General features: G+C 35.5%; 16 protein-coding genes and 1 long non-coding RNA gene across 24 annotated transcripts in view; 7 read left to right on the forward strand and 10 right to left on the reverse strand.

The window, feature by feature from the left end:
- The first annotated feature begins 1,345 nt into the window (after positions 1-1,345).
- Positions 1,346-7,897, forward strand: LOC140767640 (uncharacterized). Of its 3 annotated transcripts, none has more exons than XR_012105600.1 (6): positions 1,346-1,382; positions 2,077-2,158; positions 4,926-4,994; positions 5,322-5,350; positions 5,463-5,513; positions 7,585-7,897. It is a non-coding gene; the product is annotated as an uncharacterized lncRNA (long non-coding RNA). The 3 variants fall into 3 exon arrangements; XR_012105599.1 differs by lacking the exon at positions 1,346-1,382 and adding an exon at positions 1,433-1,851; XR_012105598.1 differs by lacking the exon at positions 1,346-1,382 and adding an exon at positions 1,435-1,718.
- Positions 7,898-12,881: 4,984 nt separating this feature from the next.
- Positions 12,882-15,980, forward strand: LOC140767788 (probable LRR receptor-like serine/threonine-protein kinase At2g24230). Its single transcript, XM_073107828.1, has one exon. It carries the CDS (start codon positions 13,211-13,213, stop codon positions 15,740-15,742), a length of 2,532 nt encoding a protein of 843 aa, XP_072963929.1. The 5' UTR covers positions 12,882-13,210; the 3' UTR covers positions 15,743-15,980.
- Positions 15,981-21,315: 5,335 nt separating this feature from the next.
- LOC140766900 (chorismate mutase 2, cytosolic-like) lies at positions 21,316-23,397 on the forward strand. Of its 2 annotated transcripts, XM_073106575.1 has the most exons (6): positions 21,316-21,464; positions 21,568-21,775; positions 22,061-22,147; positions 22,221-22,364; positions 22,651-22,743; positions 22,975-23,397. In XM_073106575.1, the coding sequence occupies exons 1-6, from the start codon at positions 21,451-21,453 to the stop codon at positions 23,224-23,226; spliced, it is 798 nt and encodes a 265-aa protein (XP_072962676.1). In that variant the 5' UTR covers positions 21,316-21,450; the 3' UTR covers positions 23,227-23,397. The 2 variants fall into 2 exon arrangements, with proteins under 2 accessions (XP_072962676.1, XP_072962674.1); XM_073106573.1 differs by lacking the exon at positions 21,316-21,464 and having other exon boundaries at positions 21,471-21,775.
- Positions 23,398-25,567: 2,170 nt separating this feature from the next.
- LOC140766899 (uncharacterized) lies at positions 25,568-29,947 on the reverse strand. The gene is made up of 5 exons (XM_073106572.1): positions 28,885-29,947; positions 26,784-26,841; positions 26,598-26,681; positions 26,383-26,524; positions 25,568-26,113 (listed from the first exon to the last, which is right to left on the reverse strand). Exons 1-5 carry the CDS (start codon positions 29,390-29,392, stop codon positions 25,718-25,720), a joined length of 1,188 nt encoding a protein of 395 aa, XP_072962673.1. The 5' UTR covers positions 29,393-29,947; the 3' UTR covers positions 25,568-25,717.
- A 2,175-nt stretch (positions 29,948-32,122) lies between these two features.
- Positions 32,123-34,968, forward strand: LOC140767822 (probable RNA exonuclease C9B6.11c). The gene is made up of 7 exons (XM_073107891.1): positions 32,123-32,441; positions 32,636-32,677; positions 33,311-33,393; positions 33,524-33,625; positions 33,727-33,941; positions 34,306-34,400; positions 34,610-34,968. The coding sequence occupies exons 1-7, from the start codon at positions 32,297-32,299 to the stop codon at positions 34,849-34,851; spliced, it is 924 nt and encodes a 307-aa protein (XP_072963992.1). The 5' UTR covers positions 32,123-32,296; the 3' UTR covers positions 34,852-34,968.
- Positions 34,969-35,922: 954 nt separating this feature from the next.
- Positions 35,923-41,595, reverse strand: LOC140767833 (uncharacterized). The gene is made up of 7 exons (XM_073107901.1): positions 41,395-41,595; positions 41,108-41,312; positions 39,857-40,058; positions 39,326-39,519; positions 37,810-37,963; positions 37,553-37,717; positions 35,923-36,695 (listed from the first exon to the last, which is right to left on the reverse strand). Exons 1-7 carry the CDS (start codon positions 41,570-41,572, stop codon positions 36,249-36,251), a joined length of 1,545 nt encoding a protein of 514 aa, XP_072964002.1. The 5' UTR covers positions 41,573-41,595; the 3' UTR covers positions 35,923-36,248.
- Positions 41,596-47,168: 5,573 nt separating this feature from the next.
- Positions 47,169-49,232, reverse strand: LOC140767532 (acetyl transferase GW6a-like). The gene is made up of 3 exons (XM_073107475.1): positions 48,934-49,232; positions 48,643-48,791; positions 47,169-48,120 (listed from the first exon to the last, which is right to left on the reverse strand). Exons 1-3 carry the CDS (start codon positions 49,204-49,206, stop codon positions 47,277-47,279), a joined length of 1,266 nt encoding a protein of 421 aa, XP_072963576.1. The 5' UTR covers positions 49,207-49,232; the 3' UTR covers positions 47,169-47,276.
- Positions 49,233-59,061: 9,829 nt separating this feature from the next.
- Positions 59,062-65,417, reverse strand: LOC140767704 (ubiquitin-NEDD8-like protein RUB2). Its single transcript, XM_073107705.1, has 3 exons — positions 65,214-65,417; positions 61,333-61,592; positions 59,062-59,394 (listed from the first exon to the last, which is right to left on the reverse strand). The coding sequence occupies exons 1-3, from the start codon at positions 65,304-65,306 to the stop codon at positions 59,286-59,288; spliced, it is 462 nt and encodes a 153-aa protein (XP_072963806.1). The 5' UTR covers positions 65,307-65,417; the 3' UTR covers positions 59,062-59,285.
- Positions 65,418-66,993: 1,576 nt separating this feature from the next.
- Positions 66,994-70,313, reverse strand: LOC140767873 (photosynthetic NDH subunit of subcomplex B 1, chloroplastic). Its single transcript, XM_073107948.1, has 6 exons — positions 69,682-70,313; positions 68,860-69,050; positions 68,468-68,725; positions 67,695-67,806; positions 67,505-67,590; positions 66,994-67,389 (listed from the first exon to the last, which is right to left on the reverse strand). Exons 1-6 carry the CDS (start codon positions 70,261-70,263, stop codon positions 67,224-67,226), a joined length of 1,395 nt encoding a protein of 464 aa, XP_072964049.1. The 5' UTR covers positions 70,264-70,313; the 3' UTR covers positions 66,994-67,223.
- A 2,075-nt stretch (positions 70,314-72,388) lies between these two features.
- LOC140767080 (transmembrane 9 superfamily member 9-like) lies at positions 72,389-77,486 on the forward strand. Its single transcript, XM_073106862.1, has 7 exons — positions 72,389-72,601; positions 74,857-75,021; positions 75,121-75,230; positions 75,309-75,417; positions 75,503-75,615; positions 75,726-75,879; positions 76,013-77,486. The coding sequence occupies exons 1-7, from the start codon at positions 72,482-72,484 to the stop codon at positions 77,168-77,170; spliced, it is 1,929 nt and encodes a 642-aa protein (XP_072962963.1). The 5' UTR covers positions 72,389-72,481; the 3' UTR covers positions 77,171-77,486.
- Positions 77,487-79,930: 2,444 nt separating this feature from the next.
- LOC140767148 (uncharacterized) lies at positions 79,931-82,954 on the forward strand. Its single transcript, XM_073106961.1, has 2 exons — positions 79,931-80,128; positions 82,647-82,954. Exons 1-2 carry the CDS (start codon positions 79,990-79,992, stop codon positions 82,736-82,738), a joined length of 231 nt encoding a protein of 76 aa, XP_072963062.1. The 5' UTR covers positions 79,931-79,989; the 3' UTR covers positions 82,739-82,954.
- A 209-nt stretch (positions 82,955-83,163) lies between these two features.
- On the reverse strand, positions 83,164-90,265 carry LOC140767147 (nucleoid-associated protein At4g30620, chloroplastic-like). Its single transcript, XM_073106960.1, has 7 exons — positions 90,084-90,265; positions 87,710-87,852; positions 86,100-86,200; positions 85,976-86,015; positions 84,074-84,145; positions 83,551-83,607; positions 83,164-83,469 (listed from the first exon to the last, which is right to left on the reverse strand). Exons 1-7 carry the CDS (start codon positions 90,244-90,246, stop codon positions 83,392-83,394), a joined length of 654 nt encoding a protein of 217 aa, XP_072963061.1. The 5' UTR covers positions 90,247-90,265; the 3' UTR covers positions 83,164-83,391.
- A 1,470-nt stretch (positions 90,266-91,735) lies between these two features.
- Positions 91,736-92,716, reverse strand: LOC140767226 (chaperone protein dnaJ 8, chloroplastic-like). Its single transcript, XM_073107064.1, has 3 exons — positions 92,439-92,716; positions 92,231-92,299; positions 91,736-92,131 (listed from the first exon to the last, which is right to left on the reverse strand). Exons 1-3 carry the CDS (start codon positions 92,646-92,648, stop codon positions 91,937-91,939), a joined length of 474 nt encoding a protein of 157 aa, XP_072963165.1. The 5' UTR covers positions 92,649-92,716; the 3' UTR covers positions 91,736-91,936.
- Positions 92,717-94,895: 2,179 nt separating this feature from the next.
- LOC140767209 (chaperone protein dnaJ 8, chloroplastic-like) lies at positions 94,896-96,138 on the reverse strand. Its single transcript, XM_073107044.1, has 3 exons — positions 95,876-96,138; positions 95,359-95,427; positions 94,896-95,259 (listed from the first exon to the last, which is right to left on the reverse strand). Exons 1-3 carry the CDS (start codon positions 96,074-96,076, stop codon positions 95,056-95,058), a joined length of 474 nt encoding a protein of 157 aa, XP_072963145.1. The 5' UTR covers positions 96,077-96,138; the 3' UTR covers positions 94,896-95,055.
- Positions 96,139-100,417: 4,279 nt separating this feature from the next.
- On the reverse strand, positions 100,418-102,504 carry LOC140767535 (uncharacterized). Its single transcript, XM_073107485.1, has 3 exons — positions 102,207-102,504; positions 101,850-102,142; positions 100,418-101,318 (listed from the first exon to the last, which is right to left on the reverse strand). Exons 1-3 carry the CDS (start codon positions 102,298-102,300, stop codon positions 100,881-100,883), a joined length of 825 nt encoding a protein of 274 aa, XP_072963586.1. The 5' UTR covers positions 102,301-102,504; the 3' UTR covers positions 100,418-100,880.
- Positions 102,505-103,312: 808 nt separating this feature from the next.
- On the reverse strand, positions 103,313-115,514 carry LOC140766614 (probable protein phosphatase 2C 11). 5 transcript variants are annotated; one of them, XM_073106084.1, is made up of 14 exons: positions 115,346-115,514; positions 113,175-113,261; positions 112,837-112,948; positions 112,623-112,754; positions 109,631-109,700; positions 108,113-108,221; positions 107,853-108,006; positions 106,534-106,659; positions 106,303-106,426; positions 106,143-106,219; positions 105,979-106,031; positions 104,054-104,108; positions 103,705-103,883; positions 103,313-103,615 (listed from the first exon to the last, which is right to left on the reverse strand). In XM_073106084.1, exons 4-14 carry the CDS (start codon positions 112,737-112,739, stop codon positions 103,603-103,605), a joined length of 1,077 nt encoding a protein of 358 aa, XP_072962185.1. In that variant the 5' UTR covers positions 112,740-112,754; positions 112,837-112,948; positions 113,175-113,261; positions 115,346-115,514; the 3' UTR covers positions 103,313-103,602. The 5 variants fall into 5 exon arrangements, with proteins under 5 accessions (XP_072962185.1, XP_072962183.1, XP_072962184.1 ...); XM_073106082.1 differs by having other exon boundaries at positions 113,175-113,288; XM_073106083.1 differs by having other exon boundaries at positions 113,175-113,291.
- A 10,270-nt stretch (positions 115,515-125,784) lies between these two features.
- The window catches only part of LOC140766682 (DNA-directed RNA polymerase 3, chloroplastic-like), a 16,807-nt gene continuing 7,295 nt past the window's right edge, over positions 125,785-135,296 (forward strand). Inside the window, exons 1-9 of the mRNA XM_073106223.1 lie at positions 125,785-126,730; positions 130,750-130,956; positions 131,029-131,162; positions 131,246-131,312; positions 131,771-131,829; positions 132,113-132,230; positions 133,574-133,687; positions 133,835-133,966; positions 134,084-134,500. Coding sequence (XP_072962324.1) covers positions 126,176-126,730; positions 130,750-130,956; positions 131,029-131,162; positions 131,246-131,312; positions 131,771-131,829; positions 132,113-132,230; positions 133,574-133,687; positions 133,835-133,966; positions 134,084-134,500 — 1,803 coding nt within the window. The 5' untranslated portion in view covers positions 125,785-126,175. The remainder of the gene's footprint in view (positions 126,731-130,749; positions 130,957-131,028; positions 131,163-131,245; positions 131,313-131,770; positions 131,830-132,112; positions 132,231-133,573; positions 133,688-133,834; positions 133,967-134,083; positions 134,501-135,296) is intronic.

Below are 135,296 nucleotides of genomic sequence, written 5' to 3' on the forward strand. Positions count from 1 at the left end.
AATTGATAGTATAAGTTTGCATAATTTCTTTTCACTCCTTTATTCATAATTTTCATTCACAAAGTGAGCATTTAAAATGTAAAAATAAATGGGTAAGATAATATTTATATTAATTAGGCTGTTCTTAACCAAAAAAAGAAGAAGGAGAATTAGTGTTGTTAATTTCGAGTGATATTATTTCATTGTGAATTTAGAGCACCTTAGTAAATTGTCCAAACCAAATCATATGAACTATAAATTTCCTAAAGTTTCCATCTTCTGATCTTTGATGCACCTATAAACACAAATTCAAGAGATTGAATAAAAAATAAATAGAGGTGAGTTTTATACCACATTAACTATTTGAAAAATATTCGTAGGATATATAAATACCAAGCTTTCCATAACTTTGGGCCTTACATATTTTATAGGTAAAGGAATGTATATAAATTAACTCATATATGCACGCTGTCCGGCTCAGTTCAATTTGTGCGTCCGGGTCAAATCCAAAATTAATTATTCTTTCGTTGTGATCAGATGCCGAAATTTATTTTTTTGCATCACTTCATCATGGCTGTTTAATTCTTTAAAAATGTCTATGCCTGCATTAGTTAATTAATTCAGTTCATTCTATTCATACATTTTCTATACTTATGCTTTTGCGTTTGAAAGATACTATATTATTCTAGTTCAACAAGGCACTCTAATAGTCGTTTTCTTTCGCGTGCAAGACAGTCATTGTATCATAAGATGTCGATATCCAATGTTCCAGAAGCAATCGATAGGAAGCAAATTAGTCTTAAAAAAGTAATGTCTAACACTAGACTCGACTATACAGAATTTATAATTTAGAATTAGACTGGTACTATTACTGCTAACAAATACTAGATCATTTTTTGCAGTAGAAAGTGAAAATATTAAGGATCCAAGACTCCTTATATTTTACCTTCCTATACTTTATGCAAAAATAAGCTTCATTTTGTATCATCCCATCTCTTTGTATTTTAGCTAAACTATAATTATAAATACCATCAACAAAGATTATAAAGTTAACTTTTATTTAAAGTTAGGGGGTGGTGGGGGTGGTGGTAAATTACAATTTGACCCCCAATATTTATTTATTTATTTATTTATTTATTGTTAAACATTTGTCTCCCCCCAATTAGTACGGCGAAAACAAAGAAGTGAGGGTTGGGGGGGTTGAGGGTGGGGGGGAGGGAAAGAGAGGAAAAGAAAGAGAGGAAGAAGAATTAAAACCCCGACCCGTACGCATAGAGAGGAAGCCCACGGGCGCACATCTGTGGTACAATTTGGCCAGTCTCTAATCCCACACACCGACGCACCCACTCTTATCCCGCCACGTGTGTACCGGGTCACATCTTCTCGTCCCATTGCGACACTTGGTTAGTATTATCTCCGCTAACTATTCCACTAATCTCTCTCTCCCTCTCTCTCTCTCTCTCTCTTTATCTCTTTCTCTATTTAGAGGAGATGGAGAAGAAGAAGAAGAAGAAGATCTGAGCGAAGGTTTGAAGGAGGAGGGGTGGATAAGAAGTGGAATAAGGAAGGGGGAGTTATCCGCGGCTGACAGAAGAGAGTGAGCACACTTCGGTGGTGGTATAAGGGGATTTATTCCATTTCGTTGCGTGCTCACTTCTCTATCTGTCAGACTTTTTCCCCTAGATAACTCCCCCTCGGCCCTCATCTTCCTCCATTCGTATTCTGCTCCTTCTCGTCCTGTACTCATCTATTTTTGCAAAATTTCTCTTGGGTTTTCTTTTTTTTTCCTTCGTTTTAATTTGTTTGGGAAAAAAAAAGAGCGTGACTTTTGAGGATAGAGGACCGATTTTAACGGAAACCACTGTTTGACTGGTCTAACTCTCGTTCTCTCTCTCTATTTCTTGCTCATCTCTTTGTACTTCCTTTCTCTCTTCTAGTTCTTTTTATGGATTTTTTTTATCTTTTTTTATTTATTCTCTGGATGGTTTTAAGAAGACCCAAGTCTTGTAGCTTTGTGATAGAGGAGTTGTAGTTCTTGCCTTCCTCATGACTTACTAACTTCCTGCCAACTTTTTTTATTTATTTTTTGTTGTGTAGGAAAAAAGGAATGGATGATGCAGTGAGAGACCACAAGGCCATTAATTAATCCTCTTCCTTGCATGTCGAACTCCCACATGAGGTATTATCCTTCAATTTCTTGGGTCTTGCAATTCCTTAGCTTGGCCTCTCTTTTTTTTTTTTTTCTTCTCTATTTTATTGGAAATATAGTTGGACTGGATCAAGGTCGTGGTTTAGTGAGGAGTATGTGGAGATGGTTGGTGGTCATAGGATCTATAATCATAAATGATATGATGAAGGATATTTCTTGTGAATGTGAAGTTGGTTTCGGTTCTGCGCATCAAGTGATGTATTTTAAGAAGATAGATTGATATTATTTGGTAAAAAGATGGGGAAAGAGATGTGAGATAACAAGGAGTCATGACTCATTTTGGTCTTTTGACTTAATGCATGAGGAAGGTGACATTGCACCAAATTCATCAAATTGTTCCATGATTCCGCTTTTGAGATAGAATTAAAAGGAACACAATAGTTCAACAGTATTTTGCCTCGCCGGCTTCTTACTCATTTGATTTGGTCATCAAACTCTTTGTGAGATCTTTAAGATTTGTTTCATCTCCTTATGGTCTATAATTCTCTTCGCAATCCTTCTTTGGGTCTTATATGATAATATAATCCTTATTGTCTAAGCTAGAGTGAAAGAAATTTTTTATTAATTCCATTTTTCGGTTTTATGGATTTTGAATGGAGATCACTCTCAAAGGATAACATTCTACTTTGCTGTTGTATTGCAAAAACTTTTACTTATTAACTGTTGATCCTACCAACTAATAAGGATGAGCTTTGAGGCAATTAATTGTAACAGCAGACTACGCAAGACTACTTTACTTAGTAGTTTGTTGTTATTTTGGAATTTGTTTTAGAAGTATTTGGCAACTAATATTCCACATTATTGAATGTAGTAAAGAGGACTGGTTCTTGCATCTCTTGTTCTAATTTGGTGCATCGAGTCATTATAGTTATATACAATTGAAAGAGAAACGTAAATTATCCTAACTTTAAAAATACTTGTAGGTTCATAACATATATAAAGTACTTGAAACTATGAAGTTTATCTGGCTATCTTAAAAACCTTCTATTACTGATTACTTTTGTAGACTTGTTAGCTGAAACAAGAGTATAATACTCAATGATCTCTCCGTTATACTGGCATGTAATACTATTGGAAATCTGAGAGAGCGTTAATAGATGATCATTGGATTATTTATAGCTGTAGTTTGGATGAGCTTCTTTGCATCTAGAGGTATACTTTACTACCCAGAATTCTAAAGAACATGCGGATGGAATGTGAATTTCTGTTCTAGAATGTGATAAACAAAAGCCTACACTTAGTTTATAGAACTTGCTGGACAATACATGCCAGTGAACAGAAGTTCTTCCTTGTTAATTTTCTATGTTTTGCAAGTTCTGACATTAATATTGTAGAATCATGATGTTTTCATACAGGGAAAATTTATTGGCTAGAAGGAAACTATTCATTTGTTTAATTTTCACTTATCCAAAATCAGTTCTCCTTATTTGTTGCCATATTGATGCATGCATATGATACATGGGGTTTGATGAAAGTTTATGAAAGTCGTTATTGTGTTAGAATTGCCTCTATAGAATTGCATTCTCTCTGTGTTGTCCCTGTTAACTTGCATTATCTTTGAATATCCATATTAATTCACACTAGTTTGCTTACAACAATCTAGAAGACTACCTGGTTAGACTACTTCCATGTCAATATTTCCTTCTCGAGACATGGATTGATCTACCTGCCAACTAGCTTTATTGTTTTTCTTCATCTATCATCACTTTAGAAGCTTTCTGTCATTATACTTGGATGATGTCCTCCTCTATATTTTCTAAAAGGCACTAATATTGGATTTGCCACCTCAGTTCTATAGTTTATTCCTTTGAGAGTCCCATGGAGAAGAACAATCATGTGCCTCATCCTGGATATCATTGCACCTCTCCTTCTTGCTGTTGATATTTCTATGTATACTAGTTTTGTGGCAAGGCTTGCGCGCAGCTTGAATTGAAATAAAATAAGGCAGCTTTGATCATTAATCTTGGGTCATTTCAAGCTTGATCCACCTTGGTCATGCTCGGTTGAACTACACCCTACTATAGGATATAGAGTAGATGATGGCATTAGAGTCTTTGTCGATGACAATAGCAGTGGAGTACACGGCAGTATCAATGGCGGCTGATATCCAATATCTGAAGGGAGTGCAAATAGAGGACTTCAATAAATTTAATCTTTTGGTATTGAGTGTGGTGGAATGTCGACATTTTGTCCACTTGTTAGATGATGCTAGTTTAGATTTACTTCGGGTACGGATTTTTATTAAGTATTCTGCAAGACAATGTATCAAGACTTCCTCTCTATTACTAATGGATTTTCCTTTAATTGAATGTAAGAATCAGCCCTTTTAGGACAGACCATATGTTGGAAAAGGGGAAACACCAAAGAGTTATAACAAACTACAGTACTCAAACCAAAAAAAAAGGGAAAAAGAAAAGAGCCTAGTGGCAGGAATTGGAAGGAAGAAGGCAGGAGCCAGACCCAGACATGGTTGTCTTGAGGGCATTGTCTCTAGCTGTTTTTGCACATTATCTTTTGACTCATCTTCTCTAAATCATTGGTTTATCACCCTTTCTATGTGGACCTTATTGGTATATATATATTAACAGAGGATGATTCAACCAAAGCAATTTCCTGTCATGTCCATCCAAGCTCTACCATGGCCACTTTTGTCTTATAAATTTATAATTATCAACCTCTATGTTTACTCTATTTCTATGTTAAATAGAATGAGATTTCAGTGTGAAGCTTGATGCAGGCATTTTCAATTCAAACTAATTGGCTGGATACTCCGTGTGTTTTTCATCATGTTACCTCAAAGTTAAAGGTTAGTGTTTATGTGTTTAATCTTTTTATTTATATTTATGCAAAGCGAAAAAATTTATCCTTGTACTAAGATGCGGAAATCGGTTCTCTCTCCATGTGGACGTGCGCGAATGTGTGGGTGTAACTACATAAAATAACAACTTGAGAAATTTCTTGGATTATGTTTTAGCTGTTTCTAATTTATTCTGTATCGTCTTTTCACCCACATGATCAACCCTCTTGATTATCCAATTTTAGATCTTCAGATGGATGTATAATACTTGTTAATTACTTTCTGAAATTTTCAACAACATCATTACAATATATTTAATTTGCTCTTCAATTGTAGGATCTTGAAATCAGGGATTCCCTCGTTAGGTATCCTCTTGCTTGATCTTCCCCTGGTTTTTATAGTGTTTCATCTCCATTTTCACTATTTTTTTCATGCCATGCTATCATGTGACAGAGCAAATTCTTCTTGTTTCTGCAGGTGCCTTCTCATGGAAAATAATTACACTCAAACACTTGGAAGAATGGATAAGTAGGATAAGTTTTCATTACTCTTCTATGTTTGAAAACGCTAAATATAAACATTTACCGCGACTTCTTGTGCCTATATATATATCCAAAATGATTCTTACAATTTGTATAATATCATCAAATATATAATCAATAATACTTCATGTAAATTTGTAAATGTGCATTATTTATAGGCATATTCTTAGTTTCCTGTCTTTCTTTCAGAGTAGACTTGTATTGGTCTTCATTAAGAATAACTGAATATTATTGATACGCCTATCAAGTCACTTGTTGTTGTGTTCTGTAACAGTTTACTAGTCTCACATCTGCAGGCTGGCACAAACCAGCATTATTGTCCATGTCTGTCTATTGGTTGCGATTCGAGAGATCACTTGTATTTCAACTACTTCTAAGGCGTCGCCGTAGGATAGACAAAAGTAGTACAATTGGTGCAAGAAGGAGGTAATTTCATGAGTAGGGCAAAAGAATAAGGACAGCTATCTTTTCTAATGGGTTTACCTTGTCTGCTTAGTTTCTACGAAAAAAAGAAAGAAAGTTCCAATCATAGGAGTCTGAATTCCATGGCATTTAGTGGTCCTCAAGATTGTTCGACTGAAACAGTACGAATGTCAGTATGTTTCTGGTATCCAAAGCTTTGGAAACTTCAATATCATAGCTGCTTGCTTTGTACTTTCCTTGCATAAGCAATAGACAAAGTTTTGCAGCTAACACCATCACAAATTGTGCAACAAGTAACACACAAGAAATTTTGATGCCAGATGCTACACATGAGAGAAGTGAGATGCTACTAAGGTTTATGGGTTGTTAAATGTATCTATAGGAGGTAATTGGAAGCTTAAAAGACTAGAAATTTATTGTGATAATAGAAGAAGAATGTAAACTCTGATACATATGACTTGCAGATGAGTAGTTAGTAACCTTACTATATTTTGCATAAACAGGATATCTAGTTGTCAAAGTTTTCTAATTTGACGTGAGTTTTATTCTGGCTTTCACTTCTCATTATGTGGCATGCAAACAGATAGGGTACATTTAGGGGGGGGGGGGGGGGGGAATTGAGGCTGTTTGATTGGAGAACAAGAAAGATCCTCTTCACTCTTATGAAACTTACCTGGGTGTAAAAGAGAGTGTTCAAAGACAATTTTGGTTGGCTACTACTAGAACTTGTTAGATAAAAGAATGTATTACTGAATGTGCACAAAGCTTAGACATCTTAGTCCTTACATTTTTGACACTTTTCCAACTCTAGGTCTGGCATATGTTTTCTATGTTTTGTCCATGTCCAACTTCTACCTTCAGATGTGTCTTTGTTCATCTATGTTTTATGGTAACCAAAAGTTTCCTCGGCGTAAATCTAAATTAGTTCAAGATCAAGATGCTTTGGCATGCTAGTTTCTTTTTCATCAATAAGTTGAAAGCTCCTTCTTATATGCTTTTAAGGTCTTATTCTATTTCACTCAGCTTTAAGAGTTTATCCACCTGTTTTTATAATAAGTCTTAAGAATCTTAGTTCATGGTTATCTGGTTATATTTATTCTGGCCGGCATTTTATACGCAGCATGAACATAATTGCGACCTCTGGCTAAAGGTTTTCTGTTGGTTGATAGAGTTGAATTATAACCTAGTTCAGATGGATGCCCAACTATATTTCATGTCAGCAGTTAACAGATACAAATTCAGATAGTAACTGTTGGAATTCTAGTTTATTTAGACATTTGATATGTTGTTAGTATGATTCTCATAGTGTAGTTTCAAAGAAGATGCATGGTTTGCTATTCTGTTGCTTGGCATAAAAACATCAATTGGCAATCAGATTCTACAAGGCACAACAAGCTCATCTCTCTGGGAGGATTTTTTTGCTATTGATTTACAGATAAGATCACATTGCATTGATGCAAAACACAATGACATTGTTAATTTACATGATTTGTTGTTGTCAATTCTGACATTTGTTGTGCTGAAATTCTATCAAAATGAATCTTTCTCAAACTTCTATGGACTGTTATGTCATGCATCCTTGTTATGTTTTCTCCTCTGTAACATAACATAACATTGTCTACAAAATCATTCAGTTGTTCAGCAGAGTAGAGATCATATCATTCAAGCAACAATGCCAAGAGTGGAGCATGGTTGACCTTTTCAAGTCCACCCTTATAAAGACATCAATGGTTGACCTCTCAATCTCTGAGCAGGAGATGGAATCTAGACGCAGTTTCGAGGTTTGGACAAAACTGGGAGGGTTTCTATGATGCAAAGGGCGGGAAGAGTACACAAAGGATATGGGTGGGCAGTAGTATAATATTGGCTTTTCTTTGTATAAATAGTGTCTCAATTATTATTATTTTTATTTTTATTTTTATTTTTTGGCATGTATATCCTTCCAAAGATCCTTACTTGTAGTAGGCATCTCACTTGAGATCTTGGATTTGTTCGTCGCAACCACTTCAGAAAACCCATTGTTTGTCGAATCTAAATGTCGAAGTTTTGGCTCTTAAATGGGCTCTCCAAACAGCATTCCCCCTCTTAGGCTCTCTTTTTTTTTACTCTGATTTAGAAATTCTCATTCAAATTTTGCTAAAGAAAAAAGATCCTCTAGTATTCTTTTGAGCTATTGTTATAGAGAGGCTAACCAATCTGCGAATTGGCTACTCGCTCTCGCCTTAGGTTCATCTCAATTTTTTCCTTTCGGTAGACCATCGGAGCATAAACTCATCGACGATGGATTTTAAATTTTGTACTTGCACTTTTACCGTATACAATGTCCTTTTTTTCGTAAGACTTAATTTCTCATTTAAAGTCCTTTTACAAGAGAAATTTGTTAAAAACACATAATGTTTTATTATTTTTATTATTATCATTATTTACATTCTACTCTATAGATATTTATTGTTGGCTCATGCATATTACTTTAATGCCTAAAATACATCTTACCATTAGTTTTCTTAATGGATAATTATCATATAAATCAGCCAAAGTAATTATAGATGTAAAGGTATCTCTATACCATTAAGTAAGCTTGTTTAAGATTAAGTAAAAAATATAAGGCAAATTAGAATTTAAGGGGGTATCCATTTATGAATGACTTTCATAATAGTTTAGTAATGTCTAATTTCTATACTTAGAATATGAGAGCTGATTTAAACTACTATAATATAGAAGTTTAGTCCACAACCTGTGGGGGTGCACTTGATGTGATATAAATATAAAGATATTGGATAGAAGATAAGAGAGAAATAAGTTAGTCAACTAATATTAAGATAAGTTATTGTTTAGTTAGTACATTAATATAACGCAACTTATAATTAATTAGCTTATTTAACAAGTGAATGATGGTTAAATGAGGTCTATTTTATTTTATTTTTTACTTTTCTATTTTAGAAGTAACAAAAGTTGTTATTAATTAATCCCGGTGTTTTCGAGGTATTAAAAGTAAAATATAAAAATTGAATTATAAATATATATATATATATATATATATATATAATATTTTTGTATATAAATTTCTCTAAACTTAAATATGCTTAACTGCTGCTCATGAATGACGAGCAAATTTGGACCAAGTTCGCATAGTAGAGTTGTCGTAGGGTATGAAAGTCAACTGTCGGATTAGGTTAGACTTGAATGGGTTTGACTTTGTACCTAACCAGGTGACTAAGTCAAATGGCCATATGAGACATCATCATTAATTCTTCTTAAAATATTCTATAATAGGGAAAATTACATATACCTCCTGTGGTTTACCTGGATTTTAATTTACCTTTGTTTACTTTAAAATTAAGAATTTAACATTTACGGTCACTAAACTACAACCATTAGTCAACCGTTAATTAAGATATTAAAAGACTTAATTACCCTTATAGAAATATAATCTAATTTATAAATCAAGAGATATTTCAGTCATAGTCTAATTTAGCTCTAACAAACGATCGTTAATTTGGTTCTAAGAATAGAAGAGAGAAAGATAAAATAAAATTTGCCTTATAGAATAGTAATAAGATATTTTATGCACTAGTTTTAGGAAATCCCATGGCCAATTGTTTGTTTAATTCTAAGCCTAAAAAATTAAATAATCTTTTTCTTAATCATATGGTTTTTGCCTAAAACAGTTGAGATTATTATTATTATCATTATTATTATTTTGAGAGAGAGAGAGAGAGCTTATTATATTCCAATTTGACCTAATAAAATTAGAAATTATCATTGATTAAGTTGAAGTTTTAACCTTTTATTGGGAATCAAATATCTCAACTACTGGGATACTAATCTAGGGATCTAAATGATGGTGAAAGTAGTAGTTGTTGTTGTTGTTTTATTACTTAAATCATTTAAATGTTTGCATGGTATTAGTATAAGATAAAGGCAAAATGGCATCAACTAAATTGTTTGTTATGTTATTTTCTTCAATATTTAAATTGAAACAAAGACCTGGTAATTTTCTGAGACTTTTCCATTAAGACTTTTATTGCTGTATGAAGGCATGGAGAAAGTCTAAGTAGATGTTAAGATATCAAGGAATGCACATTTCCTTGGTCTTCTCTTGTCTATCTTATAGTGATTAAATTAACAAAAGCAAACCCTTGGTATTGAGTTGTCATTGCTATTTAATCTCATACATTAATTAGCAACCTTATACATTGATACTGTTGAGTAATCAATTATTAGATAAAAGTAATAACATTAGCAAGTATAGTCATTAAGCTATCCTTGCATAAAATTATTTCAAAATTCTAGATTTGGGAAAATTAAAATATACTCTACTGTGTTTTTAATTTACCCTAGTACTTCAAACTCGCTATAGTCCATCAAATTGTAACAGGTAGTCAACCATCACTGTAAGTAAATACTTGATGTGATCCGGACCTAATCGGATCACCTCACGGTGGAAACTGGGTTTGCTTGGTCGAATATGTTTATCATAGTATTAGTTGCTTTTAATGAACTTTTGGCATCAAGCTCTAGAACATAAGATCATCTCTTATCGAGGTGTTCAAATGCCACAATCTGAGAGCAGTAAAACATCGAGGCCTTCGAATGCCCGATGTCGAAGTCATTTTGTGTTAGGATAATTTGAATATTTTTGAATTTCTAGCTAGCCTCTAAATATATAGAAGATAGCCACTTTGAGATAATAAAAAATATTGATCATTTCCTATTTTCTTCTATCTCTCGTTTCCCGTCCCGATCTCCTTCTCTCTTGTAACAATATTGATCAATTTCTATCTCCTCTACTTCTCATCTCCCTCTCTTGTCCTAATCTTCTTCCTTGTCATCTCTTCGATCCAAAGCTGATGCCATTCTCTTTCTTCTCAATTACTGATCCCCCTAGTCGTGTAAGATCGCCCCCATCCCCTCCACTCAAAATTTAATCATCGGCTAGCTTCTTCCTCCTCATCCGTCAATCCTCATTATTCTTTTAGGGCCGACCATCTTCTCCTTCCTCTTCCCCTTTCTAAATCATAGATCTACTCCACGCTATCATTATTTTCGTTATCCTTGACGCTAATAAAACACTGTGAATTTTAGATTAACTTTTTTCTTAATAATTATAACCGGTCTAGATCACAAAAGGGGTCAAGTGCTTAAAGTTAAGATCTAAGAAAGTGGGTCTACAAAATGCCCTTTGGATTCTCTAGAAGTAGGGCAGAACTATACTTAAGAGCCAAGAGATCCTCAATGCAAGCTTTTGAGCTGTTCTCCACCCTCTCCAAATACTCTTAAAAAAGACTACTTTTCATGTATCAAAGTTTCTTACAAAGTTTAGAAGAAAGGGGAAAGACAGAAAAAAATATTATATGTACTTCTCCAGTTTCCACATCTCCCTTACATGAGAAGAGTTAAAAGTAGCATTTAGAACTTTAGCTATATAAAAGTGCATTAGGTCAAGCACCACTTAGCCCTGACACATAACAAAAGATTAAGCTTTAGGATCATAACATAATGTGGGTATGTGAGTTAGCTATATTTGCATCTTAAATATGGTAAATATAGTTGTTATTCATCTTTTTTATTGGTAAATTTATGGTGAATATAATATTTATTACATTAATACTTGGACACATTTTTAATAAGTTTTGAAAGTAACTCTTTGAAGAAAAAAAAATTAGTTCGAACAGCTCATAAATCCATTTAAATACTCTTTCAGCCGTTCGAATATCTATCGTAGTTTATATCCATGTTAAATTGAAATTTATAGAAATGACCAAACCCTACAATTTTCAAAACATCCTCTAACATTACTCGTCTACTGGACTTAAATTCACTCTACCAGGTATAATTTTATCTATGTGAAACTATTACCCAATCATATTTGACTAATCTACGTGCCGAACTTAAAGATAAGCACTAGAACAAAGTTTTACATATATTTAATAAATTTTTCAATGTATTTAAAATAATACTAATTAAATTTGGAAGTCCGATATCCGAATGCTTATCAAACCCGATACAATTTTATATTTAACGAGTATTTTCAAATGCGACATATTAATTAATCAAATATAATAATAATAATAATAATAATAATAATAATAATAATAATAATAATAATAATAATAATAATAATAATAATAATAATAATAATAATAATAGTTTTAGTTTAAATAAATAAACAAAATTATAGGGATTGGAAAGTAAAATTTAATACTAACGAGATAAAATTTAATATTCCCTTGGATTATTCTTCTCCTTGCAGGTACACAGTGAATAAGAATTTGGCCTTTTCCATTTTAAAGACCAAAGTGGACGGCAAAAATTCTCGACCAAATTAAAGTCCACAGCACAAGGGTTTTATGGATTATTTTTTTCATTTTACACCTTACCTTTTAATTAAATTTTTTATTAAAGCTTGTATTTTGATAAAATACACACAGAAAAAAAAAGAAAAAAGAAAAACCATCCTAAGCCATCCTTATATTTGTTATTGGAATTTTAAAAAACAATTTAAAAAAAAGATGATGATGAAGAAGAAGAAGAAGAAGAAGAAGAAGAAAGGGTTGAATAAAAAATAGAGAAAAGATTGGGTGTAAAACTGAAATTAACGCTTTCCAAAATATTTCCCAATTTTCTTAATGTTACAATTTTTTTTACAATTTTACCCTTATTTTTATGGGAAATAAAAGTAACAAAAATAAGGGTGAAATTGTTACGAATTTGGTGTAAAAATAGGTATTAGTTCAAAAATTTAGGTGTAATTAACGAAATAAACACGCGATTTCGGGTTGCAGCTGAGTTGGCAGCCGTCGCAAGGTTTGATGTAGTAGTTTCCTCCATCCATGTCTGCATAGGATTAAAACTCCGTGTTCTTTTTCTTTTTTCTTTTTCCCTGAGTCCTCTCTACCGAACCCAATAACTTCCAACATTAACAACAGCTCCTTTATCTCTCTCTCTCTCTCTCTCTCTTCTCTTTCTTTTACCTCCTCTGGAGGAAGTTTACAGAAGAAATCGAATGCAGCTCCTTTGTTCTCACATGGCCGTCCTTGCTGTCTCGGGTGCGCAATCCTGGGGAAAGAAAACAAGGTGAGCTCACGTTCTCTGCCTAGAAATAGAAGCCTTTCCTTTTCCAAGTCCAGAAGATGCTGTGGGGGGGAAAAAAATGGAGTCTTTTGATGTCTCTGTAGTGCCCATCAACCCAGGGCCTTCTTTTTTAAGGTAGAGCATGGGGGAAAGGAGGCAGGAAGGGGGAAAAGGCCACATTTTTTTATGAACTCAACCCGCCCTGCTCTTCGTTTGCTCCTCTCCTCTGTGGGTTTCGAGCCTCCTGCTCAAATGGGTCTTGGGTTTTTCGCTTGGTTTCTCGCTTTGGCTCTCCTCTTCGGATGCTTGGCCTCTCAGGACCAAAACTCGGATGAGGCCTTCGTCAGGGCTTTCTTTGAGAAGATGAAGGTTAATGGTAGTTCTCCTCCTCCTTCTTGCTCATGGCCGAGGGCGGTTTTACTTGATAACAGCAGCAAAGTCACCCACTTGGTGGTTTCCGGCTGTGGACTCTCTGGTGCCATTCCGGAGGAAACCATTGGGAAGCTACAAAAGCTCCAAGTTTTGGATCTCAGCAACAATAGCATCACTGCCCTCTCTTCTGATTTAAAGGAAAGAGGCAGCTCGCTGAAGAGGCTTAACGTCTCGCTGAACAACATCAGTGGGCCTCTTCCGAACGACATCGGCAACTTTGGGCAATTGGAAAGCCTGAACCTTTCTCGTAACAACTTCTCCGGCGCAATCCCAATAGAAATTCTCAATTGCAAATCTTTGGTTTCCTTGGATTTCTCGAGCAATAGGTTGAGCGGAAGGATCCCCAGTTTAGGAACTGCACTGAAGAATCTAACTGCATTGAACCTTGCTGGAAATTTGTTTAGTGAAAAGCTGCCAGATTTAGCAGGGCTACAACTCCTCACCTACCTCAATCTCTCTGGCAATAAGCTTCAGGATTCGGCCATCAAAGTGTTTTATGAGCATTTGAAGACTGTCGACTTGAGCGATAATAAGTTCCAAGGCCATATCTCTCAGGTAAACTTAAGCTCTTTGTCTTCATTGGTTTACCTTGATTTGTCCATGAATGAACTCACTGGACAGTTCTTCAGTGATTGGGGCCCAAACTCTTCACTTAGACATATCAATCTTGCATTCAATAAATTTTCTAGCCAGACATTTCCCCGCTTGGGAGAGCTTTCTGGTCTGGAATACCTCAACTTGTCTAAAACTCATCTCAGTGGCCAAATTCCTACTGAAATCGCCCAATTGCGCCTGAAGAAGCTAGACCTTTCACAAAATCACTTAACTGGGAAAGTTCCTGATTTGAGCTCTGAAAACCTCCAAGTATTAGACCTCTCAGTGAACAATCTCACAGGTGAAATCCCAGAAGCCCTGCAAAAGAAGTTACCCAGCTTGGAAGGATTCAACTTCTCATACAACAATCTTACCTTCTGTGTTGCTCAATTCTCACTCCAAACTTTCAATACATCATTCATAGGATCCCAAAATGACTGCCCAATTGCAGTGGATCCGGACCATGTCACGAATGGGCGAACCAAACACAAGGGGCTCAAGCTAGCATTGGCCATAACCCTATCTGTCTTCTTCTTATTAGTGGGATTGGTATGCCTTGTTTTTGGGTGCCAAAAGAAAACTGGATCATGGGCAAATAAGCAGTCACTGTACAAGGAAGAGCCAAACATTTCGGGCCCATTTTCCTTTCAGACAGACTCAACGACTTGGGTTGCCGATGTCAAGCTTGCTACATCAGTTCCTGTGGTCATATTTGAGAAGCCATTGCTGAACTTTACCTTTGCCGACCTGTTGGCTGCCACTTCCCACTTTGATAGGGAAACCTTGTTAGCAGAAGGAAGGTTTGGACCGGTCTATAGAGGTTTTCTACCAGGAGGGATTCAAGTAGCTGTGAAGGTATTAGTTCATGGGTCTACGATGACTGACCAGGAAGCTGCAAGAGAGCTTGAGCGTCTTGGCCAAATAAAGCACTCCAATTTAGTTCCCTTAGTTGGTTACTGCTTAGCTGGGGATCAGAGGATTGCTATATATGAATATATGGAGAATGGGAACCTCCAGAATTTGCTCCATGATTTACCATTAGGAGTCCAGATGACTGAGGATTGGAGTACTGATACATGGGAAGAAGATAATGGCATTATCCAAAACATAACACCTGAAGGAACCTCGACATGGAGGTTTAGGCATAAGATTGCATTAGGTGCAGCAAGGTCACTTGCTTTCCTTCATCATGGGTGCATCCCTCAGATAGTCCACAGAGATGTGAAGGCAAGTAGTATCTACTTTGATTCAGAGATGGAGCCTAGATTGGCTGATTTTGGGTTGTCAAATATTGCTGGGACTAGCTATGATGATGAATTTTCTCAGGGATTGCCAGGGTATGCTCCTCCAGAGTTCTCTGAGCCCGAGAATGCTGCTGCAACTACAAAATCCGATGTCTATGGCTTTGGTGTTGTGCTGTTTGAGCTAATCACAGGCAAAAAGCCACTGGGTGATGAGTACCCTGATGAGAAGGAGACTAGTCTGGCCAGTTGGGCTAGGGCATTGGTGAAGAAGAATCAAGCCTCAAGTATAATTGATCCCAAGATTCGAGAAACGGGTTCAGAGAAGCAGATGGAGGAAGCGTTGAGAATTGCTTATCTATGTACTGCAGATTTGCCATCAAAGAGGCCAGCCATGCAGCAGATAGTTGGGCTGTTGAAGGATATTGAACCAGCTGCCGCTGATCAGTGAACTTTTAGTAAGGACTCCAGTTGAATTGTGTGTACAATAGTTTTGAGCCACTTCTGAACTAAAGGTTTTACTTTCTTTTTGTTTCAGAAGAAGCTTACATCACACTGTTTTTCTCAAACTCTTGAACCATCCAGCTACATTCTCGATAGCTTGTTTGGTTTACCTGCTGCTATACCTTCTTAACATTGTAATACCTCTAAAAGCTTTGAATGTTTCAACATTAGTCTCTTGTTTCTGATGGATTAGGCCCTTTTGTTTTATGCACATGGGTTTCCTTCAACCAAAACACTACTTTAAAAGGGGATGGAAGCATTCTTTGATAACTTCTGCAGCTACATGTCTACGCGTTTTTGCGTGTGGCATATGGTCGGTAGTTTGAACAAATCCATCGAATGGCGGAGCCATGAAGTTCCTTATGCTACACAACACATTATCTTTCTCTAATAATTAGTGTGTTTGATGAGCTGTGGTTTGTTGACCTATGATTATACCAACCCACAGCATGTTCCACAATAGTTCATTTCAAGCTTTTTGGTCTCAAATGTTTTGTTTTGCTGATGCATCATTAGTCAAATGTTGTAATTGTAATTTGTTTGCTTTACTGCTCTTTGTATGATCTGGAACAGGTTATATGCTTTTTCCCTACTCCACATGCTTGAATAAATAATACTTCATTATGTTTTGAATGTTTAAAATTGGTTTAGTGGGGACATTCATGATGCAAAACCCAACACAATTATTTATGTAGCTGGGTTGGTTGTAGTGAATGTCTGATGTTATTTTGAATTCAATTCCAATATCATAAACATCTCTGTGGAAAGAGGATTCTATTTATATATGAAATAGGACTGCTTCCTTGGAATTGTGACCTAGTTCATTATATTTCTACTTCCAACTAGTATATTCTATTACCCAGTTTGAATTGTAACACAATATAAAGTTGCTCAAATTATTTGATAATGCCATGCCAAACATTTTGAGGACAAAAGTTTTACTGATCAAGGTTATACCCCTTTATTGAAATGAACCTAGAAATTGGTTTATCTTAATTGACAATTGTTTTGGCTATAGCACCTTTATATACTTACCACTAAAATCTTTATAATTACTATTGTAGTTAGTTTTGAAAAGAATATTCCTAATTGATCATTGTCAAAGTTAACAAACATATGTAAATAGCTAAAATATCACTCTTTTTTGAAGTTTAGAATGTAAAATATTACCAATAGCTTTTAGGATATTATAGATAATTTATATAACAGAAAATTAGCATAATTTGAATCTAAGTTAGTCTTAATAGTGGTTTTTAATATTCTGAAGGTCTTAAAACAGTGAGAACTAAGAATGGCAACTACTATCATATTAAACAAAACTTTGGAAACTAGAAAGTATTGGATTTTCTTATCTGAGATTCCAAATAAAAGAGAGGATAAAATCAATCTTATTAATTACTCATAGTCCTCTCCTGGTGTGATAAATACAGAGGGTTGTCAGAGCTTGGTTGGTGAAGTTCTAATAGTTTTAATATCAGCAAGTAGAAGAGCTGACATGCACCATAAACAAGATGAGGGCCAGACAAATAGGTGGAAGTGCAAGCTAAGTAGTAGGTGAGGACAAGAAGTCATTAATTTTTATATCAGTTTAATAGATAATGTGAAGTTTGTTTTCCATCAACATTGAAAGTTATAGTTTAATAATCCTCTTCCATGACTTGTAGGAATAGGAGATGAGATACAACTAAGAAGGTTAACATCAAACCAACTGGTTATAAAAGCCCTAAAAAGTTAGAGCATACACTTACTTCTCATTAATTATTATGAGCAGTAGATGCATTAATTGCTTAACTTACTTGTATGTGGGAAGAAGTGGCATCTATTGGCATTGATTTTAATATATCTTCTTTCTCTAATTTGCCAGAGTAGTTAATGAATGCATCCCTGTTGACTATGAGATGGAACTTAAACCTACCCTTTTTGAGTGTTTGGAGAGATCCCACAAGACAAATACACTATATTTTATTTATTTTGCTTTTGAGTTTTGACCAAACCAGCCCTCCCAAGAATTTAATTTATGTGTTTAAGTATGAAATTTGTCAAATATTAGTGATAAATCATCTCCTAATTTTACTAACTAAATAATATTTACAAATTGCTAACTCAAACCTACTCTGTGTCTTAGATTTGGGTAAGTATGGACTTAAAATTGTCTATCTGTCTTAAATCTAAATTTTAATATATTTTTGAGAAAAATCTCATCCAAATATATGGTTGAAATTTCTGATTGAAATTTAAATTATTGTAAAAAAAACATTATTGGAATAATGATGTTAAGAACCCATCCACTCTTCTGACATAATTATTAATTCTGCTATGGTTTTGAGTACTATGGCAATTATTATAGCTTTATATCTGGCAATTTGAAGCAGAGGTGATGAAAGTTTGTAACATGAAGAGTATTTGACCAAACTAGCCACTTTCCAAATTTTATTTATTAATATACGATAATAAAAAAATAACTAAACTCAATTAAATATATAGAAGTTGGTTTCAACGAGTCCCTGTATGACTAGCTCTAAAGGCTAATACGATTTGAATTAAAATTTACCTTAAAGACTTACATGACTTAATTGGACCTGTCTTAAAGTCTTACTTGACTTAACTAGACTTGCCTTAAGGGCTGTCGTGACTTATTTAAAGTTGTCTTAACTAGACTTGCCTTAAGGGCTGTCGTGACTTATTTAAAGTTACCTTAACTAGACTTGCCTTAAAGACTGTCATAACTTATTTCGACTTGCCTTAATAACTCATATGGCTAAACTAAACTTGTCTAATAGACTTATGTCATAAAAAAATTAAAAAATAAATAGACTCGACTCGACTTAACCCACGTAGTCATTCATAACAGGCAACCTTCTAGTTACTTTTCAAATTAAGTCCGAATAATTAAATGAAAAGCAAAAATTTGCATTTAACATTTGTGATTTACACCATTCATTTTTAATTTTTATAAATTGAGTCGTCTAATTTATCAATTATATATAAAAAAAATTATATTATTAGATATATTAACTAAATTTAACTGTATAAAAAATATTATAAAAATACTGGAACCCAAACTATATCCAACCTTACCCAAGCTACACCCAACTTTACCTAAGCTATACCTAAGTAAGAGCATTTTACACCAATTTATTCTCTTTGTCTAAGGAATATATCTAATATATATGCATAAAAAAATAAAAAAATAAAAAAATAAAGAAAACAAAAGGGCTGGAGTTGGCCCAAAAGAAGACTCCTTTAATGTATTACTGATCCAATGGGCTTCATTGCTGCTTAATGGAAACATAAATCAACTTCTATGTCACAAACCATGCATTCAAACATTATGGCACCCTTGTTATCATTGAAAACATGTAAAAGATGAGTGGCACCATAGGAAATGGCATGAGATGGTAGTAGTACAATGACAAAGATATGAATCCAAGGATGAGTTGGATGCATTCGAGGACATGTACATGCCCCTCAAGTAATTTGTCTACCTCAAGACTACAGTCCAAATGCTTTTCAAATAGGGTTAAATATAATGTACTTTAATTATATTATGATTAAAATTATGTTACTTTTTCATTAATTTTAACTAAATTATACTAAAATGATCAAAATACATTCATCATGTTTGTTAGACAAGACATACAGACTTTTAAGATAATATCGCTAAGTGGTAAAAATAATCGTGATGTTCAATTAAATTTGATAAAAAAAATTAACAGTCTCACTTTGTAAGTAAAATAATTTTATATTTAGTGCAAAATAAGTAGTTGATTAAGCCATTAAGTAGTTATTATATATATAATAACTACTTAATATATTAGAAGTTATTACTTTTATAATTCATAATTATTACTCTTATAGTTCGTAGATATTAATTAAAAAAATTATACTAGTTTAATTAGTAGTTTGTTTATGGATTTCATAATTTGCACATTTATATTTGACTGTTAGTTAATAATTTTCTTTTTGCAGTTATTAATTTAGTAGTTCATGATTATTAAACATAATTTATAATTACTAGTTAATATATGTTACTCTACATTTATATTATATAATTCACAATTATTAAATAGTCTTATTTTTTTATTTTTGTATGTTATATTATATAACTCGCAGTTATTTAACATATATGAATGCATTTTTATGGATTCGTGATTACTTTTTTTTTTAGTTCCTAATTTATATTTTTGTAGATTGCAATTAATTTATATAATTCTCAATGGTTACATATATTGTCAATAATATGATATATGAGATATGAAGTTTTAAACTATTTTAAGTTTTCCCCTAATTATATTTTCTAAGTCTAAATTATTTAAAACTTAAATACGAGATTATATGTGTTTGGAAACCGGTGATTTTGTTAAGTTAAAAGGAAGAAATATTTATATAAGCAGTTGATTTTAGCCCCTAAAATAAATATTTGGAAATGCTAGTTTGGTATAAAAAAAAAATTGAGAGAGATATGCATTAAAAACAATAATTTCAACTTCTTCTTTTTTTCTTTTGATATCAAGAGCTGAGAACTCAGCTAGTGGTTACATCGTGGGTCTGAACGAATCCCAACCTATCCAAATCCAGAATTGTTACTAATTCCCGAGATAGTTTATCAGCTCTACACCAATCGCTTCCCGTAGCTGATTTACTTCCTAGCTTGGCCAACCAGTCAGCTACTCTATTTCTTTCTCGATAGGTGTCACTAAACTTAACCTTTCGGAAGGAAGACAAGATAGAAAAATATTTTTAGGTGATTCTTCTCAAACGCCAAGGGCCATTATCCTCCTCTCTAAATATTTTAATCAATGCTAGAGCATCCGATTCCATTATCACTCTATACAATCTACCATAGGCTGCTTTCCAAGCCTATCTACAAGGCCCACACTACGCAGTAGCTTACTGAAGCACTTCTTGTCAGATAGCCGTATGAAGTAGTTGCCTCTCCTCATCTTTAATGATGTACCCAGCACCACCCTGGCACTCATCCATCTTGAAAGATCCATCTACATTGATTTTGGCCCATCCCACTGGAGGTCGTTCCTAGCTCACCACAATTGTTAGCTTTCCTGGTGTTTGTACTCCATCAGGTACTCCCGCGCTAGCAAGGTGGCCTTCCAAGCAACCGCCTCGGCTGTTTATCGCTTACCATAAAAAATTCTTACATTCCTCTCTTTCCAAATCCCCCATATTGTAGACGTTAGACTTATCTATGTATCTTTTGACAAGTCTGTGTCCCAACTTTGAGTGATCCAATAATTTCACTAAATAAGGACCTATTTTTCCTACCAAAATTATTTTAATAATGTCTATTTCCAAGTCAAACATTGAAACAGGAGTCAACTCAGTCTCTTCCTTGTCATCGGATTTAGCATCCTTTTCTTTCCATATCTTTGTATGGTCGGAAACTTCTCCTCTAAGGCAATAAAAATCCCCACGCGGTGGATCCTCTGCATCACTCGCTGCGGGAAATTTCATGCAGTCGTACTAGGCTCCAGGCAGCCAATAAGATGGCGCCAGGGTATCCGATTGCGGGAACTTCGTGCAGTTGTTTCTCTCTCTTTTCCGCGAGTCTGTGCCTCCCTTTTCAAACAGACAAGACTAGAAAACGAAATCCCTCTCCACTTTCCCAAATCTCTTCTTCTCCAACGACGACGACCACCAATGTCTTCCACCATGTAACCCTCTCTCCTCTCTCTCCTCTTCCTCTCGCATGGCTGCGCCTTCTTCTCCCCTCCTTGTACTGCTTCTCATGGTTTCTTCTCTCTCCTCTTCTCGTAGTGCTTCCAGTGCTGGACTAACTCTGGGATGCGTGAGAGATGCTCTCATCCGGCAAGAGGATTCGATCGTGTTTAGCCTCATCGAGAGGGCCAAATTCCCTTACAACGCTCCGGCTTACGACCCCTCCTTCTTGGGCTCTACTCCGCATGGCGGAGACCGCTCGCTTGTCGAGCTTTATGTTAGAGAAGCCGAGGCTCTGCTAGCTAAGGTGAAAGCTTTCTTCTCTTTTCGGGCTTTTTGAACCCTTTCCTCATTTGGGTCTTCTCCGTCTTTCTGGTTTGTGTTTGAATTCCAAGGGAAAAAATAAAAATTAGGGACTACGCCATTATATAACAATGCCGCAATATATTTCTTCTTTCAGTTGAAATTTGTACAGATATACTCTTTATTTCTAATGGTAACTTATTGGACTTGGTTTGAGCCGGTTTAATTTGGTTCCTCGACTAAAATGGTGCTTAATCCAGAAGAAGTAAATTAAATTTTCATGTCTCAGGCCGGACTATATCAAAAACCAGAAGAGGTTCCTTTCTTCCCTGAGGACCTTTCTTTCCCTGTCATTCTTCCTTATAACTACCCACAAGTGAGTATCCAACATTCGGTTTTCATATTTATGTAGTCATAATATAACATACGCTTATATTGTGCTCCTCTAGGTCTTACACCCTGCATCTGCATCTGTTAGTGTGAATGAAGCTATATGGAATATGTATTTCAATGACTTGCTTCCATTATTCACTGCAAAAGGTGATGATGGTAACTATGCTGCTACAGTTGCTTCAGATCTTGTGTGTTTGCAGGTAAAATGTATGCTTAAATCTATATAATACAAGTACTTGGATGAAGCTGCTAGACTTCAGCTGTTTTTCTTACGAAAGCATTGTTGACTATCTCTTGCGCTAAAAAGTAGTGCATGTTAATCAGTTCATAAAACATAGTATAAGAGTTTCAAATTCCTTGAAAATAATGATACTAAAAAATCTCAGAATAAGCTAGATATTGCAGTCTGCAGATTGCTAGTTGATGGACTATTTTGTAGTCATTATCACTGCTGTCCTGATTAGAAATTGAGTTCAATTCTTGTAGGCTCTCTCTAGAAGAATTCATTACGGTAAGTATGTGGCAGAAGTGAAATTCACTGATGCTCCGGAAGATTATACTCCAGCAATACATGCTAAGGTTAGCCTACTATGCTTTTTTCTAATTATGCCATCAGTAATTTTAACTTTTCACTATCATGGTAAACAACTTGAGCAACTCTAGTTTTCCATATTTTGATGATTTTAATATTTTAATATTTCTCATTTCAATTTCAGAACTAAGATTCTCTGGTTTATTATTATTTGTCAAGCTTTTTAGAATTTAGAAGGAGTAAGTCCTCAACTTGTTTTGTCTTCCTGCTCAATGCAGGACACGGATGCTTTGATGAAATTGCTTACATTTGAGGCTGTTGAAGCGATGGTCAAAAGGAGGGTGGAGAAGAAGACCAGATCTTTTGGGCAAAATGTGACTTTAGAGGACAAGGTTACCAGTGTGGATGCATCTGATGGTGAGGCAAAATGTAAAGTTGACCCTTCGGTTGTTTCGCGCCTATATGATGAGTGGGTTATGCCTTTGACGAAACAAGTTCAAGTTGAGTATCTTCTTCATCGTCTTGATTGATCTTTTGGTTCTTCCTGAAATGAATTATATGATGGAATCTAGTATTTTACCATACAAAAGAATTGCAATAAATTTTCTCAGATTCTGGGTTGATCCTGAAATGCTTGAAGCTCATGTTCATCTCAAGGGAACTAGTAATAAAATTGAATAAAAGTATTATTATTATGTTTATAATCAAATTGTAGATTTTATGATTGAGAGATATTGAAGATTTATATTGAATGGCTTTGTCCCAAGTGAATAAACATCTAGCAGTTGATACTCCCTACTACCAACTACCAAGGGCTTTGCAAAAATAAGCACATAGACGCACTTTAGGATTTTTCAATAAATGCTTCTTACTTTCAGTCGTCTCCCTTTCTTAAAATGTTATGGAGTAAGCTGACTTTTATAAGTAATGAATTATCTTCAGAAGGCTATCATTTCTCTTGCAATGACATTATATCCTTCAGCTTTATACTGACTATTTTCTTCAGCCTTGTACTGAAACTATTAGAGAGAAATTTAAGATGCATCTTTGTTAAGGGTGATGTCTTTTGATATCTATGCTGTTGGTTTACGAGTTCCATAAGCCTCATAGGTGGTTTCATTCCAAAATATCCCCCTCTGCTCATCATACTGACCTTTCAAGTATCTTTAATTGTTAAGCAATTGAAATATTGTGATCAGAAAAGTTGTAATAAATATTAGATCCAAGATAGAATTGTCAAAATAATCAAGCCAGCTTGAGCTTGGCTCGATAATGCTTGATCAAACTCTTCTCGTATTTGAAGTGAACCAAGCTTGGTCAATTGAATAAGGCTCAAATTTAATTTTCAGTTGAGCTTGAGCACAGGACGGCTCGATTAGGTTTGACTTATTCTCAATTTAAATATAAACGTAAATAGTAAAAAAAAATTATATATATGATTAAATTAAATCTTACAAAGTAGATAACTTGAGATTCAATTAAAGCTTGATTCAATTTAAGCTTGGTTTGAGCCTCATTTAGATTAGATTTAAAATAGGTCTGAATTTACTTATCAAGCTGCTCAAAATAGGCTTGAGCTCGAAATAGGCTGGAATGAAATTAATCAATTCAAGCGTGATCCTTTAGCTCGGATCGATTACACCCTAAATCCGGATATAGTTATCTACTGATCAGATGATTAACTATGAGAAGGAAATATGATTTTGTTAGCTGTATGCTCTTTAAAACCTTTCTTTTATCTTCTAAGGATCAGCTTGAAACTTGTGATATTTTTCTCAATGCAATTTGAGATAAAGGTTCACAGTATTTGAGATATGGTACAAGTTATCAGGAAACTGAGAACTCCTTGGAAGGTTAATGCAGAGGAAATCATAGTTGAACTTTTATGGCCATTAGATGTTGGTAAGAGATGTTAATTAGTATTAGTTGAACAATCTTAGAATGGTGGGACTGAGGGAGTAATGTATAACTTTTACCTTTTTTTTCTCTTGAGCAACATATATAAAATACTAATTGCAGCTAATCGAATGTCGTTTCGTCCATTGATGATATCATTGTAGGTTTAATCCTATTCCTCAGTTATTCTATGACTGCAAATGGCTTATTCCATCTTGTATAGATGCAATATATAAATGGTTTCCACTTGCAAATTACAATACTGTGATCCATAGTTATCAATTAGTTTCTTATAAAGAAATTCCTTATAGAGTGGCCCAATGGAGCATATCATAATTTGGAAGAGAAGCAACATTCTTGTAATTGTGGAATGTTTCCATGTAACCCCCACCCCCCTAAAAGAAGGAAAAAAAAAACCACTAGCTATTGGTTGGCAGATCACAACCTCCAGTCTTTTGGTTGATGATTCTTGAATTGTATACTTGGATTCATCACCTTCAATAGTGTATGAGTTGATCACTTAGTAGTTAGTAAAGACAATAGAACATAAAGAGCCCTAAAGATTATATACTGCTTACTAATCATTTAGCCAATTCCATGCTCAGATAAACTGATGAACTGCTCATCTCAGATCTAAACAGTATGATCATATGAAATCTTCACTACATAATCCAAAGAAATATCACAGTATGATTAAGACTGAGCCTTATTGTACATTTCTGATGGAAAGAAATGCATGTAAAAGGTATCTGCCCTAAATAGTTCACAATTATCTGATAGTATTTGCGGCCCACCACTTTCAAAGAGCCTCTTGCCACCACTGATGGGGAATCCAATGCCAATGTACCTGTCCCATATGTTAGGCTATACCTAACAAACAGGTAATAGTTGTATAAATGCCTCCCAGCTGCTCTACCAACAAGTGAGCAAGTATTGACAGTCCTTTCCACACTCTACAGTTTATATACCATGGAGTAAAATCTACAAATCAAGCTGCATAGATTTGAAAGTATTTTTATACACAAAGCCTTCCCACCTTCCCTTTCTCAGAGGGTAACCATGCACAACCAGTATGTATGGTGTACAGATATTTAGAATAATTGCACCCCAAGTAGCTAACAACAGTTATGAAATGTTCAGCACATCTACTGCTCTCAATAGCCCCACATCAATGCCTAGAACTTCCCCTGGGCCATTGTTTATTGGTCCTTCCATCTTGGGGTTCTCATTAGCCTTGACCGCATCTGCTTCATCTGGGCCTCGTGATGCAGCTGCAATGCACTCCTCAAAACGGAAGCAACTGATGAGGTGATCATTTGTCAGCCCTGCAACCTGCATGAATGAGTACACAACGGTCGGCCCCACGCTGCGGAAACCCCTTCGGACCAGGTCTTTGCTAATTAGATCTGCCTTTGAGGTCTTCACAGGGACCTGGCGTTGGTAGCGGAATCTGCTGATGATGGGCTTGTGATTTACGAAGCTCCAGCAGTATCTGTCAAATGATCCAAACTCGTCCATGATCTGCATCAGAGGGTGAAAGTTAAAGTAACTACCATAAACAGTAGGATCACAATGTTTTGTACATTATAATCAGGTACAGAGCTCAGATTAGAACAAACAATGGTCAGTCAGACACTAGTAAGTGTCAAATATTTTGAAGTTAGGTTCTGCATTTGATGCCATTATGGGAGACTCCGAGATGCATAAATATCCAGGGCAACAAAGAGAATCACATTAGGCTGACGTCTTCATTTAGGGTATAAGAAACCAAGAATTTAATGGCAATCAACCTTAAGTATCTGGCGTGCATTTTCAATGACTGCTCGCAGCTTTGGCTCTGACAAGAGGGAGCTCGCAGTGCTTCCTGGTGCAACAGTCTTTTTCTCGTTCAATTTGGAGACAGCAACAGGGTCAAAATCCATGAAAACTTCTCTGAAATAACACAATAGAGACAATTATCAGTCAATAAAAGTACAGGAAACATTTTTCCAGCAGTAAGAAGTACCTGAAAATGTTCCTTTTGCTGAGGATGGTCGGCCATGTAAGTTCAGCCAATGCACCTGAAAATACGAGTAGCTCAAACAGTTTCCTGCAGGGTCCATATTATCAGATATATTAAAACCTGATAAGTTTGTACTCCTCAAACAAAGAATAACTCCTTTACAAATGAGTGGAAATTGGGGCTGCATACTTATCATCATGGACTGGAACTCCCCATTCTTCGTCGTGGAAAGTAGCATAGCAAGGATCTGTTCAAGAAATTGGAAATTGCAAAATGAAACTAGTTGTTTCTAATTGAATAATAACATAAAAGAAAGTCGGTTACATAAAGCAACTTGGTAGACTATGAATAGAAGGTATAATTTGAAGACTCCAACAATAAAGGTGGCCTTTTCTCCTTTGTTACCAAGTAGGAAGATAGTTCCAACTTAAAAATATGGAATATGCCCAGATTAGCACGCCATGCTCCACTTCTAGGCCTATATATAAGTGGTGTCTTGATAAACAGATATCTGCACATTTTCCTGAAGGCTGTTTCAGACTTTCCTAATTAAGTCACTTTATGTTGGTATTACTTAATCACTTTCCACCAAGTTACAAACATATGGGACAGTCGAAGTTCACAAAAAAGAAGGATGACACAGAAATATACATGTAGCTGAACCAATACATGTTCAATAGAAGTCTACTGGGGGCAGACATAACAGTAAATTTTGCATAGTTCCAAGGGATGTCACATGAAACCAATGTACAGCCCTAGGTGTATGACACAAGAACTGATCTTATGGCAAGTTAACTTCATGTAGGAACACAATTGGCCTTCCACAATAGTACACCTTAAAGAGCATGTTATCCATGCTGAACCCTAGAATGTGGTCTATGACTTAACAAATCAGTTTGTGACAAACTGTTTAGACAAGTTAATTGAAAGCAAAGAACAATCTAGCAAGTAAAATAGTTGATAAGGTTGCCAGCTCAAATATGAAGGAATGTGTAGCAAGAGGGAAGCAAAAAAGAGTAAAAGTATTTTGGAAGATAAGGTGTGAAATCAAGTCATGCAAAAGTAGCTAATTCCATGACAAAGGGGCATGTAGGCAAGAGGCAGGAAAGGCTGAGGGGCAAAAGGCTTATGTCTGAACATGAAGTTCTCATAGATCATGAAGAGGCGACATTGATGGAAGCTAATAGTTAACCATGTTAATAATTCTCTAGGTGGTAATACTGTGAAGGTTTGAACCAAACCTTGCTTTAGGTATTTTAAAGGAAGGCTTACCCTGTTGCTTAGCTTACTAGGGGAAAACCAACAGTGAGGTACTAAGGAGAATTCCTGCAGAAATAGCTTCAAGCAAGGTAAGGTTACAGGCAGTAAAAAGGAGTCATTATAAGTTAAGGCAAGCCAAGACAAAAGACTATAACTGATTTCCACTATAATTAGTCTAAGACTTCTAATGAATAATGAGTTTTAAAGACAATAAGGTAAGTGAATTATTGACTCTAGGAAAGGCGGGGATTGTTAAGATGGATTTTGCATGTTAAGAACTTATAATGATGTATCATGAAAAAGTTTCAATACAAAAACTAGCCTCTAAGATGAAGCCATACAATATGCTAAAAAGCAGAACAAACAATATGCTAATTAGGAATAATTTGAATCCAAAGGAACTGTCATTTAAATAGCAGGGTGATAAAGCACATAAAACAATTTGAGCAAGCTGCTAAAGCAAGGGTAATGTGAACGAAACTTGATTGGCATATAGAGATAGGAAAAGGTATGATATGCAATTCCTCAATGTATTAGACTGAGTTGATAGAGTTCATAAATATTAGAATATCACAAGCAAGTTTATATCGAACGGTCCTACTCATTTCTCAGCAATCAATGGTTAAGACACCATACCATTGAAAGGGGAAAAGGTTAGAACCAAGATTGATTCAGACCCAACAGCATGGGACAGAAAGTGTAAGGATCTATAACTACTACTCCCACTATGTTCCTCAAACTCAACTACTTTCCTGCTACCCCAGGCGTGGTTTTAAACATTACAAAATCCTTGTGTTTTTATTCACCTCTGATTTTAAAACAGGCAAAGATCACAAATAAATCGATATTACACGTAAGTGATAAAGTTCTACTTCAGCATATATTGCAAAGAAAATACTACCAAAGAAATTTTTTTTTTAAACATTCTCTTTGAAAAAAAAAGGTTAAAAAAAGAAGAAGCAAATATAACTGGACTTAAAAATTATATTCTTTCAGAAAACGGGAACAGGTTGACTAAAGATAAACTCACCCGTATTCGGTGTCACCCACGAACATTTCCTCTTCCCCTCAACAAGATCTGGCGGAGGCATCTGGATTCCATCTAGAACAACTCTTTCGGCTTTCGCCACAGCCTTCTCTCGCTTCCTAGCACTCTGCCTCGGCCGGCTCATCAAGCTAGCCCTACCAATCCTTCCCGTGGATGCGCGGCTACAGAAAGAATCGGTGGACGCTTCCGATGAGCAAGAAGCATTGAGAGACAGGTTCGAATGCAGCAAAAAGTCGTGCTTCCTCAACACTGTGGGAGCACTAAGAGGCGACACTAGTGGCGCGAAATCTTTAGCAGGGCTCTTGGATTCCTCCTCCTCCTTAGAAGTTACAACCTCCAGCCTCTCCACCGCTTTCCTCAGAGGCTTCGAAGCCGGCTTCCGAGCCGGAGGCCCCAAGCTGGCCTTGTTCCCAGCCGGCACCAGCACCGGCCTCCCCTCGGCGTCGGCTTCAGCTACATTCATCGATCGCACCCTCGGCGGCCCCGACATCGCAGCAAAACTCCACACAAATCCACAGATCTCAGCTCCTCACCTCCCAAGTTCAACTCTAAACTAGTAAAAATCCAATTTTGCGAGCAAAATCCAAACTTCGGCGTAAATAATCCTCATTAATCAGCTCAGCAAGAAACCCTAGAAACCGCAAGAAGTCGACGAGAATGCCGTCATTGAGCCGAACTAGGGTTCCATTCAAAATCCACTAAAAATGCCGTCTAATAAACAGCCAAAAGAATCTCCAGAACCATCTCAAATTTCGTGTTGGACTGAAGAATCCAAGCCAAAAACCTCAAAGAAAACCGACTCCGCCGAGCGCTCACTGCAAAAACCATCCATAGCTTCAGGATCTCCTCCCGGATCCAAGCAACAAAAACCCTAGAACTAGCTCGGCGAGGTCCGAAGCCGGCGGCGAAAAGCGGAGCGAGAAGGGAAACGGGAGGAAGACACTCGATTGCCGTTTCCACGAGAGAGAAAAGAAGAAAAGAAAAATAGCGAAAGAAAGGCTTCGGTGGTGGTGTACTGGTGTGGCCTCTGGTGGGTGGAGTACTTAACGAGAGCTCCCGGATAATACCGGTGAGAGCAGGTAAACTACTGGCTATAACCGGTATTACCTTCCCTCGTACTTTGCCTTTAAATTCTTCAAAGCCCTCGTTGTTTCGTACTACTACGGATGTGCCACTGGGTGTAGAAATAGCCGTTAGAAGCGTTTAAACGGTGTCACAGATTCCTATAGTATAGGAAGCGCGTTTCCCGAGGAGCTCCTCTTTTCCCATTGGCTTCTAGATGCAAAATACTACTACTGCATACTACCTCTACCAAGTGTATGAAGTATGAATGCTAATTTTACCTCATTATGTGATCACATAAATTGGAATAATGAGTGGATTAGAAGTTTGGAAATGCTATAATATGATATTTTATGGATTATTTGGCCTTATTTAGTTGGAGACTAAGCCCCGAACTCGATTTGAAATATGATTGAATTAATTTAAGAGTCTCTAAATCAGTTCTAAAAGTGTCCCTGAACTTGGAAGAACAACTATTGTTCGGCGATGCATATGACTTGAAGCTTAAGACTAGACAGCTAAAAAGTTCGGTAGGACCTAAAGTGCCTCTGTATCTAAGGAGGGTTGGCATTTTATCCGGCCCATATCTAGCTTTCGGGCTCATGAATGATAAAAAAAAAAGATTTTGGGACTAGTTTTGGACTCAAACTAAATATTCCTAAGTTGGGTTTCCGCATTTGGGTCAAATTTTTTTTGAATTAGTTTAAGGCGAGGGAGCATTTTTTTTTTTCATTCAAGAGCTCGGGCTTAATATAGGATGAACAAATGACGAACATTCTATGGATACAAAAGCACTTAGGTCCCTCGAAATTTTAGTCAATTTATTAAATTGTTTAGTCTAAACTTCAAGTTTAAGTCATGTGTATCGCTGAACTATTACTCTGAACTAAAAGTCATTGAGACATTGCTCTAAACTATTATACTGTCGATCTTTCTGGCCGTACGCCACAATTGATATTTGGTTCACGTGTGAAAATAGAGAAATAAAAAAAAAAGTGAAACAATTTACATAGATTTTAAAATTATTGTAAAATTTTATTTACTTTGGAGTCTCTTAAAGCCTTTTGAATTAAAATATCCTTTGAATAAAAGCAAGAAAGCATCACCTACATCCACCTATTTATTTGACTTTTTCATCCAAATAAAGTTGCTTTATAAACATTGTGTCTAATGCTCTTAATAATGGCAAGATATTTAAATAGAACAAGGTTAGAAAGGTAATACATGAGATATTATTACTTTGAGTAAAATGCAATGCAATGCACTAAAGAATTATAATTATTATTCAAGCTAAATACTAGATTATAAAACTTTAACATGGACAAATGTATCCCTACAAATATTCTTTATATATATATATATATATAGATTTAAATCATACAAGTATTTATTGGTGGATGAGTCTAAGAAAGATAAAATATGGGTATAAATGTCATTTTACATACAGTTGCTATGTCATTAGTAATCTTAGCTGTGTATAATTGAGTATCAAATAAATAAAAACAAAATTTTAGTACATCTTATCCTCATCAGTGGTCCCACTCCATCACAACCATCCATAGCAGATTACATCTAATCAACGGCCATGATTCTCCTCCTCTTCCTATCCCCAAGAAATAAATAATCTTTTTCTTATTTAAAATACAAATATTTATTTTAAAATAGTAATAATTCTATTTTCAGATATATATATATTATTTATTAAAATTATGTCTTATATTGAATTATTAATTTACTACTAATATTTATCTCATCAATCTACTTTATATCAAAATAAAAGATAAAACATATTTTCTCTATTTTTCACTTTATATCCGATCAAAATAATTATACTTATTAACAATTTATACGATAAATTAAGATTTGCGAATTAATCCTCTATTTTTTTGTAATTAATTATATAATATATAATTATACTTATTAACAAACCAAAGGAGGACTAGATAATTATAATCAAAATATCACATGAAAATAAACTGAAGAAAAAGTCTGCGTAAAAATAGGTAATAAATTGGGGGCGAGGTGTAATTAACACTAATAGGTGTGTTTTAAATTCAAATGTATGGATGCCAAAATATAAATACGAGAAAAATAGGGTTTCGATCGTAAATTCGTCAAATGCTGGTGTAAATGTAAATATTTCGTTTAAATTTTTTTTTGCTCCTCTCTCTCTCTGAGAAGCTTCGCTTTTGCTGTGTTCCTTTTTCCTCGAGCTCATGTAGATCAAAGATCTCTCCTTTCCTTTTGGTTCGAGCCTTAGAGGAGGAGGAGAGAGAGAGAGAGAGAGAGAGAGAGAGGAGAGAGGAAGAGGGAGGTGGTGGGAATAAGAGAGATGAGTGTTTCGGTAACAGTGATGACTTTTAATCTCCATGAAGGGGAACAACCAAGCGAAAGCCCTAACTCTTGGGAGAAGAGGAAGGATATGTGCGTTAGTGTGATTACCAACTACTCTCCGACCATCCTTTGCACCCAACAAGGTTTGATTTCTTTGCCCCCTTGGTTATTTCCCCTTTCGCTGGATTGGTCACTTCGAATAGCCCGTTTGGGGTTGCGATTTTGCCTTTTTTGTTTGCTTCTTTTGTGGTGTTATTTGATCGAAAGGAGGGGCTTTTTTTTTCTTTTTTTTTTGTCTTGATGGGTTTCTTTTTGTTTTGTTTGGGTGTTGATGTAGGGTTGAAATGGCAGTTGGAATACCTGCAGCAGTGTTTACCAGGTAAATTTTTGTGATTCTTGATGTACCCATTTGGATTTTGTTGGAGATCCATCCGAAACCATCGCAAAGGTACTGCTTTGTTGGGGATGTCTGTGTTATTGGTCGATGTAGTAATTGATGAAAGACCAATATCGCTGCTTTTGTCATAAAAGAAGTCGAGTCGAAATTGTTAAAGCACCATAATTAAAAGTAAAGGGAGGAAATTGGGAAATTACCAACTTGATTAAATTTTGCTGATGAAGAGTTCACATTACAATTGTTACTTTATCAAGGAGTAAGGAGGTTTAAAAATGGTTCTATCATTTTTCTTAAAAGTTAAAATAATCTGCAAAAGTACGATTAGTGGAAGAAATGATCCCAGACATATACATTATCTACTCATGGAGGACCATCAACTGATGCACTGGGACAGATGACCCAGTGGACCTCCTGTTCTGTGTAGCGATTACTGCGGTCCAACTAGATATCAAATAAACCATCAATTGGATAATCCTCTTGACCCAACTTTGAAAATCTGGAAAAGTCCTTTCTTTTAGTCTTTTAGACTACTCTCACAACAGCAGCAGCTGAGAAAGGAACTAAATTGTCTCAAATAATACCTAGGTGTCTTATTATCTAGTCGGTGTTTTCCAGGATATGACCAATTTGGGATTTCAAGGAAAGGATCACAAGACACCTCTGATGAATACTGCACTATCTTCTATGAGAAGGAGAAGGTAATAGTCCTTTGTACATTTAATGTTGATGTGTGGGAGGCTGGTTTTGTCTGCAAGAAATTTGTTTCACATTCATGCTATAAAGGTGCAGAGAAAATATGAATGAGCTGAAACGTTAGACTTTTTGAAGGTGGAATTCCTCGAAGGTGGCACCTTTTGGTTGTCTGAATCTCCTTCTGTTCCAGGAAGCATGTCATGGGGATCCGAAGTGCCCTGCATCGCTACATGGGCGATATCCTTTAACATTATCGTGCACATTTATTTGATTGTTGGCTGTTCTTTGTTCAGGATTCAAATTTTGAGTTGCTATTTGTTACTTTAATTGATCTTTACACATTTCAACTCAAGAGGGTTGAACTACCAGGATTCAGCTTTCAGATTGTAAACACATACCTCGATGAATTCAGTCCTCGTGCACGTAGACGGAGTGCTTTACTCACATGGCAACATATAGCATCTCTGCCGCCTAACTTGCCAGTTATCTATTGTGGGGGATTCAACACACAAAAGGAATCTATGACTGGGCGATTTTTACTTGGGAGGTCTAGGTACTGTTAATACATTCCTATTAGTACTTCTATATTTCAAATAATAATAACATATTGACCTAGCTATTAAGGTGGTATTGTCAATGAAAATATCTCTTGCCCTTCTCTATTATCTAATATGGTTTTATATCTTCTACCCTCTTTCGGTCTTCGACATACGACTTGTTTAGAGGGTTCAATTTTATTTATCCTGTAGAATGTCACACTTCTAAGATGCTTTGTTACTTGTGGAAAATATAGATAACTTATGAAATCTGGCTTGCCCTTGGCCATATGACGACCTACTAGTATCCAGAAAGAAGATGCTGTCCTCATGTTGGAATTTACATTTGTGGATGGTGATTCCTCATAGTTTTATTTACAGGGAACACGGGGTTGTCGGCGATATGAGAGATGCATGGCCAAATGCTCGGGTACGGAAAAATGTCTCCCTGATACGCACATATCATGGATTCAAAGGTAACTCTCATTCTCCATTGTTTTTCTAAAATCTTGTTTTTGGCGGAAAAATCATCATTCTCGTTGCTTAAATGAGATAAAGTCTTTGCTGTTAAGATTATTCTCAGGTTTCGCCCAGAAACTAATCCCACTGACATAAAATACTAATCTTCTATTCAAAATTTCAATCTATTCGAGAAAACTAAAGACAAACTGCATTGGTGCTGCAGGCGACAAACAAGGTGCCATGGAGTTCCTGAAATTAATTTTCAGAGCTCTTTGCCTCTGCTGGGATCGCCAAACTCAGGATTTGCATGTCGACTGGACCCTCTTCAGAGGGCGCTCATTGGTCCCCACACTTTGTGAAGTAATAAATGATAATATTGATGGGTTTTATCCATCATCTCATTTTCCTATCTTTACCGAGTTTCTGCTTCCGCGCTCTGTACGTCTGCTCGATACACCTGCTTGATTAAAGGTTGTCATTCCTGAAGATGAATTTTTGGTATCTGTTCTGCAGGGTGTTCATTTCTATATAACACATGTATTTTGTCTAAAGTAATAAGAACAATGAGAGGTTTTGGAGATACTCGATCCTACAGAATGGGAAGCATATTCTTCATTCATACTCGATAGTTACATTAACCTCTATGATTCTCTTTGAGGATGTTTATGGATATCTGAGCATATGATTTTGAGAGCAATTGAAGCAAATATCTTTCACTTCTTCCATCAAATTTGTAGACCTCATATAGAGCTACTCATCAACTGATCTTATATTTTTGGTCTAGCATTATCCATTTTTGGTGTGGTACATTGTTCATTTTGGGAAGAATTGCCGCTAAACTCTGTTGGTTTGCTAATTCTTAGTGGACTTGCAAGTGAACATAGACCAATACGTAAAAGGAAAATTACAAAACCTGCGGTCCTGCGGCTTTTTCTCATTTATGTTCTGCACATTCCAAAGAGGACCATGACATTGATATGTTTCATCATTTCCTACTCCTTATTAGAGTTCCATGCAATAGTCGTCTGATGGGGAAGGTGAACAGTCGTGTGGCCTAAATTGAGTGCTTGATGCAACATGTCTAGTGGTCCTATTAAATGATGGTGTCTCAATTTAACTGAGATAGAGGACATTTACGAATTCAGCATCTATAACTTTAGATCTCTCTTGGTTCTCAGTTCTCACTATAGCTTGTTTAACTTTTGTCTGTGCTTCTAAATGCCTTTTCTAGATACCCTTTAGTCAAGTAGTGTGGTTTCTAAACAAGCACTCGCATGATTGTTTCAACAACACAAACTACTGAAATTAACTCCCTGTGAAGTAGTTTTTGGAGGCAATATGGTGACAAGGCACAGTGTAGTAGTCAGATTCAAAGCAGTTAAATGCACCAGTTTTTCACTTACAGGCAATCTTAATTTGAAATGTCTTTGTGATTGAGATACCGACAATTGGTAGATGGTCGCATCTCAATACTTGTATAGTGATAGAATGCAAATGGACACAATCACATGCCCCCAGATTTGGCAAAAGTAAATGTAATGCTAACATGCATCATAGTACATTTGATGTTTCCAACTGAGATTGACAATTCAGAAGCATAATAAGACATTCAAATTTCTCAATCGATGACAGGTAGTATATAACAGAACATGTGGTCCTTGGTACTGTTTTATTGATTAATTTTTTAACATGATAACACAAGGAACTCCTATGTAAACTCCAGCTCAATGTAATGTAACCCAATAAATAATGAGACACCTTTCTCCACTTGTTCATGATCTAGTTTGAACCAAACCATCTAATCATGACTTCGATTGCTTTTAAGTGCACCATGATTACATCAGTAAATGTTGTATGGCTTTCTATGCTGATGACTTTAATGGCTTAACTGGTATGGCATACGGTGAATTCCAATCTGCGTCAAATATTTCTTGCAACTGTGCTACAATGGCAGGATGATACGTCCCAAAGCTTACGCCTGCAGTCGTGTAGAAGTAATCCCATATAAGATTGCTGGTACCAATGTGTGCCCTCACATCACTAACTGCATACTTGCCATGATTTACTCGAGTATAACCAGGGTAGATGTTTCCAGTAGCATTTCCATTGTGGATAGCAGCTCCAGTCTTCTCGTATCCAGGTACCATGTAATATTTGATCTTCAATTTACCACCACAGTGGTTGTACTTGGAAGATGCACAAAGGATGTTCAAATACAGAAGGGTCTTCAGATATTGATCAGTGTTTTCAATAAAATGTGCCCAGTAAGCAACTAATATGTGGACCGTCGCATTTTTAGAGAAGACAACCTGTTAATAGATGCTCAGTAAGATGCTGAACTGACAATAAAATGCATGCAGTTCAAAATGGGATTGAGAATACTGAATGAAGTATGTTCGGAAGATATTTGACTGACTAGCTGCCTTAACAGGCTGAACAACTTCATGGCTCATCACAAATAGAATTCTGCTTAGCGTCTTTTGACACATTTTCCGAAGTTAATTTTTTTTGACCGACTTAAACTAGGTTTCTCATCTATTTTTGAAAACCTATGTCTTTGAACCCTAGAAGAGTGGGGTGGTTTTGAAACGTAATTTGAAGTTTTGGCGAAGAGTTAGTTGGAAATTCTTCTTTGATCAAGAAGAAAAAGAATTTGAGCGTCCAAAGATTGCTTGATCGTTGCAACGTTGTTGCTCCTTGTCTTAAGGGTTCCTTAGACAAGTTCGTTCAATCTAAACGATCAAAGAGATTAATATAATCAACTACTAAAAGCAACTCGTCGTAAGATCTAGCAAACAAGAGATCTTTAAATATAGCTATAGGATTCAATGGGTAATCTGTAAACAGTTTTTGTACTTGCTTTTAATTAGTGGTTGATATAATTTTAGTGAAAATGATACGCGGTTTTTACCCTAGTTTGGTGTTTTTCACGTAATTCTTGTGTATTTGCATTGCTTACTATTTAGCTTTTATTATTTATCGTCAAGTTTACTTATTAAAGGTCATATAGTTTATATTAGGGTTTTGCCCTAGATTTTTCACATTTCATTAACCATAAATAAATACCTGTATTTTCTTTTTCAGCTAAAGAAAATTCATGATTACAATAATAACTTAATATCCATCTAAAGACTGATATGACATGTACAAACCAAAAATTAAGTACCTCTGATATTGCAGTTGACAGAGATGACCAGTAGATTGTTTGTTTAAGATACTGTGATTGCCCAAGCCAATCCATGGTACTAATTCTGACAGTTCCTCCAAACTGCACGGATTTAATTGTCGCCACCCATGCTTGTTCATCTGCTTGGAACTTACCAAATAACAGCTGCAGAACATAGAAAAACGAGAATAAGTCCACAAGTTAGTGCTATTTATTGTAGCACTTTTGTTTACAAAGAAGCTTTAATATATGATTACCTCAGGTGGAGCAAATGAAAGATAGCTTGAGTGATTCTTTGAAGTGGATATATGACGTCCTGGAGTATCATATGGAATATCAAACATAAAAGGGTCTGAAAGTATAGGATATCCATCCACATGGGGAACCTCGATCGAATGTGGAAGAGGTGACCTGGTTGGAGATGAAAATTCACACAACTAACCAGAAATTCACTTTACATCTAATCAATCAGGGAGAAGATCTGAACTTGATGGATCTAGAGTGAAGAAATGAAAATCAAGCAAAAGAGAAATGTGCACACTTTTTTACGAGGTTCAACCTATGTCAATTTTGCCATTCTCAGAAAAGAAGTACATGGTTTAGGACTTTAGGGTTAAAAATGTGTGTGTGTGTGTGTGTGTGTGTGTGTGTGTAACTAAGAAATCCTTGTCTCACATACTAGGATTTTGAACACCCACACCCAACCCAAACCCTACCATACGACGGATGTTACCCTCAGTGGCTTTAATGCGCTCTAGACTTTCAGGTAACTCTCTTTACCTGCAAATCCTGAGAATATGAGTCATTCTCTCCAAGACTCCAACAGAACCAACATCAACTAACAGTTAAATTCTCTTATATGGAGGGTTTTACCATTTAAACTTCAAACATTCTCATGGGAATGACTTTCATGTGAAATGCTGCAACAAAATTTCAGTTGACTGCTTTATGTTACAAATAATAACTACTGGAGATTCAGGAAATGGAAGTAGAATCAACTTATTCATTACAATGAAAAGGAAATTAGAATTTATGATGTCTTCCTATTAAAAGTGATCTAAAATGTCATAAGATGTATGATTGATAACCATATTGTATTGAAAACTATGTTTTAATTTTTTGACAAAGAAACATATGCTTGGATATGTGAACTAACCCCATGCCAAAAGTGAGTTTAAAAGGTTTCAGAATTCTCATTTGGTTTCCTGTAAGAAAATTATTGTGACCCCCCTCGTAAAAATTGTGACTACTATTTATACTGTTCCCCCAGGTTACTAATATAAATTTCCTCTCCTAGACTACACTTTTTTCCCTGCACTCATGCAGCATGGTGCAAGTACCCTTTATTATACACTATCACATCTGAGCACCAACTTGAATCGACTCAATTCTAGTAAGCTTGTTACTATATTTTAGGCAGTGGAGATGCAGCACATTGATAAGGGTGAAAATTTGAAAGGTGTATGTTCTATAAGAATTTATATCATAGTTTCTTCACAAAAGTTCAACACTGCCTATCAAGGTGCCTAGTTATTCCACTTTACTCGTGCTGAGGACCAGTTTCGAGAGATATAGCATAAAGCACGTCTAGAGGTTTCCCAAAGAACCATTATTTTTTTAGCCTTCATCATCATGGCTGATACCAGATATGGTAAAAAAAGCAAATGATATTGTTGCAGCATGACAAATTATGTAATTATGTAAAACAGACATTATCTGGTAAAGTCAGCTGCAATTGGCAAAAAGTATTATGGAGGGGTTAATCAGAAATACCTGCATCTCTCTTTAACAGGTATGAAATGTGACCAGCATGGCACTTTTCTAAGAGCTTGCCATTGATCATCCCAAACTGTTCTTGTGTATGCTTTCGAATTAAGTGATGAAAGCTTCCACAAGTTGTTAAAATATGTTCCCAACCATTTGGCTATTCTAGGACAACCAACAAGATAAATTCCAGCTTCTTTCACCTGAGAGAAATTTTGGGAAAAATCAAATTATAAGCACAATAGGACATATTTAGTCATGATGCTAGATGAATATCTAAACAGAAAAGCATAATGCAACAATAACAACACTTTGACCAAAAAAAGATACAGCTATATTTTATAAAAAAATTGGCATACTATATATTTGAAAATGTACACTAAAATTTAATCTACTCTTCCAACTACAGTTGCAATAAGTCTTGACTTGGTATATCACAGATACTATCTACACAATCTGCATAAGCAATCATAAAGTACAGATCAAGGAAAGATTGAAGCTATAAATAAGCATGACCAGTTTTGACACATAATTAAGTACCTGCGTAAGAGATTTCCAGTCATTATTTGCTGATCCAATATAGATATCAGTACCGTCCGATATCCAAACTTTTGTATGGACAATACCAGATCCCCACCATTCACTGAAAAGTAAAGTCCTGTTCTGCACATTTGGTCTTCCTGAAGCAAGATCAGATGTCTCTTGAACATAATCAGGATACACTCCAGAATGCTGCACAATTCTGAGAGACGTGATAATAGTTAAAAAGATAACCAAACTTCTTTTCAGGAAAAAAATTCGTAATTTCAAATTAATTAATCGTTGAATTTGAATAAGGGAATGAACGTTTGTACTCATATTTTCATCTTCTTCCAAAACAAAATAATAGTGCGGAGTGGCATAGTCTTTAACAGTGTGTGGACCAAAACAAAAATTAAAGTGTGCAGTCATGAACATGTTTTCAGGCATTAAATTACTTTTTTACTGATTGTACAATGTCGTTGCAGAATTTTGTTATTCTCAGTTACAATTGTCAATTGCCTTATAGTGGGTCAGACACAATACTACTCATATAAAATGAAACTTTGTCTGTTAACATCAATTTTTTGAATCAATATTCAACCAAATAGTCCTAATAGAATGATAGAGTGCATCAATTTTGATACTATTTAATGCCTATAAAATAGGATTCGTCTTTCTTATGTAGGTTTTTTAGCCTGAGAGATCACACTAGGCCATACAAATCAAGGATTAAAGTGTTGAATGAGGCAGCTGCCAGCAAGTAGTTCTGTCTCGCCGACAGGATGCCGAGACAAGATTTAGGGTCAAGTAGTCCATTGCATGGCACAGCCTCTGGCAAAGAGTTTTTCTGCCTAGATTAGATCTTCTGGCAGAGGGATCAAGAAGATTATTGGATCAAAATGGATTGTCTACTATATCGCTTGCCTTCGCATGTCATGAAACTATTATTCTTGATTCAAAAAAATCAAAAAAGATTCAACCATGTCATATATGATTTCTTCAGCAAAGCTCACAAGGTTCAGTAATTTGGTCTACTACCCACAAGAAGCAACATTAGTAAACTCGATTAGAAAAGGAACATCATAGTGTGCCACATTCTTCACATCTATCACTATTAGTAGTTAACTCTTTGCCAAATCCATTCCCTACTGTTACCACATTATTTGCTCCTATAAAGATTGGCAAACAAATTCAAGCAAAAAGAATCAATTTTTACCCCAAAGAAACCAATCAAAAAGCATAATAGATAGGAACAAGCTCAAAACTCGCCTGATATCAACCATCCGATCGGCCGCGGCCTCCAATTCCTCATAAACCCTACGCCCCTGGCCCGCTCCAAACCTCTCCATCTCCTCCTCCGAGTAGCCGTAATCCCCCGACTCTGGGTTCCTGGGCTGCGCCACGAGCTGCCAATACTGCGCGATTATATCCAAATTCCTCGTCGCGTTCCCCGCCACCCACCGAAGCACATCCCCTGGTCCCAACAGAATCCAAAAATTTTCGCTCAACAAACGGTCTTTCCGAGATCGGAGAGGAGGAAAGGGAGAGGAGATTACCGGTGGCGAGGACGCCGGCGACCCGAGAGAGATGGGGCATGTCGGTGGGTATGGACTGCACGAGCCATGCCTTGCAAGAGGGCGGAGGAGGGGAGGCGGAGTTGATGGGCGGCGACCACACAGCGAGGAGGAGGAGGAGGAGGAGAAACAGGGAGAGGAAGAAGGAGGAGGGGTTCATTTGTAAATTGCTTTGTTTCTCAATGGGAGGGAAGAGGGGGCGAATTACAATTTTTATTTTTATAGGGGGGTATAGAGGATAAGACAATGAGCTTCAAATTTGGAAACGTGCCGTTAATCTTCTTCTTTTTTATATTTTTTATATAGAAAAAAAAAAGGGAGGCCAAAATTTATACAAGATCAGAAGAAAAACTCTCATCCCAAGTAACCATAATCGATAGTTCTATTAAAATTAGTAAGCCAATCAGCAGGATAATTAGGTCCCTAAAAATATAATAAACTTTATAATTTTAATAATTATAAGTAAACAATTTGATATAATTAACTATAGCCTCCACTAATTAAGTAGGCTTAGTACTGCCTTTTATACGGTTGACCAAAAAGAGAGAATCAAACTCAATGATATCTCTTATTAAGAATAGAAGCGTCTCTCTGACAGCTCCCACTTTAGCCACTAAGACGAAATTGTAGCACCCACAGTGTAGCCATATAAAAATAGAAGCGCAATTAGCTTGTCGAACTATGAAGCCTCCGCCTCCATTCTCTGTGTCAACATGTTTAGCTGCTACTATAGTAAATTGCCACATCAATATATGGTTTATAGAATATTTGTAAGTTGTAACCCATAAGCATAACATACTCATGTATTATAAATGGGCCACAATATTACTCAAACTATAAATGTAGCCATGACTTTTGATCATAATCTCACTTAAGTTTATATAAAATCCTAGTCATTAATAACATTACGATGCAAATGAATCAATTCATGTTAAGCTAGAGATATTATTTCCTTAGACCAGACACTTAATTTTACAAATAAGAAACAAATAGAGTGAAAGAAAGGCTTTGATTGAAAAGTTAAGGCCATCTAGATCTTAATTCAAATTGAATCGGCATCCGCTAGGGTTTAGATGTCCTACGTGGTAAATTTATAAACAATTATTAGTTTAAATAAAATATAATTTTACTTAGGACTTCTAAACTATCACCGTTTTTCACGTATATTTTTTAAACTTCTTTTTACGGTATACATCCTTGTCCATTTAGGCAAAAAAATAGTGAAGGTTTAAAAAGTCTAAGTGAAATTATAACTATTAGCTTCTCATATATTGCACTTTTATTGAATGTAGTTAGAAAGACAAATAATTGTTAAAAAGTATTGAGATAACTATGTTCATATAGTTAAATCATGGGCCGGCCCAGCCCAATAATTGTTGAGAAGGTTTGAGACATTCAATTTGCATGGAGCTGAGATGCTTCTGATGGCAATTGTGTCTCTTAAATTTTCTTTTCTTGTTGTTGAAATAAAATTGAAGTTAGTTCATTCAAACTTAGCATTAGACTTCAGACATTGTTAAATTTATTTCAAATAATAACATTTATTTTTTTTCACTAACTTTTACTTTTGAAGTGAAGTGTTGAAATGCTAATAGGAAGAGAAATCTTGCACTAAATAAAATTACAATGTTTTGTTTTATATTTTTGAGACAATAAAATTATAGAATGAGAAAGAGAAATCATGCCCAAGGAACTCTCACATATAGAAAAGTTCAAAATAGAAAGAGGGGAAAAAATCATATGATATTGCTATTTGAATAGGGTTTTCAAGTGTGTAGTAGCTCTTTTTTTTCTTCTCTTTGTAGGGAGTCGATCACTACTATTTATTTTAAGAAAAAAGAGAGAGAAGACTTTACTAAAAAATTCAAATGTTTAATGCGTTGGAGATTCTATGTAAATTGACTATGTATGTGTTGTGTGAACATACTATCGATTATGTGTCAACGCATTAATCATACACATTCGATAGTTTTAATTACATTTCTTCTCTAGTATTCCTCTTCTAACACGAGCAGAATTGTGATCGAAACATTGGCACACATCTGACAGCAGGCTTACACTATTAGAAATAACCTCTAGGTTTATTGAATTGTTGGGCTCCCTTTCGAAAGGGCTACCTTGTTATTGGGTTGGGCCTTGGGAAAAATAATCCATTTTCCCTAACAAGTTCCAAGTCATAAGTAGTATATCTTAAAAACTAAACAAGTTAGATGGACATAGACAACTATAATTGATTTCAATATGGCAATCACATGCTCCCAAAGATGGCCTTTAACACTCCTTAATTACTCATCCTCATTTGATTCTTTCTCACATAATATTCTACTCTCAAGAGGATATGTGCCTCCTAACCAAATCCAATCTTCACTCTTTTCTTAATCTCCTCATTGAGCCTACCTTGCTCCTTTTTTATGCATCTTTTGTGCATTCCCAACCCCACAAAATTAAAAAGTAATCCTAAGTTATACTATGACGTAGGAAAATTTGCATTTAACGCCATATCTTTTATTTTTTATTGAGCTTTCGGTAGATCTATTAACTCTTAGATTAAGTTAAGTACACTAAGAACATCACCAAATTAATAATTATATATCAGTAAAGCAACAAACAAATGGAGTCCAGTACTAGACATATGAGTTTTATCTAATTAATTTAATTTTATATGTTTTAAGAAGTTTAAATGGGATGTAGCTTCTTCATAAGAGCGCTTCTAATTTTTTCTCCGAACTGCTTTCGTTTTATGCCATCTGTCCAAACAGTGTTAGTTTTAACAAGTATTTAGTATAATCCAGAGCGTAAAGTTGTAAATCATAAAAATATAGTGTAAACCACGTAATTAGGTACCGTGAGATAGAGATAGGATTTTAAATATAGATTTCTCTTAATATTCCCATCTAATCTCCTTTTATTAGTTCTACTACAAGATACCGAGATGGGAAGATACCCTAGTGAGCCAATAGCACAAGTTATTCCCTATCCAAATTCCCATTGCCCTTTTTGTGGCTTTTGTGACCCTTTTGGCACATCACACAGGCTCTGACTTCAGCCCTAAGCCCTACGTTTTAAGGGGAGGATTAAAGCCAATGGTGAGAGGTGGACACGTCTGTGAAGAGAGGAAGGTGATGAGAAGCTAAGAGCTAAGCTAATGCTAACACATGACTCTCTCCCTTTTATGCTTAATTGCTTATTAATTACTTTGCTTTGCTTTGCTTTTGCTCCTCTTTATTTAGAGCCGAAAGGTTAGAACCTTTGTTTGGGGGAGGGGAGGGATTAGATTAAACAAAGTAGGGGAGGGGGAATAAGATTAAGATATTGCCGTATCTTCTTAGCACATCAAATGTTTGAGATCGTCACTAAGATAACAGTGATGACCATGAAAGTGAACTAGTTGAAGAAGATAATGATTCTATAAGTTTCTCTCTTTCCTGTGATGTAATGTAATGCATGTGAAATTACTAATCTTTATACTACCATTAGCGCATGATAGAAATTATGATAACGTTGGAGTTGATATTTAGTGATTTTACTATCGGAGCGTTATATATATATATATATATATATATATATATATATATATATAATTAGCTTACAAGCTAATAATCTTTGGAGATTACTATCGGAGCTAATAATTTTTTGGCTTTTAATATGATCAGTACAACAAGAAAGAGGATTGATACCCAAAGAGGATGATTTGATGAGAGAAAGGGAGATGCCAAACCAGCAAAACAATGACTTAAAAGCCACAAATGCAGGAGATGCATACCTTGCACTTGCTGTATATTTATTAATTTGCTTGCTTGTGAATATGATTAAAATTCATGAGTTGCCATGGCTAATTAATCTAGATGAATAGTTATTACACAATTTAGGTGAAGAATCATTTAAATTATTCCCAATTTGAGTGGTTGTAACAATGAGTTGTGTAACTTTTTGAGTCATGAAAACAGTCTTAGATCAATAATTAAATTGAAGCTAGTGCACTAAGACATTATTTCTGTTATAAAAAGCATGATATACATTATATGTTACCTTTACATCATTAAGTGGACTTCAAATAAATCATTGAGAGATTCAAGCACTTTGTGCTTCCACTTATTGTATAAAGTCACTAACACTAATTTGCATTCATCCAATGCATTTTATTTCTTAAAGTTATATATATTTTATCATCCGTTATTGTACTTCTAATTAAAGTAAAATTATTAATTTTTCTATTAAATTTAACTTAACGACGCTCAAAATGATCAAAATTCTTCTATCATGCTAATAATTAAAATAACAATAGTATTTATTTAAATTTGATAGAAATACTAACGGTCACATAAATATATAATAATAAAATATACTTAACTCAGAGTTAAAATATAACTTTACACTAGAAAACAAACAAAGAATATTTCACACATTTACCTTTAATGTCAAAGACATGATATACATTGTTTAATCTTAGTATTACAGTGCCCACAATATATGACATATATATCATTAGTTTATTATCCTTTCTAACCTTAGACTGTAACAAAGGAAATGATATAATTAAAATATCACAGTGATAATATTGAGAATTTTATTAATTTTAGTTATCTACACTCTATCTAGAAATTTTGTAATCTGAGTCTTACCTTTTTTCTATAATTTTTATTTAATATTAAATATTTTTCGTTATAATATTTTAAAAGTTTTAATCGGTAATTATATAATCTTTTTTTATTAAAACAAATATAGTAGCACGAATTACGATGCGGTTTGGAGAGGGAAACTCGACGACTCGACGTGGCTGTGCATCAACTGCGTCCGTACGGAGTAGAGTAGGTTAAGAGGGTGTGTCAGGGGGCACACGTGACCCGACCCTATAAAGAGATTTGTGGGACCCCATTTGACCCCCTAATTTCCTGGTCAAAATTGGAACACACTATCTGATTGATTGCTCCTCCTGACAACAAGGACTTGGATCTCTCTCTCTCTCTCTCTCTCTCTCTCTTTCTTTTTCTTTTTCTTTTTTCTATTTTTTTATTAAATTTTAAAGCATTAGTTATACTTAAATCACTTCAAATGTCACCATTTTTCACCATATATAAACTATTAAAAATATCTAAAACATTATCTCTTCAATGTGTTATCTATTAATATTGTTTAAATTTAATACAAGTGTGAATAAGCTATTCATAATAGATTCACTCCAATGTGTCATTAGCTACTAATATTGTTTAAAATCACTGTTCCAGAAAGCCATAATATTTTATGTATCTATATGACACTCATGTAGACCAAAAATTAGTTTGTAAGTCACTTATTTTAGATACAATATACAATATTATTTGGTGTGCAGAACCTAGCAGTCAAAAACTGGTAATGTTGCAGTTGCTCCCATGCAATATATGTGAAGTACAATTGGCTCCCCTAATTGCCCAGTCAAAATTGGAACATTTGATGATTGATTGCACCTCCTGACAACAAGGACTTGGATTCTTTTGTCTTCTTTTATTTTTAATATATTTTTCAAACTCTAAAGTATTTAGTCATAAGTATTAGTGTAGTATTTTATGCCTCTAAATGTTGATTGTGAGTTAATATAAGAGAATACTAATATAATATGAGTTCTTTAATTCATCTGTGCAGGATCCCCCTTTGACCTTATCATCATAGCTTCAGGATTAAAATAACTATATATGTATGTATGTATGTATTATTTAAAGTAGAAGGAAGTAATATTTTTCACTGGAAGAAGAAAGAGTTGTTCTTAATTATGCTTAGTATTTAGCATGCATGGTATATATACATGGTTACATCAGCATTCCACACCACATCTACTCATTAAATTACACAAAAAAGGAAGCCACATTGTGGGGTGTTATCATATGACGTCAAAAATCTCGGGGGTCGACGAACATGACTTTGTTGGACGTCGACGGCGGTGACGCCAGCCAGCCGTCGACGTCGTCGTCGCCGATGGGATTACTGCGGAGTGGCTTGATGCACCAGACGTCCTCGTCGCAGGAGAAGCGGCGCCAGTGAGGGATGGCGGCGCGGACGGGATCGGCGGGGGCGACCTCGGCGACGACGACGCCGCAGGAGGGGTTACGGACGGCGAGGTTGTGGGCGAAGCGGCAGAGGGAGCGGAGGAGGTGGGGGCCGTCGGGGCCGGACATGTGGAGGCCGTAGAGGACGTAGGCGCCGAAGGGGAGGAAGACGTTCGGGATTGACGGGAGGCGGAGCCACGGGGCGAAGGTGTCGGCGGCTCGGAGGAGGGATACGGCGGCGCGGGTGGCGGCGGAGGACCCGGCGACGCGGAAGCTAAGGATGTGGGTGGAGTCCCAGACGCTGAGGATGGCGAAGGAGGGGGGAGAGGAGGAGGTGGAGAGGGTGAGGTAGGTGCCGACGGTGTACTTGTGAGAGAGGAGGGAGGGGAGGTCGGAGGGGAGGAACTCAACGGCGGAGGAGGGGAGGAGGTGACTGTAGAGGGCGGCGGCGAGGGGAGGGGGGAAGCGGAGGATGGAGTGGTGGGGGATGCGGAGAGGGAGAAGGTGGGCATGGACGGGGTGGCCGAGGAGGACCGGGCGGCGGAACGGGGCGTAAGAGAGGCGGCGGGTGAAGAGGGACAGGGAGGCGGAGTTGGAGGCGGTTGTGGCCATGTAGGCGTATGCGGCGCCGGCGGCGGAGCACCACCTCTCTGCGTCCTCCACCAGCATCGTCGCGATGCCGAGGCATCTGACCAATAATATACGAGAAGATAGTGAGGGTTAGTAATATGATATATATATATATATATATTGTAAATATTAATTAGAATAATATAAATATATATAATGCAACTATATCATAACAAATATATACATATAGAGGAAAATAATCTATAGAATTATTTGAAGCATTAAGAAGAGATATACTAAGAGCAAAAAAGCTTTGGCATCCACATGGCAAGCACTGGACATTGTGACCACCCAGCGTAGGTTAATATCATCCAGTACATTCATGCTAGGCTACGCCGCTAGCAAAGTTCTAGTGCACTTGGAGGTGATGAACTAACTCATAAAACCCCATCTCTATCTAACCTTTTATCTTTAATTTTTCAGTCTCGTACAGATAGAGAAGCCAAAAGAGGAAGACAAGGAAGAGTACTACTAGATGTCCATCCACTCATAGATACTGCCTTTTGTTATGAAATCTTTCATAGTAATTGAAGCAAGAAAAGAATTATATGTATATATATTGAATGAACTTAAGACCTACCTATGAGAAGGGGAGACTCTGAGGCCAAGAATGTAAGCCACCTTCACATAGGCCATTAATGGACTTGTTGATGGCCTCCCACTGCTCACCATCTTAATGCAAGCCCTTATAACCCCCACCATCTCCTTCTTCTCCCCATACTCCGCCACCTACACATGCGTTAACATATAAGATATATAAATATAAAACTATCAATTCTAAGTATAAAGTTTGCATTGATATATATATATATATATATAGAGAGAGAGAGAGAGAGAGAGAGAGAATGAAAGGTTATGATCATATGTATACCAGCATGACATATTCCGGCGCATGCCGGACTCGAGACAACGGGTCACCTAATTGGTCCACGTAGAGTGAGATGGCTCTCTTGTTCTTCTTGTTCTTCTTCTTCTTCTTCTTGTTCTGGGTGTCGGCGGCGGCGGCGGTGGCGTCGGAGGCTGCAGTCGTCGGGCCGACCTCGCACCGCCTCTCGAGCTCCTCGACCGCCGCCAAATCCCTCTCCATGTCGAACTCTCTAACTCTTATCATCTCTTTCTCCTTTTCCTCCTCCTTCATAACCATCTCTTTCTCTCGAACTTATCTCTCTCTCTCTCTCTCTCTCTCTCTCTCTCTCTCTCTCTCTCTCTCTCTCTCTCTCTCTCTCTCTCTCTCTCTCTCTCTCTCTCCCTCTCAGAGCTCAAGCCTAGCTTTCTCTCTTCAGAGGAGGAGTGGCAAATTTATACTAGTGAGATAGAGATGTGGAGACAAAAGTAATGCTAGTGAAAGAATAAATACCACAATTAAAGATAAATGCTTAGAATACTAGTTGTATATACAAATAGGAAAGACATAGAACTTTCAAGTTGGTTAAATATCCTTTGGTTAGAATGATTGCAAGAAGATGCTACAACCCAGAGTGTAGAGATTTCCTACAGCTTAAGATATATGAAGCAGGCCAGTCACAATTGACTAGCCTCTTAATTTAACATGGTGAAGTATATATATGAATATATCATGACATATCTATACATATACATATTTCTAATGATTCAATTATCACTCTGGATAACAAGTACTTATTCGACATAAAGTTAGTCGATGCTTATTCTTCAGATGATTTTATTGCTTAATCTCTGATAAATGTTTCACAAGTTGCTCCTTCAAGTTATTTTATTTTATTTATTGATACTAGATTGATTCTTGTTATTATTATTATTATTATTATTATTATTATTATTATTATTATGAATAATAATAATATTATAACTGGGTCTCTTTTGTGTCTCGGTCCAATTTGTTATTAGATTGTATACTTTTTATTCCTCCCTATGAGAATTCCCTCACTGGAGTCAACATAGGAGAGAAGAGTAAAGTATAAGGATCTTAATTGAATGCTTCTTTCCTATACTTTTATCTTTCCCTTCATTCTTAATAAATGTCTTACTTAATTCTATCATTAATAATTAACTCTCACATAATCAATGTTCTCTATTCCTATGCTTATATTGGGACAACAAGTTTATTATATATTCTAACTACTTGCAATCTCGTATTCAATAAAACTCTTTTTTAAAAAAAGTCCTGTTTGATTGTCAATTTGTTCATCACTTATAACTGCTTGACCGACAAATTGTCGGAATCTCATTTAATATGTTCTCTTCTATATTGTCATTTTACTTTGTTGGACAGCATCAAATTTAGATCCACCTTAAGTTCAAGTGGAATTCTTGTCTTTTTTATATATATTTTTCTATATAAAAGAAGGGCAGACTAATAGTTTTACATTTTCTCTATGTGCTCCTATAATGCCTATTTTAATAGTCATTATGTGATTTAAAAAAAAGATTAACTAAAAGAAGGTGATTCGGATTATTATTTTGTTCTAAAAATATTTTAATTTGCAGTCATTATCTCGAGATTCCATAATATATACTTTTTTTTAATCATCGTGTTTACTATGGAAACACAATTTTGCGATACATTGACTAACATCCATCAATATCAAATGTTGAATTTCAATTTATTGTCTTAAATAATAAATTATAATAATGCATTACTATCTATATAAACTATCCAACCTCTCCTAATATTAGATTTTTTTTCTAAGATTATTATTTAGTTGAACAATTAATGAAGACATTATTGAGCATGTAAAATAAATTAATTCATGATTGAGGATATCAATCCCTATTAACCATTATAAAATGAACTTAGTTGAATAAACCACAGTTTGGCCAAATCAATGATGTAATTGACATAATTATGAAAATTGATTAGGGATCTTAATAAGTAGTTAGTATTCTAATAAGATTGTGCATTGAAAAACAAAGCACTATACACAGACGTTACAACATTTGATTAATTAAATCCTTAATAATTTTAATTTTGGATCATATTTTGATACTTATCTTTTTTAAAATTAATGATATATAAATGTTTTTTAGCATCATAAGACTCAACCATCATGATACATATAAATTACTAATTAAGTCATCGACTTATATAGATATTTAAAAATTATTAAAAAGATTATTAAGTGTTAAAAGAGATTTATAAAAATTTCTCTTCAAGACTTAGTATTTTTTTTTTTAACTATTCTTAAATGTTTGATATAAATCATTAACCCAGTCAATAATTTATATTTAAAAATGATCATTTACACTCAATTGTCACCTAATTGAGTTTCGAAATGAAAGAAGAAGAAGAAGAAGAAGAAGAAGTTTGATAGACAAGAAATAGTTAAAAAGAACTCAACTCTCAGCACTAAGAGGAGAAGAAAAGAATAATAATATCTAGAGATACAGAGATGGGTTTGTTTTCTAGTGTGGAATTTGGCCTCACATGCCTTCCTCATGCATCCCATCACGGTCAGACATCGGACAGAGCCAATCAGATAGAGGGAAGGAGAGAGGGAGAGGATCTAGTCTCACTAACCCCACTGGCGACTTAGATTTTTGCTGGCTTCTCGATCAATAGGGTCTGGCCACGTCCCAGACACAGGTGACGTGGCAATGTCGGCTTCTATTTCCCACTGGTTGGACCCTCGTGGCAACTCTCACATACATAGAGAGAGAGAGAGAGAGAGAGAGAGAGAGAGAGAGAGAGAGTTGTGCACGCTTATGGCTGTAGATATATATATATATATCTCTCTCTCTTCTCTGATTCTCTGGTCAAATTAATTGCAGGAGAGGGAAGGGGGGAGGGAAGGAGGGAGGGAGAGGGGGAGTAAGAGATCTTTATAGAGCCCACCCCTTCTTTTATTACTAGTTGATGGGATTCCACCTATACGGCTACTACCTCTTTTGGAGTTATCTATGAACTGGGGCTTAAAAGGGTGGAAACTTTTGAGGAAGTTTCACGTTTCAACCTATTATTGTTAACCTACCAATCATGCAAGCTTTGGGTGGATCAAAGTTGGGGAAGCTTCAATTACCCAATCCTTTCAGTCCATTGTTACTTCCATTCCACAATAGGAACATTGCTACTTTTATCCTTTCATCTTTTTTTTTTTTAAATGTTGGTTAATAGGTATAGTTTGCAATTCTCATGCACATCTTAATCATATCTTAATCATCAAGTGCATTTCTAGGTTTCTTTGTGCTTTAATTACTAAATTTGATGCCCTTGGTTCAAGTAGTTTTCGCCTTTCATTTCTAGGGTTTACAATATATGTCGCAATTTGAGATATTTATAAGTTTTTAAGTAAAAATAGTAGCAAAACTATTTATAATATATGTGAAGTAAGCACCCCGCTATATGGTACATAATCGATAATTAGTAATTACAGAATCCAAAGTTAGTGTTGTTTAGAATCTAGAGTCAGTTTTTATGAAATTTGAAAGATTCTAACTCTAGAATTATATAGATTGTATGTCAATACTTTGTTGCTATATATAATTTTTTTTTTCTTTTTACAATATACATCTATGAATTGTATAAGTTATATTTCGAAATACTCCGCCGATATTGTGCAAAAAGAAATATATATTGATTTACATTTTAAATACTTTAGTGTTATATGTCAAAATAAAATTTTATTGTTGCAGACACTTCAAATCCAAATTGTTCCGAATACAATTTTATCATTCTACAAAATAAGCTGCTTTCATTACAACAAACTCGTGCATGGTCTTGATTCCTTTAAGAGCCGTTTGGTTTCTTATATTTAGAAATACATATGTATTAAAGGATGTATATTTCTCTAGATGTTATATTTAGATAAACAAATAATTTATTTGGTTCATTATATTGCATTGCATTGTATTTTGTTAAACATATATTTTGTTAGTTATATTTCATTATGGCGTAGTTAGTAAATAAATATTTAATTTGAGGAGAATAGAAGAGAGGAGAGAAAATGTGAGTTAGGATTTACTATGAAAATGAGATGAGTGGAGAGAGATGAGTTAAGATTTGGTTATGATTGAAATGACAGGAGGAAGATGGGTTGGGGTTAGTTCTAATCAAAATGAGAGGAGAAATATGGGTCAGGTTAGGATGGCTAAATATTGTCTTTTGATATATACTTGAATCAAATGGATGCCAAAGGCTGCATTTAATGTCTAATTAGTTTTTTAAAATACTATTTTTTAGATTTGGTGCACCAAATAATTATTTGTGAATTAGATACTGTATCTATTAATACAGCATCTAGAAAAGGTCTCAACCAAATAGCTCCCTAGTAATTTTCAGTCATGGAAGAGTTACGAAGGCATTGGTCGTCTTGATAGGATAGCTATACTTAGGGCGATTGTGGCTTCGATTAGATTCTCTCCCTTTCCTAACCTCTTACAATAGTTATTTCTTCTTTTGACTCTATCATTTATAATTGTTACTATAACTTCCACATGATGTAATCATATTATCTTGTGAGAATATCATTGGTGTGAGAATTTTGTAGCTGATTCTCGTATTCCTACGATCAATATTGATAAGCAAATAAACATTCTAGTAGTTTTTTTTACGATCAATATTGCTTTGGGATAAAGATAACTTCTTAAATGCCCAGTCGTGAGATTGATTATCATGACCAATTAAAAATTCTTTGGATGGGTAATAAACAACTGGTACCACATGTAATCCACATCTGGTCGTTTACCCATTGTGCCTATATAGTATTTATGAGTAATTATAGATCATGAGTATGTATCTATGAATTTCACCAATATATCCATGGATTACAAAAATATTATCTATCCAATTAAACATATACTGAAAAATACGTACTATAAAATTTGAATCCTTTCTACATTTGACATTATTTAATAAGTTGTTGTGCATTTATACCCAATAAAAAATAGTATTATATTGTAATTAAGCATTATATTAAAATGTAGTTCTACATCCACATTACGGATATTGTTATAAACTGAAAAAGAAAATATGACTAGCATAAAATAAATACTTTCACATAAATTACCGGCATAAAAGAATAATAGAGTACAAATACAAGAAAATATTAAAAATTTATTCTAACTATTATCATTGTGGATTACTATAAATAATTTTCAAATAAGTAAACAAGTCATCCACATGAATTATGTCTCGAAATCTAAGAAAAGCATGATTATTAATTTTCATCCACCTACATGGTGATAATAAAACTATAAACAAATATGTTTGAATAGCAATAAATGCTAGCTTTGAAAACCTTATCTCTTTGTTCCAATATTTCATTTGAAGGTTGCTTCAGTACTATAGAATAAAAAAAAATTCTATTTTAAGCAAAACCTAATTTTCTTACCGACGACAAAGAAGATGGGAGAAGGTTGCAATAGAGACAATCGAGCCTTACAAGATCCTAATGGAGCATGCTTGAACTTCTTGTCATTGAAGAGGGAAAAAAATTAAGATTGTAAAGAAGAAATAAGGGATTTCGGGAGGATGGCAAATTTCATTTTATTATCACCAAATTAGGAATTTTGGTGAACAATAAGTTGGAATTCAAGATCTCTTAATGTTTAATACTGAAAGGAGAGAGTAGAAAGAAAAAAAATATATTTTTAATACTTTATAAGGTTACGAAATCTCTATACATTTAATGCACGGAGATATACTCAAATTTGGTGCAAGAGTAAATTTGATATTTTAAAAAACTGTAAAGTAAAAGTAGAACGGTAAAAGTGTAAAAATATAAACTACATTGGTTTATAGTTCAAATCTCCCATAAAAGTTAATATCCATCAAAGTCTATCCTCTTTTCTCTTAGAAAAAAGATATGCTTAATATAAAAACAAAGAATCCAACAAATAGTCTTGTTCTCTCTCCTCCATTCTTTTTGAGAGTAAAAGTTTCTCCTTCATTCTTTTTGAGAAAAGAAATGCATACATGGGAGTAGCTTCACACTTGAACTCTAATGTGGTCCTCCAAGGACTCCAATTTCTAAGTTGATTTTTTTTTTTATCAATACCAACTCAAAAGAACAAATTCAGTAATTAACTAGATACTTAATAGCCCATAAGCCAACAAAAAAGTTTGTGAAGGATTAGATATAATCATTACCTGAATTATTATTATTTTTTGAATACATGTGGTTGGGGCAAAGTAGGTGATAACTTATTATTCTAAAATCTATAATCATTTATTGATCTTCTCTATAGTACCAAACAGGATGTTGACCCAGTCAGAGAACCTTATATGACTATTCAAAGATTTAAAATTATTTTTAAATATTTAAATATATACTTACAGTTCTAAATAATTCTAAAAACTTAAAAAAAATCTAATAGAAATGATGCAATTGTATTTCTTCCATTATTTAGCTATTTTTAACTAATATTTTGATTTAACTACATTAAATCATATGACCTAATGACCGGTACAAAATTATATCTTAATTACACTTTTATTTTATTTTTTAAAATATAATTATTTTAATTTTAGGACTAAAGTACCCTTATGGTAAATAATATAATAGTTGAATTAAGGATAACCAGATAAATTTTTTTTAAGAAAAATGAATAACCTAATCTCTTCATACAAATCCAAATCGGCTTGGTGATTACTCAGTCTAATCCGATTCTAATAACTATGATTCTTACTACTTGATCTCAATGAAACTTGAGCTATTACTTTTTCTAAGAAAAAAATAGAGAGAAAGGGTTCCCAACACATTAATCTCCCCTCTCCTCCTCTCATCTCCTCTTCTCCTTTTATCTTTTTAAAGATGTATACTGTGCCATATGTAAGTAACTACAATTTTGCCTTTCTTGTACTACAGTGAACTCATCGTACATATTGTCTGTTTACCTACTTGAAAACCTCAATATTATATTGCCATTACTATTAGGAGACACTTCCAAGGTCGATCTGAACAGAAGCATTTATGTAACCAACCCTATTTATTGTTGTCATCATAGTGGTGGACTGGTGGGACACTTCCTCATAAAATTACATTACATAGTGATATCTTTTCTCTGCAAGTTCATAACAAGCATGTAATTCTAGCAATATTCCAAACAGTAAACAGTTTGAATAAATTTCTCCCTAATAATATTCCTTAAGCTGCTAATAAAGATCTTCGAGTCGCTGCCGGCCGGATTACCGTCGTGTTATGGAAATAATCATCATAATCGGTTCAACTTACCAAAGTAAACTACTAATGAAGCAGAAAAATTTACTAATACATTGATAATTCCTTGAAGGCACCTATAATGGGCATGAGATGTAAACATGTGAAAAGGAAGTTCAAGATATGTTTAGGTATTATTCAAAATCCAGCTTTGCATAAACCCCAGGAGGAACTTAAAAGAATAAAAAGTAAAAGAAGTTTGAAGCTCTAAAATATAATGCGATGGAATATGGCATCCCATTATGACAGTTAAATTAGTTGGTTATTCCTTGGCTTGAAAGAACTCTGAAAGAATCCTCACCTTTATCCATCAGAACTACTAAGATAACCAGCATAAAGGCAGAAAAGTAACAAAAGTTACAGTGGAAACCACCAGGAAGAAGTGAAAACTCAAGGTAAGATGCAGAATATAAAATACAACAGAGATAAGAAGATGCCAGAATTTAAAGCAGGGGGAGAATATATCTTATGTACAATTACTTATTATTGCATACTATGAGATTGCATCTAATAGAAAGCTGTTGATGCATCAGAATGTAAGAAAGGATTAGTCGAGGCAAAAACTCAAGCTAAGATGCAGAGCATAAAATATCACAGAGATAAGATGCTAGAATTTAAAGTAGGGGAAGAATATATCATATCTTCAATTACTTATTAGTGCATACAGATATGGATAAATATGAGACTCAATAATGCAATTGCATCTAATAGAAAGCTGTTGACGCATCACAATGTAAGAAAGGATTAGTCAATGTTCTGTTGCATGTTATGAGCCACTTAAACAAAAGGCAAGAAGAAATCCACAAAGAGGAATAGAAAGGAGGAATGATTCAAGCACTTTTGCTATTAAATGGGACCTTTGTCAGTCCAAAATGGTTAATGCTGATATTTAATTGGGAAACCTTTATTTTTCTGCACACCAATAGGAAACCAGAAAGATCAATGTTTTCACAAACAATTGTTCCATGTTGGCACGTACATGCAAGAACTTATAATATTCTCAAATATTCAAGTAACTCAAAGTGTTTAAAATTGTTTTAGCCACCCAAGCCAATAGATATTCAAGATAAGTTGCATTGAAGCCCATACATATACATATGTATATATATTATCCTTGTTAAGTTAATTTCTAGTAGTAAAAAATCAAAATCTACACCAACTATTTAGTGTTTCTAACTCCACTGTTCATGGGAACACTGGTGATCTATCCCAGGTATGTGATGATTCAATTGGCTATAAGTACATGACTTTCATAATCAGCAACAAGACAAATGGGGCAACAAAATATGTTAGTATGAAAAAATGAAAAAGCATCAAATCCTATGCAATCTCACTCCTGTTTTTATATAGAGGAAGAAAGCAAACAGATCAAATCCATAAGAGCATCTCACAATTCGGCTTAAAAAGCATAAAGCACTATACTGTAGTTGATGCTCCTTATGTGGTCCAAACCTACCAATAATATTCACCTCCAAAAAGTGACTAGCTTGTGTCTAAATCTTATTGCGCATTTAGTCCCTATCCGCTAAGGCATTGGCCAAAAGGGTTCAAATCTTTCAATCAAAATAGCACTCCTAACCAACAAACAAAAGTATCAAGTTCACTTCTTGTCTGCCCCAACATAAATATGAGCACTTAAGGATTTCAGGTATTCATTCATTTTAGGAATAATTTTTTTCTTACTTTGAAATAAAGAATTGTACTCAATAATTACAGTTAAATACCACAATAGTCATATTCCATAATACAAATATTATACATTATAATTATATTTTATATCACACACTAACTCAACTACCAATTTATTCTTGATATCTATCTCATCAATCTACTTCATATCAAATCAAAGATTATTTATCATAATTTTATAAAAAATAAAAAAAAATTCATACATATTTTTTTATTTTATATCACAAAAAAAGTAATTATTATACCTTTATTTAATTATACTAGTAAACATAGGAATAGTCCGTTCCAGAATAAATCCCTCATTTTAGTAATAACAAAAAAATTTCTTCAAACACTGATAGTTGTTTCTAAATTACATACGGATGACTTGATTTCACTAATGCGGACTACAAAGTTAAATGCTGCTGGCTAGTTCTAAGAACAAAGACGGGGCATGTGATTCCAACAGGTTGTTGTTTTATAATCAAATTTCAACCAGAAGATTCGAGAATGTAGTTTTAATCCAAAAGAAATGTATCTATTGTATATTACGTGTAAAATCTGCAGGCATCCTTTCCAATGTACTAAAGGGAGAATCAGGGACTAGACCATACAATTCGATTGCTTTCCTTTCAAACCAGGATCAAACTCAGATTTTGGTCGCTATTTGACCAAATATGATCGAAAAGTTCCTATGTCACCATCACTAAAATGCCTTTGCTCTGAAGTGGATTTGAACCACTGAGACAACGAATTTCAATCCTTGCTTGCCTAAATAGTAGACACAAGAGATAAATTAATAGAATACCAAACATTCTATGATCTAATTCTAATAACCTAAACTAGTTGACTGCCTAATTGAAAGATGATTTCATTAGAGCATTCTATGGTCAAATTTTCCACAACCCTGGGCATCATCTTTCGAACACCCATTTTGAAATCAGGAGCAAATTACTAAGCCTCCACTTTTTTATTAGACAGAAACCACTACTATGAAGTATAAACCTATTCAAATTTCCTAGCAACACGATATTATCCAAAAATCTAATTGCCAGTAGCTTTTTCCTCCCAAACAATTACAAGTAACATCCGGAATCTATAATGACACGAAGATAGTATTCATAGTATATGGAAAACATTTTGGTCTCAAGACATCAGGAAGAAAATTGAAAGCAAAGAAAGTTCAACAGAACGATAGCTTGAAACAACGAAAGCTCAGGAATAAACTTAGGGATAAGTTCAGTGAGTTTGTGCTTTCTTGTTACTTCATATGGCAGCATAAATTAAAGGCGTGCCTTTGATTGTAGCACAATAATCCACCATTGATAGTATGGCTGCAATAACCATAGACATGAACTTCGCAAAAACAGAGCAAAGCAAAGTTGCTTTTCCTTGGAGGATATGATATATACAAAAGTTGTTACTACTGACCACCCCTCAGAGCAAGGACAAGATGGAGGACCGAACCACCTTCGATGTTATAATCCTTGGCAGTTTTATCATCAGCGAGCTGCTTCCCTGCATAAATGAGCCTGAACAAGAAATGATAATGTCGAGATTCAGCGAAAATAATACATGCAGCAAGGGAAGGGTGGACAGTGAAATGAGCTAGTGTGTCTCCTTTAAAACTACTACCTTCTTAACCAAAAAAAAGGTACTCTTTTTTAAGTTAATGCATGCCGTAAACTGGCTGAATGACCATGATATAAATATACATATATATAGTTGGACGAGAAACTTTTAAATGTTTGAGAGAAGTTTAGCATACCCTGACCATTGATTGCACATTGGGATCGTAAAAGGCTAATAAAAAGGTACAGAGAAAAAGTACTTCCTCCCTCTGTACCTATCTATCTATGCACTGCACAAACCAAAACAAAACAAAAAAGAAAAGAAAAGGCTAAAGTGGTAAAACTTTTATTTCATCTAATATAACCAAGGTAGAACCAGTCATACTGTAATCAAATTTGTTTAACAAATGCTCTCTTCCACTTCAATTACATGTCTACTACTTGTTGAAGATAACAAGCACACAGTATGTTCAACACAAAAATAGAAACAGCCATTTACATTATAAACATAATATACAGTCTAAAGATACATCGGAGAAATCATTTAAAATTTCAAAAGAACATGTGAAACCTAGCTTTTACACCATTTATTTAAGAATTTAGATGCAACAGATACTATCTATAACAATGCAAGTCATACAAACTAACATTACCAGAGTTAAAGAGTTATGTCAATCTAAATAGGTAAAAACCTAAAATATTTTTGTAATGTCTCAATCTTTACTTATGTGCATTCACGTTAACAATACAAATATTTAGTTGTCATGCATCATACAATTCGAACTGATTTTGACTTTGAAATTTGAACCATAAAATAGACTTTCAACTGAAACTTTCTTCCTTTTTGCCCTTATTGTAGGTACAATTATCGCAGGATTATACCATTCAACTGAATTGCTCCCAAGGTTCATGAAGCTTGGCAAGTTCAACCAGAACTAAGTGGTAGTAAATTAAGAAGATTTTAACCAACTAACTCAGAGCTTGCTTCTCATTCTAATAGTTAGGTGGCCTGCTGAATTAGAAATGCAGAATAAACCAAAGTTAAAACTTAAAAGTACAATATTAAATTCTAACACCCACATAAACTAATCAGAAGTGGCAAAACTGGCAAATTAGAAAGACTGATCCATAGTCGTTTTAGCTGTCTGAAACTTGTGAAAGTCTACAATAGAAGCAAGATTACAATAAACAAAAACATGAGGTGACCCTGGTCTGATTAACAACAAAATATCTCATCTTTTCTCAAACAATATTCATCTTTCTCCCTAATCCAAAGAATTCACCACAGACTAGAATAACTTGAGGGTTGCTCAACAGTAGTATGAGTGCTGTCAAGAACTTTATTACATCAATCTCACAGGCCTTATTGTAAGTTCCTCATTTTTCAGTGTTTTTGTGTAGACTATCAATATGGTACCAATTTCTAGCCAGTTGATGCATATTAAGAAAAATATGGCAATTCTTTTAAGGCTTCTCATCTTGCCAGGAAAAGGATAGGCTATAACATTAAATTGTTTGCTATGCATCAAAACAAAAGAGATGAAAGATTCTAAAGTAATAAAGTAGACGATCACATACTGATCTAACAAGTTTTGCAAAAGACAGTGACTTAAAGATTATGATCAGAAGTTCCAACATGAAAAAGGAAAAACTGAAAATATAAATAAGGAGGACTTAATTTCCACAGAATCTATCTTTAATAAATTGAAATACAATGTTCTCATTTATCTTTTACACTAAATGCTGGGAATGATATTAATATTGCATAGAATTGTTAATAAACGGAAAAGCTCCAATAAAATAATGAATAATTAATTGCAGAATAGAAGGATAAAACATAGAACAGTCCAGGTTTGCCAATAAAAGCTCATATCTGAAAAACTGAAAGCAAAGAAGTACCTCTGCTGGACAGGTGGAATACCCTCTTTCTCCTCAACCCGCTCCTTGATCCTATCGATAGTATCAGTAGGCTCAATGTCAATCTCTATCTCCTTCCCAGTAAGAGTCTTTACCTTAATCATCATTCCACCCCTGAGCCTCAGAACAAGATGGAGTGTTGACTCTTTCTGAATGTTGTAATCAGCTAAAGTTCGTCCATCTTCCAACTGCTTTCCAGCAAAAATTAGTCGTTGTTGATCTGGGGGAATACCCTCCTTGTCCTGCAAGTAAATTGTCATTTCATAAAACAAAGATAGATGAACATCCTTTAAACTTGAAGAGCATTTTAATAATTGTTTCTGTGCAAACATTTTCTTTACTAACTTAAGAAATTGTTGGTTCAAAGTATATGTAATCTTACAACTATAAATATAATAATGCATGCTACAAAACTAATATTCTTTACATTGCTTATGTGGATTTGTGGCTTGAGTTAAAGAGGCACCCAAAGTTTTCTCACTTATAGGGTGAACTAAAAGCCTGAAACTATCAAATCTTATAGTACACTTAGATAGGAAAAAGGTCCTTAGAGTAAACTCTTGCTATGTCAGCATCCTCTCTTGCCAACTGAAATCAAGACCCATCACATCTACCTGTTGCTCGGACTAATTTAGTCAATGTTCTCTTTAGCCACAGCGTGATGTTAATAAGATATAGATTATCTTCCAAAGCGATTTATGACCTTGTAATTAAGCGTTTCTGCCAATCTCAAAACAGATCCTGACTAGAAACCAGTCAGGTGACTTTGGTATAGTATCGGCCTGATTGACTGATACTTGATCAGTATCAAGTTGGTTTTGGTCATTTCAGCCAAAATTACTCGATACGGGTCTTTTAAGTTAAACGGGTCAGATCCATAAGGGATCCGGCCCGTAACCAACTCACTAACATTAATTATTTGATGTCCCCAAGCCTAGCACTTCAAAGTCTCTCTCTCTCTCTCTCTCTCTCTCTCTCTCTAGCAAGCCTGTTGTCATCTGAAGATTCGGCCTCTGACGACGTCCAGCGAGCTCCTCTGATGAAGATCCGACTCCTTCATCCAACACTATGGGTGCAATCGAATCAGATTCGGCCAGATTTGTATAAAGATTCGATCCATATCCATATTCAAATCAAATTTTAAATGGATAGGTAATTGTAATATGCATATCTGATCCATTTATTATCGAATCATGTCGGACTCAAAAAGAATTCAAATTCAATTGGATAATCGGATTTGGATTCCTTAAGAATAACTGGTACACTATGAAATAAAAAATACAATAATCTTTTTTTAAAGCAACAAGTCACAATTTTTGACACTCAATTATGATAGTTTAGTAGATAAAAATTAGAGCACAATATTATAATTATCTCACTAGAAATTGCACAAGCTTAATATATAGCAAACATAATAGAAGTATGAAGATTATTTTTTTGAGACTCGAGATTACTTATACTCTATATAAGAATTAGAGTATTTTAAGACTTCTATTTATAAAATTTAAGTATTGGACTACATAACCATTGTTTACAAACTTTAAAAACAAAACTTATCAATCAGAGCTCCGATGGATATCCAAACTTGGATCTAGTAGGATCAAACAATAATCAACCCAAAGCCAACTTGTTTATTATATGGATAAAAAAATTGAGATCCAAATCTGAGTCAATTGAATTTGGTAACGAATAATTTGGATCTGATTACACCCCTACCAGCGACCTCAATTATGTAATCTTTCTTTCTATTTTCTAGTTTTCTTCTCTTTTACTCTCTATTCGACTTCCCACCATCTCTCTCTCTCTCTCTCTCTCTCTCTCTCTCTCTCTCCCGCTCTTCCTCCCTCTCCCTCACTCTTTCTCTCTTAACTCTTTGTTACTACAACAATCAGGGAAAGGGAGAGGAGTGGGATAATACGATAGAGAGGAAAATATGGAGAAGGAGAGCGTGAGAGAGTGAGTGGGAGAGAGAAAGAAGGCATTTTATTTGTGTAAGAGGAAAAGAATGAGTGGGAGAGAGAAAGAAGGTATTTTTATTTGTGAGAGGAAAAGAATGAGCAAGAGAGAGGAGAGGGGATATTTTAATCTGCATGAGAGGAAAGAGAAAGCGAGTGAGAGAGATTAAGAGATATTATGTGAGCATTTTTTTTTAATTTAGATTTTATATGAGTAATTTATATTTTTTCTATTTTTATATTTTAAGATTTTTCCTCTATTTTAGAATAATTTTTAGAATTTTTATATAATTAAAAATAGTTCGATACAGAAAAATTGATACAGTGGACTAAAACAACCGATACTCCCAATTCGGCTAATACATATTGTTGTCGATCCCAATATTAGGACTTTGCTTATCACAAGGGCTACTATGCAGGGCCTTGTGGGCATAGGCTCCTAGAAAATGATATTTTGGAGAATTGGGTGATAGATGTAAGGGTTGGGAAATGGGAACTATGTGTACCCCTAGAATTGCATAAATAGATGAGAGGTTGACATACATGAGACCCATGGAACCCTTACTTCTCTCAAAATGGCAGCTGGTTAGCACATATTATGTCACAGGAACGACAATCCTTTATACTAATGCTAGTAAAAGAAACATAATCTCTTTAGTTAGATTTCTATGTTAATTATTCATCACTTAAGTGAGACCAACAAAGGTAGATCATCCTTCCACAAACTAAACAATCAAGTTTGACTGCCTTCTTTCGCTTATATTTATATATGTGAAAAACAATTGGGGATGCTACATGCAATTAGATTCACATAAATAATCATAAATTTGTTTGCTTTTTCTCTAAATGTAATGAATTAACAATAAAGCCAGGAAATAAAAGGCTCAGAACCAGTGAGGCTTGGGGGCCACTAGGCTTGAGCCCAATTGTAAGTTCAGAATAAAACCCACTATAAACCAAGCCTCACATGCCTGACCTTCATGCCCTCATTTTTACATTATACCTTACATGCCTGGGGTCCAAGAAAAATCAAGCAGAGCCAAGTTGATCGATGGACATCCAAATGGTTCAAGGAACTTTTGTGCACAACAATTCGAGCATATTGATGATAATAATTTCACACTGGTCCAAACTTCTGAATATCAGATTGTGGAAGCAAAATTATTGGCTTATATCATCAAGTACTAGGAACTTCCATCATGCGCTTAGCAAAGAGCTTTGGACAACAGAAGATAATTCACATATTTGGAAGTTTTGTCCAATCAAATTGTAGGTAGAAATTGCAAATGCAATTTAAAATCTTGCAAAGTCAAGATTCATTTTTCTATGTTTATGCAATCATCTGCAGCTAAATTTATACACAAGTTTTTGAGTCCAATAGAGATCAAAGTTGAACTTAAAAATGCTATTGTCATTATTGATAAACTTAGGAACAAGAAGGGTATAAATGATAGGACTTATGTCCCAAAATTTGAGGCCAAGCTCAGCAAGACATAGTAAATCTGAACAGGCCCCAAATGACTCTAGACCCATTCATCATTTGAAGTATCCAAGGGAAAAGAATGCCAGCTTGCTAGTAACGCCACTACTATGTTGCATGTGAACTACACAAATACATAGCCATTTTAGCTTCTTGCATAAAGTTATCGCGCTACCTCTTCTTTATTACCAATATAACCCCAAAAGGAACGCATATACTGATATAAACTCCACCATCAGGTGAGTAATAATAAATCCAAAATCTTGATGCAAAGTTCATATTGACGACAATCATATCTCGCACAAACCGACAACAATTCAAGTAACCCGATCTGCTATCAAGAAATGGAGAGACATCGAGGAGGCAAGGTTCGCCGAATCGAAGAGAAAGACTACAAAATTTGAGGGCCTGATGGTGAGATATTATACCTGGATCTTGGCCTTGACGTTGTCGATGGTGTCGCTGCTCTCGACCTCGAGGGTGATGGTCTTCCCGGTTAGGGTTTTCACGAAGATCTGCATCGTCTCCGCTCTTCTCGATCTCGATTCCCAAATGAGAGAGAGAGAGAGAGAGAGAGAGAGAGAGAGAGAGAGAGAGAGCCTTCTTGAAGAGGTCTTCTCTTTATTCCCAGCTGCGGCTACTAGCCTACTAGCATACTCCTTTTTATATAATTTATATACATATTATTTATCAAAAATAAATCATTAAATAAATTGGGCAATTATTCTAGAATTTCTTCCTATTTTAAATTTGTGAAAATATTTTTTAAAATTTAAAGTTTAAATTTTTCTCGTAAATAATCGAATTGAAAAATAATTTATATTTGAAAGTTACTATCCGATTTCTTCTATGTGAGAAATTTTCTAAATAACATCCTATATTTTCATTATATTTTATTAACACTCATCTTTTAACTAATACAAAATTAACCTACAAAACTACTTTTGAATATTTTTTTGCATTGATATATTTTATTCTAATCCAGGGTACCAAGTCAAAAAGGTCTTCATCACCAAAGGTAAAAAAAAAGTTAGATGCCATATAAAAATTATGAAAAAAGATAGTTGTTTGAAAATTTAACCTTTTTTTTAATTGAAGATTTGTTAAACAAAGGAGATTTTTAAAATAAGGCAAAACTATGGGTAGTGATGTGTAAGAAAATATAGTAATACATAAATTAAGAGGAAGAAAAAAAAAAAGTAGTTGTTGTCATTGTTCTTGATAATATGATCGTCGTTAACTAGTTGGTAACTTGATTAGCTTATGATCACTGTAACGATATATACCTTGTCGAAAACAAAAAAAGGAATCTTTGCCACTTGCGCTTCAAAAGACAAGTTGAAGAGAATATCATCTTTTTCTTGCTTTTTTCTATGGATTTCCTTCATCTCCAGAATCTTATTATGATTATAGAGATAGATTGTGAAAGAGATATCTTCTTTTCGACGATATGAGATAAGATTCTTTTATGCTGCCTATGACTTAGTGACCGCAAACCTATCTTATAGTTTGTGATGCGATATGGCTTAATTTTGTCCACCATTTTTTATTAAAGAAAAAGTAATCAGTATATATTTTTTATATATTTTTATTTTGAATGTTCTAGCAGTAAGAGGATTAATATCCAATTCAACAGTCCTGTTGAGAAGATTATGAGATCTTGTAGATTTTCTTTATATGAGTACTGAACTAATTGGAAGAAAGAGGGATTCATTTGAGTACAGTTATGCTTTATTGAATCCAACATTTACAGCATGATTCACTTTTGTTGAAGTTGATAGTGTGAATTGTCTCCTTTCTTTCAATAAATGCAACATCAACTATATGTCGATTCAATAATATATTTGCTTGATAGAGAGCAAAATCATGATAGAAATGAGATGTCGAAGTTAAAGTCGAAGTTAAAGCTGACAAAGAATGAACTCTGAAGAATGCTGAATGTATCTAGGAAAGTGGAAGACTCCTTGAATTCAAGGGACTCAACCACCTAAAACAGATTTAACTGGCAAAGTGAGATTATTTGAATAGTTTTGTCAAAACCTTGAGATCACTTGCAACTGATCATTTTTACAAGTCGAACAATTTAACTTGCGATTGATTTGGGATTTTGCCTAAGAATGAAACAGTTTGAGTAAGCTGGTAATAATGCAATGTACCAGTCCTGGAGAACCTGGAGAACTCTCTCTGAAGCATGTTCTGATCTCAAGAGGTGTTCCTGTTGGAGGAACACAAATTTTTTTATTTAATTTCAACTGTTTCATAAACTGATCAAAGTACCACCATGAAATTTTGGAACAATACAAGCAAGTACATGCTCAAAAATTGAATCATTTGATTAGCTTTTTTAGCAACATTTACAATTAAGATAATTGCACTGCATAGATATCTTATCTACAATAGAATAAAAGATGAAGGTCAAAAGGTGTAGTCTCCTTTCTTTAAGCAAAAACTGGAGACCTTTCAAACATTTTCACTGCATTCTTCGCAGCCTCAACATCAACATCTATTAGGCTTCCCGTTCTTGAGGAAATGATCACACAGTTCTTTTCTTCTGCATTAGGAACAAAAAGCTTACCCTTTTCTTTAGAAGAAAACAATGCCACACTGCAAGAAAGAATGGAAGAAATATCAATATTTCCAAAATGTTCATCATAACTCAGGCATCAACTTGTAAATATAATAACCGAGAGATGCATAATTGGAGAGACAAATGAAGAACCTTGGCTTGTCACGGGCATTCGCAAGTTGGACTGCTGCAGTGTTGGTGCAAATTACTCCAGCTGAGTCATTGATGAGAGCTGCTAGCTGATGACAAAGTGATGAAACCAAGGGGTGAGGAAATTTTAACTCGTATTCATAAGACCAAAATAAGGAAATAGCAGAGAGTAGATGTGGATTGTGGACAAAACCTGGCCTGGCGTGGTTATGAATAAAATACTGGAGTCTTCTCCAACTATTTCTTCTACATCTTCCCTCTCTTTCTCATGTGGAATGACAAAGAGAGGCTTGATACCAATGTTACTGCAATGCAGAAGTAAATGTATTACTTAAAGAAGTACCCTATTTCAACTATCATATACAGGTCATGCACAATAGTTTTGTCTTCCATGAGTCCATGTTGATATTGAGAGGCCAGCGAAGGGAGTTGATTTCTCAGTTGAGAACTAAATACCACCACAAGATGCAACATAGACTGGACCCTAAAGGAGTATTTATTGACATCGAAAGTAAACAATTAACAAGCATTTTGAGCTGAAAATATTTTTCTTCCTAATTGTGACAGGTAACAACTCCAAGCCAAACTGGGATCAAATGATTGCCATAGCTCAGGATATAATAAAACTATACAGTATATTAAGATAATCTAGCTTTTCCATAATTTGGAGCCTTTAGCAGAACTCTTTGAATTCCTCTTGTCTACTTAATACAGAAGAAAGTGCCATGGATGTAGTATATTCTCGACCTAACTACAAACAGATGGCCATTAGCTTGATAAATCTCTTCCCTTTCTCGCTTTCTCTTTTAAGTGACTTAACTGTAAACAAAGTGTATAACCATATGCTTGAAAGCTATAAGGAAAGAAAAGAAGATTTGAGCTCTTAGGATAAATATATCTTCCTTCCTTTCCTCAGGATAAGAAGTAATAATATGATCCTAAATTCATAACTTTAATGATGTATACCTTATCTCCTTTGCTATTTCAGCCCAAAATTGGATTGGTAGTAAACTATCACTGTCCCCTTTGGATTGCATTGACGCAACTGAATCAGACTTTATTCCATGAATCACAATATACTTCCCTTTCTCCACACCTGCTTTGGTATATTTCTCTTCAACATATGCCCTTAGCTTCTTCGAGATGGATACTTTAAGCGGAGGAACAGGCTGCTGTGGGACATTACGGGCCGGTCGGCCCAACCACTCGATCATCTCACTGTACCTGCCATGAATTCTCACAATAGCACTATTAGCAGAAGAACTCTGACATTCTATAAAGTTTGATCCTTGATGTACTAATTAACAGCGGTGTAGGAGCTCGAAGAACCAAAACGATTTACTTAACAAAGGACTTACATATTGTATCCACCCTCTGAAAGATTCAAATTAGGTGGGGTGAATGTCTCTGTTAGGAAAAGCCCAGCACCTGCTGCATTCACATTTGGATAGACATAGCTTATCCTGTCGCGAGAAGATGTCATAAAGAGAAATGCTGCGTGCCCAAACCCCGCAAGTTTCGTTGACAAGATCATATCATAGTATCTATTCTGTCATTAGAAAAAATAACTGAAAACCCATCTGAGTACTGAATACTGATTACTGTCGGGAGAAATTACACTTTAATTGGTTATAGCGCCAGTTTTGAATCTAATTAGTATTGAATTTTAAAGCCCATAAAGTTATGATTGTTACAAAACATTTAGAGATATCTAAGGGACTGGGATGAGAAAGATCTTTATGTATAGAGTGTTCACATATCAGCTCCACATATTACAACTTGTTTCCTCCTTTTTGAACATTTATAGAACCACCTACTAGTCATTCATAAGGAATGTTATCAGCATTTTTCATGTTATGATTATGTCCTTCGACCTATTTGTCGCAAAAGCGGGAAAATGGAGGGGAAGGACATTTTAGGCAAAAGTAGAATATAGTCAGAATTTATTTATGAACAAGTTGGGGATAAATTATTTTTTTTTTAAATTGCTCCTATGTTATTACCAATTTTCGAGTGTATTGCAGTTTTGATTCCAGAATTATATATCTTATCACTCCTATAAGTGTGATTCTAAGTCTATGAGTTTATCCTTCCAATTCCAGAAATGAGAGAGCGAGAGAGAGAGAGAGAGAGAGAGAGAGAGAGAGAGAGAGAGAGAGAGAGAGAGAGAGAGAACAAACCTTGAGCAGCCCAATCATGTCGGTGTACTCCATGGGATCGGGGAAATCCTCATCCGGATCATACGCATCCGCCCACCTCACATTCTTGTTCAGCTCGTACGTCTGCTTCCCTCTCGCCGACGCAATCACATCCACCAAGACACCGGGGTACCGATCCTTGATCAACTGGATGGTGGGGAAGAAGAGCAAATTCTCATACACACCCCCAGACACAACGCAGCAGCATCTCCTCACGTCGCCCCTCACCTTTGAAGCCAGAGAGTCGAGCTCGACATTGTAGCCCTGCGGGAACTTGAGGAAGCCGTAGGGGTTGTCGGGGTCCTCGGGGGGTCTCGGGTCCTCGTCCTGCTTGCCGCCGGCGAAGAGGGAGGTGTACTCCATGTCCGGGTCCGCGCCGTCGTCGAAGGGGTCGAGCCATGGGTTCTTCTTCTTGGCGAAGGTGGTGAAGGGGGCAAAGGTGGGCCTTTTAGGGGAGTGGAAGGGAGTGGGGAAGTGAGTGGGGAAGTGAGTTTTGGGAAGTGTGGTGGGAGGCGGGAGGAAGGAGGAGATGGGGTTGGGGAGGAGGTGATGAGAGGAAGCCATGAGGGGTGATTTTTGCGGGTTGGAATTGGTTGGGTTGGGGAAGTAGACGTTGGGATTTGAATGTGTGGAGGAGGTAGGATAAGCATTATGCAATGCCTTCTTTTTTTCTTTACTTTTTCTAATTATATAGAAAATAATAATAATTGTTGATTTCAACCATAGCTGTGCCACTGGCACTGCTCGTGGCCCTGGCATTTTTCCATCGTGCCGCGGCACTTGTCGATCGTGTCATAAGAGAAAGAGAGAGAAAGTAAGAAATACTTATCTTCTTCTTCGTTGTTGTTGATCGTCGTTCATCCGAATCTGAATTCACAACTTAAATTTTTAACCGATAGCTCTCTCTCTTTTTTTCTTCCTCCTCCCTCAAACTAGGGCACCAAACGCAAGCTCATGATGACGAAGGCGATTGGCGACGGATAGCTGAACGACGAGGTCGATGGTAAATAGCAAAACTATTAAGAGGGGTGTCGTGTCATCTGTCGGTACATCGCTGACATTGCCATCCACGGTTGAATTGATTCTATTTTTTCTTATTCTAAGAGAAGATTTTTTTTTATTTCAAATGTAGATATTTAATTTATAGAGAAAACATTTTTCTTGGTACCCTAAACGAAATTATTAATTAAGTTTGAATTTATCGTAAGCATGTCCATATCGCAAATAATATATATTCTTTTATGCTTCTATTTATATTAACATCTCTTATTTTACTCCAACAAAGGACTATTTATTGATTGCATGTAGAAATGTGGCCACCTAAATATATGCATGCATTTTCTAGCACATGCATTAGGGAGATAAATTCTTTTTATTAATGGGTTAAATACACGAGCTTTTGCAATTTAATTATATTTAATTTTTAATTTATGTTAATAAATTTTAATATGCATTGTTAATATAAATTGTGCGCATTCTAATATAATAAAATTTGTATTGATGGTAACGTTATATATATATATATATAACTTAATCTTTTAATAATTAAGTAAAAAAAATATCTAAGAATAAAAATACTGAATTAATCAGTATTTAAAAAAATATATGTATCAGTTCAATATTTTTATTAGAACTATAATAAATTAGATATTATTTGATAATAAGTTTGAGGGACGATGTATTTCGATAATATATATATATATATATATATATATATTTATTGTCCTTGATGTGGTTGGCATGCTACCTAAACAACGTGACATGCATGATAGTGCTCACGTTACTACTACCAATTTATTCCACATATTTAATCTCTACTCCTCCAATGTGCCAATCCCATGACCATCCAACTTAATTCATATATATGTATATATATATATATATGTATATGTCAATTGTGATCATGCTTGATCTCTATGCATGATGCATGATGCATGACTAATTGAATAGTCCACTCATTCTGCTCCTAATTTGACTATGTCTATATAATTGCCACTGAAATCATTTAAAATATCATATTTACCATCTCTCAAAAATGATGTATAAATTGAACTAGGATTAGAAAAAAGAGACTTGCCTTTATATATATTATTAAATGATTTAAAATCTTTTATATGTAAGAGAAAATATAGGGGGCATTTATGATATTTAAAAGTTTAAATGGCAATTATTTAAAAAGAATTAATATAAAATTTAGAATGCTTTGAAGTAGTGACCATTTCAAACATTATTATTTGGTCTAATGTTTTGAAGTTAGAAGTCAAAGTCTTTATTGGTATTCTAAACTAGCAATAAATGAATTATAAAATTATTTAAATTGCTTATTTTCCTTAGTAGCTACATTAAATATAATATTAAATCACTACGTGCTAATTCCAAATAATAGATTTATTCCGGATCTAATCTGGTTCGGATCCAGTAGTAAATCGGATTGGATCCGAAACTTGCACTGATCAAAGCAAAGTTTGACTATCCTACATACCGGACCTACGATAAGTAATAATAATAAAAGGAAATTTACGCATAACACCCTATTATTAAGAGAATTTGCACTTTCTAATGATTTAAGCTACCACAGTCCACAGGGTGTATATCGTCCATTTAGTGGTGAACCGCAATTTGTTTTAAATACAGGGTGTTATATGGAAACTTCTCCATGATTAAAAATGAGATTCTAAGTGCTTATATTGAGCAGATCCCGATTTCTTCGTCGTCTCTCTCTCAGATCTCCTCCTTCCTCCTTTCAACCCCCCCTTGTTGGACCTCTCCTCTCTTCTCTTCCATGGAGATCTCGCGATCGATGGGGTTCCTCCCATGGATCGCTCTCGCGGTCGTGGTCTTTGCCGCCGTCGTCGCCGACTCCTTCTACCTCCCCGGCGTTGCCCCCGCCGATTTCCAGAATGTGAGAAATTGGAATCACCACACGATCTCATCCCTTAGGTTTAGCGGGGTGTTTAGGTTTGATTCCCTCGGTGCGGATTTCGTGGATCTCAGCGTTCTTCTCTCTTCTAGATCTCGTTCCATTTTCCTCTTTTACCTTTTTTTTGTTTCCTTTTGGATTTGCGCAAAGCTTGATTTCTTTCGGACTATATTTGGTGTTTTGCTTTTCGAATAATGCTATGTAGGTTTTCAAGATTGGATCTTACTTTCTTGACAGTTTGATTTGGATGTTCCTTGTTTCTGGAATGTGTGATGTTGGATCTAAAGGTCAATTAGTTCTGTCGGTGGATGTCGTTGACCTCATGCATGACAAGTTACTGTTCAGGTCTCACTAGTAGTACAATGAAATGCTTCCATATGTCTTATCTAGCATTAAAGGAACTAAGTGGTAACTTGCATGCGTACTCGAACTTAGTCCTGCGTCGATCTCTATGAAATATGATAAGTAGCTCTGCATCTTCTAGATCTGGCATTGACGACTGGCATTTGCAAGGTTTCAAAGTGTGCTCTATAATTGACTCCAACTATGTGCAAGTCATGTTTTTAGGAGAACTAGTAACTAGCTCCAATTGATCTAATTTAGAATTTTTATGTTGTTTGCTGCAATATATATTTCTTTTTCTGTTCCACTTCCTTCTACTTTAAGTTTTCTAGTGAGAGAATAATACATGGATAGACATTGATGTCAAGATAAAATTCTTCGAGCTAATCAGGGGATTGAGTTATTAGTTTTCCAATTTTATGTCTTCGGATGGCACCTACTGTTATGTTGGAGAAACTTAGGTAATAAAGAGCATGTCAAAAGTCAGCTCTTGAGTCGACAAGTTCACTCTGCCAGAATAGGGTTCTTTCCCTCTATTTACGGATTCTCATTTAGGGCACAAAGATATGAGGTTACATGTAGTGTCACTGATACTCTTTTACTCTCTCTTTTTTCCCCTTGCGTCTCTTTCTCACTCTACTATTTCTTTTAGAGTTCCTCTTCTTTTTTCCTTTCGTGTCTTCTATTGAGGTCTGTACAAGTAAGGGCTGACAACTTAAGTGGTTCGGGGACTGACGGACAATGTTACAAAAGCACTTGATTGTTACCCAGAGATAAATTGGCGTAGTGCTCAATGATTGGTGTGCTCCATAGTAGATGCATTGAGCCTAAGGTGGACATCTTTGAATACAACTTTCAATGATTGATGGGCTCCATGGTTGATGCCTTTGAAGTAGAAAGTTATATTCAGCAACATATTCTATTAGATATAATTCCTAGCTACTCAATTGCAACATATTTTCTTCAAGTAGAAGATGTCTTATCTCTTCTAGTTTCGAATGAAGTGAAAAGAAAATTTGCAAAGATGCTGGTAGCTGGAGAAAGAAGTTAAGAACATTGCATAGAGAGGTAACGTCATCAAGAAAGCAAACCCAACCTATGAAAGAAGACCTATCAACAAACTAGATGCTAGATTTGATACTTGTTTTCCATTTTCTGAACACTAGATAAATCGGCCATCATTGCCTCAATACAGAACCAGATGTGAACTTCGATGCCTTTTGACAGGGACCAAAATGAGGAGTGTCTAAACTCAGCAGTAGATTGTCATTGTGGCCACCATAACCATTTTATATAACAATGGAAAAAGGACTGAACATAGAAAAAGTAGTTTTTTGCTTGGATAATTCAAGGAAGTTGCTGCCTTTTCTTTTTGCTGACCCCTCTTCTCCATCTTCTCTTCCTTTATCATATTGTGGCAACGTAGAGGTTGATTTGAATGCATAACTCTCTCTTTTTCTTGCTATCATTACACAAGCTTGCTAGCTACTCTTGCAGCAGACATACATCATTTCCTAATACTTTTCTTGATATGTTCAGTCAAACTTAATCTTATTGGGTCTTGTGAAAAATCCTATTGTCTAAGATGTGCTCTAGAAAATCATGAGATTTGCCCTGACCGAACATACTGCTGGAAAGAAGTCTTTGTGAGATGATATAGGATTTGTTTCTCTTTTGCACCATCTCTATTGTGTCATGATTTGATTGGGTGCACATGATGTCCCTGAATATACTATACATTTTCCCATATAAGTATCTTTTGGGAAAATTTTGGCTTCTCAAGAATTTCTTTGTTCTTTTCTCTTTGCATGGTGTATTGGTGTATCTATTTTGTAATAAGAAGCTTCATCTATTTATAGTGATAAATCTTATTATTGGCAATTCTGTGTCTGCAGAAAGATCCACTTCCTGTGAAGGTGAACAAGCTGACTTCTATAAAGACACAGCTTCCATACTCCTATTACTCTCTTCCGTTTTGCCGGCCAGATACTATTGTCGACAGTGCAGAAAATCTCGGGGAAGTTCTTCGTGGTGATCGTATTGAGAACTCTCCATATGTGGTTTGTACCTCCCTGATATTTGATGGTGCTCTTTTTTTTATTAAAGTTTCTAACAGCTTAGTTGTCTCTAACTATTTATGATATTATTCCCAACATCAGTTTGAAATGAGAGAGCCTCAGATGTGTAAGATTGTCTGCAAAATTTCTCTTAATGACAAAGAAGCCAAAGATCTGAAGGAAAAGATAGAGGACGAATATCGAGTCAACATGTAAGAATACAATTGCTGGTTCTTTCAATTAAAAATGTAGATGAGATCCAATAGTAATGTAGTTGAGATGGTTAACAGGATTCTCGACAATCTTCCACTAGTTGTTCCTATTAAAAGGCTGGCTCAGGATTCGGCTTATGTTTATCAGCATGGCTTTCACATTGGTGTCAAAGGCCAATATTCTGGAGTAAGTGTATCTGCTATACAATTATCCATTTTTTGATTTAATTCATAAAGTTTACAGTATTCTTATCTAAGGGATGTTTCTGCAGAGCAAGGATGAGAACCACTTTATCCACAATCATTTGTCATTTCTAGTGAAGTATCACAAGGATACACAACTGGATGTTGCTAGGATAGTGGGTTTTGAGGTTAAACCATACAGGTTAAATACAAACTTCATGACTTTGATATTTGTTATATCTATCAAATTGTCTGTAACTGCCATAAGCTTTTTCTTATCTTGCATCTGATGTGGATGGTTCTGTTTTGCAGTGTAAAACATGAGTATGAAGGTGATTGGAATGGTAAGAAGACTCGCCTAAGTACCTGTGATCCTCATGCAAAACGTTCAGTTATGAACTCTGATTCTCCCCAGGAGGTTGAAGCCAACAAGGATATCATATTCACATATGATGTTGAATTTCAGGTAAGATATTCATAGAATTGTGTATGATGGAGTGGAATATTTTCAGTAACAGCTTCTAATATAAAGTTCAAGCGTTACGAATGCAGTAAGTAATTTTGTTTTTGAAGTTTCTATGTCCTCTTTTAACTTGCAGGATAGTGAGATCAAGTGGGCATCTCGCTGGGATACCTATCTTTTGATGGCAGATGATCAGATCCACTGGTTTTCAATTGTTAATTCTCTTATGATTGTCCTGTTCCTCTCTGGGATGGTTGCAATGATTATGCTTCGGACACTATACAGAGATATCTCAAATTACAACCAGCTGGAAACACAGGAAGAAGCCCAAGAAGAGACAGGATGGAAACTTGTCCATGGCGATGTCTTCAGACCTCCTGCTAGCTCCGATTTACTCTGTGTGTACGTTGGAACAGGGGTCCAGTTCTTTGGTATGTTACTTGTTACCATGATGTTTGCAGTTCTCGGCTTTCTTTCTCCATCAAACCGAGGAGGATTGATGACAGCCATGCTACTACTTTGGGTCTTCATGGGATCATTTGCTGGCTATTCGTCTGCACGACTCTACAAAATGTTTAAGGGTTCAGAGTGGAAGAAGATCACTCTTAGGACAGCTTTCACATTCCCTGGTACTGTTTTTGCTATTTTCTTCGTCTTGAATACCCTTATCTGGGGTGAGAAGTCTTCTGGTGCTGTGCCTTTCACAACAATGTTTGCTCTTGTATTGCTTTGGTTCGGTATCTCAGTGCCACTAGTATTTGTGGGAAGTTATCTTGGGTTCAAGAAACCTGCAATTGAGGATCCTGTGAAGACGAACAAAATACCAAGGCAGATTCCCGAACAGGCTTGGTACATGAACCCTCTCTTCTCGATACTAATTGGAGGCATTCTTCCATTTGGAGCTGTTTTCATCGAGCTCTTCTTCATCCTCACCTCCATATGGCTGCACCAGTTTTACTACATCTTCGGATTCCTCTTCCTTGTGTTCATCATTCTTATCGTCACCTGTGCTGAGATCACAATTGTGCTCTGCTATTTCCAGCTGTGCAGTGAGGATTATCTGTGGTGGTGGAGGTCTTATCTGACCTCAGGATCTTCTGCTCTTTATCTCTTCCTCTATGCAACCTTTTACTTCTTCACAAAGCTGGAGATCACGAAGCCCGTATCCGGCATTTTGTACTTTGGCTACATGCTTATTGCCTCGTACTCCTTCTTCGTGCTGACGGGTACGATCGGTTTCTTTGCTTGCTTCTTGTTCACAAGGTTGATTTACTCATCCGTAAAGATCGACTAAGTGCAAAGTTGGAAGCTAGGATCAAGTCAGCAGGCCAAATGTCAACCCCGGAAGTGTGGCATATTTTGTCAGCAGCTTTTGAGTTCTAAGGCTCTGTTGTTAGCGTGAGGTCGGGATATACTATTTCCTATTCCAGGCATTAATTAGATTAATTTATCACTTTAAATCATTTTTTATTTTTCATGCTTTAATGATCAAGAAGGGTTCATATACATTGTTCTTAATTTCTCTTTTTCTTGCATTAAATCTTTGTACTCCTTCATTTGAAAAGTCACTTGGAACAACAATTTGTTAGTTGAAATGCCTGATTGTCCCCTGTTGACAGCCTTATATAAACCTGATAAACTTTTAGTAGTTGCGGAGAATTGAGATAGAATCACTACTACTACATGTTCAAGGGCACCCTGGAAAACTTATCCAAGTTATAATATTGCTGATGTTATTGCTATCATTAAAGACTCCCTCCCTTATTTATAATCATTTCCTTCCAAATTAATACTACTTTATCTAAATTATCAAAATACTCTTTTATAAACAAATTGACTGAGGATTTTGTTTATTTGAACAGAAACTTGAACAAATTATTAAGGGGATTGAAGTGATTTTAGGCATATAAAAGTATTGAGAACTTGTATTTGTCATCTCTTTGTAATGCTTTCTTGTCATGTTTTCTCCCAACCCAAACAAGCAAAGAAAGAAGTTTAAAAGTCTCAAAACAGTATCAGAGCAACAAATAAATGACTACTCACTCCTCTTAATAAATCATCAGCATATAAATAATTTATCCCTCACATTTGCAACACAATTAAAAGAATATAGGAACAAAGAAAAAGGAGGCTATTCTAATCCCCCAATTATTCTACTTAGAGAACCATCCCCAGGATAACAAAGAGCACTCAAGAGCCCCTTGTTCACAACTATCTCATGAGCACCACCACTAGAGGGAGCAACACCGGGGCCGGCGAGAACCCACGAAGCCTGTGCTTCTCCGACATCACCACCGCAACCATCTTCTACCCCTCCTGGAACGCCCCTTCGGCCCCGCCGATGAAATAGTACACGTCGGAGCGGCGAAGCTTCTCGACGGTGGCCCCGTCCTTGTGCGTAGCGATTGGGCTCGACGTATTGCAGCTCAAGTAGTCCTTTTCAGAGACTTGTAGAACCGTGTCTTCTTCGCCGTCATACCTCCATACTAATTGAGAGGAAAGGATTAAGTGGGTGGTGTGATCTTTGTGAAGAAGAGAGGAAATAGAAGAAGTATAATTTGTTTACCAAGGGAGTCGCCGATTTGGAAACGATTTGTCTCTGCGCATTGGATTTTCCAGGCATTGATGCTGCCTCCGACCAAGAAGTCCTTGGCTTCGGAGCTAATGATGGCGATGAGAAGTTGAGGAAGAAGAGGGAAACGGAGGATTTTGACGCCATGAGAGAGAGAGAGAGAGAGAGAGACTAAAAGCTTGGTGGTTTATGTGACTGGGGAAGAGAGGGAAAGTAGTAGCTGTTAGGATTTGAGGTCGGATTCTCAGGTGACCGGGATTTAATATGCTGGGTCCAACGGTCGACAATTCGATTACTTTGATGCGAAATCCAACGGTCTGATATTAAGGTCATAATATATTACAGTAAAGGATATTAACATCTTAAGAATTATTAGGAATATTAGGCATTCTAGGAGAAATTCTCTCTCCCTTTCTTTTTTTGTTCTCTTTTTTTTTTTTTTATTCTCTTCGTCAAAATGAAAAAAAAAATGATTCTTTTAAAAAAGTTATTCAGGTCATAAATAATTATCAGAAATAACTTATTCAAGTCATAAATGATTATGAGTCACATATGATCCCACAAATTTACCTTACATATGTAAAAAGAACAAATAAAAATACATCGAGTTTAGTGTGGATTAAATCATATATGATCGAACTGATTATACTAAATTCAAACTATTTAGAGACTTTTAAGTTAGGGATGTTCAATTAGCCCCACTAGCTCGAAGCTTGTTCACTTTGCACTTTCATTTTTGTCGAACCTGATTTGAACTTGAATTGGGCTTGCCCCAACACAAGACTAAAAGCTCCAGCTTAACCATCAATCTTCTCTTTCTAATCCACTACTACTCTTCCTGGACCTCCGTTGTTGCCTCTCCTCTCCAAAACTCGAATTGAACTATCTTTGGTTCCAACACGAGCTAGAGTAGGCCCAAAGTTATCTTGATTATTTCGGCTTGAACCTGGCCCATAGCCACCCTCCTCCTCCCTCCTACCCCTCATATCGATTTCCTTTTCTTAATCCACCGCCACACTTCCTCGACCTCCATTGCTACTTCTTCTCTCCAAGATCCGACCTAAACTACCTTCGGTTCCACTACGGGCTAGAGTAGGTTCAAAGTTGGCCCGATTATTTGGGCTCGAACCCGACCCGTAGCCACCCTCTTCCTAGCCTTCTCCTCCTTCCTACCCCTCGCATCAATCTCTTTTTCCTAATATGCCGCCACTCTTCCTCGGCCTCCATCACCGTCTCTTCCCTCCAAGACCAAACCCGAAATACCTTCGATTCCACTGCGGGTTAGGGTGGGCCCAAAGTTGGCTCGATTACTACCGCCCGAACCCGGCCCATGGCCGCCACTAAAGAAAGGTTTTAGTTAATTCGACCGAGTTTTAAGCCCATTTGGTGACGCAAATGGATCCAAGCCACAAAATCCAATCATGTGAACCCCTAAATCTAATTTCTCGTTAATCCCAATAATTAATTAAAACATAATAATGGAATGAATACTGCTAGAGAGAAGGGTGCAAAATTAGAGAGAGAAGCATCGCAGAGTAGAAATGGGCAGCGGCGAAGCCAACAGCGGATTCAGGTCCCGAATCGAGCACTTCCTCTACAGCGGCGACAAGAAGCACGTCTTCGCCGGCATCGCCATCGTCTCCGCCGTCTTCGGCCTCCCGTGGTTCCTCATGAATCGAGGTATTACTCTCTCTCTAAAACTCAGAAGAACCCTAGTTTGGATTTGACATCAAGTTTTCAAACCTATGTTTTGAGCGTAGAAGGGGTTTTGTTGGTTAATTTATTTGGTTAGATCTTAGGAGCTGCTCCAATTGCTTCAATCCTTTTCTGTTCTCTCATAAAATTGGTGATGGTGGAGTTGGGAAGCAAGAAATTAGCGTGAGCGTTTTAGTTTCCATTGCATCAGTGGGAATTTTGTGTGGAACTTTTGGGGAGTCTTATTTCTAGCTTGGTGATGGTTGAGAAAACTGGGATCTTGGTCCTTTTTATTGGGTTTAATCGGGTATCTTCATTTTGCATATACAATTTTAGAGAGAGTAGGAAGATCTCAAATAGAATGCCATAGTCATGGAGATTTGATTCAAAAGTATTAGTTTCCAGACTGTAGGATTGAGAAAATTGGAGAAGCTTGGATTGTTGATTTTTCCTTTTTGTATCATACAGACTCAGCAAGTTGATTGTTTTTGGTTCATGTAAAGGATTGAAGGAGAGCTTAAGTAAACTGAGGATTATATTAATGTTCGATATGGTTAAAAGTTTCAAAAAAGATGGGCAGATTCCATGGAGCAATCTTGTTTATGGTGTCATGTTATCTTGTTGTAGAATTGATGTCTTCACTATAAACTAGATATCCGTTGCTCAAATTCGGTTGAAGGGAGGTCCTTATCACTCCTTCAGTAATATTCACTAGAAAATACATGGAGCATTTGGTTATTAGAGCCATTCATCATGGAACATAAATCAGTGACAAAGTTGCTTGGGCTTCATAGAAGAGTTAATTTGAATGCATACTAGTGTAAATTGTATTGATCTTGTCACTTAGTGTGACTGTACACCTTTTCCTATACATTCAAGAGGTCATAAATTCAAGTCTTAGAAACAACAACCTTGAAAATGAGGGTAAAGTTGCATACATTCTCCATCCTCAGACCCTTGTGTAGGGGAGAGCCTGTTTTTATTAATGTAACTTATATTATAATAGAAGAGGATGATAAACTGCAGATGGAGGTAGGAAGATAAATATAGCTAATATTATGAATCATAATGTAGATTTTGCACATGCTATGCGGGATCCTAGTCAGGACACATATTCTTGTAAATATAGATTCTTATATAGTAATATCCACTCTTCTGGGTTCCTTCCTATCCTAATATTTGTAGGGTACAAATTTGAGACTCTATACTCTTGTGGCTAAACAAAGTAGGGGAAATAAATAAATGATTTGGGGTCACCTGAACGATTTCTTATCTACATTTAGTATTCATGCATTTGTTGTACTTATAGCTGTTCCCTTGATCATTTACTCCTCTCTTTCATTTGAAAGAAAACCTCTTCCTCAAATATTTTGTCTCATTCTTTTTTTTCTTTTCTTTCTCATTCAAAAAGTGGTACAATATATCTGAAATAACTTTGCTTGTGCACAAATTTGATGTGTTTTATACTTTTAATGTTGATGACATGAGAAGACATGTCAACATGGATTTCTTAGAAGACCCTGTATGTATGCATCAGTACATGTTATATTGTTTGCGATATCCAAGTACAGTAGTAGGTCAGGTTGAGTGTTCAGGTTCTATCACAATAGCTCTGTAAGAAATCTCAATGAGGATGGCCCAACTCTTATCCTGTTTAAACAAGAGGATCCTCATCTCACTTGTTTAAAGTTGGATGAAATGACACCCACTATGATATCTTGTATAAGGTTTTCCCTAGTACCTATTTCTTAGTCAATTTCGATGGCCATTCTTTGGAACTCTCTGAAACTGCAAAACATATATCTGAACAGCCCTAATGTAAAACTATTTGGATTGACAAATTTCATGCTATTTAAGCCGGAACTATTTACTATTTAGACCATTCTATCGAAATAAGTGTTAACTCCAGGAAGTTTTCCATTAGGGCTGTTCAGATATATGTTTTGCAGTTTCTTGATGCTTCAAAACGTACATTCAAGTATTCTTGGGTGAAAAGATCTACTAAAACCTTAGGATTGTAATCTAGAGAAAATCGATTAGCTTCCTGCACACGCCCATTCCCCTTTTACCACTGACTATTATTCATAAGTTTGATTCCATCTCTGAATTTCTTTACGTGGCAATCTCATTCTCTTATTAATTGAATACTGTAACCTGCATAAATTCGAATCGGAAACTATATATCAGTATTGGTGTATTGCCTGACAAACATCATTGAATAATGTCAAGCTACTTTGGTTTGTAGTCAAGTCATGGAATAGTTCAGGGAAAGATATATCCATATCTCATGACAGTCTTAGCTCTTAATTGCTGTTAAATTTGTAATTATGCACAAATCATGCATGGCATGTTCAGTAATTGCTTTTTATGTTTTCTAACGAAATATAGTTGGTTTTAAGGAATTTTAAAACAGAAAGTTTGCTATTGCTGTGCTTCTCTTTGGACTTGATATCTGGTGTAGCTTCTTTTGTTCAGACCCTCAGCACTTTTTGGCATCTTACAGGATCGAAGCATCAATCTCACCAAGATTACATGGAAAAAGCTAACAAGGCAAGGAGCGAGCGGCTCTCTTCTGGTCAATCTCCTCTCAAATAAAGAGGCAATTTTGCCCCATCTTACATGTGCATGTTCCGATATTCTCGGAGACATTGACTTGATACTAGGATGTTAGATTTTCTGTATGTTGCAAGGCTACTGTTGATCAATTTTTGTTAAACATGAACATCCGTTTTGTTTGATAGTAAGGTTCTCATTTGTATTAGTGCTGATGAGAAAGAATAACAAAGTCAAAACACTACCTGTGGTTGGGAAGAGGTCTAAGTACATTACATGATGTTATTTTATTTCATAATTGACCACTACATAATGTGATAGCTCCTTTTTCTAGTTCATAGCTTTTCCCCTGGTACTCTTCTATTTGGGATCAAACCTATAACCTTCTTAATCTTGTTGTTCAGCAAGGCTTCTTCTACCTGGCATTTAGTTTTGTGAAGAGAATTAAACCTGTCATCTTCTCCATATAAGAAGGCCTTCTCTTTCGGCATAAAAATTAAAATGTAAATTGATGATTACTCAACTGTAATACAGGAATTTGCCTCAGTAAAACCGGTATGATCATAAAAGGCGAAAACAACCACTGCTTAAAGTATTTGATCCAACTTCTCATGAAACTATTAAGGGACTTAAAAACGGCTGACATAGTATACAAAATTGAAGTGCTGCTAAAATGCTGAGAATTGACACTTCCATCACTTGAGTCCTTCGTTGTTGAGGCCTGGCGGCATTCCTAAGCTTTGGGCAAGATTGCTCATTCTCTCTTTCATGGCCTGTAAGGTATTAGAGTATGAAAATTATTGGCTTAGCATATGAGAAAATAATTACTTACATCATAAGGAAGCAGTTCTCACCTGGACACTTTTCTGGTGTGCATCCTTGTATGCTTCTGTCACCAATAAAGAGAGCTTCTGCAGAGGGAAAAAATGAGCTACTATTTTTAGACTAAAGAAGCAAACATGCAAACATGCAAACTATGAACCGAAAATTGGAGGGTCGGAATTTCCAATGCATAGATAGAGGCCAGTTGAAATAAGCTCATCCAACAATCATATTGTGCTCTTAAGTTTTTCCTATCTAGGAATCAAAATTAAGACACAACTTGACATTGTACAAGATAAGGTCCTGGTCAAGAAAAATGGCTGCAAAACATTAGGCTGAGTCAGAATCTCAAAATGGATTCAAGTCTAAAAGAATAACTAGGAACATGTATACATAGGTGGGATACCAAAAACAAAACTCCTCCTGCTATTTTCCTTCAAAGTTTTGGTACATTAACATATTACAATTATTGAACCATCAAGGCAAGATTAAATTGAAATTAGGTCACATTCTGTACTCTTAAAGTTACCAAGCACATTCAAGAGTAGTACTTACTTCAGGGCCCAACTCCATTGCAGCTTCAGTGATTTCAGTTCGTACAGGTTGCTGGTTACCAGAAAGTGTTACCTACCAAAAGAATAAAGGTCACTCAAAATAACATTTGAAGTTTTTTCTGAATACATGAAACAAATTCATGACTGTCTAAGAACACAGATTAGAAAATTAGAAAGGTGCAAAACACACTTCCCACACATATACTGAGTACCGAGTATAGACATGTATATCCGTATACATATTTGTTAGCAAGATTGAATTACATTAACAAAGCATGGTTTAAAACAAAATTCCTATCAAATATACGACAGTAGTGTAATTTGGCATCATATATATAATCTCTGAACATGCAACTCCGTATATAAGGACTCACAGGGATTAGAATGGAAAGCAATATAGATTTGGTGAAACTTCTCTAGGAGACCCACTGGGTGAAAAAATGAGACATACTTATATTAACTATTAATTTCTGTAAACTTATGAAAATTTATGAACAAAAATAGAAATTTTCACTTGTCTCACCGAGTAAAATAAATACCTCAGATCTAATACTACAAATGTGTAGTCAAATATGGAAAAACAAAAAATGAGTACATGCTCTTCTCGAAGAGGACACTTAATAGAGCATATGCATGTCAATTATGGTTTTGATCTCACGGATACACTTCAAGTGGGTTGTCTCACACATACTTAGCTAACACAAGTACAAGGATTCTAATTTACATTGTAAGCATGTAATAATACATACATCTTCTGCTAACATCATCACTTCTTGTCACACAGCTCATTACTAACTTAAGCATGTGGTCTAGCAGCTAGCTAAATTTGCTTACAAATTAGCCTTTCATGATGTGTTACTTTTGGGTATATCCAGCAACGTGCAAACTTTGTCCACCAAAGGAACCAAGTATAAGGCCCAGTCTATTAAGAACCTTTGCATAATTCTACTGTCAGATTCAACTATATTTGCACGCACTGCCTTGCCCATCAAACCATATCTTGCAAGCACTAGGTTGTCTTTCCCAGCTAATCCCATTCCTTACAATGAGGAAATGTAGTACCATGATGCTTGGTACCAGTTATAGCTCAGTCACAACATACAATGGTCTACAAGTACAATCAGTACAGATAAACCCCAACCCAGCAGGTGACGCATCTTGTTCTAGAGGTGTGTGTAAAGTTTAAGCCAATTTGCTGAAGGTCCTTGCCAACCAATAAATTGTCCCTCCTTTTCAACATTAAACTTTGCGAACCGTCAAGTCTGTCATGCGTTGTGTATTAATTCACTTATTACAAGTGCTCCCCTGGGTGCAGAAAAATACAAATCACACTTTGGATCCTCCAAATGGATCCAACATCTAAATACTTTTATTAATGATCTCACTATTCACTCTTATTTCCTTATCACTGCTTTGGCAACGAGTGCACAAACAGCTTCTAGAAAGCTCTTGTTCTGTTAATAGATTGTTGCCATGCCAACTGTGGAAAGAGATAGCCCCAAAATTTATGTTGAAGATCTTCGATGAATATCCAACACCAAGTACATTTTGTATATGAGTTCATCTGAGATGACACAGATTCTCAGCTAAAGGAAATTTCTCTTGGTGGTAAACCAAATAGTTATGGCATTATTGTGGATACAGCCAGTCAATTATCATATAAAGTATATATCTATCGTAATTTCTGCAGATACCGGTACCCAGTAGGTAGTTTAAGTTCCATAAGAGACTCCACAAAATAGAGCAGAATATCATATAAATCTGATCAAGAAATAGAAACTGTGAACAAAACATATGGATATGAAAAAAAAAAAAAAAAAAAAGAACAGTGAAATACATGGATTTTTTTGGTTAACCCCATTAGGCATTAATGTGGATATGGTTAAGATCATGTATATCATACCTTGATTAGCTCACCTTCGCAGTAGCCATCAAACTCCGCACTGTAAAAGAAGAGAAATTTATCTAAAGCTTTTCTTATGATAGGTGAACAAGAAGATTATATCTAGAAATTCATTAAAGCATACACTTCGAGCTCCTTTTGTACGCGCACAGCTTCAACTTGGACCACCATCTGGGCCTTCTTAACAGTCTCATAAAGATTTTGCATGTTTCCTAAAATCCCTGCCTAAGAAGAATGAGAAAAATAAATTTAGTCTCTCTAAAAAATAGAAAGATAATTTATCCATTTCATTTGAGTAGTGGGTATGTACAAACTATGATAAGATGAAAGATGAAAGCATTTATATCACTTACATGAAAAAGAAGGGGGGGGGGGGGGGGGGGGGGGAGAGAACGAAACAACAATGAAGGAGGCTCCTGCCACTAGAGTCATATGAGTGGTGGGTTGGCACTTGGCAGGATGAGAAGCCTTAGTGCCTTACCTCAATATAGAAGAGATTGTTTCCATGAGAAGGAATAAACATCAAGGTTATACAAGGTGATGCAACAAAAATATCAAAGATCAGTTCCTCCCTCGTTCAGAGGCCAGAAAGGAATGAGTAACAAGTATCAAAGTTTAACATAAGGAGGGTCACAAACAAGAATATCATAAAGAAGAAGCATATTTATCATCGGTTTAGACAAAAATTGGCTAGAGTTATACGACAAATCAATAAGGATTTTGGAACAGAAATGTAGCTTCAACATATACAACAGTTAAATGGTAGCATGGGTGCTATGTATAGTGTTACATGTTCTAAATACTGCAGTAACCAGACTCATTTACTAACTTTTTCCTTCTTGTAGAATGTTTCAAAAAACATTTGACAGATGTATGGCGGTTTGTAGTGCTTAGTGGATGGTGGGCCATCATGGCTGCCATGACAATTTTTTTTAAGAATAACAGAGATGTAGCAGTAGGATAGAAGCATTAAACTTTTTCTTGATTAAGCCTTACATGGGAACTATGGGAGAGTAAAAGGGCTGGTTATTTGAAAATTTGTTTGCAGACTGATGGCCTATTAGTTGTCAGATTTGCAAATGAACATATTAAGCAATGAAGGCTCTCATGCAACCTAAAACTATAAGCATTTCTGTGCTTCATTCTCATGCAATAAATAGTAATCCTTGAAGGTCCTTCCACAAAGTTATTTCATATACATGGCAATAAGCGTTCATCAATGACAAGTTCGTAACTCTTGTTTCCTAGGTGCATATATAGAGTAAACTAGAAATATAGGATAAAACTTGAAATATCAGTACTTGTTGAATATTGGGGAAAACCGAAAAAGAACCCTTCCAAAGATAAAAGGCGATGAAAGGCTCACAATTGAAATGTCAGCTATACTTCACATCAGGAAAAGAAAAATAAAACTCTGGATTAACGGTTTTTGACAAACATTAGCTTGAGCAATAGAGATGCTTGACGATCAAATAGACTTTGATAGGTTACCTAGGTTCATCTAAGCTAATGGGAAAAGAGTCAAACTTAAGCTCCGACCGTAGAGCACATGTTTGAGTTCAGCCTAAGTTGGTCAAGATGAAGATACTATAACAGCCAAGACAAGCCAGACAAATCTAATATATGGATCAGCTCAGCTCAATTTTAAGCCAAATTAGCCATAGGTGAATGTGGCACAAAAGAAACATTATAGAATTAATTTGTTAAAGAAGAATAAATAATTAGCTTGCTCACCTTTGATGGAGCATCATCACTTCCCTCACTCTTCTCCTTCTTTCCTCCAAATAAACTATATACATGGAGAGACTTCCGTATATGTGCTCTTTTTCCAACAGAGCATGGAAAAGGTAGTGCACTACTTTTATTTAGCTTATAACCTGAAAATCATGCAGAAATAGATCATATTCAATTTTGAAATGCTCCAATCCTCAAACCAAAAGAAAACAAGAGGATGGATGAACATCTAAATGAACATAAGCATATAGACATGCATATAGATATGTAATAGTAACCTGTGTACCAAAAGAATCATTTAAAGACAACTAGCTAAGGACGTGTTTGATTGTTGGGAACTGAAATAATCTTGAGAAGTAAAAGTTACTAGGAACTTCTTAACAAATTTAAAACTTCATAATGTTTAGTCAGGACAGAGAGTGTGAGATTGAAACTTAGTTTCTTACTCCTTGTTTGGTTGGGGAAGTGTAAAATAGAAATTAGAACTTCAAAACAGATTACATCTATACCCATCTTTCTTAGTTATGTGTACCCTTTTAAATTTTATATTTGTGTGTATATTCCTTAAAAGCCATAGTTTTTGCATGGATACTCTTCATATTACTTCTGAAAGATTACAAGGTAAAATCTTTAATACTTTAAATATTAAAAAAAAGACATATATACTCATAACTGAAAGAACTGTATGAGAACAATAATAAGGATATTTTTGTCTGTTTATAACCAAATTGGTGAAATTTTAATGGTTAATTAGGTTTAAGAGATATCCATGCAAAAAGAAAGGTTTTAAAAGGTATTCATGCAAAAACCAAAATATTAAAATATTTAAAATAAATAATAAATTTAGAGGGGTATAAATGTAAATAAGATATTTTCGAAGGGTATACACGTAGAAAAAAAACTCAAAAAGAATATAATATGGGTTGAAACATAAAGTCTTTTAGGAACTTAATAGTCGCATACAAAATATGTGACTGGTAACTAGAGTTGGGAAGTATTACTCTCTCTTCTCCGGAGAGAAAATGGATTGGGCCAAAAACAAAAAAGTTTAATAATTTAGAGATCAGAAAAATGAAAAATCACTTCTCAATTCACTTCTTACAACCAAACAATAGAACGTAGCCACTTCACTACCCCTATACTTCCCAGCAACTAAACACACCTTAAGAGAAACATCCAAATTTAACTAAAACTGTCAATAAATTAACAAAAAGATCTAAAATCCTGCAACTTGAAATTGCATGCATAAAAAGCACATTCTCTGTTATACACAGCTAAATAGCTATATTAAATACATGACGTGCATCTGTAGCTCTAACAGAAAAATTCACTAAACAAGAAAAAACTGCATAGCAGCAAATTGTTATAGTCTCCTAGATGTAAGGTCATTGGCATCATAAAGATTAGGGTTCTTTATCTTTTGTTTCTTTTTGTTCTTGGGTAGTGGGAGGAGTTCCACCGTGATATAGATGAATACTAAATTACTTAACTGGTTTCATATTTTCCCAGTTACCCTGGAAGGCACTACGGATGTTACTGGAAGAAGGAAAAGAGAGAGAGAGGTAGAAACAAACCTAGAAATGTGTTAATCTACAGTTAATAATGCTCAAGGAATTAGTATGAAAAAGGGGGGTGGACAACTGAACTCCTCCACTCTTTTCATTCTTCCATCCCCTTACATTTGCCTCATGGGCAACACAATCATATGTGCTCTAGTCGACAAAGGTAAGAAAGTTGCTTCCTTTTTTTTAAAGCTATTATTGAGAAAGCAGTAAATTTAGGTGTTCCTTACTAAACCACATTCAACTTCAGGTTGAGCTAGAATTTATGACAATGTGATCACAGCATGAGATTATTATTTGACAATCTATTGGATGAACCTTCAATACTCGTCAGCTCAGGTAACTTGGATCCCACTTTAAAACCTGCACATTATTGAAGAGAATAACACAAACTACAAACCCTCCATGTAAACATGGAAAGAATTAATTTTAAATCAACTACCTATTTCTATCTAACGGAACATCTTTTTATCAAAATTCAAGTACCACTTTTTGAAGGATTTCTACTTCGAATGCGGATAACGGGAGAAAGATATGCAAATTGAACTAAATTTCTAACAAAACAAATTGGTTACAGTTTCAGATTTTGCTATCAAAGAAGCAATTTAGGGCATCTGCCCCTAGCCAGAAAACTTAGTTAAACCTTGTAATCCGATCCTATAAAGGGTTTAAACAATTATACTCATAAATTTACAAACAGATGAACAGAAACGTAGACCCATGCCATAAAACCAAATTGAAGAAATAGAAAACAAGCATTCACGTCAGGTAAAAACCTAATTATCGGGCTGGGTTTGAGAAGAATCACTCACCGAGGGAAGAGGAGGGAGAGAAGGAGTCTTTTAGGGCAATAGGCCGGATCGAGTTCGATACTTGAGCGGCAAGAGCACTCGTAGACGCCATCGGAGAGAAGCCAAAGGTGAGGTAAAAGGAGAAACTTTTTTTGAGGATAGAATGGCTCCCGATTAGCGTCATAGCTCTTGAAGTGTGGATGGATTGTATCACCTCTACATTTTACACCCCGCACTGTATGTTTATTGCGATTTTTACCCTCTTCTTTCACTATTTTTACTTTTTAGGGGTCGAAATGCGAAAAGGCTAAATAAAATGTTGGGATTAATTACATATTGACCCCTCAACTATTAAAATATATACATATATACCACTAATTCTCTTCGTTAATATTTCGTTACAAATTCTAGTATAAATAATCTGTAACTTTTTGACGAACCTAAACCCTAAACTCTATCATTCCTTCTTTCTTCTTCTTCTCTCTTAGTTTGCCTTCATGGCAAATTCGAAAGTAAGTAAGGTTTTAGCCATCTAATTATTTAGTTAATTTTCTAATAATTTTTTAACAGAATTTATGAAGGAGGTAGAGTAAAACAGGGTTGAGATTATGGTAAACCCCAAATCTTATAATAAAACTTTAGTTAGTTAATACCGGAGAAATAAAGCAAAAGGTCAAAAAGTCTTAGTTTTCTAAGTTATCAAATTATAAATTCAGACTTTTTTTAATGATTTAGACTAATTTACCCTTTTAATTTCAATGCGCATATTGTTAAAAATTAGAGCGTATCTTTTGTATAAGCGATGCGTATAAATTATTGATGCACGTCATTTTTTTGAAATCTTAATACGCATATTATTGAAAATTACAACGTATATTTTGCATAGGCGATGCGTATATATTACGTAGACGATGCGTAACATATTTTTTTTAAAATTAGAACGTACCTTTTTGTATAGGCAACACGTATAAATTACATAAGTGATGCGTGTCTTTTTTTTATAATCTTGATACGTATTTTTTTTAAATTAAAACGTACGTTTTACATAGTCGAAGTGTATAAATTATATAGGTTAAGCATGACGTTTTTAGGATATGACGGACTTTTTAAATTTTGTTAGGACTAAATCAATAAAAAAATCTGAAATTACAATTTGATAAATTGGGGCCTTATTTCTGCCAATTAAAAATGTGGAGAGTTTTTTTTTTTTTTGCTGTAAATTGCCCGTTTTTAAGGGAGATAAAATTGAGATAAAAGGATGCATTATCTACTTTTGCAAATGATGATTTCTTCTTATCAACCTCTTTTATTATATACTATTTATGATGAATTATTATGCCACATATTTAATATTAGATTCATGTTAAATATTATAATGTTATAAGACTAAAGACTATGATATACTTGATAATAAATGTTCTATTTATGATGGTATCTTTATTGTATAAATTATAGTGTATTAAATAGATATTATTAATTCATTATAAGGCCCAAAATGCTATTAGCTCAAACCTTATCTACTTATCTTTTACTTCATTACATAGATTTAATTTTTCTCCTCCAAACTGAAATTAATATTTAATATTTTCTTCAATTTCTTTCATAAGTATTAGAATAAATACTTAAGAATGATTTATGATCTACGAAAATAAAAACTCAATTAGGTGAAAAGATTTCAATGACATGTATCCACTTTCCACAAATTAGGTGAAGAAAGTGGATAGAACTGGCTTTGATTGCACACCTTTCTCACCAAAAATGGGGAAAGGCAACGAAGAGTTGCAGGAAAGCTTATATGTACACTTGCTTATTGACAAACTCATGAGATAATTTATGTACATTGTCTCATGACAAAGGTCGAAGGCCCATCTCGATCAAATGTAGGGGTTGATGTGTGAGGAGTAGTCTCGAATGCCAGCCCCTTCCCATCCCATCCATTCCTCCCACAAGTCCCATGTGGGGTCATACATCCCGCTCATATGCTCGTCGTCGCCGTCGCTGCTCCATTCTTGCGACGGCCATTGTTCGTCGGCGTCGTCCTCCGCTTGCCGCAGTCTGTTCATTATCGTCTGCGAATATAACACCATTGTTGATGATCAGTTTTAAGTTTTTAAGTTTGTGGGCGGAAGTCATTTTGACAAACAGGTAACAGGCATAGATAAACTCACATCATAGGCTTCGTTGATTCGATGGAATTGAACACCGCAATTGCTTCCTTTGCAAACGTCGGGATGATACTGTCGAAGAGAAACGAAATTTAGGAGATTTTGAATCAAATAATTATCCCAAAAACTCTTCTTCTTTTTTTTTCTCCACAAAATCCCCAAAAGTCATACACAAGGGAAAGATTCAAGGAATATTCATTCAACCACCAACCTGAAGCGCGAGCTGCCGGAACGCCTTCTTCACCTCCTTCTCCGTCGCCTCTGGTCGGATCCTAAGCATCTGATACTGATCCGTCAAGCTCCCGACTGTGGCGGCGGCGGAGCATCTCACTCCACCACCCTTCTTCGCCGCCTTCCTCCACCTCCTCCCGACCAGCGAATCCGACCCAACCGAACGCACCATCCCCATCGACAACGCCATGGACTGCGAAACCCTAATCGAAGACTACTTTCTAGCTCCAACAGAGAAAGCGAAAGCGAGATGGCGAAGAAGCCCAATTCCATGGCGTTTATGTAGAAATCGGGGAGAGGTCCTCTATCGGATCCCGGATAATTAGGATCCGAAATCGATGCTGGCGTGGCGCCTACGAGGAGAAAAGGCTCGTCCTTATCCATTCCACTATGTAATTTTGTTGTCTTCCGTTATGGAAATTTACACAGGAAGCCCCGTAACTTTAATAATTTCGTCCTTTCCAACCTAATTTCTTAAGTATTTATCATTTTTTACTTCGTAAAGTTAGTTTTTTCTTCATAAGTAAAGATTGTTAATAATATAAGGGGCTTATTTGAATATTGTGCCTTGGGAATCTTTTGTCCTTCCTGCGTCTTGTGGGGCTAAGTCCATTCGTACTGACTCGTGGAGGCCGAGATCCGTGGCACATCGCTTTACACGTGGTTGGCTGAAATTTTATCCAGGTTTTAGTTCGAGTGTTTGGTTTCTATCCCTACTTTTGGGGGATAACTAGATAAGCTTATCCGTTTATGAGTTATCGAGAGAGAAAAGCGTGTGGTCTGAGGAAGGGAGCCCGGTTCTTATGCTACGCGGCACGTGTTCCTCGAGTGTTGACACGTGACATTTGGCTTCTTTTTCTTTTTTCTTTTTCTTTTTCAGAAAAAAAGGTGTAATAATATTTTTTGAATAAAATTAAAAAGTGAAGTAAATGATAAGAAAGAAATATTCTGGTTTTTATAAAATTTAATTTGATATAAAATAAGATAAAATAGTAATTAGATTGATGTATGGTATTAATTTTAATTTTAATAAATAATATTTATATTTAAAAATAATATTATTATGATATTTAGCTGTTATTCTGAAATAAGAAATCCTAGAGCTTTTAACTGAAATAAATGTTCGAAGAAACCTAGATGTTTATGTTATCTTAAAACCAAATTAGTTGCCTTGAAAAAATTTGCATTATATCGATGGTCGAGTTTTTTTCTATATTTTTCTTTCAATTTTATTCTTGATAATTAATTAAAAAAAGAATTTTACTATATACTTAATATAATTTGACCTTTTTTTTTTTTACTATTATCCGAAGATGAGTTACAAATTGCAAGGGTAAGAGATCCAATATTATCACCACCATAAAGTGCAATTCAAAGAAGGAGAGGTACAAACTCAGGATGATCACTATCAACAAATTATGTAGGCCGTTAACTAAACCCAACATCAAACTAGAAATAATGTTACATAAATGCTGATAAATAGGGCGCATTATTGTTACACATATTTAGGATTAGAAATAATGGTTCATCCCTTTTCTAGGTTGGTCTTTAGAGATTATCTTTGAAGAGGCCGGCTTGGATTCAGTCTATAGTCGGATCAGGTAGGGTTCTAATTAAGTGGTCAGGCTAGAATATTGTAACTCATTATCGTCTACTAGCTTATAAAATATTTCGCCTACTAGCTTATAAAATATTGGGCTTAGACCGACTGTCGAGTCGGGGATATTAAAATTATTTTAACAATGTCGAGCTTATCCAACATTTTATTATATATATTTTTATAGGGAAATAGTTATCTATTAACCCCGTGAATGCTAAACTTTCAATGTTGTACTAAATAATTATAAGAAGCAAGCGGGCATAGAGGGTTAGGCCTCAAGGAGGATAAGAGGCGAGCTTTGGGGCCGAGTGGGCAAAGCCTTAGCCTATCTTGCTCATTACTATCTTTGTCTCGGTCTAAGCTTAGCCCGATTTAAATCAAGCGAGTTCAGATTAGACCTATCCGGGCGAAACCGAACAATCATGTCTACTTAATTGTTGTCCTAGATAATACTCCTTAATAAACCTAGGTAAACCATAAGTAACAGCCAGATAGATAAGAATGGGAGAGCAAATAATTTGGGAGATCATTAATAGTGGAATTAAAGAGAAAAAAAAATCCTAAGTTGATAATTATTTAACAAGTTCTTTGCCACATAGAATCTCCAAAAATATAGTGATTAAGTGATAGTTTAAATAAACTCTATCTCCAGAATTATTTTTTCAATAACTTATATATATCTCTCATTAATTTAAAATTTGATATAACACTGATAGCAACCCAAATTAGGAAAAATAAAATAAAATAAAATTAACATAAACAAAGCAGAAGAACACAGGAAGAATCAAGCTCCAAAATCAACCCATAAGAGAGGAAATTTATTAGGACAATGAGGACTTATTATAAATCATATAATACTTGTTTTTATTTCATTCTCTTTGACTTTACAATTGGTTAGAACACTTGAGGGAAATGCCACAGCAGTCACATATGTACACAAATCCAAAAGAAATCTATGTGCATTGTCTCATGAGAGAAGAGAAGAGAGAGAAGCCCATCAGATGTAGGGGTTGACGTGTGAGGAGTAGTCTCTAATGCCAGCCCCCTCCCATCCCATCCATTCCTCCCACAAGTCCCATGCAGGGTCATACATTCCCCTCATCTGCTCGTCGTAGTCATCGCCGGCGGCGGCGCTCCATTCTTGTGACTGCCATTGCTCGCCGGCGTCGTCCTCCGCTTGCCGCAATCTGTCCATTATCGTCTGCAAGCATGACAACATTGCAAATGATCAGCTCAGGTGATAAGTTTGTGGGCAGTTGGTCATTTTGACAAACAGGTTATAGACATAGCTAAAACTCACATCGTATGCGTCGTTGATCCGATGGAATTGGACGCCACAATTGCTCCCTTTACAAACATCCGGATGATACTGCCAAAAGGATTGGTTGAGAAAAAAAGATTTTAGCTTTAGGAACGTAAATTTGCGAAGCCTGAACCAAATTAAAGTTCTCAGAATCCCCAAGCTAAAAATCTTCAAGCAATTTTGCACAACAAAAGACCCTAAATTTTCGAGATATACTCAATTTTTTGAGAAAAAAATTGAAAATTGAAAATTTGATTATTGTATCCTAAAATACCTGCCATATCCCCCTAAATATAATTTCCCCAAGCAGTAAAAAAAAATAAAAAAAATATTGGGAACTCTCACATCGATCCAAGTTTTTTTTTTATTTCTATTTTGATTTGAGAATGATTCCGTAGACAATTTAAGCTTATTTAACCACCCAAATCCAATCTTTCCCCCACCTCAAAACTCCGGCCAATACCAAAAAACCATCGAACTCTATGCAAAGATTAAGCAACAGCGCAAGACCAACCTGAAGCGCGAGCTGCCGGAACGCCTTCTTCACCTCCTTCTCCGTCGCCCCCGGTTGGATCCTAAGCATCCGATACTGATCCGTTAAGCTCCCAGCCGCGGCGGCGGAGCACCTAACACCAGCACCCCTCTCTGCCGCCTTCCTCCTCCACCTCCTCCCGTCCAACCCAACCGAACCCACCAATCCCATCGACATCGCCATGGATCACGAAACCCCTTTAATCGAAGATTTCTTTCTAGCTTAAAAAAAGAAAGAATAGTTATTGCAATCGAGAACGCCCATCTCCATGGTGTTTATATAGCAAAGGGAGGGAGGAGAAAGGCTTCTATCGGATGCGGATTTAGGACGCGGATCCGATGCTGGTGTGCCGCACGTGAGAGGACGAGGTCACGACGAGAGCCTCGTCTTTATCCTTTCCCTCTCTATAAAATAGGAGAAACTAATAATTCTACAATTTATAATTTACACCCTCACTTTTTCTCTTATTACTTACATTTTTTTTACTTTTAAATATTTACCGTTAAGGTTCATTTTTGACAAAATTTACAATATAAATATAAAATATACAATGATGTCGAGCAATTTTAAATAGCTTTGGAAATATTTTAAACAATTTATATAAATTTAGTCTTAACAGTAATTAGTTAGATTTAATATTTATTTGAAAAGTTTTAAATATCAATTAGGGTGTAAATCGTAAAATTCCTAGTAAATTAGAAAGACTGGGTCTAAGTCTAAGATAGCCAGGGGTTGGTGGGTTTTCTTCTCGTGGACTCGTCTCATTGTTGCGGATCGGGTCGAGTACCCGACCCGTATAGCGTACGTGGATCCCGCGAGCGTTCTTTACACGTGTATGGCTTCTATCTTATCCGGGTTTTACTTTACCTATTCGTAGTTTTTATTCCTACTTTTCGGGGATAAGTGGATAAGGTTATCCATATATGAGGAGATAAAAAGGCGTGTGGTTTTAGAACTCCCGGTTGTTAACGTCCGGCACGTGTTTCTCCTGCTTTGACACGTGCCATGCTACAATTATCCTTTTGCTTTATTTATTTATCCAAATAATTTTTCCGTCATAATTTAATATCTAAAGCTGTCTATTTTGAACACGTCAGCATCTTCTTAATTATTTATATAAAATATTAATCTTTATCCGCATAAAGTCTAGATATAAAACGCTAATATATTAACGGTTTAGTTTACACTAAATCATTGATATTGTTACTGATTTTAATTTTATTAGGTATTAATTTTTTTTTTTAAAAAAGAGATCTATTAACTTTCACAGTTATAAAAAGCTCTGTTACAGTCTATAGCTAAAAACTATAGAAGATCAGGGGGTTGGAGACTCAGTCCAAGCGCAACTATAACCTATGGTTCTATCCAAGTTAGCAAGCCAATAGCACGATTAGTCTCTCTAAATACATGAATAGCTTTATAATTTTGAAAATTGCTAGTTAGGGTTTTTATATCTTCAATTAGTACCTGAATAGTCGAGAAAATTTTTGACCTGGTTTTTAAAAAGTTCACCGGTGAGAGAAAGTGAGGGAAATTTTTAGAGCGTGTATTGAAAAGAAAATTTGCATATAACACTCTGTCTTTTAATAAAATTATAGTTTATATCCTATAATTTTTACTATTTACAAATCGAGCGTATGTCTTTCAATAAGTTATTAATGCCAAAACAATTGATTAAAGACATCAATAATCAAAAGAATGATTCAAAAGGTTGAAAAACAAGGCAAAATTCCAAATTTGAATACCATTAAGAATAAAGATTAATTAATTGGTTTGGAAAAATAAAATATCTAGATTACTTGCTAATAACTTGCATTGGATTCTTTTAAGATGGAAGCAAAGATTAAATGCTAAGCCAAACAGCATGAAGCCCAAATTTCTTGCATTGGATTCTTCTATTTTTTTTATAATTAAATATTTATTTATGATATAATATGTGTTTAACAAATACAAGCGTTATAAAATATAATTAACTAAATAAACTATTTGTATGATAAATGTTAACCTAAATATAAATTAAGCACGGCGATGAGCTCTTAATAACGTAGAAAAGGAGCCATCCTTATTAATTATTATATAATATCTTTAATTAAGATGCCTCTCTTGGCTCCTCCCTAGAAATGCCGTGGAAGATCACTCACGGTTTGATTTGTTCCTTATATTTTGGATTGAGATTTGAAGATGTTTGTTGCTAGGTCTGATTAATGCCTATCACATCATACTATAATTTAACGGATACGTGTTAAAAATACTCAGCCATTAGATCAGTTAGTTAAATTTAATTAAATCTCTGAGTTAAATTAATTGAATTAAAAAAATAATAAAAATATCCTTAATCAAATCATACTAAAGATAATTTAGTTATTTTAATAATAAAATATTTCTACTTAATAAAATATTCTGACGTGTTAATTTAAATCTAACATAAGATATTTTCTGTACATATTCGCTGAGTCGGAGGACTAGATTTATAAATATTAAAAATGTATGATGTAGTAAGACATGATCTTCTTCTATATTATTTTTTAGATTAAGATTAAAAAAAAAGAAAAATTTACTAGTTCCTTATAAATTAATCATAGATTTGCTAATATTAAGGGCAAATCCCTGTTCTTCCACGCAAAGTGCTTGTCATCATCAAATAAAGGACTCATCCTTATTATTATTTCCAACAAGAAAATTCTTTATGTCTCTCTCTAGCCTGAGTAGCCTCAAGAAATGTCGTGGAAGATTAGATTACACACGATTTGATTTGTGTATTAATAAAAACAAATTTTGGATTGGGACTTGAAGATGTTTGTTGCTAGGTTTGATTTACTTCTTCTTTTTTTAAATAAAACATTCTTATTGATTAAGATGTTTGTTTAATTTATTATCATTATGTATAATAATTAGCAAAAGACTTCGTTTAAAACTTTCGAACCTAATAAAATTACAATTAACTCATTGTGATTCAGTTTAATTTTTAATTATTTTAAATTTAAGTATTTAACTCTATGTGATTCACGGTCCGATTAACTCCGACTCAATCTGCTTTCATAGGCCGTGGAATATCTGTGGAGATTTTATTTGTTGGATTGAGAATTGAGAAGCTCATATTGGCTATGGGCATCCATAAAATGTTTGATTAATGTCTGTCACATCCTTTACTAGGTTTTTAATTTTTTTTTTAATTTTTTTTATAGTTTATTGATTAAGACGTATTCAAACTTCTAAGTAGAAAGTAAGTTTAGATGGTGAAAGTCATTTCACTTCTACGCTAAGTAACAATTAACGAATTTTAAGTTAATTCATCAGACTTTAGTTCATGTTACGCACTGAGAAACATTCTCGTTGGTAGCTCTAGTAGATTATAAATAAAATAATTAATTTTCATATACGCCCTATATTTTTACTATTTATAAATTAAATCTTATAATTTAATAAATATGTACAGAAAACACTTCAAATTAGATTTGAATTAACACCTTAAAAATATTGTTATTAAGTAAAAATGTTTTGTTTTTAAAATAACTAAAATACCTTTATTATGAATTGATTGAAAATATTTTTTAGTTTTTTTAATATAATTGACTTAATCCAGATGGTTTTATAATTAACTTGCAAATAGTAAAAATATTGGACGTAAACTATAATTTTATTAAAAGACAGAATATATTATATGCAAATTCCCTAAATAAAAAAGCAAATTATAATTTAAACCCACCTAGTTTGCCCTAATTTTAAATTACAATTAGGTACTTTAAACTTAAGCATAATCTCACACGAGGTACAGATCAAATTACAACCAAATTGATTTATAAATGACTATACTATCCCTATTATCATTAGTTGCCAATATGTTCGATCATAACTAAATTGCTATACGATCAAATTAGCAAGTTTGAAGAAAAGAAAGAGCGAACGCAGATGTCAAGTTGAGCCAAAAGGATAAGTGCTATATTGATATTTAATAGCTCTTCATTGCCAAAAGTTTAAAGATTCATCTAAGCTCAAATTGTGCCTAGAATACATATTAACATTAATTTTCAACCATTTGATTTAAATGTAAAGACTATTTAAGCATATATATATATATATATCAAGCTAAGCAAACGCGAGCTAAGTCTAGCTTATATTTGGCTCATTATATTTCGAGATCAAGAGTGGAACAAAATTTCAAGCCAAAAAAGAGATATATTGAAAACCCTGCTTAAATCCAAATAAAAATATTAGCAGGCTACACATAGAGAAAAATAAACATAATTTGGAATTTTTCATCTTGCAGCATGTGTTTAAACAAAAGAAGAAGAAGAAGAAAGACAGCAGTTTCTCTATTTCCAAGTTAATTCTTTATTTCCATGACATAGATCATATAACACCTTGGGATTACTAACATAATAATTCCTTAAAGAAGCTATTGACAAGGAAACTCTTTTGTTTTCAAATGACATGTATTTGCAATTTCCAAATTACTTTTCTTTCACTCTCCTAATTCCCACCATTAGACCCACATTGTACTAATCCATTGAGGAGAAGAATTAAAAGTTTAATTTATGTTCTATATTTTATAAAATAATCAAACAACTGATGGTTAATAAATCGGCAATAATAGAACAAAATATGCTTGAAACACCACATCACTCTTTATCCAAAACCACATAAATGTCATCTAAAACAGAGAACATGAATGTAACTGTGTAAATGGCTATGTTATGCAATTCGAGTACTATATGAATATCAATCGGATAGCAAGGCTTGTATAATTGGCAATCAACCGGATATTGGATATTACCAAGATCGACATAGGAGTATGTTTTGCCAAGAATCCAAGTCATTTGCTAATACTTCATAGCATCTAGTACTAGAAATTAAATCCAGCCTAATCAAGCTAAAAATAAGGAAATAAATACAACTGCATGTCTGTATCTCAACAAAGAATGAGAGCACTTACAGAGCTTCTTGCATGCACATATTTCTCCACTTCAGTAGGAACTTCTTTTGCTTCTCAAGTTGGATGTTCATCTTCCACCTCCTCAGGCTGGGAATTATGTCTCTTCCCTCTAAGGTGAGCAGCCATCATGACGGCATTATGGCATTTAACCTTACATCTCTCACACCATAGGAGCTTCTTTTTGTGTAGCACCTCGTGCATCTTTCCATCCACTCGCAAAGTTATTTTCTCCTGATCCTTGACAGGCATGAGTTCTGCCTCATACTCTGCCTGTGGTGTTGCATTGATCATGCAGTTGTTCTTGGCTGTAGCTACATTGACCCTGCAGTTTGCAAGCTTCGCCTCATGTTTCTTACCTAGGAGGTGGTCGTTTAGCGAAGCTTCACTGGTTGCGGTCACCTGACAGATAGCACAGGACCATTCCTCCTTAGATGGCTTCTGGTGCTTGCTACTCCCTGGATTTACAATTGCTTTCCTCTTGGTTGCAGACACCTGCAAGTTAGCATGGAATGACTCAAGTATATAGTCCATCTAACTGACATTACGTTCTATTTCAAGGCTATCTATCTAATGTAGTTCAAATATTAAGACAGCTTCATAGACAAATGTATTCACCCAAACGATGAGTTAGATTCCATAGCTATTTACATTTGTAATTCTATTATCCAAACTGCTACACATGTAATCCGATAAACCTGACAAGTGATCTTGATCATCAAAATGGCAGACAAAGAAGGTGTGGAACTGTAAACATGCATAACCATGAGACTTTCACTATGAGAGTTGTTCTCCACAGTGAAATTATCAATAAATTACATTAATTTCAAGCTATCAATATCATTCCTTATCCAATTAATGGCACCAATCAGCAATACGAACAGTTACAGATCGATTGAGTGCTACTCCTAATTATCTAGTAAGAACAGAACTACATTTTGAATCTAGATAACAAATTATCTCAGGTAAAACAAAATGAAACAGGCAAAAAGAAATTAAATCAGAATGTGAAGACTATGCGAGCACCTCTGATCGCAACTCAATATCCCTAATTCTGCGGCAAGAATTAAGAGGAAAACTTCCATCCAAGCCAATTTCCACTAGATGACTCGCAGTCGCCATACCGAATCCAAGGCCATTTCTAGCCATAGCTTCAGGGGCAAATGGTACCGCCGCCACTGGCGCATGCAATTTCTCCACTCTCATTCGTCTGGCAGAAACCAATCCCTCGCTTTCCAACTCCCTCCTCACCTCCTCTCTCAGTATCTCGTCCCGAATCACCTCCCTGATCTCTCTCCGCAGCACTTCCCTAGCCGAACCTGCTGCTCCCCAAATCCATTAACGGATTCAAGATCGAAAACGGAAAAAATCCAAAGTTTTTACCTCGCGTTGGCTGTGCGGCAAAGAAGGCTTGGGAGGAGGAAGACGAAGGGAACGAAGGATGCCTCCCGTCGCCGGATCGGAACCGGAATTCCATAAGAGCGGCAAAGGAGAGAGAGCTTTGGAAGGAGAAGCGATGGCCGATTAGGGTTAGGGTTAGGATTTTGGACGGAGAAGGTGATACTCTTGATTGATTGGACTAATAAAAGATCGGGAAAGGGGAAGCGTCGCCGAGTGAATGAGAGAGAGAGAGAGAAGACGAGCGCGGGAAAAATATATGAACGGACGATCCAAAAGTCCTTTTTGGTAATTTCACTCTGAGAGGACCGTTATAGGTGAAAATTGATGGGTTACGGATCCGGGTCCAGATCCGCATCCGAGAGTGGCGAAGTATCTACCTTTCTTTCGGTTGCCATATGGATAAAAATGCAATTTTTAAAATATTATTATGTTAGTTAAATTTAATTAATTACAATTAAAACTGAACTTAGATTGCAAAAGATTTTTTTTTACCTTTGCATAAATTATTTAGAAATGGTTACAAAGTGATACAATATTACAGTACAAGAAAAAAAATTGATAAATAATTTACACTCTAAACTTGAAAAACAGGTAATTTTACAAATATTCCATTAAAACCTAACCATAGTAGCAATTCTAAAGAGTCAAAATATTTGAGTAAAAAATCCCATATATATTTTTTTAATTAAAGGTCGGTAGACATAGAATTCGCAAAGAGAACCAAAGTTACAAGATGTATCAAATCTTTACAAATATATTCTTGAATAGCTAGACTAAAAAGATCCAGCAACTTGACGACCTTTGGCTCGTGTGAAGCTCCGTTTTAAGGCCGTCGGAAGTGCGCTGAACAAATGGTACATGCAACTACTATATAGTGCTAGCCGATACGATAATACTTGAATGGCTAAAGGAATTCATGTTGAATGAGTGTACCCAAGTTCATATCTCAGCGTCACCGATTTATCTAGGTCACTATTAAATTTTCACTTCTCTAAAAGAAAAACTACTATATTGTGAGAAACAATTGCATAAACTCAACAATATGGTCAGAAAGACAGAGTACTTCACAGAACTATGTAACATAATCATCAGAGCAAGGATGAGCACTTTACATTTTTCAAAGAAGCAAAAGAGAACTTACAGGATGGCATACAAAGGGATTTACCTTGGAAAACAACTTCATACAGCTAAATAATTTAGTGACTTTGGACAAGATAACATTGCTCCAACCTACTTGTTATGAGACACCAGGACCAACAAAAAGAGCAAAGCATCTCAGACAAGTCAATGGTAATATACATTTACATTTCCTTAGCACCTCCCCCACTAAATGGTTGCAATTAGACACTTCAGCTGTGGCTTTCAGGATCCATTTTACTCAATGCTGGTCACTGGTCAAAAAGGAATTGTTCACAGTATGAAATTGGAATCTTATTGTCTTAGAAAAGGATATTTGGACTTCGGATGGCAGAGGACTTACTTCATCTGTTTCCCTGCTGCAGGTTGTGTTGAGTGGTCGGAAGCAGAAGAAGTAGCCATGTCAGTTGGCTTTTTAAACTGCACCAAAATCATTGTCATGTTATCACATCCCTCGCCAATTGTTGATGGTGCCAAACACCTGTCAAGTACTCTCTCACACACGGCAGACAGGCAAATCTCCTGCAAATAGGATTTTCAGTTGAAAGAAGCACAACTTTTGATCGCCATCTTTTGAAATTAACTAAAGATTGTGACAGATATTCATGCATCAATGAAGAAAACAAAAACTATTGTCAACCACAACAATCTTAGAACATTAGGACTACTAAGTCATAGGAGACACTACTAACCGAGCTTATGTGTTCGCGGACAAAATCCACCAATTGCTGACTTGACATGCAGTCCCTGGCAGAAGACATAATTAGGGATTGTCACTTACTAAAGTTGTTAGGAACAATGGGAATGTAATATTGCAGTTTGAATCTTATGCTCACAGGAAATATAATTTATGATAGCTTAATGAGTTTCGGGGAAATCTCTTTATAAGCTTCTAAAGAAAAAAACTGGTGAAGAAGGCGAGTACAACACAGAATTTCCACTTTCACCCAACAAATGTTAACAAAAGGATTCTGCCAACTTCCCTAATATGCTCATTTAACCACTATATTGCTCATAAACCATTTGTTCGACCAAGTTTCTAGTGCCGTAAGTTGTATGCAAATTCATTACTTACAGTTTCTAGTACCCTAAGTTGCATACTGGAAGAAAGTTCATTACTTAAGATTTTTTGTTGACAACAACTCAACCGTACTATGTTGATAGTAGGGCTGTCAAAATAATCGAGTCAGCTTGAACTCGCTCAAGTTCAGCTTGCTAAAGCTCGATCAAGCTCATGCGAAAGTGAGCTGATTCAAGCTTGATATGTGGAACAAGCTCAAAAGTAAGAGTTCAGCTCACTAAGGCTCAATCAAGCTCATCTCGAAAGCGAGCCTATGCAAGCTTGATCTGTAGAACAGGCTCGAAATTAAGAGTTCAACTCGCTAAGGCTCGATCAAGCACATCTCGAAAGTGAGCCAATTCAAGCTTGATTCGTAGAATAGGCTCGAAATTAACTTCGAACCAAACTTGATCATGGGCCAGCTCGATCAAGCTTGGCTCAATAAGGCTAAAAAATATTGATATAATATTTAGTTCTTATGCCTTCACTATTGAATCATACTTTGTTTTAACCTTGATTCAATCCTGAATCAAGCTTGATCAGGTTCATTTAGGCTTGAATTGGTTCAGACTTGAAATTGATTATTGATCAGCCAATTTAGACTCGACCTTAGCTTGAAATAGGCTTGGATTGAGATTATTTCAATTCAAGCTTGATTCTATAATTAGGCTCGAAATTAATTTCAATTCGAGCTTGATCGAGCTCAGCTCGATTACACCCCTAGTTGACAGTCACATCATGAGCATCAAATTCATGAAGGACAAACTAGGAAATAGGAGGAATTTTAACTGGAAGGATGACTGGCAAGTCCAATATAAGATGCCCCTAAAGATGAGTTTATAAAGTCTTAGTACCAATTCCATGCTATTGAGATTCCAACGACTCAGCTGCTTCAGGTCAGACATTTTGAATGCAATTATGAGGACAGCAATTACTACATCATTTGGTACAAAATAGATATTTCATTGCTTTCCTGATTGTCTTCTGAACATGTCAAAATTTCTCCTTCCCTTAGACAATGAAGAACTTTTCACTTTTTGTTAAGCAAAGAGGGAAATTCCAACCATGGTTGACAATATGCATGTAATTGATTTCATTGTGATGAAACAAATTTTACCCTCAAAGTATATATTGTGGTTAAGTGGAACACCGAAACAATAATACTTGCACATAGGACAACATGACATGGGTGCATGTTTGCTTGAGCTGGTAAAAGAGGCGCTCTGAGAATTATAGAGATTGTATTATTTTATATGCCAGAATCTTTCCAACTTACAATTACAGTACATGAATTAACAAGAATTTCAAATGTTTGCATATTGGAGTTTAAGGGGAATCAATGAATTAGAAAGTTTAAAACACTAGCTTTTGACAGGTCTAATCAAATGGTCATTCCCTTTTAAATTCTAGCAAATACAAGCAAATATGTATTATATACAATAATTTAATACGAATGAAGGTACAATAAAGATATGCTGGATATCAAGATGATTTACATGAAAAGATATGAAAGTATCCACAAACAATTTATAGAATGGATTACAGAAAAAGCCATACCAAATGCCATCACATGCCAGAACGATAAATTCATCATCATCACAAAGCTCCACCTAATAAATGACAGAAGCTATAAGTCAGAAGTCATTTGTTTGAAAACAGAAAGGCTTGCAATGGATATGAACAATTCAACTACAAGTTTGGCAATCTCAATTATTACTTACAATGTTTATGTCAGGGTTGGCGGTCACAATTTGCTTTTCAGGAGGCAAAAACTTGTTCTGCTTGAATTCCATATCCCCTATAGGAACTAGAAGTTATAAGACATGCAAAGAGGTGGAAAATAACAGTACAAAAATTCCCTTGCCAGAAATAGTGAGGTACCAATAGCTCTTGAAAGATTCAAACTTCCATTAACTCGTCCTGCATGGATGAAACCCCCTGCTTTCAGTATCCTTTCTTTTTCTACCTCAAGCTCTGGTTTGTGATCTCTTGATAAATTATATGCCTAGTACAAGAGATACAACAAAGCTTCACATGTAATTGGTGCTTAGCTTAAATTACAGAAAAATTAAAAAGAAAAACAACACTCTTCATTCAATGGTCATAGCATACCTGACCCTTCCTTGAGATAACACAACGAGAATCACCAGCATTTGCAACAATGAGTTGGTTGTTTCTTATGATTGCCACACAAGCAGTGCACCCAGATGTTGGCCCAGAGAAATCAGAGTGGGGTCCCTGGTGAGAAATTCCTTGTAAGACTAGTTTGAATTATCATAAGGTCGGTTCCACATGATAAAATTCAAATATATAAAAATTTCGACACCAATAGTGCATTGAGATGTCGACTTCAAAAATAATAGGACAAATTTCCTGCAAATATATTGATGCACAGATAATCTCAAGGATTCCCTTGACGCTAGCACGTGCCGACGCACGACAGCGACGGCATGGCCGGCATGGCTAAGAAGATCGAGGAGAAGAAAAGAAAAGGAGAGAACAAGAAAGATAGAGGAGAGAGGTACCGTGCCGCCATAGCCCCACCCTCAATTTGCCTCTTCCTCCCACAACTAGGGCGAAGGTGAGACAATGGTGGGGCGACGACAGGCTAAAGACATAGGTGACAGTGATGCAACAACGGCACTAAGGCAAGGGTGGCGGTGACAGTGATGGTGAGGCTTCGCAACGATCCTTAGGAGGAGAGAGGAGGGGTGCCATCGGCACCCCTTGTGCCACGTGATGATTCTGTGCCAACATAGCAAGCGCCGATAGGCACACCCTATGCCGGTCAGCTTGGCAATCCTTGGATAATCTAAAACCCTTATATTAGAAAGTAAAATATGATAAGATGCTGCTTCCCAACTTCTACAATCTCTTGGCTAGGAAAAAAAATAAAAAGAAGGCAGAAGGATCTCCTAGAGAACTATACTATTAACACTTGGCAGGAACAATTTAAATGGAAATCTCTACAAGACCATACTGTATTTGGAAGTATTCCACTGGACCATCAAGGATCCTTAACAAATGATAATTCGAAAAGCAGTTCCTTCGTGTCTATGGGCTTAACAGATACACAAAAATCTATCAGAAGACACTCTTGGAAACAGCAATTCTTTAAGTTATAAATGCTTCAAACAATTCCGGCCCATCATCCAGCCAATGCTGCTCTTTGTTTGCAGCTGGAGTACTTTCTTTAAGGCTATTCTTCACAAATTTCAATTCAACGATATTCTCATCTATATGTTCCTGTATCATAACAACTTCGTAGCTTGTATATGACAATGATATACATAACAATACATTTTTTTCCTACTTTAAAGTGAAAATCTTAATATGCTTAGTATCTCCCTGACTAACCAACCACAGTATCATTAATGTCAATTAGGCAGTACTTTAAAAGTTCATGAACACTACATGAGTTGCATCACTACCTCCTCAAAAGCCCATCCATCTTCCACCTCATTTGAGTCGCTTCCTTTTGGAGACCAGATTAAGCCTTCTATCATACCAGTGAACTTGTTTATCTTATCTCCCAGTACCGATAGTTCTCTCCACCCTCTCTGCCCTTGCATCATCTCATCCATTCTGAAGCAATGAAAGTATACCAAGTGTAATTATGAGCTAAAATAATGCTTAATTCTTCAAAAGCAATGCTAAAGCTATCGATGCCTCGGACAGATAGATTATGCACCTGAAAAAAGCTCTTTGAACAGAACTACCTAAATCACCAGTTGAATAAGCTTCATTCATGAGAACCTGAGTGTGTAGATACTTTGCACAGAACTTAGCGACAACCTTTCCTGAAAGAATAAAGCAAATATTACTGTAAAGCAGGTATTGTAATTTCAGGACACCCTTATCGACAAAATGTACACATTATGAATAAAATTTCGGAATTATCCATCATATGGCACAAAATCTATAAGGCTTTATTTAAAAGCCATATTATACTAATAGAGAACTTCAGAGTTTAATATTAATGAGCTTGTTATTGGCATAAGAATACAACACCAGACACTTTGTTAAACATTGTAAGACATGCAGGAAAGTACTACAAAGTACAGAGAACTTCATTCTTATCATTTCAAGGACTTTCCTCTAGAGATTATGATACATATGACAAGATAAATGCTCATTTAGGAATATTTGTTGGAGAAAACTTTAACAAAGAAAAAAGCAACATGCTACTGGATGAAGAATGCTAGCATTTCTATTCACCTTAGTTAAGTGCATATTGTTCCTTGGAAAAGGTAAAACTAAATTGCAGTCAAAGTCAGCTCCCCAATGAACTATTCTGGCCATACATATTTCGGCATACAATCTTTATTCATGTTTCTACAAGTACTTAAAAATTGAAGAGTTAAGATACACGGTCAAACCATCATTTTAGTTGTTTTCTTGATGAGGATGACTCTCCATATTAAATATTAACCCCTTCAGTGTAATCACCTAGATGACCTTCCGAGACAATTTCTTGAGCCAACTTCAACCAGATTGATGTAGTTTCACATCCGCATGACAAACTCTCAATATCAATTTCTCTGATTTCGATTCCAAAACCACTATTACAACGGTGTATGTCTTGTATCAATTTTATGATTTCTTTCAATAAAATTACCTTCTGATGCCAAATATTTGAATTCAGTTGGAAGTGAGCAGAGGTCAATAAATGTAAGGATTGATTATCCTCTCTCCTGACTGGGAATTCAATATTCTTGCCCTCTCCAATCTTTTTCTCTCAATAACACCCTTTCTGGCACCATTATTCCCCTGGATCAAGGACAACACTTTACAACGGTGACCCGTCCTTCGTTTCCATTTTTGGGATGGAATCTGATTTGAACATGTTTTATGTTTCTAAATTCAAAGTGCAGAACAGAATCAGAAACATATTCTCAAGCAAACAAATCAATAACAAAAGCAGATTCCCCACTCATGTCAATATGAAATGCAATTGAAAGTTGAATAAATATTTCTGCCAAACAAACCCGCGGAAAACCAAAAATTTAAAAGAGAAAAAGACAAGTATTTGCCCATTATACAGGTTGCACAAACTGCACAAGGAATACTGATTAAAAGAAAATGAGGAACACATCAAATGGTTTAAGATGCAATAAGAAAACGCTAAACATGAATAACTCGAGTATCGATTTTAGGGAAAAGAGAAGTAATTTTCACAGTATAACAAAAAAATTTTAAGAAAGCTTACCTCCATGGCCATCATAAACACCAAAGAATGATATGCTGTTGATTTTATCAAGATCTGGCAGTGCTGCATGCTGCAACACAGTATGTCTTAGATACATGCTTAAGGAAGATCAATGTATATTAAAATAGTGATGCAGAATGAATTATAATATATCTATCCAGTTATTGTTATCACCCTAATTCCACAAAGTTTACTAGCAAGAAAATTAAACTGCCAATATAATAGGAATCCATTCTCATGAGTGACAGATGAGAAGGTTTGACGAGTCAAGTTTGTTTTCTGTTTTCGCTGGGTTACAAACTTAAATGAGTCGCACATAGATGTCAAACGAATATTTCTCTTATCTTCTGGAATGGACATGCTACAAACTAAGTATTTTTAGTCAATAGAATAACCATCTTTTGGAGGAACCCCACACCCTCCTCGTCTTAAAAATTTCAGAGTTCTGACATTGTACTCAAATTACATTTTTATTCATCCTTTGATTTGACGAATAGAGTACCATCATTTTTCCATTATACTGGTCATTTAGAAATATTACGTCCACGAAAGCAAATTTTCCTTATTACAGTAATTATACTTTCTAATGATTTTTCCAAAGCAAAGAAAATGGAAAAAAGGAGATCATATTAATTTCCAATCTCATCTTTTTAGTTGAAAGGGAGAAAAGTCAAAATACTTTTGGTGCAGACACCACATTCAGGCATGTGTACTCACACATATGTAGGAGGGCAACCCATCCAATAACACTTTAGTTGGGTGATGAATCGTGAGGGAGAGATTTTCACATGAGGGGATTTTCTATAAAACACTGGTCTATACACTCCACTTTCTGTACCAGATCGCTCGTGTGAGTAAGGATTTTGTACTTGGTTTACCACGTACTTTTTGCAAGCACGACTCTATCTTTGTGGTTGTAGACCATTTTTTTTCAAAATGGCTCATTTCATTCCGTGCACTAAAACATCCGATGCTTTGAGAATTGCGAGGCTTTATTTTGACCATATAATCAAACTATATGATATACCCAAAAAACTATTGTGTCTAATCGGGATGTTCAATTTATGAATTACTTTTGGAAAACTTTATCACATACGATAAGCACAAAATTGACTTTTCAATAAGTTATCATCCTCAAACTGACAGTCAAACAGAGGTCGTCAACTATAGCCTGGGAAATCTTTTATGTTGAACCGTAGGTGATCATAATAGAAACTGAGATTTCACTCTTCCTATAGCACAATTTGCATATAACTCTATTAATATGTCTATAAGCATGAGTATGGATGGTTGTGCCTATCGGCACGTGGCACGAGAGGTGCTGCATGGCACCCCTCCTAATAGCTTCGCCGCTCACTATCGACCTCGTCGTCAATCTACCCGTCGCCGATCGCCGTCGACTGAGCTCGCGTCGGGTGCCCTAGCCTGAGGGAAGAGGAAGAAAGAGAGAGAGAGAGAGAGATAGAGAGGGGGGTTATCAATTAAAAACTTAAGTTGTGGGTCTAGATCCGAATTCGTAACTTAAATTTTTAACCAATAACCCTCTCTCTCTCTCTCTCTCTCAAATTTTTTTCCTCCTCCCTCGGGTTAAGGCACCCGACGCAAGCTCGCGTGAAGGCGATCGGCGACTTCAACAATGAAGGTGAGTATCCCTTAACTTTTTCTCTCCTCTTACGGCACGGTCCGTGCCTGTGGCACAGCCATCGTTGGGCATGAATCCATTTAAGATTGTCTATGCATATTAAAGCTCATAAACATGTAGACCTTCTTTCTATGTCTCCTCATTCTAGAGTCTTAGAATCTACAAAAGCATTTGCATATCGCATCCATTCATTACATCAAAAGATAAGTAAGCGAATCAAAGCTAGTAATCTTCAATATAAACAATAGGGTGATTTGCATTGACGTGCTATGGAATTCCATGTTGGATATTATGTCACGGTTCATATTAGACCCAAGTAGTTTCCTTTGGGCACCACAAGGAAATTGCAAGCCCATAGAGCTAGACCTTTTTAGATATTGAAATGTGTAAGACCTAATACTTACGCTATAGATATTCTCTCTAATTACGGCATTAGTTTCACTTTTAATATCGAAGATTTAGTAGCCTATAAACCTCCTGTAGGCATCCTTGATGATCCTTATGATACAACTATTTTTCACCCCTCCAGATATACATGCTTTAGACCTTGCCACTTACCTTCCTCCATCCACACAAAAAGAAAAGATAAATGCTATTTTGGATTAATAGATAGCATCTAATGTTGATAGAGGAGTTCACCGATTCCTAGTCTGATAGAGACACTGCCTAAACTTCTGATAGCACGTGGATCACACACAAGGAGTTTCAGTAGATAGATCATGATCTCTAGGATTTTTACTAGAGCCACCCTTAGCCCCACTCGACAGAGCCGAGTTTCTCCCATGCCGGGAGAGTTAGTATGGACACCACATTCAGGCATATGTACTCACGCAGACGTAAAAGGGCGGCTCATCCAGTGACACTTTAGTTGGGCGATGAGTCATGAGGAAGAGATTTTCACACAAGGAGATTTTACTCTTTTTCTTGAATGGCATTTTAATTTTTTACCCTTTTTAGGGTTTGCCTATATAAAAGCTTGTTATGTTACTATTTGAGGTTAATGAAATTTGGAGATTTTGAGATTATCTTCTTCTTTTTTCTTTTGTTGGTGGATTCCAAGAGTTGATACTATCATTCTGCATCAAGTTTACCATAAAATGATCGCATTATGAAATTACATTCATAATTTTCTCCCTTGATCATCTAGTTATGGCACACATATATACAAAATCGATGTCTTAAAGGCATGCTGTTTTCTGATTGAGCACATAAACAATAGAGAAGCACTCTTCAGTTTCTGAATGTCAACTACTGTTACATCTTTAGTTCACAGAATCTTCCAGAAAGTACTTAAGCTTCACATCATTGGATTTACGGCAATGATAAAGTTTAAGAAAGAGAGAAACTCACAGCATCTTCCATAGTTGCACGCCATCCTTGCATTGAAGAAAGACCAAACTTTAGCCTGTCATTCTCACCATCCTCGGAAAACTTCTCAGTCTTCGGAGTGCTAAGATATACTCCCATTTGTACCAGGTGCAGCTGAAAATGTGAAATCTCATAAGACAGAGAATTTTCCTTGCATTACAAAGTTAAAAAAGTCATAATGGCATGAGGAGCATACCAGAAATTACAGATTAGGATACAGAGAACACCAGTACAATGCTCCACCCAAACAGGTAAATCCAAAACTGCTCCCTCAGAGTTATTCTTTGCAAATAAGAAGGCTCAGCAGTCTAAATCAAAACAAGCCATTAATATAATTATCTATTACAGAACAAGCAATCAGACTCAATAGTTAACCCATCAAGAAGAAATAACTTAATGAAATTGTATTAAAATGTTCTTGTTTTCCTAATATCAGAGGAAAGAAAAAGGCTTAGTCCTACCCTATAAGAGTAAGAAATTCCAATCAGTTACGGAAACCAATTTAGTCTTCTGTTAAAAAAGGTACACTCAAACCTGAGGCTTGGAGCCCAGAAAAGTAACCACCAGAATCTAGATCAGCATTTATCATTACTGGATTTTGTCAAGCACATAAACTTCTAGCTGCGCCACAGAGACAATCATCAAAAGCTGCTAGACAGCCAAAAAACCAAAATTTAGCAACATGCTCCCACTGCTAGTATAAAAATATAAATGATTGTCTACATTTAATGATCTAATAGTCAAACTTTTCATCATCCGCTGAGGTAAAATAAAAAATCTAAACTATCAGCAAAACTATCTTGTGTTACATTTGTCAAGACTACTTAGAACAGATATAAGAAAACAAGGCTACAACACTATAAAAAGAGCTTAATCGCAGGTACAACAATATCCCTGATATTCATTAACCAATTTGTCCAGATATTTTCTGCCACCTTCTACAAATTCAGCAAACATTGTATATTTGTGGTGCGTATCGAGTTATAAAAGATCACCTAATTGAAAAGTAGTTAGCAATAACCAATTAATCGTGTGAGAAAATACATCAATCATACTTGTTGAATTCTTGGTCTTTCTTTACCGGCTGCCTAGTTGCCCAGCTATGAGATCATAACTTTCCAGTCCGGAATGAATGATCTATAGTATTGCAGTAATTCTGCATTGCTTAAAAATGCTGGCTCAGTTTACAATTGCCACAACTCTGAAGGCATCAAGGGACAGAATGGAACCAAATTATAATATTACCTCATTAGATACGTAGGATGTTTTTACATGATAAACACTACTTTCTAAAAGATAAATCTGACAAATTAAGTGCACACTAGAATATTTAGTTGGTAATTATCATGAAACAAATCTTAAATTCAGAGAGGCCACTAATGAATAAGAGTTCTGAGAAATAGGCACCTGAAGAACTTTAAAATAGCAAAAGAAACTATGGACACATGCACCTAATTAAACACAGACATGGCTCCATTTCAGCAAGAGAGTGTTTTACAAATTAATAATTCTCCTACAGCTTTAAAGTTTGAGCAACTCTTTACAAGATAATAAATAAATTAGGAACGTTTAACCATTAGTACTAGATTGTGCAGTAGATAGGTAAAACTGCCACATAGCGAGAATGACACCCTTTTGATTTTCCCAATTATAACCTTTAGTGAGAAAGGAAAAGAATCGGTCTTCAGCTTTCCAATATCTGAAGGGCAACAATTGGCCAGTTTAACAGGCCTAGAGATTCTTTATACCAACCAATTCTGTTAATTAATATATAAGGAACGGAGATTACTAGAAAGCTTGAAAATCTGTCCTTAGGTTATTGACCACAAACCAACTTACCTCAAAGAGATATTGACCATTAAAAATATCCTCCCTGAATAGAAAAGCTAGAAACTGTATCTTTCATTCCTAACTAAATAGCAGACTCCATTAATTCTCTGTAACCACCTCCAAACCAAAAAAAGGAGCTTCAAATCCCAAATGTTTCCTCAATATTGGCGACCTGGCTGATTTCCAGCAGAAAATTCTGGCAATTTCTCCATTGTGCTTGCTCTAAAGCAAGTTTGGAGGAAACTAAGTCATGGGAACCAATACCTGTGGTCATCATTTGAAATATGACCGTGGACTTACTTCTTCTATCTGTAGATAAGACTGGTTGCAGAGCATGTGTATTCAAAAAAGCTATTATCAATGGGGTGCTACAATTTTATCCAATCCAACAACTTTTGAGATGCCGATAGCAATCTGAATATCTTCAAACATATGGAACTTTATTCTTTTTCTTTTCTTTTGAAGTATCTTTTGGTTTACTTTCTCTCTTTCTTTCCATTTCAGCGAGGCTGCGGCCTGCGGTGCATATACAATAGAATCAAGCAAACCCTTGAGTGCAAATTAACTCGCCCTTCTATCACGAACAAGAACTCAATGACATCCCGAACACAATCCTCACCAACTAAGTCCAACTAGAGGACCAGTATCTCCAATCATGTGAAACCATAACCAAAACCCAAAGAACTTCGAAACAAGGAACGAAAACAATCAATCAAACAAAACCCAACAACGCCCAATTCACAATCCGCCACATTAAAAACAAAAAACTACATCCCAAAATCCAATTTTGATCACCAATTCCACAGCACAACACAGAAATACGCGACCAAACAATCCCATTTGAGAAAGAAACGAGGGAATCAGGGAAAACTCACGAAAGATAAACATGCGGAGCCCAGATGGGTTCTAACGAAGAGCAAGGAAGGCAGAGATCCAGATGGACAAGAAGGCATACAGAGATTCGAGACAATTGCTTGGATCCTCAACTCTATTCTCTCTCTCTCTCTCTCTCTCTCTCTCTCTCTCTCTCTCTCTCTCTCCGCTTCTACTTTGTTCGTTTGTCGGAGATTATATATAATTACTCCGTTAGGCGTATGGGATGATGAGCTAAGGATTACAGAACCAACATATCATGGAAGTAAACCAATGAGTGGTCGACACGTTCGATGTTAATGTGGGCATCAATTACCAATCTATATCATAAATTTAATATTAAAAGTATTTGTTTAAATGTAGATATATAAGTCTTCATACTGAACTGTCTCAATTATTTATCTAAAAAATTCTATAAATTATTGATAAAATTAATATTTTAATTTAACGATAAATAGAAGAATAAAAATTTGTGAGAGAACTAGGTTGGTCAAAAACTCATATAAATGATGTTGACGTGATCTCCATGTATTAGAGAAATGGGAGAAGATAAGTTTTATTTATAGGGTTTATTTATTTATTTTTTTAAAGAGAAAGTCTACCTAGGGATTTTACAAATTATATCCTATATTTTATTTATAATCTGTCTCCTTATTTTTTTCTATAATTATCATTTAATATCCTGATGTTATTTTGATTAACTAACGTCGACTAAATTACTAAAATACCTTCACTATTTCCTCTCATTTTTTATATCCCTCTACCATATTTTCCATCTATCTCATCCACCACGTCCTCATCATCTTTCCTGAGGTTGAAGAAGATATAAGTAATTTAGATATTTAAAAATTATTATATATATTATAATGAAATATTTATTTTTTAGTACCGTCTAAGCTTATTTAGAGTGCTAAATAAGAATTATATGAGAAATGAAGGGTTAGATTATAAAAGTTCTCAAAGACAACTTGAATCATAAAATATAGGTTGTGATATGCATAAATTCCAAACATTTTAATACACGAAAGAGATAGAGAGATATTTTATATGTGGGGTTTCTAACTCATAGATATAGATCTAGATTCCTTATATTATTTTATTATTTTAGATCTCTTATTTAAGCATACAGCCCTACCAAAAAATGGCTTAAATAACTTTTGCACTTTGGACCAAAATTATTCTACTTTTTTTTTGTCTTATGGAAGTAGGTAGACTAATAATTCTTTATTAACATTCCTATGATAAGTCTCACATATTTGACTGAATACAAATCAAATAATAATAAAGTAGAGTATCAAGAAAATAACTAAGATATAAGTACTTAAGACAAGCCTCCCTCGTAGTCATAAAAGATAGCACAGTTACAAAAGAGTTGATATATCATGGTGATCACAAAAAACCCAATATGATAATTTGCAACATCTAAAACTAAAAGAAAACATAGAGAAAATGAGGAAATTATCGAGATTAGGGATGAAGAGATAATAGTGACAATTCAAGGCAAACACATTCAGCTAACAGCCTAACACAACTAAAGTTCAATCACTGTAAGCAATTGGCAATTAAAGCTCTATAAGAGCATCTCCAAGGGCTCCAAATATAGAGCTAAGCATCGGGCTCCATATTTATTATTTAATTAATATAATATTATATATATATATATGCTAAATCACTTAATAAGACCTCTTAATATTATTATTTTGTAATAAAAAATATATGTTTATAAAACTCTCATCGATATCTTTATAATAAGACTAATATTCAATAGTTTTCACACATAATTTTAAATTACTATTTTTTTAATTAAAAACATCAAAATTATATTACATAATAAAAATAAAATATTTAAAATAACTTAAATAATTTAATATTAGACTCATTTTAAAGATCTCTATGAGAGCATTCTAATGGTACTATTTTTTAAAAAAATTGATTAGCAAAATTAATTATATATTTAGTTTAATTAATTAGATTATTTAATAAAGGATACGGACGGAATTTAAAATTTTAAATAAAGCTTTTGTAGGGCAAAATTGGTATTTCTAAAAGTTGAATAGTATTGGAGTTGGGCTCCAAATTTTTAAATGAGGGTCCAAATTTGGAGCTAGGAGCTCGGTTGGAGTTTCACCGGGCTCCAAATTTGGAGTTTTGGAGCCCGATTGGAGATACTCTAAGAAAACTCTACTTTATTTTATATTAATTAACTACTATATACTTATGACTAATATAAAACTGTTAAGTTTTTCACTCAGAATAAGAATGCTAACACCCAAGATTGATAATAGACCCCGCTATCATTTTATATAAACTAAGGAATGAGTTATAATTCACCTCTAATTAAAACGTAGAAGAAGTGAGGGGTCGTTGTTATTTAAATAAAAACCCTTTTGTTCTAATATATTAATGTGTGATATATATTATGGGGGTATTTTGTTAATTTTAAATATTTTATTAACGAAATTATTAGTTTTACATTACTCATAAATAAAGGGTATCTTATTTATACACAAACAACAAACTAAATACTATCTTATTAGAAGCGGATCGAACGTTGACCTAATTAGAGATCGTAATTAGATTATTGGTTCAACAGTGATTCATTTGGTTGAATCGCTTAAAAAATATTTTAAAATACTTAAAATAATATATAGATAGTCAAATGTCTTTTATTACTTAGCCATTTTTAACTAATATTTATATTTAGCAACATCAAATTTTAAAAACTTATACTGATCAATTCCTGAATCACAGATTGTATATTTTTAACTTAGCATATATATTTGATAAATTAACAATCACAAATATTTAAAAGAAAATAAATATGTTGTTCACTAAATATTTTTTAATTTTTTGGACTAAAATATCTTTAGAATGATATCAAACTAACTAAATATTAAGAATAATTATATAACTTTACAAAATAAAAATATTGCCGGTTCCGAAGAAAAAACCAGCCGAGTTGCACGGGTTATTGGTTCAACCATCTAATAATAAAATCAAACTAATTTAGTAGTTTATTTTCCTATTCAACTCAAAATCTCCACCTCAGCCGAGTTGCACGGGTTATTGGTTCAACCATCTAATAATAAAATCAAACTAATTTAGTAGTTTATTTTCCTATTCAACTCAAAATCTCCACCTCAATCATTATATTTATATCAAAGTGACTCCAATTTCTTATACTAATTATCTCCTATTATTGTCTATCTTAGTGCAATCAACGAGCTGACGTGGAAATGACATGGTTTCAATCACTAATTTTATTATTAATTAGTGACGTGCATATCTTGGTTGACATGATATATATCTTTTTTACATCAAATATCTAAGTTTGGATCTTTGCCATGATGCTTATAATTAATTAACATCATGACAAAAGATCGTGATGGTTTTTCTAATCTTTCATACTAATTGCTTAGACTTGTTAAGCTGTATACTCCGTTGAATTTTATGACGAATTATTTTAATATCTGAATCCATTATTACGTTTTATAGTATCATAAGTTGACTAAATTTATATAATAAAATTAAAAACTTAATGATGTCTCAATTAAACCGCTATCTGAGCACTATCTTATTGGCTAAACTTAAACGCTGTATTTACTCGACTAGATTGAATTCAACTCATTCTATATGGTTTGATCGCTAGCTAGGTAAACTGGGATTTGATGCGAGTCGACCCTATGTAGATCGATTTGGACACGCATTAGATGACCTCCAATATATCAAGCGTGCGAATCTGACTGTCATAGTCACATATTTTTTTAATTCTATTAGCTTTCTATATTCATTATTTTTGGCACGATCGAGTATATAGGATGCACAAGATCGTTTGTTAGCACTCTTCTAATGACATACCTCAATCGACTGCGTAGAATCTCCGGCCCTAATAAGGTATCGATATTGATACCTGAATAACAATTTTGTAAAATATTTTTTAAATAATATAAAAAATTTATTTTTATTTAAAAAATAGTGTTGATCACATCAGAGGAATTCTGTTGGAAACTCATTCAAACGAGATTTCAATTTGTTTGAATGAGATAGATTAATCCCATCTAAAACACATCATTTCTCTCTTAAACTCTTTAAAAATTAAAATAAAATAGAATAATAATAATCATGCACTTTGATCTCCTTTCTTTGTATAAAATTAATGATTTAAAATTTTCTTTTTAATTGATCCTAAGTTTCTCAAAAGTACAGTCATCGAAAAACTTAAGAATGACTGCCTATTTTTTCTCCTGAACAGAGGGGTCGAGTTATAAAAATCTTATAGATGAGATGAGAATTACAAATAGATAAAATATAAGGTGTAATTTATAAAATTTTCTAAAAATTAATCACAACTAGCTGTAGACATGTAGACCACATGCAGCATTTTTGGTGTATACGTTGCCACCGCAACTAATCTTTGTTTGACTTTGTCCCCTGATGCTTATCTGTGTTTTGTTTTTCCATTTGCAAATTACTGCCTATATTTCTACTTTATCATAACAACCATCTCCTCCAAATTTACCGCTCAAATAACCACCTCTTTCTCGTATCCTTTCTCACTTGTGAATAACTCTTTAGAAGGGTGTTTTTGCTAAAAAGTTGCATTAAATATAATTATATAAATAGCGTGGACCAATCAGCACCAAATCCCCATCCCCTGATAAAGGGCTAAAGGCTAGCTGGCTAGGGAGGTCGTCAATTTTTTTGGATACATACCCATAAAGAAGGAGGTAATTTGCAAAATTCTAAAAGAGAGGAGCTATGTCACAATAAATCCAAAACGTAGGTGGTTATTTGCAAAAGCCTTCAACCTTATAGGGAGAGAGAGAGAGGAGATCGGGGGAGACCGAGAGAGGAAATCGAGAAATGGCTTCGGATCGATGCTGCCTCTTTCTGGAGATCCTCATCGCCATCATCCTCCCACCTCTCGGTGTCTTCCTCCACTACGGCTGCTGCAGCGTACGCACGATTCTCCTACTCCCGACCTTCCATCGAAATCCCTTTTTCTCTCCTCCTCTTCTAACCAAGTTGGTAATCTTTGTCTTTTGCCATTAACAGCTCGAATTCTGCATCTCTCTGCTGCTTACCATCTTGGGCTATATCCCTGGGATCATCTACGCCATCTACGTTATCGTCGCGGCCAACCCGGATCGGTACCGGAGGGATTACTTCGTGCCCCTTGCGTAATGCCAAGTGATTCGTGCTCGATTTATTGTTCTGCGATTTGGGTTTTTCTCTGTCCTTAATTATGTATCTTAGTGGTGAATTTATGATTGAGGTGTGAATTAGTTTCCTAAAGAGATGAAAATGTCAATGCTTTCTTGAGAACTAGATATTTCCATGTTAATGATTTGATATCTTGCATTAAATATCATATTGAGAATGATTTATGCATATACTTCTAACTGAAATTATTGTAATAGAATTTTTTTTAAAAAAAATTTGTGATCATTTCAGAGAGATGTATTCTCGTAAAATCTAACAGAATATTCTACCATTGGTACCTTTCCCTTAGTCATGGTTAACTTAGTGTATTTTGTGAGAATAGATGCAAAAATGGGGCTCGAAGAGTAAATTCGTGAAAATGCTGACTGGAATCATAACAAATAATAGCAAGCAATTTGTGATCATTTGTATTCTCGTAAAATCTAACAGAATATTCTACCATTGGTACCTTTCCCTTAGTCATGGTTAACTTAGTGTATTTTGTGAGAATAGATGCAAAAATGGGGCTCGAAGAGTAAATTCGTGAAAATGCTGACTGGAATCATAACAAATAATAGCAAGCAATTAGTTTTCAGATCATATATATATATATATATATATATATATATATATATATATATATATATTTCAATTGAGGTAAGTTGTACCTGGAGCAACATATCCAAGTGACCCACAAAGCAAATTGGCTGTTGAACTTGTTGCATCTTCATTTGCATTTCCTTCAGCCACTGTAGTAATCAATCTGGCTATTCCAAAGTCTGAAACCATAGCAGCCATGCCATCACTGAGGAGAATATTACTAGGCTTTAGGTCACAATGGATGACCTGAAAAGGAGAATGGTGATGAAGGTATGCCATCCCTACATTACTGCATATATTTACTCTTTGCATCAAGCTCAAGTATGTTGATCCTTCATGTAGATGGCTTTCCAAGCTTCCATTGGCCATGTAAGGGAGCACCAGTGCTTTAAAATCTGGAAGCACACAAGTAGTTATGATCTTCATCAAGTTTCGATGGCGAATCCTCTTCAGTACTTGGCATTCTCTGTTGAAAGTTCTGGTAGAGTTTCCTGATTGCAGTTTTAGTACTTTTATTGCAGCCAAGCTGCCATCACTTAGTTCACCTCTGTAGACACTTCCAAAGCCACCAGAACCTATCAGATTGTTATGATTAAAGCCTCCTGTAGCTTCTGAAAGCTCTCTATGAGTTATTCTTTGGTGACATCTTACTAAATTCAATCCATCCATTCTCGATCCGCCATCAATACTTTGATTTGCTGCACTTTTGATAAGTCTATTTACACAACCAACTGTGAGTAGGAAAAGTAACACTAAAACAATGCATATAGCAAGACTAAGGATATATGTGAATGCAGTATGCTCTTGTGCTTTATACGGCAAGTTGGAAATCCTTCTACTCCACAGAATTTATTTCCGTCAAGTGATTCATATGTTAGAGAGGGAAAAATACTGCGTGCCGGCAGTGGTCCGCTGAAATTGTTGAATGAGAGATTATCTGAAGGTTGGTGCACTTCTGAAGTGAGTCTGGGACTTCACCAGAAAGTAAATTCAAGGAGACATCCAACTTTTGAAGGTTCCTGAGATTGCCAAAAGTTCCTGGAAGTGGTCCTCGGAGAGAATTATGAGATAGGTTAAGTAGCTCAACTTCAATGCAGCTTCCTATACTGGGAGGAATAAGACCACTGAAGTTATTTGCTGAAAGATCAATTGTCTGAACTTGGTCCATTTTGCTCAGCTCCAGTGGGAGAGACCCTTCCAATGAATTGTCAGAGAGATCAAAGAATCTAATTGTTGTTCTTAGGGTTGTTCTTTCTGTTTGTATTGCTCCTGTGAGTTGGTTATGAGACAAGTCCAGGGACTCTAACTTCATACTTCCAATACTTGATGGTATGGATCTGGTGAGCAAGTTTCCGCTGAGTTGCAGATACCTGAGCTGATTAAGATTGGATAGCAATTCTGGGATATGTCCAGAAATTTTGTTCCATGATAGGTCTAATAGTCCTAGATTTGTTGAATTATCTGGTGAAGGAATTTCACCTTCCAGAAAATTGTTAGGGATCCACATCCTCTCTAGCTTGGGAAGATGAATTAGTTCTGATGGAATAGCTCCACTCAGAAGGTTGCCACCTAGACTCAGTGTTACTAGATTGGAAAGGTTTGATATATTTGAAGGAATTGCACCATATATGGAGTTTTCTTCCAGAAAAACTTGCGAAAGATTGACATGAAGAAGACCTATAGTTGAGGGCAGTTTACCTTTAAGGCCATTTGCTGCCAACCCAAGACCCTGGAGATGTGTCAGATTTGAAATGGAGCTAAAGAAATTGGTGAGACTTGAATATTCTCCATCACTAGAGAGGTTGTTGTAAGAAAGATACAAGTACTGCAGTTGTGGCATATGAACTACGATATCAGAAGGTAATGGACCAGTAAGAGAATTTCCTTCAAGATCTATCATCCTAATATCTGTTAAGTTTGCGAGAGAAGCTGGAATGCTGCCCATCAAATGATTAAAAGGAAGAATAAGATCTTGCATATAAAGAAGATGGCTTCCTATGTGAGGAGGAATTGAACCATAGAGTGAATTATTAGAAAGATCTATACCAAATAACATAGTGCAATTGTAAAACAAAGACATAGGAAGACTGCCTCGAAGATGGTTACGTGCAAGGTTAAGGTATACAAGGTCTTTAAGCATGCCAAGGCTCTCAGGTATCTCATATTGTAGCCTATTATCATAAAGTATAAGTGCAGTAAGGCTAGATAACAATCCAAAGTCCACAGGAATGGGTCCTTGGAGAGAATTTTCAGACAGATCAAGAAATCTAAGGCATGAAAGATTCGACAGGAATGGCGAGATTTTCCCTTGCAGAGAAATGCAAGACAAAGCAAGTTTATACACTCTTCCATTTTCGCAAGTCCCACTCGCAGACATGAGTCATTTCATTCCAGTTGCTGAGAGCATTCATCGAATTGTATATGCCTTCCTTAAACACCAAGAGTGCTGCCTTGTCTGAATTGTTCGTGCCATCTGAATAGCAGGCATGAGAAGGAAGAAGAAGATAAGAGAGGAGAGAGAGTTGGGCTAATAGAATGGTGAAACACCCCATTTTTAACGGACAATTCTGATGGGAGGAGCAATGTGCAACTATTCGAGCAACGCTGACAAGACTACGTTAATCAGATTGCTGAAACAGTGAGGCAATGCAGAGATATAGGTAAGTAGGATAGTCGAAAGAAAGAAATCTTATAGTTGGAGGCTAGGCTTAGTCTTAGGTCATAACAATATATTAATTGTTCTTCTTTTTCTTTTTGAAGCAACCTATGTTAATTAATTAGAGAGGATTATGCCAGAAGTGGGAGAACAGGCTAATGCACCTCAAGTAGGTCCACTCTTTCATATCCTCATCTCTTAGCCTTTTCAAACATGGTAGATGTTGGAAAACCTCATCATTCTTTCTAATGCAATACTGCCTAAACTATCTGGTTTTGATCACTTCTGCTGACATTTCTTGTTCTGGATGTATGCTGAAAGAGAAATTTTTTACCTTTTCTTTTTTCTTTTTCTTTATAAGCTTATGTTTTCAGCTTCTTGATTTGATTGAATTGAAGAATATAATATTGCTAAAATTGTGTTTCTTGATCTTTAAAATTTCTCACAGGAGTTCCCCCTATTGCTCAAGTATACAGTGATAAAATTAGCTATTATGCTCTCTGAAAATATATGAATTGCTACTAATCCGAAGCATAAAAAGTTCGATTAGCGTTCGCAACATGTTATTGTGTGCTTCGCTATCTCCAGGTTATTTTAAGTTACTTCATGATCATAATTCTTTGTGGTGGATCATAATATAAGCAATTGCAAATCCATTATAAGATTCCTCACTAACTCTTGACAATGAAACATAGCATTTATGGAGATTCTACCAGATAAAGCAAATAATTTTCTGCATAAAAAATTATTAATTTTTAAAGTTGGCTGTGGTGATCAACATAAGTTTGTGTGTTGGTGCATGCATAATGTAAGTGGGCACAAGTGCAAAATTAGAAAGAATGCATTAAAGAATGGTGTTAACAATTTATAATGCTCATTGCAATGACTTGAAAAGTTTCAAGTCTTTCACTCACCTTGCAGTTGCAATATATAATGGCCATTGCAATGACTTTGTGTTAAAATTTTAATGAAAATGCTAACACGTTTTTGACCAGTGTTTAATCAAGGATAAAAGATGAAGAATGATGCCACATTAGTTCAGCTAAAGATTAGCTTTTCCAAATCTTGAGGTCAAAAGTTTGTACTTTTAACTCCAAAACTAATCAAAGGTCAAAAGATTAAGAATGATGCCAAAGATCATATTCCAATAAACAATATATATATATATATATATATATATATTAACTACAAATTTTATGTTAAGAATTTGGAAGAAGTTTTAATACATAGTGTAGGTATGCTTAAAACCTGTATCTATGAAACTGTAGAAATGTAATTTATATAAAGAGAAGAAAAAAATAATGAACTCCCTTCCTCCTCTATTCTCTCAACATTAAATATCTATAAGAAAATTAATAAATATATAAAGAGAAGAAAAAAAAATTATGAGAAAGAGCCCAGAGTAATATTAACTGAATCAATCTTAAATATCTATAAGAAAATTAATGATAATATAAAATTTTATCTATTTATACATCTACACGACATTTACAATTTAAGTTCTGCATTTTTATTATTTGCAAATAGAACCTTGATGATCAGTGAATATGTGCAGAGAATATCCTGAATTAGAATAAAAATAACACCATAATAATATTTCATTAAATATTTTATTTCTAAAATAACTAAAATATTCATAGTATGACTTGATTGGGGGTATTTTCGTAATTTTAAATATAGTTTAATTTAACTCAGATTTAACGGCAGATTATTTTTCAACACATATTCACTAAATTATAGAGCTTGATTTATAAATAGTAAAACTATAGGTTTAAAAATAGAGTGTTATATACAAATTTCCTAGAAGACGATCACCATTATTTGGGCCATATGTGGCCAGAACCTTAAATAGGTTAGTTTAAGATATGGATGGGCTTAGGGCCAGGCCCAGCTACAGGCCCATATGGCAAATCCCGGCCCCAAAATTAAAGAAGAAAATATCCCCCAAATCCAATTCCAAAACCTTCTCCTTTGAGGGTTCTGCGGAGGTTTAAAGGCGCTCTCTCTATCCATTCCCCAAATCTCCCCACCTCTCCCTTCTTCCCGTCCCCAATTGAATCCACTGGCTTCCTCCGCCTCCTTGCTCCCAATCCCTCTATGGGGTACCCACGAGATCCGAAGAGCAAGATTCCTACGAGAAGAGAAGCCATCCAAGAACTCCCTTCTGACCCCCTCGTTCCCCTCTCCTTCGAGCGCTTCTTGCCCAGTTCCCAGCTGGGTGTCTCGCAGTTCGCGTCGTTCTTCCGCCTTCTCGCTTGCGCCCGACCTGCCGGATCCTGACGACACGTTTCCGGTGGCGTTCTCGCAGTTGGGTTCTCTCCAATCTCCTATTTTGGTCGACCCGGATGGGGATATTGGTGGTGACGATGGTGGCATGGATTACGTCGATGGGTTGATGAGGTTTCCGTGGTTTGGCTATGGGGTTTCTCTTGATTCGTCCAGACAATCCTTAAAAAGAGCATTTTGGGAAGACCCGGATTGGACTTCGCTGGATTATTCCGACGGGCCGAATGCGGCGAAGGTTGCAGAGGCGTCGCGTGCTCGTAAGAAGGAGAAGGCGAAGTATAACAAGTTGCGGAGAAGGCAGATTAAGGCGGAGACGGAGGCGTGGGAGAAGGCGGCTGAGGAGTACAAGGAGTTGGAGAGAGTGATGCTTGAGAAGAAGTTGGCCCCTAGCTTGCCTTATGTGAAGTCTCTGTTTTTGGGATGGTTCGAGCCTTTGAAAGATGCTATTGAGAAAGAGCAAAGGTTTCAGAAGGCAAAGAGGCAAAAGGCGGCTTATGCATCTCACATTGGGTTGTTACCGGCGGATAAGATGGCGGTTATTGTGATGCATAAAATGATGGGTCTCTTGATGATGGGCCAGGAAGAGGGCTGTGTTCGGGTGATTCAAGCTGCAATTCATATTGGGGAGGCTATTGAACAAGAGGTAAGTGGCGGTGATTTTGCTTAGTATGTTTGCCAATTATGGTTCCAATTATAGTTTTGGTAAACCGGCTAGGGAAAACTATTTACAGAATAAATTATTGTTGGAGAAGGTAGGGAAAGGAAGAGGGACTTGTATCCCACCTAAGAGGATTCCACACCGAATAGTGCTGACTATTAAGAAAAAGATTGTGGTTAAGCGTGATTTCCAATTACATTCCTTATATTTTCAACTTAGGTATTTAACCCCCCTATGGTCTAGATTAACTGTTTGATGGCCGTTAAGAAAGATGCTAAATAAACATATTATCCATGTCTCCACCATCGCCTCCGAACTGCGTCCAATGATGAGATACCCAAACCCAAGCCCTATCCAAATCGCAATCCCACTCTATTTTCCTTCCTCCTAATTTGCCGAAACTCAGCTCTATCCCTATCCAATCGCAATCCTGATCCCATTCTCTTCCCCTTACTTTCTCAAAGTCCAAACTTCATCCAAATCCTAATCCCAATCTATTTTCCTTCCTCCTGTTAATTTGCCAAAACTCAGTCTGACCTAACATGGAGTGTTCGTGCATCATCCAATAGTCCATTCTGACGTAAATCAACCTTCTTCTTTGCCATAGGTGAACAAAAAAAATTTGCATCCGAAAGAATTTTGAATTTTCAAAATTTCAAATTTTGAGAATTTTCAAATTTCAAATTTTTGTGTATTTTGAATTTTTGAATTTCAAATGTTTGAATTTGTGAATTTCGTGAATTTTGAATTTCAAATTCTAGTTGCTTATCATTTCTTTGAGATTTCAACAAGTCTTCTTTTTTCCTAACCCTCTTAACAAATCCTAACTATCCAAAAGCTATCAAAACCTATTCCAAAATTTGAATTTTAAATGTTACCCCAAAATTCCCTTTCTTTTCTTTCTCACTGTATTTACCAAAATTTCAAATTTTAACTTCGCCCCAAAATATCAAAATTCTCTCACCTTCACCAACCTATTAAACTCAAACTCATTTGAACTCAAACCAAATAAGCTTACCAACTCAACCCTATCCAAATTTATTAGCACCTAACCCAATCCGACCCATTAGCATTAACCCTAACCCCATTCCCACATTAGCCTTAAGTCATCTTCAACCTCAACATATTTAAACCTATCTTAATTCAACCCAATTCCTTCTTTTACCAAACTACCCATAGCTAGCAACTTCTCTACCGACATTGTCACTGCCAATAGTGCTCTCCGCTGATGTCGTCATCACCAATAAGTCTCTCCACTGATGCCGACATCGCTAGCCTCATTCTTCACCATCATCATCTTCTCTGAACTCCACTGCCTACCGTCGCCTGCTTATAGCCGCCAACCCCTATCCATTGCTGTCGCGTCCCTATCAACTTCTCTCGTCCCCATGATCAATGCCCCTTCTGAAACTGAGGGCAAGCCTTGACATCATAAAGATTTAGGTGTGAAACTCTAGCTTGAGGGTGAATGTGTGAAATTTATCCCTAAGCATGATAATATTTGGCTTGACTAAGAATGGTAAGAGACTGACAGGCTAAAGCAGTATGAAGGAAATCTCAGTCCATTGCTTGAAGTCACTAAGGACAAGTCTTATCATTAGAAAAACTTGGGTATGAAACATTTGCTTGAGGGTAAAGGTATGAAACTTATCTCTGAATCTGATGATATTTGGCTTGATCGAAGTGACTTGGAGTGTCAGGAAACTGTTAGACTAGAGCAATCTGAATGTTGCAGGGGACACATGCGACAGAGTCGAGTTCTGTTCCACTCGGGAAGTATGATGCGGACATTAGTGATATATTACACAGACGCATGTATCAGTGTAGTACCTCCCAACGATGGCCTTGGCACGGACCGTGCCGACCACCGGCCGGCATGTGCCGCGGCACTTGCTGGCCATGCCGTAAGAGAATGAGAGAAAGAGATAATCACCTATGTCATTGTAGTCGCTGTCGCCATCGCTCGTTGATCGTCGCCCGTTTTATGCCCTAGCCCGAGAGAGAGAGAGAGAGAGAGAGAGAGAAGGGGGGGGGGGCGTTCTGATCCGGATCTCTCTCTCGGGGGCTAGGGCACGAAGCTGGCGGCGGGCGGCGAGAGGCAATGAGATCGATGGTGAGCAGCGATGCATTAGGAGGGGTGCCGTGCGGCACCCTCGTGCCACGTGCCGATACGCTGCCGATACAGCTATCCTTGGTTCCTCCTTCAGTAAATTGGTCTTAAGTTAATTATTTTTATTATACATTTGTTGTTTATGATGTTTAGGGTTATATTTGATTTTTTGCAATTGTTTAGGGTGTTATTTGCTTATTATCATTTGTAAGGTCTATATATAAGCCAACTTTTTACTCAATCGGGGTTAATGAAGAAATGAATTTGTTTGAAATCTCTAATGTGAGTTTTGAGTATGAAACCCTTATTGAGTATGGATGTGTGAAATCCTATTCTTTTTCTCTTTCTTTCACCATCATTATTCCTAGAATCCTAACGATCCAATTGTTTCACATCAATATATTATAACTTATTATGTAATTATTTTTAATTTTTATATATTAAAAGTGCTAGACTGCCTGGCACCATCTTGGCACTGCATATCTCCTAGGTGTTGTGTGGTGTGGTTGACCGCCCGCAAACCACAATTGCCTTTCAAAACATTTATTTTAATCGACTTTACTTGATCTATTACCTAAGTTAAAGACTTAAAGTATGCCAATTTGATTTATGATCATAGCTTAATGGTAATCTAGATTGAGATGTCAGTGAAGCTCACAACAAGTAAATGACAAGAAGTGAATGAATTATCTTTAAATGCCAACTTAGAAGGAAAACATTACCTAATCTTGAAAGAATGCAGCTATAACATATTTAATTGTTGAAGAGAGTGTTGCTCAAGCATGATAAAACCAGATGGATATTGGGACATCCTTAACATGTAAAATGCATTTATTTGTGCGAGAATATAAAAAAAATAAAAACTATTGGAACAACTTATTTATAAGTAGTTGGTGATTTAACAAATTGGATATACATTGTAGACTTGTTATGCAAATAGGAAGGCACTCTCAACTAAAATTGCATGACTGTAGTACTATTTTCTTAACTTCGAAGTTTAATATTTATATCAACAATGGCCGTGCCAAATGCACGTGCTATGTCGTGCTACCATTAGCAACTCGTGTCGACCGACATGCCCCTACGTGCTAGTGGCGTGACCCTGCATGCCATTGGTACTCATTAACATATTTTTTATAAACAATTCAGAATATTTAAAGATGTTTTTAGGTCTTCAAGGCATCAATCTTTGGTTTTTGGTTTGAATATATATATACTAAAATATATATGATAATATTTTATCTTTAGATTATTTTCATAAATGACCTATTTTATCAAAGATATAACAATGGTCAGATATAAATATTATTTAACACATAATTTGATCGAATATGTTTATTAAAACTTATATTAATGATTGAACATTCCATAATAACATTCAACATATAATATTAATTGATAATAGTTTAATAATTAAAATTAATATTTAGTTGAATATAGAATGATGGGGAGAATCAAAGATTTCATTTGCCGATACAAATATAACACGAGAATGTTGCGTTAAATACTATTGATAATCTTTAATCATATTGATGTGATGACTTCATTTGCCGATACAAGAATAACACTAAAGTTGTTTGATGTTGATGGAAATAAAAAAAGTAAAAAAAAAAGACTCCACATTGGCACGAGTCGGCACACTCCCATACCGAACAGGCATGGCTTGGCATGGGGGTGTGCCACGTGCTGTGCCACCACCGGCACGACCATCCTTGATTTATATTATGAAACTCTTTGGTACTGGTTTGACTTGATATCTCTTTAACTATTTGCATATTTGTGGTAATGTGATTTTCTTGTGCCCGACTTAATTAACCTTTTGTAATGAGTTTTGTCTATCTGCATTCATGTAATTGTATATATGTTCTTACTGCAAATTACTTATGGAATGCAGTTTAAGATCCATGCATATCTCCAGAAGACTAAGAGATCAGGAAAGAGAAAAAATCAAGGTGAAGAAAATAAAAATGAAAGCAAAGAACAGGAGAACCTTCGGAAGCGTCTTATGAATTTAGTAAAAATGAAAAAGTTGAGTGAGGTGCAAAAGCTAATAAAAACTGAGATTGAGATAGAGCCTTGGGGTAGGGATGCCCAAGCAAAGGTTCGTGGTCTCTTTCAAGTTCCTAGCTATTGTCTATATACTCTGAAACTTATGCCCCTTCTGTGTTTGCAGTTGGGAAGTCGCTTGATAGAACTACTAATAGATTCAGCATTTGTCCAACCACCCCCTAGCCAATTGGCAGACGACCTGCCAGAAATTCATCCTGCATTTCGACATACTTTCAGAATTGCTGCTAAGGAAGAGGGGTATAACAGAAGATCCTTTTCTTCATCATCTAGTGATAATTGTCGTACTATAATGGTGAGTAATTTTTGTTTTATTCTGGCAGGAAACTAAGGAACAGGTATGGGGTGATCGATTGTGATCCTCTTGTCCACAAAGGGCTTGATAGCACCGTAAGTTTTTTTCAGCTTAAATTTATTTTACTATCACAGAAGAAATGGTTATGGATTCTGATTGCATGTTTCTTTTCAAAATATCAATTCTTGTCTTGCTTAATACTCGCCCAAGTAGGAAATGCTTGTTTACTTAGTATTGCTGTGTATGTCTTGGTTCCCTCCAATTGCAAACTGTATATGACCAGTTTTTACTAGGAAATATTGTAAATTCTAATACTAGGCATCAACTCATAGTTTTCTGCTTTTGCTTCTCTGATTTTATTGTAAGACGTAAGAGAGACTGTTATCATACTATAGTATATCTTATGGATCTGTATAGTTTGATAACTCTCATTTATTCCCTTCTATCTTTTTTGTTCTTTTCTCCTTCCACGAGGCATATTGTATTATCATAAATGCTCATTGTTTTTATAAACAGAAACATTATGTCTATTTACAGTTTGTTTATTCTGCAGGCTAGGCATATGGTGATTCCATACCTTCCGATGCTTATCCCACCCAAAAGTTGGAAGGGGTATGATTTTGATGGAAATTTGAATGTCATTAGGTGCCTCTATGCTTACTAAGTTACTATTTTTTGTTATTTGTAATCTGCTTAAAGAGGATCTTGAGATACTATTCCTATGGAACTGCATTTTGTTGCTTGTGATTAATGCATATCAGTGAAAGAATGTTAGCATACTGTTATATTCTTGGTTATTTGAGGATAATGTATTTAATCTCATGCTTTATAGAAAAAATTGTTTTGTTCATCTCTATTATAATTGGTAGCTATTCACCAGTATTTTCCTGTTCAGATATGATAAAGGTGGACATTTGTTTCTACCCTCCTACATTATGCGGACACATGGCGCGAAGGATCAACAAGATGCAATTAGAAGTGTTCCAGGAAAACAGCTGCAGAAAGTATTTGAGGTCTAGATCTGTCATCTTCTAGCAACAATATTAACTGAATTGAACTTTTCTTCTTTTCTTTTTTTCATTTAACAATATAACAGAGTTTATTATTTACCAAGTTTCTGTTAATATGCCTTCACTTTTCTGATGAATGAGGAGTGCTTTACTTGATAACAAACTCTAAGAAAACTTTAAGCTTGTAAATCATGATCTATCTGCTCTACTTTCTGGCAACTATACCAGCATTACTCTCTGACTACAGCATCAACCAAGGAAAAAGCTAAAACTAAATAAAGAAGCTCATTTGCTAGGGTCTAATTAAGAATATAAAGAAATTATTGAAGATACCTTTCTGTTTGACCTAGGTTTCTTTGGGTTTAAAGGTATCACATCTTTTATTATTATTGCTTTGTTGGACTATACTTCTACGTGCCCAAGCATTTACTCCGTTGTTTACAGCAGGCTAACTTTTAGTCTATTTTTGAGTGTGCCTCTGGATTGACTGCTTGTGTGATAGTTCAGTTGTATCTCATATGCACATATTTTTTTCACTTGTCCTGGCGCTCCTTTTAGGACTCTTCCAATCTAGTTCCTTATTGCTAGATGCCTTTTTCTCTAAGTTCCTTCTTGTTATGCTTACCTGCCAATATGGTCAGTTAACATTCTTTCTTACTGGAACTGCAGATCGTACATTTAGTATAAATACCTAAATATTATCTCCTTTTGTATATGGAGCTCCATATGTTGGTAGGTAGTCTCTGCCAGACATATGCTTTAAAAGAGTCAAATGTAAAGAAACTTAATATGTTTACTTAAAAAATTTCCATGAATTGCATGAATTTATTAATGCGAATGTGGGAGGGAATACAAGAACAGGAGATACTAACATTTCTAAAGGATAAGAAACTACTCAGCTAAATGTTGCTCTGTAAAGTAGTCAAGTAGTAATTCTCTTAATTGATATCTTTATGATTTGGGTGGTGCATTTTGCTTATATTTTGTTCTTTCACGTAATTATATTCATATAATTAATTCTTTTGCAAGTAAATCTGCTCATAGTAAATTCAATTTTTCATACTATTTAGTTTAAAGCCTAAACATGCTGGTTTGCCAATTATATTATATGGTGTAGTCACCCCAATCTTCTCATACGGTGTTTGTTGCTCATTTAAAACTTTTGAGTTCAATTACTTCTGCTTTTCTTTCTTCTGAGCTGTCCCCAACAAATTAAGGTCTTGGACTGTCCTCAATTTATACTTCCAAAGATACACCAAGCACTTCTCTGGTTTTCTCTTTTTCCTTGTGCTTTTCTGAGGTAGTACAAGGTTTCATGGCATTCCATCTTTGCTGATTTCTCCCAGGCGCTTGATACCCTTGGATGTACCAAATGGAGGATAAACAGAAGAATACTTAATGTTGTAGAGAGCATTTGGAGTAAAGGTGGAGGTATCGCAGGACTAGTTGATCGTCAAGATGTGAGTACAAGCCAACTCATTTGTAAGGATACTATTTTATTTTAATCCGATTATTTGGAAGTTTGACCTGTTAGGCTCATTTAGATTTATTTTAATAGAATGGTTTTTAGGTAGGATATCCATTTATGGTTTCCTCTTCCTTTGCAGATTCCTTTAACAGAAAGACCCGATTCAGATGATCCAGTCGAAATCCAGAAATGGAGATGGAGTGTCAGAAAAGCAAAAAAGGCTAACAATGAGATGCATGCTCAACGATGTGATACAGAGCTTAAACTTTCTGTACTAGCCCATTTAGTCATATACTTCATTCTTTCCTTCTTTCAGTTTGTTGCATATCTTAAGGTTTTCATATATTTAATCTCTCGATAAGTGCTGATAGCATTCAATTCAAAACAGGTTGCCCGTAAAATGAGAGACGAGGATGGATTTCACTATCCTCATAATCTAGATTTCCGTGGTCGTGCCTACCCTATGCATTCACACTTGAATCATTTAAGTTCAGATCTTTGTCGAGGAGTTCTGGAATTTGCTGAAGGACGGCGATTGGGGAAGTCTGGTTTACGTTGGCTGAAAATACACTTAGCGAACATCTATGGTGGTGGTGTTGAAAAGCTTTCATATGAGGAGAGGTTGGACTTTGTGGAGAATAACTTGCAGGATATTTTTGATTCAGCAGCAAGTCCTATTGATGGAAAGTGCTGGTGGATAAATGCTGAAGATCCTTTCCAGTGCTTAGCTGCATGTATTGATCTTACCGATGCCCTGAAAAGCTCATCACCACACAATGCTGTCTCCCACCTGCCCATCCATCAGGTGACCACTTCATCTTACTCATAGAAGACCAGATTTTAAGTACCCTAAAAAGTTTAAGCTGCATCCCGCACATCCTTCTTGGTTTGTCTGTCGAGATGAAAATTTCAAGGAAGACACATGAAGGAAGATTTGCATATGAATATTTCTTTGATCTTTTACTGACTACTGCAATGAAAAGATGTGCAAAATTGGGAAAATTAGTTATTTATGAAATTTGAACTCTATTAGCTGATATATAATTTTCTAACAGCAATCTTGATAATTAAAAAGTTTGAAGGTGGGCTCTAAATCAATGACCAAACAGTTGAAGTAATTTTTATTAGATCCTTGCTGGTTTTGGGCCAGTTTGCACAAACATTATTGTTCCATCAGAACACCTGTTACATCGGACACAGATAGATGAAGGATTGTTAAGAAAAAAGAATATTTTCTCCTGGAATATGGTGAAACAGTTTTTCATTATTTACCTGACAAACCACATTGCTCGCGTAAATTAGAACTTTAGCTTTTATTATCATGAATCATCAAGCTCATCTCTTTCCCTCTCTGTGCATATCAGTTCATAGTTTGGAAGTTGTTAGTTGTCAACGACCTAAGATTTTAAATTTCATAGCTCATGTTCTCCATTTAGCTCTACCTTGGTGGATATCCTTCATTGGCATCAATATATTATTCAATATTTCTATCAAGTCTTTCTTGGCTTCCTCTTCATATGGTCTCTTTGAGTTTAATTGAACCAAGGTTGATTTATCTATGTTGCAACCAAGCTGGTGAATTAATGGCAGCTCTGTTCCAA

Source organism: Typha angustifolia, chromosome 9, assembly GCF_048772165.1.
Source record: "Typha angustifolia cultivar Huaian chromosome 9, ASM4877216v1, whole genome shotgun sequence".
Classification (NCBI taxonomy): Eukaryota; Viridiplantae; Streptophyta; class Magnoliopsida; order Poales; family Typhaceae; genus Typha; species Typha angustifolia.

Excerpts from the sequence above, each read along its gene's own strand:
- LOC140767226 (XM_073107064.1), bottom strand. The coding sequence starts at position 92,648 with ATGGCGTTGTCGATGGGGATGGTGCGTTCGGTTGGGTCGGATTCGCTG. Across the intron at positions 92,300-92,438 it reads TCCGGCAGCTCGCGCTTCAG|TATCATCCCGACGTTTGCAA; the intron begins GTTGGTGGTTGA and ends TCTCTTCGACAG. Across the intron at positions 92,132-92,230 it reads GAATCAACGAAGCCTATGAT|ACGATAATGAACAGACTGCG; the intron begins GTGAGTTTATCT and ends TTATATTCGCAG.
- LOC140767788 (XM_073107828.1), top strand. The coding sequence starts at position 13,211 with ATGAACTCAACCCGCCCTGCTCTTCGTTTGCTCCTCTCCTCTGTGGGT.
- LOC140767833 (XM_073107901.1), bottom strand. The coding sequence starts at position 41,572 with ATGAACCCCTCCTCCTTCTTCCTCTCCCTGTTTCTCCTCCTCCTCCTC. Across the intron at positions 41,313-41,394 it reads CGCCGGCGTCCTCGCCACCG|GGGATGTGCTTCGGTGGGTG; the intron begins GTAATCTCCTCT and ends TGTTGGGACCAG. Across the intron at positions 39,520-39,856 it reads ACTGGAAATCTCTTACGCAG|GTGAAAGAAGCTGGAATTTA; the intron begins GTACTTAATTAT and ends AATTTCTCTCAG.
- LOC140767148 (XM_073106961.1), top strand. The coding sequence starts at position 79,990 with ATGGGCAGCGGCGAAGCCAACAGCGGATTCAGGTCCCGAATCGAGCAC. Across the intron at positions 80,129-82,646 it reads GTGGTTCCTCATGAATCGAG|GATCGAAGCATCAATCTCAC; the intron begins GTATTACTCTCT and ends GGCATCTTACAG.
- LOC140767822 (XM_073107891.1), top strand. The coding sequence starts at position 32,297 with ATGAGTGTTTCGGTAACAGTGATGACTTTTAATCTCCATGAAGGGGAA. Across the intron at positions 32,442-32,635 it reads CATCCTTTGCACCCAACAAG|GGTTGAAATGGCAGTTGGAA; the intron begins GTTTGATTTCTT and ends GTGTTGATGTAG. Across the intron at positions 34,401-34,609 it reads CACATATCATGGATTCAAAG|GCGACAAACAAGGTGCCATG; the intron begins GTAACTCTCATT and ends TTGGTGCTGCAG.
- LOC140766900 (XM_073106573.1), top strand. The coding sequence starts at position 21,500 with ATGGCTGCGCCTTCTTCTCCCCTCCTTGTACTGCTTCTCATGGTTTCT. Across the intron at positions 22,148-22,220 it reads TTCCTTATAACTACCCACAA|GTCTTACACCCTGCATCTGC; the intron begins GTGAGTATCCAA and ends GTGCTCCTCTAG. Across the intron at positions 22,744-22,974 it reads CTCCAGCAATACATGCTAAG|GACACGGATGCTTTGATGAA; the intron begins GTTAGCCTACTA and ends TGCTCAATGCAG.
- LOC140767704 (XM_073107705.1), bottom strand. The coding sequence starts at position 65,306 with ATGCAGATCTTCGTGAAAACCCTAACCGGGAAGACCATCACCCTCGAG. Across the intron at positions 61,593-65,213 it reads ACGTCAAGGCCAAGATCCAG|GACAAGGAGGGTATTCCCCC; the intron begins GTATAATATCTC and ends ATTTACTTGCAG. Across the intron at positions 59,395-61,332 it reads ATTCCACCTGTCCAGCAGAG|GCTCATTTATGCAGGGAAGC; the intron begins GTACTTCTTTGC and ends TTTCTTGTTCAG.
- LOC140767535 (XM_073107485.1), bottom strand. The coding sequence starts at position 102,300 with ATGGAATTCCGGTTCCGATCCGGCGACGGGAGGCATCCTTCGTTCCCT. Across the intron at positions 102,143-102,206 it reads TGCCGCACAGCCAACGCGAG|GTTCGGCTAGGGAAGTGCTG; the intron begins GTAAAAACTTTG and ends GGGGAGCAGCAG. Across the intron at positions 101,319-101,849 it reads ATATTGAGTTGCGATCAGAG|GTGTCTGCAACCAAGAGGAA; the intron begins GTGCTCGCATAG and ends GCTAACTTGCAG.
- LOC140767209 (XM_073107044.1), bottom strand. The coding sequence starts at position 96,076 with ATGGCGATGTCGATGGGATTGGTGGGTTCGGTTGGGTTGGACGGGAGG. Across the intron at positions 95,428-95,875 it reads TCCGGCAGCTCGCGCTTCAG|TATCATCCGGATGTTTGTAA; the intron begins GTTGGTCTTGCG and ends TCCTTTTGGCAG. Across the intron at positions 95,260-95,358 it reads GGATCAACGACGCATACGAT|ACGATAATGGACAGATTGCG; the intron begins GTGAGTTTTAGC and ends TCATGCTTGCAG.
- LOC140767532 (XM_073107475.1), bottom strand. The coding sequence starts at position 49,206 with ATGGTTATGAAGGAGGAGGAAAAGGAGAAAGAGATGATAAGAGTTAGA. Across the intron at positions 48,792-48,933 it reads CGCCGGAATATGTCATGCTG|GTGGCGGAGTATGGGGAGAA; the intron begins GTATACATATGA and ends ACGCATGTGTAG. Across the intron at positions 48,121-48,642 it reads AGAGTCTCCCCTTCTCATAG|ATGCCTCGGCATCGCGACGA; the intron begins GTAGGTCTTAAG and ends ATTATTGGTCAG.
- LOC140767873 (XM_073107948.1), bottom strand. The coding sequence starts at position 70,263 with ATGGCTTCCTCTCATCACCTCCTCCCCAACCCCATCTCCTCCTTCCTC. Across the intron at positions 68,726-68,859 it reads TCAGAGGGTGGATACAATAT|GTACAGTGAGATGATCGAGT; the intron begins GTAAGTCCTTTG and ends AATTCATGGCAG. Across the intron at positions 67,591-67,694 it reads TCATAACCACGCCAGGCCAG|CTAGCAGCTCTCATCAATGA; the intron begins GTTTTGTCCACA and ends CTTTGTCATCAG.
- LOC140767147 (XM_073106960.1), bottom strand. The coding sequence starts at position 90,246 with ATGACGCTAATCGGGAGCCATTCTATCCTCAAAAAAAGTTTCTCCTTT. Across the intron at positions 87,853-90,083 it reads CTCTCCCTCCTCTTCCCTCG|GTTATAAGCTAAATAAAAGT; the intron begins GTGAGTGATTCT and ends CATGATTTTCAG. Across the intron at positions 86,016-86,099 it reads GTACAAAAGGAGCTCGAAGT|TGCGGAGTTTGATGGCTACT; the intron begins GTATGCTTTAAT and ends CTTCTTTTACAG.
- LOC140766899 (XM_073106572.1), bottom strand. The coding sequence starts at position 29,392 with ATGTCGGGGCCGCCGAGGGTGCGATCGATGAATGTAGCTGAAGCCGAC. Across the intron at positions 26,842-28,884 it reads GTGGGTGACACCGAATACGG|ATCCTTGCTATGCTACTTTC; the intron begins GTGAGTTTATCT and ends TTTCTTGAACAG. Across the intron at positions 26,682-26,783 it reads GTTCCAGTCCATGATGATAA|GAAACTGTTTGAGCTACTCG; the intron begins GTATGCAGCCCC and ends TGGACCCTGCAG.
- LOC140766614 (XM_073106086.1), bottom strand. The coding sequence starts at position 112,739 with ATGGGAGTATATCTTAGCACTCCGAAGACTGAGAAGTTTTCCGAGGAT. Across the intron at positions 108,222-109,630 it reads TGTTTATGATGGCCATGGAG|GAAAGGTTGTCGCTAAGTTC; the intron begins GTAAGCTTTCTT and ends TTATTCTTTCAG. Across the intron at positions 106,660-107,852 it reads ATGGATGGGCTTTTGAGGAG|GGACCCCACTCTGATTTCTC; the intron begins GTAGTGATGCAA and ends ATTTCTCACCAG.
- LOC140767080 (XM_073106862.1), top strand. The coding sequence starts at position 72,482 with ATGGAGATCTCGCGATCGATGGGGTTCCTCCCATGGATCGCTCTCGCG. Across the intron at positions 75,022-75,120 it reads TTGAGAACTCTCCATATGTG|TTTGAAATGAGAGAGCCTCA; the intron begins GTTTGTACCTCC and ends TCCCAACATCAG. Across the intron at positions 75,880-76,012 it reads CATATGATGTTGAATTTCAG|GATAGTGAGATCAAGTGGGC; the intron begins GTAAGATATTCA and ends TTTAACTTGCAG.